The following is a 104,645-nucleotide window of genomic DNA, read 5'->3' on the forward strand; positions in this document are numbered from 1 at the left end:
AGAATGACTCAATCTGCCATTTAAGCCTTAAATCACCTCATTTTATTAGAACACCTACAAAGTATTTATGATTTCAATTAATAAAAGTGTGTCCTTTGCAATAATTGCCTTGGACCATAAGCACAAAGTTAAAAACACTCAGGAAGTTATGTAAAACTGTAAAACCCTTCAGCAAATGACAAATGTGTGCGTTAGGCATTAAGCCATTTCAAATAATTTTGAAGTTGCTTTCACAAAATACTCTCAGCCAGCGAGGTCAACCGAAGAAAGAAAATGCTGTGCCCAACTGTAAAAGAAGCCAAGCTGGGGCTTCACCATGACTGGAGTGGAGAGGCAGGAAGTCAACAAGGCTGTCCAGAGTGAGGCCTCTGGAGCGGGACCTCGGGGACACAGGTAGATGTCGTCTCAAATCTCAGATGGCACAGGGCTGCAGGGGGAGACAGCAGTCACTGGGTAACAGAATCCCAAACCACCAAGGTCTCTAATTAGCATGGTCAACTTGAAACAAGAGAACAGGCAAGTGCTGTTGACTGCCCACCACCACCCCACCACCCCACCACCCCACCACCCCACCACCCCACCACCCTACCACCCCACCACCCACCACCCCACCCACCACCCCACCACCCCACCTCTGCACTTCCAAAGACACTTGAGTGCATACTCACAGAGTTTCAGAGGTAAAGGAAAGATTCAAGTGATTTAACACGTGTCTTCCTCTGACTGTAGACAAATACATGGTGTATGCCTCACCATGGCCTCTTCTCAGCCCCCTGGGGCTAATCATCACCAGCTCCTTGTCTTTGCCTCTTTGTATTAGCAATAATGAGCTCCAGGAGAGCTTCTGAGAAGCTGTGCTCATTTTAATCAGCCATGCCAAGTCACTAGTTACAAATAATCTCATTGTTGCATATATTTTTATGACAACACCCAGATCCCCTGAATAAGAACAGTTGTGTGCTTGTAAAAGGCACCTTCCCAGGCCTCACCCAGGACCCAGTCAATCAGAATTGTTAGAGAGAGGCACTTGAAATCTGCATTTTAATAAGCTTTCTTTGTAATTCTTTGTTTGTTTGTTTGTTTGTTTTTTGTTGTTGTTTTTCGAGACAGGGTTTCTCTTGTGTAGCTTTGCACCTTTCCTGGAACTCACTCTGTAGCCCAAGCTGGCCTCGAACTCTTAAACACATTAAATTTTAAGATTGACTATATAAAGTTTTTTGTTTGTTTGTTTTTCTTTTTTTGAGACAGGGTTTCTTTGTGTAACCTAGCTGTCCTGGAACACACTTTGCAGACCAGGCTGCCTCTGCTGCCTCCCCAACTCCCCACCCAGTGCTGAGAGTAAATGCCACCACCGCCTGGCTAGATGACAGCTTTTGTTAAAAGTTTTTTTTTTTTTTTTTTTTTTTTTTAAATATGCTTTTTACTATAAAGAATCAAGTTAGCAATTCAGCAAAATCTCTGGTTCAGAATAAAGAAAAAAGAATAACTATGCAATAATTCAGGGCCAGAAACAGGAGCAGCAGGCACAGTTTAACAGTATATGGCCTTCTAGAGAGTTCAGTGATTTGGCAAGCCCTGGGTGATGATTTGGCTCTTATTTTCAAGCTAGTCTCAATTTCAAATACCGTATTTGATGGGCTGAGAGTGTTGCTCAGTGGTAGAGAGCTTGTTTAGTGTGCAGAAGGTCCAGGGTTCCATTCCTAGCACCACAAAACTGAACAAAATTGTGTTCTAGTAGTTGTAACCATTGGTAAATTTTCATCTCTTATTTCCAGTGTGTGTGTGTGTGTGTGTGTGTGTGTGTGTGTGTGTGTATGTACTATATTCATGAGTGTGTAGCTTGCATGCCTGGCCATAGTATGACACTGGGTGTTTCCCTCTACCATGGTTTACCTTATTGCCTTGAGACGAGGCCTTTCACTGAACCAGAAGCTCACCCATTTTGACTAGATTGGTCAGCCAGCGAGCTCTCGGGCTCCGCTGGTCTCCTGTCTGCAATGCTGGGGTGAGAGGCACTTATGTTCATGCTGCACTTTACGCTGGTGCTGAGAATTTGAACTCAGGTCTTCATGTTTGGGTTCTTATCCATTGAGCCACCTCCTAGCCCTCGTATTTCCATTTCTTATTTGCAACTTGAAAATAGAAGGAAAAAAAGTTGTTTTCTTTGGTTTTTTGAGACAGGGTTTCTCTGTGTAGCTCTGTCTGGCTGTCCTGGAACTTGCTTTGTAGACCAGAAAATAGAAATTTCTATCCTATGTACTACAGAATGGTTTTTATAGAGATAGATTAAATGAGAAAGCAGTTTATAAACAATAAATTTACAGTCATTAAGTCTAGAGAGTAGAGAGTGGTATTATTCTTCTACTGACTAATGCTTTATCATTTAAAACAAAAAACAAAGCAAAACAGAAAACAAAAAACAGCCACTAATTCAATATTATCCTCCGTGAATTAGGACCATGTCTGAATCATGAGTGAACTCTACTGTGGAACAATCCATTCATTGTCTTTGTAATTGAGTTAACCATGTGGTAATTTACAGGGATTGTTGAGACTCTCATGAGTTATTTAGGACCATTCATAAGTACAGACACACTTTAAACCCTCATCCCTCTTGTCATTTTTTTCCTTGTTTTTTTCTTTTCTTTTCTTTTCTTTTTTTTTTTTTTTTTTGAGACAGGGTTTCTCTGTGTAGCCTTGGCTGTCCTGGTCTCACTCTGTAGACCAGGTTGGCCTCGAACTCACAGAGATCTTCCTGACTCTGCCCCCTGAGTGCTGGGATTAAAGATGTGCGCCACCACCTGACCCCTCTTGCCGTTTTTCTTCATATTGTTTGGTTTTTTTTTGTTGTTTTTTTTTTTGTTGTTGTTTTTTGTTTTTCATTTAATCATTTAATGTTATTTATTTGTTTTTTTTGTTTTTTGCTCTTCATTTAATCATTTAATGTTATTTATTTGTTTTTTAAATAAATAATACATTAGGAAATGTCAAAAAGATACAAAGCTCTAAAAGAAAACATCACTTTCTTTCTCCTACCCATTCACCTAGTTTCCACCCCTTTCATAGAAAATCACTATGATTGATTTCATGTGTATATGTTCAGACTTCATTTTATTTATACACAGATATAATAATAACTGCATGTACTCCCCCAATTTTTATTTTTTCCCTCACGTGTGCTAAGCAAGGACTCTACCACTGAGACTCCCCTTTTAAATTAAAAGTAAGCATTGCACTTATTTTGTTTTGTGTATGTGAGCGTGTGGAGGTCAGAAGTCAACTTGTCAGAATTGCTATTCTCCTTCTACCATGTGGGTCCGAAGGATGAAATTCCGGTTGTCAGGCCTGACAAGAAGTGTCTTGTGCTCAGAGCCATCTCGCTGCCACCCCCCTTTCATTTTGGAACACAGTGGTAGCATCCTACATACAAGTTCTGTGCTTTTCTTGCTTCATTTAACAACAAATCATGGAGACCTTTTTGTAATGGAACCTTCTAATGTTTTGAAGTAGGTTCTTGATATGTAGATCAGGCTGGCCTTGAACTCTGGCTCTTCCTGTCTCAGCCTCTAGACATGACTAGGAATGCAGATGTGTACTCCCATGCCCCTACTCCTCAATCTTTTTTAAAAGAATTACATCTGAGGTGAGTTCATTATATGGATGTGTTAGCAGTCATGGAAGGCTTCCAATCTTTTGCTTTTGTTATAGTGCCTGAGCTTCATTCATTAGTACCCATTTGTGTGAGTGTGTCCACAGGATAAATTCCATGTGGCTTGTTTTCTAGCCTCCGAATATGTTGGTTGAGACTATTCCAAAGTTATGCACATCTTTCTTCTATTAGGAACCAAAATTGTACACAGTACTCTACTTGTAATCTTTACAGTTCTGAATACAGGGAGATTACATTCCTGTCTTTTTGTTCTTGCAAATCGTATCTGCCAGGATTATAAAGCAATTTTTAAATGGCCTAATAACTGCTCCAAAATAAGGCTTATTAAAAATAATGGCCTACTGTTAATGGAAGAGTATTACATTTCTGAACACTGTGATTTTCAGTTTTCTTGCACCACTAAATTTTAGACTTCTTTTATTCTTTAACACATGTTCTTCTTATTGATTCCCTTCTTAGTGGAAGTGTTTGATTAAGGCCAAAGTTGCTGAATACACAATAATGAAAGTGATTATAAACAAGGAGCACAATGGGAAATGCAACTATTGAGAACGCTTGGTAGCTAAAGGCTCTAATTTAAAGCGTTTCCTCTTGGGCTGAAGAGATGGCTCAGAAGTTAAGAGTTCTGGAGGATCTTCCAGAGGATCTGGGTTCTGTTCCCAACATTCACAGCGTGGCTCAGAACTATCTGGAACTCCAGTTCCAAGAGATCTGAAACTGCTTCTGGCTGCGCAGTCACCAAGCATGCATGGTATACACAGGTATGCATGCGAATAAAACACCCATACTTGTAACATTTTTAAAATTCTTTAAAAATTTCAGCTCTGGTGGCTGGAGAGATGGCTCAGTGAAGAGCTTTTGCTGCTCTTGCAGAGGACCCAGGTTCTATTCCCAGTACCTGCATGTTAGTTCACAAGGATTTATAACTCCAGTTCTTCCATATCTTATGCTTTCTTCTTGCCTCCACAGGCACCCAGCATGCATGTGGCACACAAACATACATACAAACACTCATACACATAAAATAAATACATCTTAGAATATTTCATCTCATTATCAGATCATAATGTTTTAAGCTTTAAGAAAAGCAATCACAATAAAAATGTAGAATTTTTGTTTATTTTTTGAAACAGAGTCTCTTATAGTCCCAGCTAGCCTTGAACTTGTTGTGTAGTTGAGATGACCTTGAACTCTTGGTTGTCTTGCCTGTTACCTCCCAAGTGTTGAGATTATAGGTGTGTGCCACCTTATTTGGACATCAAATAGAGAATACTTTTAGCCCCCAAAATATTCTGTAATCAATCAGCATCTAAGGCAGTGGTTCTCAATCTATTGTTCTCAACCCCTTTGGCAAATCTTTCTCTCCGAAAATATTTACATTATGATTCATAACAGTACCAAAAGTACAGTTATGAAGTAGCAATGAAAATGATTTTATGATTGGGGTCACCACAACATGAGGAATTGTATTAAAGGATCAAAGCATTAGGAAGGTTGGGGACCACTGGTCTAAGGTATCAGCAATTGCTTGAAAGTTTGAAAATTTCCAGTTTTTCTTTCTTTTTTTTTTTTTTTTTTTTTTTGATGTCTGGCTGTGGTCCAGGCTGACCTCAAACTCACAATCCTCTTGCCTCAATCTCTTGAGTATAGTATTGTGCGCTGTCTTACTGTTGATTAATTCCTAATTATTCGAAGAGACTAAGTGGCAGGAAGAAATAAACACTAACTCTAAGGCCATTTTAAAAGATTTATTGGATCTTCTCAAAACAAATGGCACTGATTTGCTTTGTTAAGGGGCAGAACTTCCACCTAGGTGTGGTGGTGTAGTCTTTTAAGCCCAGAATTTGGGAGGTAGAGGCAGACAAATCTCTGAGTTCTAAGCCAGCCTGGTCTACAAAATGAATTCCAGGACTACACAAAGAAATTGTGTCGCAAAAACAAACAAACAAATAAACAAAAAAATGAATGAATGAATGAATGAATGAATGAATAGGTAGAACTTCCTTAATGGAAAAACTACAGTCATCCTCTGAAGTTCACTTTACTTAATTGTCTCTGTGAGGTTTTCAGTTAGAGCTGTGTGTTTCTTCTCATCTGGCCCAAATGACCTTTTACCATGATTGCTCAAACAGGAGTAAAATAGACTTGGGGAAAAAAAATCTGTGCTGGCATTTCCTCAAGGGAATGCCTAAAAAGAAGGTTAGTAGGTCGAGAAACTAAGACAGGGGTCTTGAACAGCACATGAAGTAGATGGATAGTTGCACTTCTGTCCCTCGGTTATAATCAACACGGAACATAATTGATAGAAACCAAGAGAGCTCAAGACTCAACACCAGAGGACTGTTTGTTCATCAGGAACAAGCAAGTTGGCATAGTAGATGAAGAGCTGGACGGGAAGCCATTCTTTATCAATTTTTAAAGACAAAACCCCTCACATCTGCTGGAACTAGGCCTTTGTCATCGTAGATTCCACTTCACAGATGTGGAAAGCGTCAGCCTTAATCTATCTAGGGAAGCAGCCAAGAGCTCGAGATTAAAATCAGCATGGGAGAATAACTCCCCTTTGAAGAATGGGCTATTACTCCATACATCAGTCTTTATGACTCGGAAGTGCGAGCATCTTTTTATCTGATGACATTAACTTGATCTTGAGATATCTCACTGTCACTTATCTTCACCTAATATGTGTAGTTCTCCATATGTGTGCCTTGTAGTTTGTCCTTCTGCTCTCCATGCAAATGATTTGTACCAGATTTGTAAGGTGGTTCTTCAATCGTCAGAGTGATTTAAGAAACAGCTATACATTTTAAATGTGTATTAAATATTCACTTGTCTCCCTTTTTTTTTTTTTTTTTTTTTTGGTTTTTCGAGACAGGGTTTCTCTGTGTAGCTTTGCGCCTTTCCTGGGACTCACTTGGTAGTCCAGGCTGGCCTCGAACTCACAGAGATCCGCCTGGCTCTGCCTCCCGAGTGCTGGGATTAAAGGCGTGCGCCACCACCACCGGGCTTCACTTGTCTGCCTTTTAAAGTCTCTCTCTCTCTCTCTCTCTCTCTTCTCTTTTTTTTTTTTTTTTTTTTTTTTTTTTTTTCTCTCTCTCTCTCTCTCTCTCTCTCTCTCTCTCCATCTCCCCAACCCTACCCCGTGTGTGTATGTGAATATAGTATATTCATTACATGTATAAGTGTGTGTGTGAGTGTGTGTGTGTATGTGTGTGTGTGTGTGTAAGTATTCATGGAGGCCATAAGATATCAGATGCCCAGCTCCATCAGTTTCCACCTTACTCTCTTGAGACAAAGTGTTAAGATATTGTATGCAGGAGGTCCTGGTGGGTGGAGCCATGGTGCCCCACATCGGGTGAGAGACAGAGATGCCATGCAGACAGTGCTCAGTGAAGAGTTTATTTGGTGGGGGGTGGGGGAAAGAAAGAGGAAAAGAGAGAGAAAGAAGGGCAGGGGGTGATCACCTCATGGGAGGAAAGCAGAAGAGAGAGTGAAGAGGTAGCCCAAGGGGCAGGATTTCAAGTAGTGGATCAGAATATTAACACAAGGGTCTCTCCTGGAACCTGGAGCTAGGCAGGCAGCCAATCCTCCTCCTCTCTCTGGCCCCCACAGCACTGGGGTTATATTTTGGTTTTTGTTTTTCACTATGTAGCCTTGGCTGGCCCAGAAAACTCACTGTGTAGACCAGACTGGCCTCAAATTCCTAGAGATCTGCCTTTCTTTCTCTTGAGTGCTGGGGTTAATGGCATGCACCACCATACCCAGCACTCCATGCCCAGCTTTTTACGTGGGGGCAGGGACCTGAACTCAGGTCCTTATGCTAACACAACGATTGGTCCTAAACACTGAGCCATCTCCCCAGACCTTTTTTTTTTTTTAATTTAAAAATGCCAGTGAGTGAGCCCAGCACTGAGCCATCTCCCCAGCTCCTCTATGGCTCTTCTTCTAAAGGCAAGCTTTTACTCTTTATTTTCATTCTGAATGCTTTTAACATGCATCTCAAAAGGGGGAAAAGGTACGTGGTGGTTCGAAAGAAACTGGTCCCCAAAGGGAGTGGCACTGATGGGAGGTGTGGCCTTGTTGGAGTAGGCGTGGTCTTGTGGGAGGAAGTGTGTCACTGTGGAGGCGGACTTTGAGGTCTCATGTATGCTCAAGCCACGCCCAGTGAGACAGTTCACTTCTTGTTGCCTGCACAACGTAGAATGCTCAGCTACTTCTCCAGCATCATGTCTGCCTGCACAACGCCATGTCCCACCCCGATGATAATGGACTGAACCTCTGAACTGTAAGCCAGCCACTACAATTAAATGTTTTCATTTATAAGAGTTGCTGTGGTCATGGTGTCTCTTCACAGCAACAGAAACCCCAGGGACAAATTATTTTATCACCCAACTGTAATACATTGTTTCAACTAACAAAGTCCACAAGCATTCTCAAGGTGAGAGTGTTGGAGAGATGGCTCAGCCGTTCGGGGTGATTTCCAGCACCTACACCAGGTGACTCACAACCACCTGGAACTCCAGTTCCAGGGGATCGGATGCATTCTTCTGACTTCTGCAGGCCCCCACATGCATACATATGCACAGTCATTCCCTCTGCCACATATACATAATATTTTTTTAAATTCTCAAGATGAATCTTAATGACATATTTTACTATACCTATGTAACTTAGATGTGAATATAAGCACAACACAGGGGATGATACCACTGCTTTTCTAGATTTCCGGCAGAAATCTAGACATCCCAGGACCCGTAATATCTGAAGGTGTGATGGTAGTGCTGGTCACCCCATGGTGACCAATGCTTTGCCTAACCTACAACTCACCTCTGTTGGGGTGAAACCCATCTTCCTGTAGTCGAACTAGAAACAGCTCAGGCCTCCTGAAGCTCCATTGTGTACAACATCCCGGCAGATTTAAAAAGCTGACGTTGGAATATGTTTCTGGCCCACTGGATGTTGAACTCTTTTCATCTCAAAATAGTACAGCCACCATCAAAGTCTCTGCAGGGCAGACGTCCAAGGGCTGTTCTGAATGCTGCTGACTGTGCGTTTGAGAAGGTGTGCCAGAAAGCATGATGCTGAAGCCGTTCTCCTCAGCAGTCAGGACACGGAGAGCCACATGAAGCACACCCCCCACCCCCAGAGCTTAGAAACCAGGCCACTGTTTAACAGTGACGCCGAGGTGGTTTAGAATAGGCTTTCATGGCTACTCTTGGTTGTCAATGTGACACACCTGGGAAGAAGGAACCTCTATTAAAGAACTGTTTCCATCAGATTGGCCTGTGGGACGGCTATGGGATATTTTGATTGCTGATTGACATAGGACGGCTCTGGTGTGTTCTTCTGACTTCCGTAGGCACCTGCGCATGCCTGGGACAGACAGGCCTGACCTGCATTAAAAAAAAAAAAAAAAAAAACTAGTTGAGCAGCATTCCTTCATGGTTTCTAACTCAGTTCCTGCCTCCAGGTTCCTGTGTTGAGTTCCTGCCCTGCCTCCTTTGAGGACGGTCTGGAAGCTGGAAGCTGAAACAGACCCTTTCTTTCTTCCCTCAGTTGTTTTTTTATCATGAAGTTTTTCACTGCAACAGAAAGCAAACCAGGAAAAACGGCATGAGTCTAGTCTAATGCTGGAGAGGTGGTTCTAGAGAAAGGCAGACCTGAGTTCAAATCCAGGGTTTCACTTACTTTCTGTGTAAGGTAGAACAAATTATTTCTTTTCTTTCTTTCTTTCTTTTTTTTTTTTTTTGAGACAGGATTTCTCTGTGTAGCTTTGGAGCCTGTCCTAGAACTCACTCTGTAGCCCAGGCTGGCCTAGAACTCACAGAGATCCGCCTGCCTCTGCCTCCTGAGTGCTGGGATTAAAGGTGTGTGCCACCACTGCCTGGCAAATTATTTCATTTTTTTAAAGCCTCAGAACATTTTGTGAGTATGAAATTTGCTGTTAACATTTTGGCAGTTAAGGGGTTGGAGAGATGGCTGGACAGCTGAAGAGTACATACACACACACACACACACACACACACACACACACACACACACAAACACAAACACACAAGTAAAATTGGGCTGGAGAGATAGCTAATTGGTTGAGAGCACTGGTTGCTCTTCCAGAGGACCTAGGTTCAGTTCTCAGCATCCATATGGTGGCTCACAACCATCTGTAACTCCAGTTCCAGAGGACCCAACACCCTCTTCTGGCCTACATGGGCATTAAGGAATATACGTGGTGAGCAGACATATATGTAGGCAAAACATCCATACACATGCAATAGAAATATTTTCACATAAATATAAAAACAGCTAACAAATACCTGCAGCTGACCAATAAGCCAAATTAAAAGACAATTATGTGCTAACCATTCTACACCTTATCAAGTTGAAGATTTACTAAGGTAACTTAAAGCACAGGAGTTTTGTAAACTCTACTTAATTCGGGTTTATTCAGTGACCACAGAATAAACTAAAAACTAAGGATCGTAGGAGCGACACTAGTTTGGCCACTAAGTGCCAAATTAAAGGAAATATTGAGATAGCATGAGTTACATGGTCTGTTGCCTCTTTAGCCTCCTTTCCCAATGCATCTTCCCTGTTTGATAATTCTCCCATCTTCCCTTCCCCCACACTGTTCCTCCAATTCCCGAGAGGATCTAGATGGCTTAAGATATGGAGTACATTTTATTTCCACCTTCTCCTCCCACCCCAACCCCTGCATATCGATTGGGGTGAACATGTGACCTAAATTGTTCAGCCAGAAAAATCTCAGGACTTGTTTAGAAGGCTGTGAAGAAGCTGTCTGTTCTGTACAATTTCCTGTGAGGACACAGAGCAGGGCCTGAGACTGCACACAGCCTGCCACACCAGCCGCTGTCACACCAGGAGCTGTGGCGTCAGAATTACCAGCAGGATCGCAATAACGATGCAAATGAATCATAATAAAGATGCTGATGACTCAGCAGGTAAAGGTGTTTACTGCCAAGCCTGACCACCTGAGTTCAACACCAGGGACTCACACAGTGGAAAGAGAGAGCTACTCATGGAGACCCACTCATGGGGACCCACTCATGGGGACCCACTCATGGAGAGCCACTCATGGAGACCCACTCATGGGGACCTACCCATGGAGACCCACCCATGGAGACCCATTCATGGAGACCCACTCATGGAGACCCACTCATGGAGAGCCACTCATGGAGACCCACTCATGGAGCTGCTCTCTAACCTTCACGTGAGGATGTTGCCTCTCTCTCTCTCTCTCTCTCTCTCTCTCTCTCTCTCTCTCTCTCTCTCTGTTTCTCACACACACACACACTGTGATAGAATATATTTATCTATTTATTTATTTGTGTATTTATTTAACGTGTTTGAATGTTTTGCCTGTGTGTGCCTGGTGCTTGAGGAGGCCTCAAGAGGGTGTCAGGTCCCCTGGAACTGGAGTTACAGGTGGTTGTGAGCCATCATGTGGTTGCTGGGCGCTGAACCCAGATCCCCTCTAAGAGCAGCAAGTACTCTTACCTGCTGAGTCTTTTCTCCAGTCCCTATAATAATTTCTTTTTAGATGTGAACAAAAGTCCTGATTGGAATCAAGCCTGGTTTCTTCTCCTTCAAGTAAGATTTTTCCAACAAGTAAGTCCATGAATACTATTTTTCTCTTTTTCCCTAATACTGGGGATTGATCCCAGGATTGAACCAACGAGCTACACCAGCATGCATTCTTGTTTAAGTCAGTTCGAGTCGACCTTTACTATTATTTATACTGAAACAGCTAATGAGACAGGGCTAGCGATGATCCTAACAAATTCATTCTAAAAGAGTTATAATGGCTGGCATGAGAAAGTTCCAAAAAGAGTTATAGCGATTACATTGATGGCAGCATTAGTATTTTAAATAGAAATTATAGCAACTACTCTCTCTACTTAACAGTGGATTGTTAATAAAACAAAGAAAAGCGAGAGAGAAGGGATCCATTACTCCCCATATTATAAGAGGAATACATGTTCATTATAGAAAATATACTATATGGAGGAGTCTAAAGCAACTGTTGATAATCCTACTATCCAGAAAAATTAATATGTTAGTTTATTTTCTTCTAGTCTACTTTAAATGCATAATTAAAAATACTCCAGGTATTCAATTTGCATTATATTTTAAAATAGTTTGTCATATCTCCAAGGATATGGTGACTCATTCCTATAATCCTAGCACTAGGAAGCAGAAGCAGGAGGAACAGGAGTTTGAGGACAGCCTGGACTATTCAGTAAGCTCAAAGACAGCCTGGCTGCATAACAGGACTTGTGTCTCATAGAAACTATGAACTAGGGAGAGAGCTTACTTGCATAGTGCTTGCCCAGACTACAAGAGGCTCTGGGCTCTGTCTTCTTCTACTTCAAAAAAAGTAAGTAAATAACTAATCTCTCAAATGCTTTATTATTAAACATTTATTCTCATCTTAGATTACTTTCTTAGGATGGAGTCCTGGAAATGAAGTGAGCTGTACAGGGTATATATGAATATGAAACTAGATAATGGTATTCAAAAGAAATTTATAAATTGAAAATCACAGATCAAAATGAGCTATTATTGTTCCTTTGCCATCTCTGACTCCTTTTTCTACTTTCCCACACAATGATATATGACTCCCTACCACCCTGTACCAAGCACTTACTAAGCACTGTGTTCTGAGCTAAACACACATAGCTAAAAATCCCTTCCCTTGGTTGAGGGAAACAAGATCTACCCCCTCTTCCTGAAGTCTCAATGACAACCGGAGGTATGATGGCCAAGTTAACTCTGGGGACCCAGTGGGTTTATTGTGCTTCCTTTGGAGCGTAGGTGAGAGATACTAAGAGGGGTGTGGGTACTCTTTCCTGCAGCAGGCTGCAGCTGGAAAGCCTTTGCCTAACAGGATGACAGCTTCCCAGAAGCTGCAGCAGCATAGATGCAGCCTCCTCTCCTGCAGGTTAACAGTCTCCTCCCAGATCGAAACATTCCATCCTTCAGGGAAGCTCCTTAAGCTGCTCAAAATAGCTTCAGGAAGTCCCTGAAACTGACCAGATTTACTAGGCCCCTCCCTGCCAGAGTAAGGCAGGAAAAAGCTGAGAGTCCCCACCTCAGACAGAAAGAAGCTGAGCTGCAAACACTCTGAGACCAGCTGAGCTGCCTGGAAGAGGTTTAGGTCAACCCAGGTATCTGGGGAGGACACTCGCCAAACTGTTGAGCTGTCTGCAGGCTGTGCAGTGTGCTCCGGGTTCCCAGCTGTGTGTGAGGCTGTCACCCATGCTGAGGTGGGCCTTAGTGAGGCAGCTTTCTTGGAATCATTTCTGCTCATCTAAGTAACTGCCTCACCCATACTCCTGTAAGTAAATCCCAATAAAAGTCATTGGTTCATCAAATTGGACTTTGGTGATATATCCATACTTTGGTCTGTCATGGGTTCCCTCTCTGGGGTGCGTAGAAGTGTGTGTTGCATCTCCTCAGGAAACGGTATCTCATACAATACCTCCCTTCTTCTTCCCCTCATCTTCCTAGCACTCTGACTGCTCTCCAAGATCATGTACAATTAAGGCCGAGTCAATAAACAAGTAGTAGGGAGATGCTAGATACTCCAGTGAGGGTCTTGTGACCCTTTCCACCCTCCATGAGGGGATGTAAACATTCAACAAGCCCAGCTGGGATAATTCTTTTGCAAACTAACTTAGCTGAGATCCCCAAGATGGTAGTTGCTTGGCTAGGAGAGTTACACAAAACAACATAAGCACTTTCTCCATCATTGTGGTTAGTGTTTATGAAAGAAACCCTTGCTTAAAAGTGATATCATTCTATTTTATTAAGAAGAATGCCAGCCTGGTGGTGGCGGCGGCGGCGGCGGCGGCGGCGGCGGCGGCGGCGCACTCCTTTAATGCCAGCACTCAGGAGGCAGAGGCAGGTCTGTGAGTTCCAGACCAGCCTGGTCTACAAAGTGAGTTTCAGGACAGCCAAGACTACAGAGGGAAACCCTTCTCCGGGGTTGGGGGTTGAAAGGGATGCCGACCCTTGTTGAAATATACACAGCCAGGAATGACAGAGCAGGACAGAGATTCTGAACTGACCTGAATCTAAAGTTCACCTGCTCTTCCACCATGCATTCTACATAGCTCCCAACTAAACCCTTGGCCCCTGCATTTCTTCTGTATCCCTGAAGACACAGAGTAGGGACAGTCACTCCTGTGTCTGCCACTCCTTTCTCCTGATTCAGATTCTTATTACATGGTCTCTAGGTTATTGCAATCTCTTGTGTAATCTCCCTAATCCATTCTTTAGCCCAGAGCGATCTTTCTAAACTGCACATCTGACAGTCATTTAATGGTTTTTCTATAGCTGTCAAAATAAATGGCGAAATCTTTGTCCCTTGGGATTCTTCCCCTTCGTCCATATGTTGTCATGCCGCTTCATGTCCCATGTCAATGCCTAAACAGATGACTCTGTACTTTCTAAATTCCATATTTTAAGGTCATGATTAGCAGGTTAGAAAGTATGTAGAAGCTGGGTGGTGGTGGCGCTCACCTTTAATCTCAGCACTTGGGAGGCAGAGGCAGTGGATCTCTGTGAGTTCAAAGCCAGCTTGGGCTACAGAGCTAGCTAGGTCCAGGACATCTAGGGCTGTTACACAGAGAAACCCTGTCCTGAAAAATAAAAAAAAAAAAAAAAAGGAGAAGAAGAAAGAAAGCAAGTATGTAGAGCTATAAGGATAACCAGAGTATTTGGAGACATCGTCACAGTCAAAATAGCTAAGAAAGGGCCATATTTATAGCAGAGGAAAGGCTCTGAGCATGAGGAGGCCAAATGGAGAACAGCAGTGCTTCAGATATATGAGGAATAGCTGCTCAATACAAAGACAAAACTTTGGAGACTGGGCATGTAGAATACTTGCCTTACATCCAAAAGCCCTTGGTCTAGTCCTGAGCACCACATAAACCAGGTGTGGGACCACAAACCTGTAATTCCAGCACTGAGATAATGTAGAGACAGGAAGATAAAAAGTTCAAGGTCATTCTCAGCTACATAGCCAACTAAGGATAAATGAGACCCTTTCTCAAAAAAAAAAAAAAAAAAAAAAAAAAAAGAAGATGTTTTAGTAGTAGAGCTGTGAGTTTTTCTCACCTTTTCATTACTTTTGAGATTAGGGTCTCAAGACATTACCCAGGATAGTCTTGAACTTCTGGAATCAAATGATTCTCATTTCTCAGTGTCCTTCCTGGCAAGATTACTGGTGTTCACTTCTGAGTCCAGCTTCATCATGGATATTGTAGAAAGGACTTCTGCACAGGATGGAAAGATGACTTAAACGTTTTCCAATTCTTTGATTTGGGTATCTCAAAGTGAGTGTCTTCACACTGGTATTTCTGAAAAGCAAGTGACATATAGAGATGACCAACAGTAACAATTTACAGTGGAGGCAGCCCCTGGCTTGGAGATTTTCATCAGTATTTTACATTTCTGCCCTGGAGGCTGAAGAATCATTCTAAGAAGGACCAAAAAAAAAAAAAAAAAAAAAAAAAAAAAAAATAGAGCCCTAAAAAAAACATGATATTATTATGGACATCTGAGAAAAATAATCACACAGCACAGAGGTAGAACAAACCAATTAAAGTACAAAGCCTGGGCCAGCTCCTTTCAAAGGAGACTGGGGAACAGCAGTAGATGAAGGAAGCCTGCCTGACTGGCTCACCCACATGGACCACACCTCCCTCATCACTTGCAGCCAGAGGCAGTTTTTCCTGTAGACCTAGCAAGCACTAAGCTTCAAGGCTGCTTTTTGCCCAAGTTGTTTTGTTTTTTTTTTTTTTTCTAAAGTGTTGGTGAGAGTCCTAGCAGTCTTGCCCAAGATGCCTTAAAACTCAGACCAAACCAAATCCGTTTGCTTCAAGCCTGCAAGCCAGCGTTCTAGTGGAACAAAACAGTACATTCATAGTATGTTTTAAGTGTTATTTTCAAGCGTTTGATCTCAGACATACCTACATACCTAGATTATATTTAGATTCTAATTAGTGCTAGCAATGTTATCTTTGAAAACAAACAATATTCGCATGTTTACTCTCAGGCCTCAAATTTGGGGCTCTACTCTGAAAAAAAAGCACTTAATATTTGTCTTGTTTGGCAAATCCTTGTTTTAGTTTAGACCAGCAGGAATTAGAAGAAAGACTTTGTAAATTAAAATCGTCACATCATAATTATCCATTCATGTGGTAAAGCTGTGACTCACAGAAGGCCAAACCTGTTCTGCTTCAAGCAGCCCCATTGTTTCCTTGAGAAGTAATTCCACCTGCTCAGCCTAGTAGCAGAGAGAATACAGAAGCCTTCTAAGCCTGAGAGAAAGATAGGCTAGCTAGATAACTTTCTAATGCCTCTTGAGTCACATTTTTAATTAGCAGTAATCACTCCTGGGAGAAACCTCATTGGCTGTGATACTGTCAGTGTGCAAAGCTATGAGTCATCTTTATAGTGGTTTCTCTGTTTATTATTAGAAGTGTGATTTTACAGACTATCACAAAGCCGTATTAAAATGTGAGAGAAAAGGAAGGCAAGCCATTGATATATTTTCATGTGCCCACTGAGGGATTCATCAAAGTATCTTTTGACAGATCAAAAACCAAGTAGGGAGCATCTCTAAGAGATGACATTACTTGCTAGCTCTCCTCACTAACAGCCACGTATACCTTCATTTTCTACAAGTAGCTTTTCTTCTTACAAAGAAACGACTAGTGATCAAGTCTCCAAGGTCAGTGGTCCTGTCCTAGTCTTCATACTACTTGACTTTGTCTAGTTTTCTGTTCCCTGCCACCCCGCTTAATATTGATTGGGTAGAAAATAACATCTTTCTGGTTTCTTCATGTTCTTCTTGTTGCAGTGCCCATTAGCTATCTCACAGACTTGAGTGATAAACTTTGTATCACTTAAGTAGGAAACTCCCCAAAGTCTAACCCCATTCCAACTTCCCTCTGAGTAAGTATTTTTGGTTTTTTTTTTTAATTTTTCCTTATTAAGAAATTTTCTACTTACTCCACATACCACCCACAGATCCCCCCTCCTCCCTCCTTCCATCCCCCAGCCCTCTCTCCCAAGCCACCCTGCATCCTCACATCCCCCAAATCGAGGTCTCCCATGGGGAGTCAGCAGAGCCTGGCACACTGAGCCTAGGCAGGTCCAATCCCCTTCCCACTGCACCAAGGCTGTGCAAGGCGTCACACCACAGGCACCGGGTTCCAGAAGCCTGTCCATAGCCCAGGGACAGATCCCGATTCCCCTGTCTGGGTCCCCCCCAAAAAATGTTTGAGCCAAACAACCGTCTTCCGTATCCAGAGGGCCTAGTCCAGTCCCATGGGGGCTCCACAGCCACCAGTCCACAGTTCATGGGCTTCCACTAGTGTGGCCTGTCATCTCTGCATGTCCTCCCATCATGATCTCGACGTCCCTTGTCTGAAGAATCCCTCCTCTCTCTCATCAGCTGGATTCCCGGAGCTCAGCCTGGTGCCTGGCCATGGGTCCCCCAAGTATTTTAGGCCCCTTGTATAGGTACCGTCCCTTTGATTTCCCATCATCTTCTTCCCATATCATAATCATATTTTCTCTATTTCTGCCAATGGCATTGGCCGCAGCACATTTTCCTAGCTACTGTGTTTGGACATTTGAAGTTCTTTTTATCCCCCTTCTTGAACTCCACTGTCTACTGTGACTTGTCAGGCGGCAACTGGCCAAGAGATCCCCTTTGTACCTGTCTCCGTCCAGTTCCAGTGCATCTTTATCAGATCTGTGCCTACTTACTCCTTCCCCAGAATTACAGTAGATGTCTGCCTCCTCTTCTGCAGTCTTTGCTTGATTCCTTATGTAGCTGTCACATTCACTCTGGCTTGAAAAACCAGCTCTGGGGGGCTGGAGAGATAGCTCAGTGGTTTAGAGCACTGCTTGTTCTTCCAGAGTTCAATTCCCAGCACTCACCTGGCCGCTCACAACTTTCTATAATGGGATCTGATGCCTTCTTCTGGTGTGCAGGTGTGCGTGCACACAAAGCACCAATAAACATAAAATACATACATAAATAAATCTAAGAAAAGCTCCCATTACATTCTTTTTTTGTTATGTTTTGTTTTTGTTTCTTGAGACAAAGTTTCTCTGTGTAGCCCTGGCTGTCCTGGAATGCACTCTGTAGACCAGGCTGGCCTTCTTATCTATACTTTCTTGGGTAAAACCCTCAACTCTCCTTCCTTAACTATGTATTATAAACTCTCTTCTCCAGTAACATGAAATGCTCCTACACTCCTTTACACACTCCCTGGCTTCCCAGGGCCACACTTTGCTTGTATCGTTTCTTCCCTGACATGGCTTATGTACATCCTGTGCGCATGCTTGCTGTACATGCCCAGGAAATCTCATGCACCCTCTTTTATAATCTCTGGCCGAGGTCCTCAACACAGGTGTGACTAACTTCCTCCTCCTTCACACTCTCCTCTTCAGACACTTCAGTTTTCCTCTCATGCTGGTTATGACTTTCCACCCGGTACAATACTTACGCGTGCTTAATTTTTCTTCTCTCTGCCAGATTTTAAAGCTCAATTAGCTATACATCAATTCAACAGTTTTTAAAGGAGTGCCTGGAGTGTAATCCAGGGCCTCATCCATGCTAAGCATATGCTGTACCACAAAGCTATGCCTCTGACCTAGCAAATATTCTTTGAATGCTCATTAAGAATAATCTCTATGCTACAGCCGGGTGGTGGTAGTGCCTACCTTTAATCCCAGCACTTGGGAGACAGAGCCAGGCGGATGTCTGTGAGTTTGAGGCCAGCCTGGTCTGTAGAGCGAGATCCAGGACAGGTACCAGAGCTACACAGAGAAACTCTCTCTCTCTGTCTCTCTCAAAAAAAAAAAAAAAAAAAAAAAAAAAAGAATAATTCCTATGCTAGAATCTGGAGGTAGCTCCTTCAAGGGCGTGTGGTACAAACAAATGGTTATAGTTTGTCTACAAATAGTGTAGCAAAGGTGTGCATCGGCTCTTTAGGGAGACACAAAGGTGTTCTAAATTCAGCAAGGAAAAAGACAATGACCAAATTACCCCAAATGAAACAATACATGAACCGAGTCTTAAATACTGAGTCAGCCAAATATAATCAGGAAGAAGAGAATGTGTAGAAAGAAGCAGGTGGGTGAAGGCTACCAGCTTTAGCCAAAGAATAGTTCTCATTTACATTTGTTTCCCTCACTGCAATGGTTCCAACTGCTGTTAGACAGGACTCTTCCATTAGCAGCATCCACAAAATTGTAATAAACAACAAGGGCATGCCAGGAATTATCAGAAAGTACATTTTTTTCTTACTTTTTTGTTGTTAGCTGCTCTGTAATAAAAATGTGATGTCAATATTATTCATAAAAAATATTTTTCTAAAGAAACAGGGTCTCTAAGTTGCTCAGGGAACCCTTCAATTTCAGCCAATGGATGCCTTACCTCAGCCTTCTGAATAACTGCAAGTCCAAGTGATGGCCCCCTGTGCTCAAGTCATGTATGGTAATTAATTTAATGTTCTAATTTAGAAAGCTGAAAAAAATCAGCAAATTTGTTTCCAATTAAAATTATTTTTCTGAGGTTGGTAGTACAGGCCTGCAAAATTTTAGTACTTGGGAAGCAGAAGTAGAAGAGTCATAAGTCTGAGGCCTAACTGAGCTGCAGAAAAGACTGTGTCTCCACCAAACAACCATGTTGTGGGGTGTTGCTGTTATTGTTGTTATTCCTGTCCACCATATCCAAGAATGGAGAAACCATTATTTTGGAGCACTGAGTATTTTTTTTTTAAACTCATCTATTTTTTAAAATTCTTAATTTTTCTCCCTCTTACATTTCTTAGTTACAAACAGAAATAAAACCCATGAGCCAAAAACCCAAACAAAGCTAAAAGCAGGGGAAAGCTTATAAAACTAAATATGGATCCTAGCATTAACAGCTGAACAGAGAACGTGATTTTCCTTTAAATTCCTAGCAGATGATAAAGTGTAGACACTGAACACTTACAAATTATTTAAAGCCTGGAACCACTGACCAGAAATGTACCCAGCTGGATCATGGGAGAACAGCGGAAGGAGGGTACAAACGATCCTGTCCTGTTCTAGCAAAGTACTGATTCTCAAAATGACTAGTGGGTCGGTGATGCAGCTGAAGACAGAGTATTCCCAAAACCTATGTGCCTAGGATGCTCAAAGCTCTGTGTTCGGTTACCAGAGTTCATAACACTGGTGGATCAGACTTTCCTAGGAAGCTGTAGAAATATATGCATGTTTTGATTCCCTTAGATCATCTTAGACATAAAGAGTAAGAAATTCGGAGGTTTGGGTTCTTTTTTTTGGGGGGGAGTGATGGAGACAGCATTTCTCTGTTTAACAGCCATGGCTGCCCTGGAACTCACTCTGTAGACTGCCTGTGGATGTTTGGGTTCTTTGTAATAAAGTTCTTAATTGGTTCTGGAAAACATCGTCACTTGGGAGCAGCAGTCATAGACAATCTGCATTGTCCATATATGTTGGATACACACATGACAGATGAAGACTCCTGCTAGAGTAAGAAGTAGCACCGTGACCTTTGGGCTTTTTTTCTAAACCAAGAAATGCACATGCCTTAAATGTACATGGAAGACAACTGTTTTAAGAGAAAGTCTGATTCTTATGAAAATAGAATAAAAAGATTATCTTAGGACCTTTTACTTTTGTGCACACAAGATAATTAGAAATTAAAATATGGCACTCTTAAACCTTGGTCATTGACATGAACATATTTGGGATGAAAATTTATTATATGAGAGCTTCAAGACCGAGTATATTCCAACAGCATCACTTAATAAAAACAGTAACACTTTAGAGTCCAGAATATTGGTGAATGTGTCAACCGCCTTTCATGAACACTCTTTAGTGTCCTGAAAATGCAAATAAAGTTTTTTCAGGACCAAGTTGTTTTAGGCTGAAGATCCCAAGTCATCTCCTCTATGTCCTTTCCCCTCCCACACACTAGGCGCCATTAACTATGTCTTCATAAGGGGCAGGGAGACAGGAGAGAGGAGAGAGACTCAGAAAGGGGGAGGGCAGGCTCTTCAGTGCCCTGATCTCTCCTGAGGGCCATTAATTCCATCATGAAACACCCCCCACCCCATCCATGACCTCAGCTAAACCTCGTTACCTTCCAAAGGCTCCACGGACAAATGTCACGACATTTGTTCAATGTATAAATGAGAGCGTTAGCAAATTCAGCACTAAACTCACGCCAGTTCTAGGGCCTCTGGATTGAATGACAACATTTATTGGATGAGGTCCCCATTCGGAGAGGCACTGGGCACAACACCCACAAGTCTTGTCAATGATGTGAGAGACATAGAGACCTAGCTGGGGGAAAGTGCCACAGTGGGATACAGCCCTCTCGGCATTCTGAGGTGGGTGAAAAGACATCTCTGTGAAGGAGTGAAGATGTTTCCTGTAGGTGGATAATGGAGGCCTGCGGGAAATGGAGCAGGAGCAGGAAGGGCTGTGCAGTGGAAAGGTGCCTGGCATCTTTGGAGAATGAGGCAGAGCCAGTTTGACCACAGCGGGACTGCTCACGTTGGTGTGTAGTTGCAGAACACATCTGTAAAATACAGGGTTCTTACTGTCCTACTCTGCCCACCACGGTCACTTGTCTCTCCATCTCCACTACGAGTTTCCTGTGGGGAGGAACCCGGTTCTCTATCTGGTTGAAGCTAAAGAAATGAGTCCAGGTCTCTGCAGAGGGTGGTACATAAATCACCCGCTACGGAAAGGAAACAAAGCCAGCAGAGCCCTCGTGATGGGGAGGACAAGGTGCCAGTTGTGAAATGGGGCAGCAGGCCGCTTTCCCAGGAGCCCAGATGCTGAGGAGTATGAAAAGAGAGAGAAAGCGAGTTTTTTTTTTTTTTTTTTTTTTTTGCTTTAGAGATCTTAAACTGAAGAAAAACGATGCCAGAACCTATGCTGACACATGAGAGAGGGGGGGCCTTGTGTTTCAGGGGTCCTGGCGCCACTGGCCTTGGCCAAAGGCCTCTCTGTGCTGCACCGGCTGCGGCGAGGCAGCAGGGGCTGGGAAAGGACCTAAGGAGCAGAGGTCAACAGCGTACAGACACTGCGGGGTTCAGGGGCGAAGCAAGGGCGCAGCAGCGGTCTGGGCGAAGAGCACAGCCCGTGAAGCGTTAGGGAGATGAGAATGCCGGCTTTATTCTCCCGGGCCTCAGGGACGGTCCTCTGCAAACCGTCCGGGACTCCTAACAATTCATCCTGTTTTTAATTAAAACATTTTCCAGAACCCCCAAAGAGGGCGGTACCCAAAGGAATATGAAAAATACCCCGCCGGGGTGGGGGGAGTGGGGCGTGCCCGAATCCCGAGGCTGAGGGCGGATGAGGCAGAGCCACACCGACAGACAACCGCACGGAAGCCTCCCGCCCTCGGAGCAGCAGCCCACGGTCTGCCCCGCGAGCACTCGTGCGCCCCCGGGCCTCGGGTCCGGAGCGGGGGCGGGGCTGGCCGCGGATGGGGGCGGGGCCATGCGGGGGCGCGCGGTGGGCGGGGAGGGGAGCGAGCGCGTCCATGCCGTGATTGGGTCTGGGCTGAGCAAGGGGCGGTATCTTAGGCCAGTTATGCGGGCTCGTATTGGGCCCCGCCGAAGAAGGGCGTGGTTTTGTGAAGTCAGTTCCGGTCGGTGTAAAACCCCCGGGGCGGCGGCGAACGGGCTTCAGATGCTTCTGGGTCGCGGTGCGAAAAGCGCTCTGGTCCCGCTGTGCGTGAGAGCGGGAGAGTCCAGCGCCACAGCTACCCGGAGAGGGATGGCGGCCACAGGGACCGCGGCCGCCGAGGCCGCCGGCAAGCTTCTTGTCCTGCTGCTGCTCGGGCTTACGGCGCCCGCCGCGGCTCTGGCTGGCTACATCGAGGTGAGGACCGGCCGAGCGCCGGAGCGGCGTCTCCTCTGGCCGCCGGTGAGCGCGGCCTGCGGGCGGTCGTGGGTCCGCGGCTGGGGGCGCGGCGCGAGGTTCGGCGCCGCTGCGGGTTGCCTACCCCAACCCCCCGCCTGCGCGCCTCAGCTTTGCGCAGAGCTTAGCGCCGAGGTCGGGCTGCCTCCGCCACCGCCGCAGAGGCCAAATGAAAGGCGTCGGGGCTGCGGGGCCGCCCCAGCCCCCTACCCGCCGGCGGCGCCGCCGCATCCTCGGGGACACCGCACCGCGCGCCCTCCCTCCCTCGGGACGGTGTGCGCCTCGGCCGTGCGCCTTGCGGCTCCGCGGCGCTCTAAATGGGGGCGGCCGGCCGGCGCGCCATCCCTGGTCCCCGCAGCGATCGCGGGGCCGCGGCTCGCACCTGGCGGCCGGCGCGCAGCCTTGGGTGGCCAGGTGGACTTGGCGGTGGGGATGCGGCTCCAGCCCTGGCGAGCGGCCGAGATGCCGAGGGAGCCGGGTGAGGAGACGCCGCCGGGACAGCGGGGCGCTCTGCGCCCTCCCTCGCTTCCAGCCCTTTGCCCAAGTCTGGCAAACTAGGGAGCCCAGCTTTCCTGCTCCCGCGAACGTTGAGTCTTTAGGGAAGGTACTCGCCAGTACATCGGGAAAGCCTTGCAGGGGTACTTTCTCCCACGGGTTGCTCTGCACCAGAGGTCACCCCTGTTAACATCTCTGTTTGCTCTGGTGGAGTGGCCGGGGTCCCTGGTGGTTGGCGGGAGTTCAGGCCGCTGGAAGAGGCGGGTGTGGAACGGGTACTGCGGCGTGCTCTGCACCTAGCCTCCCCCGCAAGAACCCTCTGTCGCCGAGGGAGACGTGGGACTTTGTTTACCTGCTTTCTCGAAATAGTGCTTGAACCGTCGGCCTCGAGTGTGTGTTTCTGGTGCAGTTGATTTCTTCTTGTGCCTGTTCGTTGTATTTAAAAGTCACCGTGGTTTTCTGCGTGTTGAGCTAATGTCAGAGATTGCATTTGATTAAATAGGGATTACCTGAGAATTTTGTGAGTCAAACCCCAGCTTAGGATGTATTCATTTGTACAGGATGTGTAAATATTTCTTCGGGTAGAAGAGATCTAATGAGGAAAAATCCTCCGGATGGAACAGATCAAGAAAACCTTTATATTCATCCTGCTTACAACTTTTGACTGGGGTGGGGGAAAGGTTGTTAAGTCTTAAGTAGAAATGGTTAATGTTTATATACACCAACTTTTAGATTATTTTACCCTCCACTCAATAGGTAGTGTGGTCTCGGATAAGCTGTCTTGTGGAAACAGCTACATAAAGCAGGATAAGAGAAGGGGGGTGGGGGTAAGGAAATTAGGTTTTATAGATTAAGTGGGAAGTAATGGGTCAGGGTGTCAAAGACCATTGTTCACACTCAGCCTCACTTCCTACTGGTGTGAGAAACTTGAGGCATTAGTGAATTGGTAACAAAGAATCCATCAGTTTTAAAGAATCCGTTTAACACAGGTCTCCAGGGGGAAAAATAGCATTATCAGAATTTGTTGTTATGGATTAATTTTGACTGTTAGCTACACTGTTCAATTGAAAAGTCTGGCTAAACAAAGTAAGAAACGTTTTTGCAAAACGCTTTTAAAATGGTGTTTGGTGGCTGTGCGTTCGTGGCACATGCCTTTAATCCCAGCACTCAGGAAGCAGAGACAGGTGAATCTCTGTGAGTTCGAGGCCAGCCGGGGCCTATATATAGAGTGAGTTCCAGGACAGCCAGGACTGTTTCACAGAGAAACCCTGTCTCGAAAACAAAAGAAAAATGGTGTTTTGTGGAAACTTCGTTTCCTTGGAACTATGTTTTTTTTCACACTATCATCTTTTCAAGTGGTCTTTACTTTTGCTGACTGGCAGAATTTTATTCACGTGTATAATTTGTATTTACTGTCAGGCAAAGGATTGCTAAAGCCTTAATTTAGATGAGAATGGCTTAAATCAGGATGTCTTTGAGAAGGCCCTTATTGAGATTAGCCAAAGGGATTCCGGCCAAATCCCTGATCAAGTTGCTTGGCACAGAATTATTGATTGGCGAATCTTTAGTGTTGCTTGGTGTTGACTAAATTAATCTCTTACACCTGTTTTTTTTTTTTTTTTTTAACCACCTCTCTGCTCAGGCACTTCCTTTCATAAATCCCAGGGCAAGTTCTCTTGTGTTTAAGTCTTACTTAGGAACCACAGGATTTGTGTTTGTGCCCAAACTGCTCCCATTACCATGGATGTCTAAGCTTCTGAGACCCAGCACTTGAATTTGCTCTGCTACATCTGCAAGCCATCTTTTGACGGGCTGTGTCCAGGAAACTCAAGTACAGCAACCAAGGTGGAAAGGCTTTGAGGTATTTGTGAAAGGTAGTGTGGGACTGTTGAGTTGTATCAAGGTAATGCTTCTGTTATACCTGTATTTTAAAAACACTGTTGGTAACAGGAACTAAATTAAATCTTAGCAATCTGGTCCTGTTTTGTAGAAGGAATTTATTTCATTCCCATCTAAATCAGAGCAGTCACATAGTGTGGCCGCCCAGTGAGTGGAATCCTGCTTGCTACATGCTTTATATGGTTGAGGGAAGGCATTCTTCATTGGAGTTTATATTTGAAATTTTGAAAGGAAAAATCTTTGAAATATTTTTTAAAATTTTATTATTTGTGTTTATGTGTGTGTGTTGTATTGGTGTTGAGTGTATGGCGTGTGTGTGCCCTTGGAGGCCAAAACAGGTTGTTGGGTTCTGTGGAGCTGGAGGTACAGGTGGTTGACCGTGAGCCACCTGATGTGCGTTCTGGGCTCCAGACTCCGGGGACCGCTGAGCCACGTCTCCAGCCCTCTTTAAAATATTCCTGAGACTCTGTTCATTTATTTATTTCGTGGTGGTCACAGGAGACTGCGGGAGTCACTTCTCCGCTTCACTGTGGAGGCCCTGTAGAGCGATCTCAATTGGTCAGGCCTGGCCCCAATGCCTTTCTCCACCGAGGCATCTCACTGACTGGGAAAACAAATGCTGAAGCAACTTCATTTCCTGAATCTGCTTTTAAAAGTTCATCTTAGGAGATAAAACACAACCAAGTATTTTCCTATGAAACGGTAGCTTCTGAATTGAGATGTCTTATGAAGTGTGACATACAGAAGGATGTGACAACTTAGTATGAAAAATTTCGAGTATATCAACTTTATATTATTAATGTGTCTACGTTGTTTTTTCAGTTTCTTTGTGCTCTGAAGTGGCTGCTAGAAAATTGACCCCTACCTGTGGAAGCTCCTTTGTATTTCTTGTGCACAGGTTTGCTCAGCTGCTCACTGCTGTTCCTGCGCGTGTTGTTGTTAGCACAACTTTTGAATGTATTATGCTACCCCCAAATAGTCTCACTTCAAGTTGCTGATATGAGCCCTGTTTTTTTTTTCGGGGGAGGGGGAATGGGGTGATTTTTTTTTTTTTAATTTAATTAATTTTTTTTTTAAATTTATTTTTTCGTCTTTTTTTTTTTTTCTGGAGCCAAGGACCGAACCCAGGGCCTTGTGCTTGCTAGGCAAGCACTCTACCACTGAGCTAAATCCCCAAACCCCCCCCCCCCTTTTTTTTTAAAGCACAATTTTGAATGTTATTTTTTCCCTTGTTGACTTTCTCTTCAGTTCAAATTGTTAGAAATGACTTCAGGCTTACAAAAATGTAAAATTGTGCAAACAACTCTTATGAAATTTACCTGCACTGCATCAACATTCTGAATATTTAGAATTTGCTTTCACATGTGGAGTTGTAGCTCAGTGGCAGAGTGCCCAGCACCCTGGAGTGGAGAAAGAATGTATCATTTGTTCTATTACCGTTATTGTATTTGTCGCTGATCTGTCTGAAGATCAGTTGCATACATTACCCACCCTCTTTGCCCCTGAAAACCTAGAGCAAAGGTTCTTGTACATAACATTGGGACAGTTATGGAACCTGGGAGATTTAATGTTGATACAGTGTTCTGTGTTCTGTATGTATATCAGTTTATTGGTTGATCTGGTCACTTTTTAAAAAAAGCTAATATGCCTTTTGAGCTGTTGGCATTAGTATGTGAGAGGTTATGTAACTTTTCCAAATATAAAGGTCAGATTTTTAACTTATCTGATAGTGTTTTGATTCTGGAAGATTAAAACATAACTTTTCAAGGTTCTTTATTCATTGTTACTGAATTCTCAGGATTTCACTTTTTCTGTTTTTTAGTTGGTGGTTTTATTGTTATTTTCTTTTGTTTTTGTTTTTCAAGACAGGGTTTCTCTGTGTACCCCTGACTGTCCTGGAACTCACTCTGTAGACCAGGCTGGCTTCGAACTCACAGAGATCTGCCTGCTTCTGCCCTTTTCGAGTGCTGGAATTAAGGGCATGCACCACCACTGCCTGGCCAATTTCACATTTCGTGCTTATTGGAGATGTAGGGTCTTGTTATTATGTGTTCTAGGCTGGCCTAAATGTCATAATCCCCCTGGCTCAGGCTGCTGAGTGCTGGGAGTACCAGCATATGCCAGCATACCCAGCTTGCATTTTTCCCTCTTTAAACCATCAAAAGAAAATTTGTATAGGTGATGCATACTTATTGTAAGATTTTAAAAACGTAACAAAACAAATGAAAAGTAGCCTGAAATTATATCATCCAAGGAAATCTGGGAAAATTTTGGTGATGTTTACATTTGGAGAAGTTTTATAAAAGTGGCACATACAGCATATTGAAGCTGGTATCAGCACTTATTATTTTTAATTCTCTTGAAATGAACTACTTACAGAAAATAACTTTTCTGTGTGACTAACGGTTAGGAGCTAATCTGTGTTCAGATTGCAGTTGCTCTGGAAGGGCCAGTTGAGAAGAGAATTCTAAATTGCCTCTAATTCAATTTTTATGTTGTTTTTTAGTGTGATAAACTAGATTACTTCACAGCTTAATTGAGTTTAGTATACTGTACCTTGATTTATAGCTTAAATTGGAAAGTGGACCATGTAGTTGCATTCAGATAGGAAGGGATTCCAGTCCTGTGTATCAAGTACAACAAATAATTCCTTTTCCGAGGGATTAATAACCTAACCATCATGAAATATTTTGTTTTGAGAATTAATTTTTTTTTTTTTTTTTTGAGACGGGTTTCCAACTATTTAGCTTTGATTGGCCCAGAACCTTGCTATGTAGACCAGGCTGGCCTCAAACTCACAGAGCTCTCTCTGACCTCCCAAGTAGTAAGATTAAAGGCATGCTGCCACAGCCAGCTGAGAAGTGAATCTTTTTTTTTTTTTGGGGGGGGTGAGAAGTGAATCTTAAGACCTAAAAGCATGCTAGACAAGCATTCTATCCTGATTTGCATCTCCAGCTGAAGTTTTTTTTTTTTTTTAAATGAGGTCGTCTTAAATTGTATTTGTTTTACTATTATTACTATTACTGTACGTGTATGGGTGTTTTACCTGAATGTGTATCTATACCATGTTCATGCTTGTACCCGAAGATGCCAGATTAGGGAGCCAGATGTTTGGGAACAGGGTGGTTGTGAATCACTCTGAGTGCTAGAGATCGAACCTGGGTCCTCTAGAAGAGCAGCCAGTGCTGTTAACTACTGAGTCATCTCTCCAGCCCCTGTGATCTGTTTTAAAATGGGAAGATTAGAAAGCTGACTATTCATTTATTATTTGTCTAGCTGGTACTACCCTCTCATTGGTTCTGTGCAGGATGCCAAGTGGTAGAGCACTGGAAGCTGCAGCTGTTGCTTCTGCTGTCCAAATGCACTTGCATATGATTCCAGGATTTCATTGGCAGCATCATTGGATGCTGTTTTCAAAAGCTCCTCAGGTAACTGAAATTAGGGAAAAACTGTACCAAATGAGCGGTGCTCCTATCATCAGTGTAGTCTGGTGAAATAGGTATTCTCACTACCAACTAAAAATAAGTCCAGTAGATTCCAGGGTTTGAAGGTCATACAGTCTGGCCAGGGCACGAATCTGTCTCATTCTAAGTCCACTGCTCTTTTCCTATTCCCCACCCCCCGAAGGTTTTTGTAAATTCATGCAAATTATATTATGAACTGATACACACCAACCTTAACTCTTTGATGTCATTGTTAATATTATGGAAGACTTTGCCATTTTACATTTCCCATTGATTATAAAAACCTCTCAGTGAATTTTTTTCTAGAAAGTGCAAGCTCTCTTTTATAGTAAGCTTGTTTTATCTTTGTGTTCTAATACACATACACACAAATTAAGATATTATTCCCTGTAGGGTTGTTGTATCAGAATCAGGGGTATGACATTATTCAGGGAAGAGGCTGTCAGCTCCAGATGTATTTTATAAATCTTGATCAGTGAGCTGTGTAATTAGTAGATTGAGGTTCAGAAAAAAAGTTACATTTTGGCATGGAATAGCTGTAAAGCTAGTCAATTGAGCAACTCACCAGTGATCTTTTTACTCTGCCTTCTTGAGACTCACTTCTCTGAAGATGGTAATGTCCAGAGGAGGAAATTGCCTTGTATGTTTCCTTTTGTGGTGAAGAAACATTTTCCAGTTTGCTGGCAAGAGACTCCCTAAAGGTCTGGCCAAAATTAGTATTGTGTGCTTTTAACCACTGCAAGGCTGTGTGGAAGAGGGGGATAGTCCCACTTCAGTAGTCTCAGATCCCTGGGACCTGCTTTGCAGGAGAGTAGAGCAGCTTTGAATCAAATTGGGCTTGCTTTGAAGAGCTATTGATGGTAGCAATCCTGTGTCTGTTATGAGGACACTCTCCACTGGGGAAGCTCTGTATGAGAGTTGGCTTAAAGAGAAACAAGTAATTCCTCCCTGCTGAATTATTCTGGGTTAAAAGTTAGCTGATGAGATTGATCACTTTACATTGCTCCACTTCCTTTTAAACACAAGTGTGTGCAAGGTGGAAGCCAACCTCAGGCATTTTCTAATCTCTTCTTCTCCGCCTTATTTTTGAGGTAGAGTTTCTGACTAAACCCAGAGCTAGACTTCCTGGCTGGCTTGCCAGCGAACTTCAGGCAGCTACCTGTCTCTGTCCTCCAACCCCAAGCTGGCCTTCAGATGTCACCACCACACCCGACTTTGATGGGTGCTGGGGGAGAAAACTCAGGTCCTGTGCTAGCATGGCGGATAACTTTGGCTGAACTGACTGAGCCAGTTCTCCATCCCCATTATACTTGAGAGATGTCCCCCAGCAGAGTGGGTGGAGGATTATAAGCAAGTGGACTTGGATAAACTGAAGGAGATAGCTTGCCTACGAAGAAGAAAACGGAAGATTTAGTAGTGTGGTAAAATCAAAGACATTTTCAAATTTTTTTTTCTGGAAAACTAAATTTATGACTTGAATGGCAGAAATATGATTTTTATTTGAGAGATGAAGTGTTAGGGCAACATTTATATTACCCCCTTTAATTACAAGTATCACAGCAAAGCACCTTTAAAACTGCTTAGAGCCAACATCTGGTTTTGTTCATCTTAACACTTAAGTGCTTGTTTTGGCCTTCAAGACAACTAGCCAGGCATGGTAGCATACTCCTATAATCTCAGCACCCCAGAGGCTCAGGCAGGAGGATAGAAAGTTAAAGCCCCAAAGGTCAGGCATATAGCACACCTCTGTAATTCCAGGACTTGGGGGGGGGGAAGCAGGACCAGGGGCTTAGGGCTAGCCTGGGCTCTGAACAACAAAAGTAAGACTAACTTCAGACAGAACTAAAGCTTTCAAATGAAGTTATTTTTTGAACTTGCCAGAAGTAACTCTTCCCTTGAGTTTGATTGTTTAGTATGCCTCTTCCTATTCATGTTTTCATAAAACTTGCTGGGGATTTTATTGAGATCTAATACTTTGTTCATTGATGCAGTGTTCATTATTTGAGCCTACTGTGAGGATTTCATGAGGTAAGAATGTGGAAATCACATGTCAAGGTGCCCAAATCACTTGCTGACCTCCCTAGCAAGGCTTTGCACAAGTCTTTTGTTGTTTTAACATTTTTTTGAGAGAGAGAGAGAGAGCTCCAGCGTACCTGTGTGCAAGTGTGTGGGGGTGGGGGTGGGGGGCAGGAATCAGTTCTCTTTCAGCATGTAGATCCCTGGGTATTACACTCAGCAGCAAGTGCCTTTACCTTTCGACCATCTCAGTGCTGTGCCCGCTCCTAACCCAGGTCTCAGTCCAGGGTGGACTTGAACTCCATTTGTAGCAGAGGATGACCTTGACTTTTTTGTAGCAGGCTTTTTCTTTTAAGCCACTAACCAGCTCCCAAAATCATGACACAGAGACTTATTATTAGTTATGAATGCTCTGCCTTAGCTTATGCTTGTTTCTGAGTAGCTTTTTTCTTTTTTTTTTAACCTGTTTCTCTTCATCTACATTTTGTCTTGGGGCGTTCTACCTTTTCTTTCTGTATGTCCTATTTTTATGTCTGCTTCCTTGGTGGCGGGCTGGTGGCTTCCTGGCTGCCTGGCCCCGGGAGTATCCCTCTCTTTCTCTCTCATTTTCTCCTCTCGTTCTTCCCTCTCAAGCCTAGATTTCTCCTCCTCTTATTTATTCTCTCTGTCTGCCAGCCCCACCTATCCCTCCTGCCTAGTTATTGGCCTTTCAGTTTTTTATTAGACCAATCAGATGCCTTAGGCAGGCAAGGTGAAGCAGCAACACATTTTTTCATAATTAAACAAATGTAGCATAAACAAATGTAACACATCTTTACATCTTAACAAAGGCAGCAGAAACAAATTCAACACACCTTTGCCTAATTAAAATAATATTCCACAACACTTTTTTTTTTTTTTAAATAAATAAACCAAGTCTCATTGTGTAACCCCTTTTGGCCTGGAGTTCCCTTTTAGACCAGGCTGGCCTTTAACTCACTGAGATCCCCTTGCCTAATGCCATGCTGTGTTTAACCTTGGCCTTGGATCCTCTTGCTTCTACTTCCCTTTGCTAGAATTACAAGTGTATGCCACCATGCCTGGTTTATACTGTGGTGGGGATGGCACCTGGGGCTGTGGCCATGCTAGGCACACGCTCTGCCAACTGAAATGGCGCCCCGGCTGTCCCGTGCTTATTTTTGAGCTTTCAGAGTTGCTAATGCACAGAAGAAAGTAGTCAAGCATTTTGTTCCGACTCACTTCCAAGGTCAGAAAAGAGCAAACCATGCCTTCTTCCTGTCCTCCAGAGGTGACTATCCTCCAGCCTTTACATATGTATTCTTTGCCTTTCTTTGTAGTCTCAGCAGATGGCCTCATTAAAATTTCCTTTTTTGTTTTTTCAAGATTCATGTAAATGGAATTACTCAATATATTCCTGAGTATGTGGTGTCCTTCACTAAACATGTTTTTGAGAGTACCGAGTGGAAGTGTGGCTCATCGGCTTCTGTTGCAGCATTGTCTGAATAACCACAACTTATTTTGTCCTTGGACACTTGAGTTGTTTTCACTTGGAGTTAAGATGTACTTTTTCCCTGGCTTTACTGAAAGCATTTTTGTTTTCTTAGGCTCTGGGAATTGAACCCAGGGCCTCTACCACTGCACTAATCAATCACCCCCCTCAAAGGATTTATTTTTAAATTTTATGTCTATGTTTTGTCTGTATGTATGTGCACCCTCTGTGTGCCTAGTGCCCTCTGAGGCCAGAAGAGGGTGTTAGATCCCTTGTAACTGAAAGTGTAACTAGTTGAGCTGCTATGTGGATGCTGGGGCTAGAACTTAGGTTCTCTTAACCACTGAACCATCTCCAACCTACCCCTTACTCTCTTAATAATGTTTTTTGAAGAAGTTCTGCTTTTTTCCATTTAGGTATCCAGCACATGTCATACAGATAGTGAGCCTGCTGTTTAATGTCAATATTGACTTTTTTCCTTTTTTTTTTTTTTTTTTTTTTTTTTTTTTTTGCGGGGTGGTGGTGATAGATGTTAAACCCAGGGCTTTACACCTGTGCTAGGCAAGTGCTTTGTGACTGAGATTGTCTCAGATCTTTTCATATTTTATTATGAGTCAGGGTCTTGATGATAAGGTACCCAGAACAGCCTTGAACTTGTGATTCTCGTGCCTAGCCTCCTGGGTGCTAGAATTACAGCTCTGTGCACCACTGCACCACTTTTGTTAAATTTTCTTTATTTGTGATTCTGTTTTAAATTTCTTATGTTCCATTGACCTCTCTGCTCTTGGGCTAAGTAATAAGTTTTATGTTTACTAGAACAAACCCTTTGCAACTTGATTATTTTATCTGATTTTTAAACCCATTTCTTTGTATGTTTACTACATCATCAAAAACATACCTGTTGGAATTTGTTTGGGATTGCACTGAGCTTGTGGATCGTTGGGGGAAATTTGACATTTCCCCAATTGCAGTTGATATTGTAAAATTACCCTTTTGTTCAACAACTTTGCTTGTGTCCAAATTCTAATAATTTACCTGTAACTTTGAAATTTTTGAAGATCTATTCTCTGATTTCTGACTGCTTTATTATGTTCAGTCCATATGAGCATTTTTTTTTTCTTGCTTAATTGCACTGGCTAGAGAACTCTAGTAAATGGTCTATGTAGGTGGAAAAGCTAGAGTTGATAGAGTATCTGTTATCCCTGGTCTCAGCAGGAAGCCGTGTTTACCTTTTATATGATACTTAGAGATCCCAGATAAGTGGTCTTTGACTGTAAACTTACAAAGATGCTTGGTATGAATGGGTGTTTTGCCTGTGAGTCTGTATGTGCATCATAGGTGTGCTGTGCCTGCAAAAACCAGCAAAGGGTGGAACTGGTGTTATAAATGGTTGTGAGCCATCATGTAGGTGCTGGGAATCAAACTTGGGTCCTCTGGAAGAGCAGCCAGTGATTTAACCACCGAGCCATCTCTCTAGCCCTGTGAATGTCCTTCATTCTCCTCCCTGACAAACTTATGGACTCATAGTCTTCCTCTCTCCCTCTACTTTTTTTTTGGATTTGGTTTGCTAAAATTTTGTCTAGAATTTTGCCTTCATGCCCCAAAGTGGGTTTGACATATAACCTGTCAGTCAAAACCAGCCTTCTCATTTAAATATGTTGCTTCATTTCCAGCTATGTGGAGTTTTTTGGTTGTCTTTGTTATTTTAAGCTTAATTGCATTATGGTCAGAGTGTCTATTGTGGTCTATTTGATTGTTGCCTTTGAAATGTCTTGAAACATGCATTTTAAAAAGTTTTTATGTGTATTGGTATTTTGCCTCCATGTACATCTGTAGGAGAGTGTTGGATCCTCTAGAACTGGAATTACAGACAATTGTGAGCTGCAATGTGGGTGCTGGGAATCAAACCCTGGTCCTCTGGAACTTGCTCTGGAGACCAGGCTGGCCCAAACTTGCAAAGATCCGTCAGCCTCTGCTCTGCCTCCTGAGTGCTGGGATTAAAGGTATGCTCCACCATTGCCCAGCATATTTTAATTTTCTGTAACTAAAAAAAGGCATATTTAAAAATTTTTTATTATTTAAGATTTCTTTTTTCTCTCTGTGTTTGTGTGTGTGTGTGTGTGTGCATGCCATGTGTGTCCAGGTGCCCAAGGAGAGCACTAGATCGCCTGGAGTCCATGCTGAGGCACTTATGAGCTGCTGAATATAGGTGCTGAGAACCAAACTTGGGTCCTCTGGAAGACTACCAAGCATTCTTAACCACCGAGGCATCTCCAGCCCCACCACTGCTGTGATTATATACCACCCCTCCCCTTCTTATTTTTAACAACTTTTGCTTTCTCTTTCTGGAAGAAAAAAATGCCTTCATACTTCAAAAATGCTTTCTACCTAATAAGTTTTTGCCTTTACCAGTTTCAAAAAAATATTGAACATATGTGTATAGATGCATACATATATACATTTTTTTTTTTTTTTTTTTTTTTTTTCCCGAGACAGGGTTTCTCTTTGAAAAAGTTCTGGCTGACCTGGAGCTCGCTCTGTAGACCAGGCTGGCCTCGAACTCACAGAGACCCGCCTGCCTCTGCCTCTCCAGTGCTGGGATCAAAGGCATGCGCCACCATGGCCCAGCATATATGCATTTTTGTATGTGCCCACATGTTAGCTTCGAGAATCATTTCTTTTTTCCTTTTTTAAAATTTTGTTTGTATTTTATGTCTAATGCTCCGCGTGGATACCCGCATTCCAGAAGAGGGCATCCAATCCTATTATAGTTGTGAGCCACCCTGTGATTGCTGGGAATTGAATCTGAGTCCTCTGGAAGAGCAGTTCAGTGCCATGTCTCCAGCTCTCAAGCATCATTTTTTTTCTTCCAGAAAGAGGAAGCTGTCCACCTTGTCTTTTGAGATAGGGTTCCTCACTGGGGCTTAGAGTTTACAGTTTAGGGTAGGCTGATGTGTCAACGAGCCCCAGGGATTCACCTGTTTCTGCTCTCCAGTGCTGGGATTACAAGCATGGGTCACTACACACACACACACACACACACACACACACACACACACACACACACACACACACACACACACCGGCCTTTTGAGACAGGGTTTCTCTGTGTAGCCCTGGTGTCTTAGAACCCACTTTGTAGACTAGGCTGGCCTTGAACTCACAGAGATCTGCTTACCTCTACCTCCCAAGTGCTGGGATTAAAGGCATTTGCCACCAGTGCCCGGCCACATCTGCCTTTTTTGTGTGAGTTCTGGTGATTCAACACGTGTCCTCAGAAAATTACTGAAAACAAGATTCTACAAGAACAGCTTAAAAGTAATGAGAGAAAAGAGCTACAGAGTCTGTTTAAAGAATTAACTACATTAACAGCTCACCTCAGTGAGTGATTTATAACCTTTAATACCCAGAAATGAAATATGGTCTTTAAGATGATAAGAGAGCTGGCGTGATGTCTTGGTGGGTAAGGTGCTTATTACTGTGCAGGCCTGACAATCCGAACTTGATCCCCCAGGACCCAAGTAAAGTTGGAAGGGGAGAGCCAACGCCACAAAGTTGTCCTTTGACCTCCACAGACGTTCCAGGACTTGTGCATGCCTTTCATCATACACACGACAACAACAATAATAATAATTTAAAGTGATGAATAGAAATTCTGTCACCAGCCTATTTTAGCAACAGCAGCGAAAGTTTCAGTGCTTTAGCAAGTACAGGTGCTTGCCACTGAGCCTTCATGACCTGCAGGACCTGCGTGGTAGGAGACAGCAGACTCTTGAAGTGGTCCTCCGACCTCCATTGCTATGCTGTGGCACACACACCCGTCCACATCCACTTAGCACAGACGTACACCAGATGTTAAACACAGCACAGTAAAACTGTGTCAATTCCTGTTCCTGAATGTTTCAGATCACTTACATAAATCACTGTTGACTGAGCCATCTCCCCAACTCCTTTATCAATATTTTGTCCTCATGTTTCCATTCTTTCACACAAAAAAATGTTTTTTGTTGAGTTTTGCCTTTAAATATTTTTACTACTGTGTACTTAAGTGCAAATTATTTATTTATTTGTTTTTAAGATAATCTTGCATAGCCTGGGATGGCCTTGAACTCACTCTGTTGCCGAGGATAACAGTGCATGCATGCTCTTCTTTCCTCTGCTGCCCAGTGGCTGGATTGCAAGTGTCCTCTATCACCTGGCTTTTAGTTCTGCATGTGGAATTCTTTGAATATGTGTGATTTGGTGTCTTTCATTAATTTTAGGAAGTTCTCAGTCATTATCTCTTTAAAAATGTCTAAATACAATTTAAATAACTGCTTCTGCCTAATTACCTCTTTTCCTATAGGACTCCAAAAAGTATCTCAAGACATTGCCCCACTGAATGTTGCTGGTTTTTTTTTCCTCTTTGTTTGAGGCAGGGAGTCATGTAGGCCAGGCTGGTATCATCATCTCTGGAAGTAATTGAGATTTGTAAACTACCAGCATGCTAATGGCAGAAGACTTAAATGATATGCATATCTTTGTAATTTGACCATGTAGTGTTTTGTTTTATTTGTGGTGGGGTATGTGGGGTGGGGACCGGGACCAGAGGTTGATGTCTTCCTCAGTCACTCATCACCATATTTTTGAGACAGGGTCTCTTGCTGAGCCTGGGGCTCTCAAATTCAGCTAGATTGGCTGGCCAGTGAGCTTCAAGGACCACCCCCCTTTCTCCTGACAGTTAGATTGCAGATAGCTCCTATGTGCTCGTTTCATGTCACCCCCCTTCTCCTGACAGTTAGATGGCAGATAGCTCCTATGTGCTCGTTTCATGTGTCCTGGGGATCCAAACCAGTCTTCCTGATTGTGCAGCAAGTGCTCTCAGCTACTGACCCATTTCTCCATCTCACATGTTTCTACGATTTCTCTAATAAAAATAGCATGTAGTGGAGTTTTAAAATTCTTTAAGCTGTAGCCTACATTGATATTGCAAAGACTGCCTGGAGGGCTGGAGAGATGGCACAGTGGTTCAGAGCACTTAGCAGAAGACCCGAGTTCCAGTCCCAATGCTCACATTGGGAGTGCTCACAAACACTTGCAACTCCAGTTCTCGGGGGTTTGACACCCTCCTGTAGTCTCTGAAGGCATCTGCACATACATGGTGCACACACTGAGAAGCAGGCACACACAAAACAAAAGATACGTTTCAATTTCTTTTAGATCCTTTCAGGCTATAACTGTGCAAAAGTTGAAGGTGTTGGCATGGTGATCGGTTCATTTGAAGTTCTGCATAGTTAATCATTGCTAGTGAACGTGAGTTGAATTGCTGTGTAAGGTATTGTGACAGTGTAGCTGAAGGCACTATAGTTCCTGAGATGAGTGAAAAATACACTTCTGTGGGCAAAATGAGAGCCAGTGCTCATCCGTGTTTTAATATAGGGTATTTTAATCTGTCTTATACCCCTTCTTTTACTGATTTAATAATAGTTTACATGTCAGCCAAAAGATGCAAAAATTCTCTAAACCACACAATTCAAAATCCATGTCTTTTTGAGTTTGTAGTAAGATATATGTAATAGAAAGTGTATCGTTTTGAAAGTTAACTTTTTGTTGTTGGCAACGTATAATGTGAGATCTATGGATGTAGATTCGTATGTTGGTACACGCGTGTCTGAGTGCACGTGGGAGGTCATTAGCCTTGTTCCTCAGGCACCTTCCACTTGTGTTTTGAGTCAGGGTCTCTCATTGGCGTGCCAGGTAGGCTGAGTGGGCTGGCCAGTGAGCTCCAGGGATCCGCTGTCCCACACCTGTGCTGTGGGATTTGTAATGGACGGCACTGAACCTGGCTTTTTTTTTTTTTTTTTTTTTTTTTTTTGGTTTTTCGAGACAGGGTTTCTCTGTGTAGCTTTGCGCCTTTCCTGGAGCTCACTTGGTAGCCCAGGCTGGCCTCGAACTCACAGAGATCCGCCTGGCTCTGCCTCCCGAGTGCTGGGATTAAAGGCGTGCGCCACCACCGCCCGGCAGAACCTGGCATTTTTATGTGGGTTCTGGGGATCAAACTCAGGTCTGTATTCTTGTGCAATATTCACTTTGCCTACCAAGCTCTCTTGCCAACCCTCTTAAGATTTTAAGTACACAGTACACTGTTAAATATTGGACAGGGTTGTATAGTGGCTCTCTAGAACTTACGAATAGTCTATAAAGAAACTTAAACCTGTTGAATAGTAACTTTTTCTCCCTCCCTCAGCCTCTGGTTATCACAATTCTGATCTGTTTCTATGAATTATACTATTTCAGATGACATATTCTAGTGGGATTATTCAGTTTTTTGCCCTCTGACTGGTTTATTTTATGCAACAATGTCTTCCCTGCTCATCAGTGTTGTTACAAGGCCAGGGTTCCCTCCCTCTCTCTTTCCCTCCCTCCCTCTTCCTCATCTACTCCCCCTCCCCATTTTACTGTTTGACTGCTGGTTCTCCTGCCACCTAGTTCTGGGATTACAGGCCTAAAGTTTTAATTATCTCTTGTTTGCTTTTCTTGCTGGGCATTGAAAAGGGGCCTTGTGGGTGCTAGGCTAGTGGGGTACCCTGTCTTGCATGTTGGTGCTTCAGTGAGTAGTGTCCATATCATGCTGTAGGTCCCTTGGCTATGTAGCCCTATGTGAGATTGCTGGGCTTTGAAGGTTCTGTGCTTTCATTTTTGAGAAACTGCCAAACTGTTTTAAACAGTGACTGTACATTTCACATTCCCATTAGCAGTGGGCAAGGGTTCCAGGTTCTCCATATCCTTGACAATAATTCTTTCCCCTCACAGTTACTAGTTTTCAATAACAGGCATTCTAACTGGAGCAGCATCTTGCTGTGGTATGGGTTTGTGTTTGTTCTGATAACTAGTGGTGCCGAATTGTCCTTTCATGTGGGCTTTTCTTTGAAGACATGTCTTTTCAAAATGTTTGTTTTCAAACTAGACAGTTTGATGCTGTTGAATTGCAGGAGTTCCTTTTATTTTTGTGGATATGGATCAGAGCAGTGACTTGCAAATACTCTGTCCCATGTCTTTTCACTCTTGATAATGCCCTTTGATGTACAAAGTTTTTTAATTTGATTAAGTGAAAATCTTCCATTTCTTCTCTATAGTTACCTGCTTTAATGTCATGTCTGAGAAATTATTGTCATGGAGCTTTCCCCTTAAGATTTCTGAGAGCTGTAGCTTAAAGTTTAGGTGTTCCATAGTTTTGAGTTAATTTGTGTGAGAATGTGTGTACATGTGTGCCTGAAGAAACCAAAGGAGGACATATAGTCCCTTCCTCTGAGACAGGGTCCCTCTGAGTCTGAGGCTCAGTGTTTCAGCTAAACTGACTGTCTGGCAAACTCCTGAGATCCGCCTGCCTCATCCGTGCCCTAGGTTCTATGTGGAAGCTGGGGATTAGATTGCAAGTCCTTTTGCTTTCACAGTGAATGCCCTTACCACGGATTTAGCTCCCTAGGCCCTTCATTTTGTACATAATTTAAGGTAGGGATCCTTCTTTATTCTTAGAGGTTGCTATCTAGTCAGACCATTGGTTTTCAAGGAGCTGTCCTTTGCCTGTTACATGGTCTTGACATCCTTCTCAGAAATCAGTTGGCCATATATACGGTTTATTCCTGAACTCCTTTTCAAGATTCTGAGATCCCATAATGACCTTTATGGTGGCCTTTCTATTTCCTCAAAAAGCTCTGTGGAGATTTGATAAGAGATTGCACTGAGTCTGTAGATTGCTTTGGGTAGTAGTGTTATTTTAACAATATTAAGTCTCCCTATCAGCAAATGCCAAAATTATCTTTCAGTCTTGAGAAGGAATCTAGGGCCTTGTGCATTCTAAGCATACACACTGCTATTGAGTTACATCATTTGCCCAAATGCTAAGGTCTTTAAAGTTAATCATTATAATAATTTTGTAATCGACAGAATCATTCAAATTTTAGTTTATACTTTGCCTTTTGTGTTTGCTAAATTTTGTTCTTTCAGATTGTCAGTCCTCTGTACTCCAAAGCCTAGTATGTTAAATTTAGGTTTAAAAAAAAAAGAAAAAAGAAAAGGGGGGAAAATGCAGCCTACAAACAGTGTGTGACCTGTCCCTGTTTTATTTTGTCCTCACCATGTTAGACTTAAATGTATTTAAATTCTAGGTACATATTTCTGTTTCCAAGTAATAGGAGTTTCAATGCAAAAAATTCTTTCCAGGTTTTGAAGAAACGAGGCTATCTGACAGCAGGAGTCAATTAGAAACAGGCTTCTTTTAGTCCGGGAAGAAATGCTGTGGTCCACCTATCCTGTTTTCTGTTTGTACGGATAGGCATTTGACTTTTCAACCCTTGTTAAAAAGGAAAGAGGAAGAGTTGGTTTAGACATGATCTCATGGCCCCCCTCACCTGTGAGAGGTCTGTTCCAAAATGTGCAGTGGATTTCTGAACCCGCAGAGCCCTGAACTCTTATATCTGCTGTTTTTTCCTGTACGTACGTGCGTGCGTGCGTGCGTGCGTGTGTGCACCTGTGGTAAAGCTTAATTCATAAATTAGGCACAGTAAGCTATACTAGTAAGTAATAAGCAAGGACAGTTTGAACAGCACTGTGATTAAGATAGCATAAACGTATCTTGTGAACTGGACTTGCCCCTTGTGATAGTGTAATATGGTATGTGAAAGGAGCACTTTATGGTGTGCATGCATGCACAAGGTCCTAGGTTTAATCTATACCAAACCATGAGTGAACGGAGGGAGGAAGCAAGAACAAGCAGCCTTGAGGGGCCGCCATCACCGCTTTTGTATTAGGTGGAGTGAAGGTTACTTGAACACACATGCTGTGTTGCTGGAACAGTTTGCTGAGACAGCTACTAAATGACTTAGGTGGGTAGCAACATAGGACAAGGGAATGGTTTGTGCTCTAGGTGGGACAGAGTGCAATTTCATTTTGTGACTCTGAATGGTAAGCAGTTTAGAACTTAAGAATTGTTTATTTCCAGAATTTCTCTTTTAATATTTTTAGCCCACAGTTCTCTGTAGATAATGGAAACCATGGAAAATGAAACTTCAGTAATGAGCTGCTGGTAATTTTTCTCATTCTGCAGTGCACTGAATTGGTGGAACATGCTAGGCATGGGCTCTACCTGAGCTATAATTTATAGCAGAGCCTTTGGTGACTTCTTTATCCCCTTCCCACCACTATTTCTGCTTAACCTTGCATGTTTTTTCTTTAGAGCAACCTTGTCCTAGTTAGCTCTAACTGTGAATTTAACACAGCCTACTGTCACCTGAGAAAGGGAGTCTGTTGAGGGATTGCCCAGATCAGATTGCCTTGTGGGCAGGTTTGTGGGGGATTGTCGTGATTGTTGTTAATGGATGTGGGAGGGCCCAGCCCTTTACGGATAGCTAGCCAGGCAGCTGGTCCTGGCTTTGTAAAAAAGCTATTCAAGCATGTTCCTGTGAGTGATCATGGTTTCTTGCTGTACTCTCTAGGCTGTGAGTGAGTTCAGAGGTTATAGGTAATTCTGCATGAAATAGCAAGCAGATCTGCTTTCAGGTGCTTGCTTCAAATCCCTGCCTTGATTTCCCTCAGTGCTGGACTGTGATCTGGAATTGTAAGCCAGATAAGTCCTCTCCTCCCCTAAGCTGCTTTTGGTCAGAGTGTTTTTAATCATAACTGAAGGAAACTAGAAAAAAATCTTCCCTCCGTCTTTTACAGAAACTGTTAGAGAAATGGTGTTTTGAGGCTTTGCTCACTTCCTCAGGATCTACAGTACTACACATCTTGCTGGGATTATTTTGAATGATTAATCTTGTGAATTGACAAAAGTCATAGAAACTGAATGGTGTTCAGTGTTTTTTTGGTTTTTCGAGACAGGGTTTCTCTGTGTAGCTTTGCGCCTTTCCTGGAACTCACTTGGTAGCCCAGGCTGGCCTCGAACTCACAAAGATCCGCCTGCCTCTGCCTCCCGAGTGCTGGGATTAAAGGCGTGCGCCACCACCGCCCGGCTGTTCAGTGTTTTTTTAAAGCACTAGAAATGACACTCAGGACAGATGAAAATATCTGTAGTATTGATCTTAAAAGATTGAATATAAAGCATGGGCTCAAGCCTGATAAGCTCCTCACCAAGCAGAGCCGTTGTGAATTTGTATATATGATGAATATGGGTGAAGACACTGAACCTGTCTTAGAAAATGTACCAATGAGGCATCCATCATTGAACATTAGTGCCAATTTCAACTGGAAAAATTAGAAATGAGTTACCAGTACTTCTTTATTTCTACTTTTTGTCATGCTGAGGATGGAACCTAGGGCCTCTAATACCACTGAGAAAAAAACTCAGTAGGAATGAACTGGAAGAAGAAAGGGAACAAAACAAACTAGAGGCTTGGTCTGGGAAATCTTAAGGACTGGAGACAGCAGACTGCATGTGGGAAATTGTGCGGCTCACTAAGAGCCAGGTCTGGTGACGGACACAGAGGCCACAGCAAGGCACACTAGGTTCAAGTTTAACAATGCTAAATATCTGAAGACAGGGAAGAACAGGCCTACACAGAAGGGTCAGATTGGCTCCTGGTTTATCAGCAGCAGTGTCAGAAGACCTCAAATTCTGAGGGAAAATGTGATTTCCAGCCACAATTTAGTACTTTGTACATTACCCATAAAGTGTGTGCATAATATAAAAGCCCTTTTGAGATCTGTTATGTTTGAAATTTTCTATTTTTAGGTGTTTTCTGAGGAAGCTGTGAGCTCCTAAAACGGAAATCAGTCAAGAAAGACAAAAATAGTGAGGAAACCAGAGGAAAGAGGAAGGACTCTCAGGACTGATGACCTCAGGCCTAGAGAACAGAGGGTCCAGATGGAGGACGGAGGTGGAGAGTGGGGGTGGTGTTGGCTTCAGGAAAGAAAGAAGCAAAAGCAGCAGATCTCAGTGTGTGCACTACAGGGTGTTTGTGGACCTTTCTGGCAGTTTCAGGTCTGTGTGGGGCACCAAGCAGGTAAAAGGAAAGACACAGTTGGTAACTCTAGTGTGGTGCTATGTATAAAAATGGCCCCCACAGGCTCATGAATTTGGATGCTCTGTCATTAGGGAGGCACTCTTTGAGAAGGATTAGGAAGGAGGTGTGGCCTTGTTGGAGGAAGTGTGTCCCTGGAGGTGGACTTTCAGGTTTTAAAAGCCCATGCCATGCCCAATTTTCCCTCTTCTGCTGTCTGTGAGCAGATCAGGATGTAGAATTCTCAGTTACCTCTCCAGCACCTTGTCTGCCTGTGTACCACCATGCTCCCTGCCACGATGATAATAGATTAAGCCTCTGAAACTATAAGGGAACCCCAAATTAAACGTGCCATTTTATAAGAGTTGCCTTGGTAGTGGTGTCTCTTCACAGCAATAGAACACTAGCTGAGACATCTAGGGAGAACAGATGCCTAAGTAGAGGCTGGAGAATGGCTCAGCAGTTAAGATCCCTGACGGCTTGAGTACACCCAGGGTCAATTCCCAGTGCCCACATGGTGACTTACAGTCATCTGTAATCCTGGTTCAGGCGATCTGACACCTTGTTCTCCTCTCTGGGTACCAGACACACATGTGCTACACAGAAATACGTGCGTGCAGGCAAAGTAGACTAGCAATAAGTTGTAAAGAAAGAAATTGTAACCCACGTGTATGTTATGGAGGAGTACTGCTTTAACCAACTAACAGGGCAGGGGAGTAGATGCTTTAGGATAGTAAGTGTGATGGCTTGAGAGTTAAAAACTCAAAGTGTAGAGCCAGGGGGATGGCTCAGTGGGTAAAGGAAGTGCTTAAAGCCTGACAACCAGCTTCAATCCCTCCGCCATGACTTAAGAGCTGACTTCTGTGAGTTGTCCTCTGACTTCTACACGTGTGTCATCGCACAAACGCCCTGTCCCACAAACGAAACATGACATTTTCAAATTACAGAACACAGCGTTTATGTCTGGTCTCAGAAGGATGTGTTAAGAAAAGAGGAGGTGAACAGCGGATGAATGCCTGGCCACCTTGAGGTACCTCTGAGGGTTGTGCTCATGTTGGGCTGGGACTGAGTTAGTATATGTCTAGTAGATTGTTCCTGCCTTGTATTGTGTAGCTTTTCAAACCATGTGTCATGGAAAAGATTATGCCTTTTAAAATTGAAGCTGGCCATTCTGCATAGATTTCCTTTTTATTTATTTAGCCATTTATTTTTGCTTAGTGTCTTTTAAAAAGATTTTTTTTTAACAAATGTGTACGTACATATGTATGCCTGAGTTTATGTCACATATGCACACGTGCCTGTGGAGGCAAGAAGAGGGTATCCGATCCTCTGGAGATGGAGTTGAGGTGGTTGTGAGCTGCCTGCTGCAGGTGCTAGAACTCTCCATGAGCAGCAAGTACTTTTTGCCATCTCTTCAGCACATCGTTCTTGTTTGTAGATAAGCTGATACACAAGCTAATGCTGTTTTGACTTCGAAATCACTGTTGACTGTACTTTAGGGAAATACAAAAACAAAATCCAAGGGCTCAGGATTTAGAGCCTGATTCTCCTGGGAATAATTGATTACTTGCTATATTCTAGGTACTCTTACTAGATAGAGGTTAGAAAAAGTGACTTCAGTTCTGGCTCTGTGAGATGGACATGGCAAGCACATCAGCACGCTGGGGAGGAACCTTTACTTGGCCAGAACTGTCAGGCCGCCTCTGAGGATGTCCACGGAGAAGATTCCTGAAAGGGGAGAGAGAACACAGCTGCTTTGGGAAGAGGGAAGACTTGGGATGAGGCACCGTGGCTCTGTGTAACAGTGAGGGGTGGTCGGGAATGTGTGGGAAGATGGACTCAATCAGGGACTATTCCAGTGTGGGTCTTGTAGGCCATACTAGCCATGTTGTTGATGTTTTGGAACAAACTACTGTTTCTGGGAGCCAGAGTTGGGTGGAGACAGGATCCTGGAGGGCAAAGGTGGGCTGTTCATTGTGTTTTCATCCTTACTTACTCCTTTCTCTTCTTGAGTGTAACCTTTCCCGCTCCCCTTGAGGCATTTGCTTGGTAGTTAAGGTGGCTTGTACCAAGAAAGGCTAATTAATGGCCCATTCGGCAAGCAGTAAACATACTGACTTTTGGAGTGTATTAGCTTTATTACTTTATTTTTTTAATTGCTGATAATTACAGTAATGCACATGGGCGTTGGTCCAAGGCAGGAAGAATTATTGTTTGAGAGCAGATCTGGTGCATGCTGATAGTGCAGTCTATTTACTTTTAAATTTAAACGCTACATAAACCATAAGAAAGATGTCTTTTGACTTGCTTTGAACTTGAAGAGGGTGGAGCAATTTCATATTTTTCTTATTCTCACAGTTTTGATGGATATTAACTTAAAATTTGTTAATCAAGATTGATATATTGATTGTATTAGGAAAATACTTATCAGAACTATTCAAACATTTCTTTCTTAAATTTCTTCCTGTCCTATGAAAACTTTATTTAATTTTTTTTTTAAGTTATAAAGAAAAATACAGGTGACTCACTGCATCATAGACTCTTGGAAATAAAGAGCTAGTCTGTGGCTGCCAGTATTTTTTTTTTTTTTCTTTTTAATGTTTTTTAAAAAGTATTTATTTTGTGGCCAGCAGTGTGCATGTTGCAACCAGAGACATCCTGAGAGAGTCTGTTCTATCTTTTGATCATGTGGACCACAGGGGCCAAATTCTGTCACAGCAAATGACCTAACCCCTGAGCTCTCACGAGCCCAACAAGGAAGTTTGGGGTCGATAAGATTGCAATAACTTCACGTTGTAAAAAGAATATATTTTTAAAGAAAGCCTACTTATCATTTTATGACTTTATCATTGCTGTCATTTTATGACTTTAATAACAAAAGGTGAAAAGAAGGAAGGTATCTTGGAATTCAAGACACTGGGTCTCAAAAGAGGACAGTGAATCTGTCCTTACATACTGTGTGCATACACTAGTACCAGATGTTGTGTTCACCCCCACTACCTCCAGCTTTTTGTTATGGTGCAGGGCTGAGGTTTGAACCCAGAACCTCATGCGGTCTAGGCATGCATCCTTCCCCTTAGCTATACAACTACTCTATATTTCTCACTTTTCAGGATGTCACCAAACACCTGTTGTGAACCTTATTAGCTCCCTAGAAGGTGTCTGGGGAACATCTGCTTTAAAACATAAGTAAAATGATCCTAGGGACTGGAAAGATGGCTGCTCTTGCAGAAGACAATTCTCAGTACCCATGTGGCAGCTGAAAACAGTCTTTAACTCCAGTTCCATGTCAGTTCCAAAAGGGATCTGACACCCTTTTCTGGCCTATGCAGGCAGTGTATGTCATGGTGCCCAGACATACGAGCAAGCAAAGACTCATACACATGAAAATAAATAATAATAAATGATCCTCTAACATGATGGTGGTGGCACATACTTTTAATCCAAGCACTTGGGAGGCAGAAGCAGACAGACCTCTGTGAATTCAAGGCCAGCCTAGTCTACAGAGCAAGTTCTAGGACAGCCAGGGCAACACAAGAGAAACCCTGTCTCCAGCCCCCCCCCCATAATCCTGTATATGAAATCAGTGTTTCCATTTACATGGATTAGTTTTCTTCCCCTTTCCCAGCTATATTAAAGGGAAAGTGAGTCAGTGTAGAATCAGTTTCAAGTCTCTGACACAATTGTCTATCCATATTTGAAGGCTTGACACTGTGTAGTTACATGTGTTTTAGCTAAAACTGAATGTTGGATAGTTTCTCCAAGCTAAATACTCATTTTAGTGAAATCTGTTAAGTGGAATATTTTAAGGAATACAATTTAGAAGAATTTAGAATTACTTGATTGACGGTGATTTGATTCACATAAAAACAAAACATCCTAGAGCATCGGATCAGCCAGAGGCTGCTTATAATGTAAGAGGATTGCCAGGCTTGTGTTTGGGTATTCTGTAGAAAACACTCCATCATTTCTATTATGTGACTCACTAAGAATTTAGATTGAAAGTATTTCATTATGAAAATTTAATCCATAGTATTTCCTGGGTGTTTGTTACTTGAAATCTTTTCTCCCTCTTAAGATTTAAGTAAATCCATTCCTGTGCATTTTTTCTGACTTCGCACACACAGCTCTTAGTAACAGCCTAAGTAATGCTAATGCCAAAGAGCTAGTAGATGAAGCCCGAGTTCACATGATTAAGATTATATTATATTAATACAGAAGCCCCTTGCCATCCTGAGTTCTGCAGTTAGTTGACAAGCTTTGAAGAGTTTGGTAAATGGCTGCTGCGTCATCAGAGGGAAATGTGATTGAGTGAGTTTCTAAGTGGTATTCCTTGAGAAACTAGACTTCTATCTGTTACAGAGTGAACAGAAGCCTCACCTTTTGAATTGCGGTTTCTCATCTAGTATAAACTAGCTAATAAGTAGATGGAATAATATCAAGAAAACCAATTTGGGGTGAATATGATCAAAATACATCGTGTATATGTTTGAAGTTCACAAAGAAGGTAAACAAAACAAAACCATGAAGAAATAACTTAGAGAGTGCTGTTGTTATTATTTTGTGTGTGTGTGTGTGTGTGTGTGTGTGTGTGTGTGTGTGTGTGTGTGTGTGTGGAGGTGAGGCCATAGTACTTTTGTGGAGGTTAGAGGACAACTTTGTGGAGTAAATCGCTTCCTTTTTTTGGGTTTTGGGTGTTGAACTCAGATCATCTGGTCTGTGTGGCAAGCACTGCCTGCTGAGCCATCTCGCTGGCCCCCGTAATAGCCCAGTCTCAGAGGTACCTTGGTGGTAGCAGCGAATCCACCTTGACCTCACTTCTGATTCATCTGGAAAGTGGCTCAGAGCCATGAAACCAGCAGCTCCTGGTAGTTTCCTTTAAAAATGACAGGGCTGTTCACAAAAATATTTGATAACCGAATTCCCACAAAATAAAGTATGGAGCAGTAATGCAACTTGTTTCTTTTTTTTTTTTTTTAATCCATTTCCAAATTTAATAACATTTAAAAAAAAGTACAGTCTCTTTCAAACCTGTGTCATGCCAGCCTGTGCTTTGGAAGGAGGGATATATCATGTGGGATCCTTATGTAGTCTTCACTTGAGTACCTCTGATTTAAGCCGAGTTCTGTGTAATTGCAGCAGGAGAGAACTAAATCTTCAGGAGCGAGCACAGTGATAATGGTGCTTGTTCTGCAGCAGGCATAGCACCTAATGCTTCTGTGCATTATCTTAATTTAATCCCCACAACGGGCCAGAGGGGAGTAGGTCTATTAGTAGCCTTGTTCTACAGATGAATATGTAAATCCTGATAAAATGGCCACCAGCACTCAAACTCCTTTTGTGTGATAAGCAATATTTCAAGCACTTCGTTTTAAATTTTATTTTAAAATCATTATTTATTGTAGATCTGTTATGTTTCTCTGGTAAATGTTTTATATGAGCTTGTGTAATATCATAAATGGCTTTTTGTTGTTGTTTTTAAATGATGTGTGTGTGGAGGTCGGGAGTAGACTTGCAGAGGAGTGTGGATATGCACTCTTTTGGAGGTCAGAGGCTCCCCTTGGGTGCTGTTCCTCAGGAGTTAACCAGCCTCCCCTTTTGTAGACAGCATCTCTCACTGAAACCTGGGGCTCACAGTTGAGTTTGATGGGAAGCCTCCTGTCTACTTCACCACCACTGGCATTACAAGCCCCTGCTGTCGTAAAGTTTCTCATGCTGGCTGTTCAACTCATCTCCTCATGCTCACACAGCTCACCATCTTCCCAGTCACATCCTTCCCCGAAGAGTCTCACACTGTAGCCAGTCCACAGTGGCCTTGAACTTGTAATAATCCTCTTTATTCAGCCCTACCCCCCTCCTGCCCCAAGTGCTAGGTCTACAGGTATAAATTACCATGCTTGGCTTAGCTTTTAAAAGGTTTTTCTAATTTTTAATTTTATATGTATGGATTTATGGCTGTGCACCATGTATGTACATGGTGTCTGTGGAGGCCAGAAGAGGGCATTAGATCCCCTGAAACTGGAGTCATAGCCATGAGCCACCATGTGGGTGCTGGGGAATTGAACCCAGGTCCTCTGGAAGAACAACCAGTACTCATAACTGTTGAGCTGTCTCTCCAGCCCTCCTCGCCTATCATTTTAATAGAAAAAGTAGGTCTGGAGAGATGGCTCAGAGGTTAAGAGCACTGGCTGCCCTTCCAGAGGTCCTGAGTTCAATTCCCAGCAACCACATGGTGGCTCACAACCATCTGTAATGAGATCTGGTGTCCTCTTCTGGCCTGCAGACATACATGCAGGCAGAACATTGTATAAATAATAAATAAATAAAAATCTTTAAAAAAAATAGAAAAAGTAGGCTTAGGAGGCTAGGTAACCTTCAGAGGTAGTACAAATAGTTGGTGATGGAACTGGATTACTGTCACATTCTTAGCTACCACCTCAATGCACACCTCTGAGGCAGAACACAGTGAGAAGGCTGTTTATCCAAGACAGGTCCCGAGTGGCTCTGTACACCTGGAAATATGTTTCTTAGACTTCTGTGTTACCGACAGCAACTAGGCAGAACCAGGAACCAGTTTTAAGCATCAGTATATTTTCTACAGTTTTCTTTGAAAGACTCAGTTTCCATCTCCTGAAAAGTAAAAGCCTTCTATTTGATTATGGTGCCTGGATTTTTACCAATATAATCCAGTTGGACAAATTACCATGTTCCTATAAAAAGCCCTGGAGACAGTCTAAACCATTTTTAATCTTGGAAATGATACTTCATTTCTGCTTTAATATTTAAAGCTCTAATAACAGTGAGGTTATTTGTACAAACTATTGTGTCTAAAAACAACCTGGCTGTGTTGCCCAGTCTTTCTTCAAACCTACGGGCTCAAACAGTCCTCCCACCCCAACCTTCCCAGTAGCTAGTCTACAGGTACATGCCACCAGACCCAGCTTGTCCTCTTTTTGACAGATTGGATTTGTAAAATTGAAGCTGTGCCCTCCAAAGTGGAATCCAGGCAGTTTGATCAGGATTAAACACAAAAACACTTGCTTTTTTTTTTTTTGGTTTTTCAAGACAGGGTTTCTCTATGTAGCTTTGCAACTTTCCTGGAACTCACTTGGTAGCCCAGGCTGGCCTCGAACTCACAAAGATCCGCCTGCCTCTGCCTCCTGGGTGCTGGGATTAAAGGCGTGCACCACCACCGCCCGGCAACACTTGCTTTTTTTGATGGTACTGGGCTCTATTTCACTTGTCATGCATGTGGAGCAGGTGCTATTTTGATAAGCCATCTCTCAAATAGTTTTATTTTGATTCAGTTTTTGGCCTTAAGTAAAAGTTGACAATACTGCTGAATTCTCTTATGCCTGACTGTGGAATTAATATCTTACATAACCCATAGAGCACGTACAGGAGCTTGTGTTGGCACAGCTTATGCAAATGATTGCTCGGGTTTCCCCTGACTGATGTCCTTTTCCTGTTCCAGGATCCTGGTCAATCTCCACATTGCATTCATTCATTGTTTGTGCCTGGTCTTTGCTGATTTGTAACCGTTTTGAGTTTTTTTCCTGACTGGTTTCCTTAAATGTCTTGTTGATAGTGACATTCACCCTAGTGTCCTCACTCTGATTGCCTTCCTTTTGTAGTTAGTTTTAGCTTGTGAGAGCTCTTTATCCTTCCATAGTTTTTCAATTTTTCATATAATATAATTTGTAATTATAATATCCTTTCCCCCAGCTGCTTCCGGATCCCCCCCAACCCAACTTCATGTTCTTTCTCCTGAGAACAAATATCTTGAAGTGTGCTAAGAACAGAATGTATTTCACTTTCTTTTGATAAGGAATCTTTGGTGAAAAAAATGTGGGTATATATTTAAATTGTTACATTTATATTTTGAGAGAGGGTTTGTCTGTGTATTCCTGGCCATCCTGGAACTCTCCCTGTAGACCAAGCTGACCTGGAACTCAGAGATCAGCCTGCCTCTACCTTCTGAGTGCTGGGATTAAAGACGTGGTCGTTAGAATTGGTGGATCACAAAGTTTTTGTTTTTTGTTTTTTTGTTTTTAATTTTTATTTTATGTTCATGGTGTTTTGCCTGCATGAATGTCATGGGCGTCAGAAGTCCTGGAACTGGAGTTACAAACAGATGTGACATGTGAGTGCTGGGAATTGAACCTGGGTTCTGGAAGAGCAGCCAATACTCTTGACCACTGAGCCATCTCTCCAGCCTCTGGATTATGAAATTTATTCAACACTTGAACAGGAGTGGAAATGATATAGGCTCTTCAAATTTTGATTGTTACCCAATTTTTCTTTTTAAAGATTTTAAGGTGTAACGGAAAGGACATTTGCATAAGAGTGTCTTATCACTAGCCTGGAAGCCTAGCTAGATGCAGCAGAACCGTGTGAGCTGAGCTGGTTGGGGTGCAGCTGTAAACAGCACCTTTCCATCTAAGGAATCCTCATTCCCACAGCTGTAGGAGAAAACCTTGCCCTTGGGAAGATTGTATGTAGGCTCTTAATCAAACTGTAGGGCCGATTTGATTTGGGGGCGGTAGCTTTAGTGAGGAAAGCAATAACTGTTCAGGCACAGGCTTTGAGGTAGGAGAGCTGCATTGGCCCCAAACAGTTTTGAAAAGGAAGACAGCTAGCTTCTGAGCTCCACCCAGGGGTTGGGCTCTTGAAGTGATATCAAGGACAGACTTTGTGCAGGCTCAGGCTTACATTTTGTACATTGACTGTAAATGCTTTAAGCTGCTTCAGATTATTAGGAGCACCTTCTACTAAGTTGAATTCCTTTCCTTGGATAGCTGAACTTTTTCTGAGCCAAATTAATAAAATGGCATTTCTTATTAAGGATGAATTATTAAGTAAAGTGAGGCACTGGATGGAAAGCAATTGATGCAGTTTGTTTTCAGAGCCCTGAAAGTGCTGCCGTGTGCATAGATCACAGGGACTGGCTTAAGTGCCAACACGTGGGGCATTAATTTTCTTTCATAGAGGATTCCAAGTTCACAGGATGTCAGAAGTGCTGACTTGGCAGTGAAGTCCCATTTGTAACATGTTAGATTAGGATGCAGATTGATTTATATGTTGGAGTAATGGATCAAGGCACAGTCAGTGCTTAAGAAAATGAGAGCACATTAAATAAGAGCATTTCCAAGTAAAGAAGTACAAACATCATAGAACGGTGACCCTGTCACATTCTAGGTGAGGTCGGGGTATGTTTGATTAGTTGATTCTTAGATGTGGCCCACAGAGGCCTTTTATATTGCAGAGGAGACTGTCTTGAGAGTCTCTCATGACCACAAGGATTAATCTTTCTGAACTCAGAAGTGAATCACTGTATCCTATTAGCTGTCTGGATTGATTCCAGTAACTCTCTTTCTTGGTGGTAACTGATGTGAGGAGCTGGCTGTTTTGCTCTCCTTCCTGTTGCTTTAACCTCTGATACCTTAGACTCTTTAGGGAAGATAACACTGACCATCTCAGTGCAGAAATCAAATGCACTTACACTGATGTATTGACCTCCGTGGTTGACCCATTAACTGAGCATTTATACAGTTGAAACTCTTGTGGTCTTGTAGCCAACAACCATAACGAGTAACATGTGGAACGTAGTCCTGGCTGATGAATGCGCTAGAATTGACTGTTTCAATGTCATGGCTCAGTGAGCACACACAGCTAACCAACACTTTATCTCTGTTCATTTGGGGGACTTAAGAGTCAAATACTGTCCTCTATCACCCTAGTCTTCCAAATGATGAGATATGGTATCCTGAATCCTATTTGTTTAGTAGCTGCCTTCAATGTTAAAGTATTCATACAAGCGCATACATAGTTAAAACATTAAGAATTTTTAATCTTTTAACTCTAGTTCATTTGTTGATTGAGGAAACAATTTCAGATTTGTTTCTCCCCTTTAACGAAATGTCAATTTTATGTGTATGGGGTTTTACATGCTTGTACACCTGTGCTCTGTATACATGTTTAGTACATGGAGAGGTCAGAAGAGAATGCCCGTTTCTTTAGAACCAGAGTTACAGCTGCTTGTAAGCCACTATGTAGGTGCTGGGAGTTGAACCCGGATCCTTTTAACTGTTGACTGATCCATCTCTCCAGCCCTTGAGTGTTTGTTTCTTTCTTACTGTGCTTAATTTATACATTAAACTTTATTATGACATGGGGAAAGCATACTCAATTCAGTGTACTCCATAGTTTCAGGCATCCACTGGGAGTCCTGGGACATAGCTCCATGGATAAAGGACCACTGTAACACTAAATGCACAGTTGTTCTTCAAGGACACATTGCTTGAGAGGAGCCTTGCATTCTGAGCATCCTGAAAATAACCCAACTTGATGTTCTCTTCATTTTCCATGTCTAATCTATCACCATGTCTTGCTTTGGCTTAAAATCTCTCAGCACTTCCAGTAATGAAGGCTGAAATTCTCCTGCTGCCAGACAATGTAGACCTGGTTCTACCGCAGGGCTGTTCTTCCTTCGTAGCATCCACACCTCCCCACAAGCCTCATTTTCCTCTGGAAGCTTCCTTTATTAGCTCTCTACTCAACTGAGGTCATGTTCTTTTTAATGTTTTCTCAGTGCTATATTCTTTTCCTCCTAGGACTGAATCCAGTCACTTTTTTTAGTGTAAGTTTTGACTTGACACTAGATGGAGGACTGAGGAAGTGGGGTCATGAATTTTTGCTCATGCTTGTATACTGAGCCTTTAGCACGTTGTTAATACAGTTGCTTGATGAAGTTTTTTTGTTGTTGTTGCATGAGTGAATTAAATAAATTATTGGAAGTTTTGACTGCTTTCTGTTTTCATGTTTTGTGTGTGAAGGAATGGTAGCTTGTATTAGAACAGATAGCAATCATATTCAATGTCTTCCAAGTAGGCAGTAGTAGGGTTTGATTTTTTGTTAGCTTTTCACTTCATATATGTACAAAGATGCTTTTAAAATTCTGGCATACTTCCTGGGACAAGAATTAGTTTATATAAAGTACCACAGGCCCACCATCTCAGTCCCTCAGGAAACTGAGGCAGGAAGAGTTCAAGACAAGCCTGAGTAACCTTGTCTCAAAATAAAAAGTATCTAGAAGGAGCAGGGCTCGAGTTCAGTGACAGACTTCGGGCCTAGCATGGGAGAGAGAGACCCTAGATTGATTTTTGAGACAGGGTTTCTCTGTGTAGCTTTGCGCCTTTTCTGGAACTCATTCTGTAGTCCAGGCTGGCCTCGAACTCACAGAGATCTGCCTGGCTCTGCCTCCTGAGTGCTGGGATTAAAGGCGTGTGCCGCCACCACCCAGCTTGATTGAGACCCTAGATTGAAAGAGGGCAGAAAGAAAAAGTAAATACCCGAGATTGTAAGACACGTTGAAAAAGAGATAACAAATAAGCAAAGACTGATAGTGAACCATACCTATTCCTACCAACTGTAGTTTGAGACAGACCAGTAGAGGTGCTGTTAGAGACTGGCCGTCCTTCCTGATATTCAGATACTCTAATTTACAGTAGCTTGACCTGGATCCCAGGAGTCAGTCATCACAACCTGTTCATATTTAGGGGTTAGTTTCTATATATACAAAATTGAGTTTCCTTTTATTTGTCTTGAAATGCTTACTTTGAAACTTGAAAGGACTTTGGGTCTATGCAGTTTTTGGTAGTTATTATGTTTTTTTATTCTCCCCAGGGGTGGGTGGCATTTGAGTGGATGCAAGGGCCTTGACACACATGGAGACCTAAGAACAACATGCAGGAGTCAGTTCTCTACTTCCACCACATGGGTCCTGGGGATCGAACTCAGGTCATCACAAGTGCCTTTACCTGTTAAGCCATCTTGGAGATTTTTTTTTCCCAGATCACATAGGATTCATACTTCAGTAGCTTCCATCCACCCTTCAGTTCTTTTTCAGCTTTCAGATCTTGAAGCATAACAAACAGAACTGTACTGAGTAGTTTAGCTGTAAGATGTCAATCCTGTATTTACTGTGAAGTGGCCGTGCCTGTCTGCATACCTTTTGACTAAACCTGAAACCTCTGGTTTTTCTTTTGATAGGCTCTTGCAGCCAATGCTGGGACGGGCTTTGCTGTTGCCGAGCCTCAGATTGCCATGTTTTGTGGGAAGCTGAACATGCATGTGAACATTCAGACTGGGAAATGGGAGCCTGACCCAACAGGTACCAAGAGCTGCCTTGGAACAAAGGAAGAAGTTCTTCAGTACTGCCAGGAGGTGAGAGTTGTCAGAAAGTTAACACCCGCTGCTTTTTCTGGGTCAGGGCTGCATGTGTTCCCCTGCCCCAGACCAGAGGACTAAGAACTGGAGCTCCAGCCCCTTTCGTTTCCAAATTTAGATATTGCGGAGGTTTTGCTTATTTGTGTTGTGAGCTCAGTTCTTTGCAGAAGGTTGGTAGGTACCTACTTCTGTTTTAGGAAGATGGAAAGCAAAATGTCACGTGTGTATTTGTGGTTTTTGCTTGTTCATAGAAAGCTGCCAGTGTTGTGAAGGATCCTCTAGCTATGAGTCAACTTAACCCTTTGCTTCAGTAACAAAAGAATGTGAGTTTAACTTCTTATGAAGCCTCACATGTAGGACCAGTGGTGAAGTATGGTTTTAATTCCATTAGCAGGTACTTGATAGACTTGCCTCTGTTTCCCTTCAAGAGCTCAGGAGTGTCACACATCCTGTGGGTGAACTTGATACCCAGTAAGATTTGTTTTGGGTTGAAAGCCTGCTGCATTTGCCTTACATACAGCCCCCCCCCCCTTTTTTTTTTTTTGAGGCAGGGTTTCTCTGTGTAGCTTTTGGAGCTTGTCCTGGAACTTACTTTGTAGACCAGGCTACCCTCGAACTCATAGATCTGCCTGCCTCTGTAGTGCTGGGATTAAAGGCGTGGCCACCACCGCCCAGTCCAGATTCCCTTTTTAAATGCAGTCCATGGGAGGAGTCAGAAATACAAGATATCAAAAGAAAGCTAGCCTTTGTCCTGTCTGCTCTCACTGGAACTGGAGGGAGCACGTGCAGCCTCCACATGCAGAACAATGCTGGCAAGTTTGTGGACCTGTACATGCTGTGGAAATGCTCAGGGAGCAACCACATCATTGGTGCCAAGGGACCCCATGTCCATCCAGATGAATGTGGCTAAGATTGACAAGTCACAGGCAGGTTTAATGATCAGTTTAAAACATATGCTGTTAGAAAATATGCAAGTCAGATGATTCTGTTCTCCAATTGGCTAAGGCTGATGGCGTTGTCTCAGGAAAAAAAAAAACCTTTTGACTAGAGGAAATTGAATAATATGTTATAAATAGCAACAAAGGAAAACTAATAGTTGAATATTTTTTATTTTTGTTGTTAGAACATAGAATAGTTTAGTTTTTTGGTTTTCTTTTTTGAGACAGGGTTTCTTTGTGTAGCTTTCCTGGAACTCACTCTGTAGACCAGGCTGGCCTTGAACTCAGAGATCCGCCTGGCTCTGCTTCCCAAGTGCTGGGATTAAAGGCGTGTGCCACCAATTGTTGTTGTTGTTGTTCTTAAACAGATCTATCCAGAGCTGCAGATCACAAATGTGATGGAAGCAAACCAGCCAGTCAGTATTGATGGCTGGTGCCGAAGGGACAAAAAACAGTGCAAGAGTCACATCGTCATTCCATTCAAGTGTCTTGGTAAGTAATGTCTTTGGTTGCCTTTTAGAAGTGTTCCTCCCATCCTGTAAGCTTTATTCTTGGCTCCTAGTAAAGTAGCTCTACATCTATTAAAATAAAGTTACTGGAGGAATTTCTCCTGTGGGTACTTGGTGCCTCCTTGTGTTGTTGGTAGACTTCTCTGAATTAACTGCCTCTCCCATTGCGAACCTCTTGTCTCTGGAGGATAAGCCTTTTCCAGGACACCGAAGAGAAGCATTACCTGCAAGCAAGCAGATTTACCCTTAACATTAACCATTTGAAATCAATGCTAAGAAAGATAGTTGAGAAATGGCACTAAAGAAAGCAGCCAAGGAAAACTGTTCCCTACAGTTCATCCTGTTCAAATTGGCTGTTAGTCAGATTAGTGGTAGTTCTCGGGAAAGGAAAATGACTCATGGCATGTGGCCAGGTGCCAGGGCCAGATGCTGTGTGGACCTGCCATTCTGAAGTGCTGGAGCTTTACCCAAGTGTTCGCACGTTTTTGTTGGTGCTAACATTTAGTGCCAGCTTGACGGTGTGTTCCTCAGAAACGGGGTTGTTACTTAGTGAATGCAGTCGTCTTAGCCCTTTCTTGCCTGACCTATTTGAGTAAGTCTAGTCTGTGAGATTCAAGAACAGATTGGGTCACAGATGCTCGTAAGTGTAGATCACTTGTAGTTGGTCCAAAAGAGTCGTAACACAGGGGAGGGAGACTAACTCTGACACCTGAGGAGTTCTTTAGATCTAATTTGAGCCATCTGTGAAATTTATTCCTCTCAGCCATGTGGTGGTGCATTCCTTTGAGGCTAGCCTCATCTACATAGTGAATTCCAGGACAACCAGGGCTATACAGAGAAACTCTGTCTTGAAAAACAAACAAACAAAAAGCAAAAATAGATTTTTCTCCCTCACTTCATTAAAACTTCCCCTTAAGTACAGACATCAGCAAAATGAGTAGGTTGCTTTTATTAGGCTTACATGTAGTGAGAAAGAACGGCCAAGTCAGAGGAAGAACTAGACCAAGAACTGCACAAAGTCTGCAGCAGCTCTAGGTTGCTGTATAGCACTCGTTAGTGGAAAGGGAGGACATTGTGTGTGCTTAGCCATTTCCTTTCAATCTGAACGTCTTGCAGTGTAACGTGGAATGTGTTAAAGCCTTTGTATGATGTGCTTTAAGACGGTGTTCCTTCATTTGGCTCCGAGAAATCTGTCTGTAAAATTCTCAGACGTTAACTGAAACACTCGACGTGTGTGTGTGTGTCCGTGTCCAGTTTCAGCAGTCTGTTGGTTTGTTTGTTTGTTTGTTTGTTTGTTTTTTTTTGAGCCCCCTAGTTGTGACAGTATAGCCCTTGCTGTCTTGGAACTCTATGTAGACCTAGAGTTCAGAGATCCGCCTGCCTCCCAAGTTCTGGGATTAAACACATGTGCCACTACACTCAGCTTAGTTTGATCATTCTTGAGTCTTTGAACAACCTCCTCTCTTCCTAACACTGTTTTCTCATGGTTTCTGTGATTAAAAAGTCAGTCCCGTGAGCATCATCTGAGATGAAATGAAAGTGGCGGCAGCGTTGAGTCTGCGTGCATTGTGGAGGTTGGTTGTACAGTGGGCAGCTGTGCTAAGGCTGTAGCCCTGATAGTGAGCTGCTCTTGGGCCTAACTGCTTACCTTTCAAGCTTGTGTTGGTTCAGAGGTGCTGTGAAAAAACAAAAACAGTAAGACACCCAGGATGCTGACAATCAAGAAAATGTGAATTTCTGGCGTACACCTTCTTCCATCAGATTCCTCTTCTCGTGTTCAGCTTTTTGTCACTTCTTGTCTGGACTGTGATGGCAGCCTGCATGCATGTTTCTCTGCCGTGCTCCCAGCTTTTTGCCTTTGGTGATTTAAGGTGAAGATCAAGTTGTGTCCTTGCATAAGATTCTGTAGTTTTTCTCCTTTATCCAAGTAAATAATGCTGAAGCTCTTTCCTTCCTTAGCATGACTTAGAAACTCCAGGATCTGACCCTCCTGTAGCCCTGCCCGTTATCTGCACTGCCTGGCCTTTGCTTCCCACTGCGTCACCATTGGACAGCTTGGGTTTGTCTGTCCTTCCTGCTTTTTTGAAAACGTTTATTAGTGTTGTCTGCGTGTGTGAATGATGCGGGGGAGAGACGGCATGTGCCGCAGCGTACATGTGGAAGTCAGAGAACAAGCTTCGCGGAGTTGGCGCTCTCCTTCCACCTGTGTGTGGGTTCTGGCATTGAGCTCAGGTCACTAGGCTTGTGCAGCAAGCGCCTTTACCTGCTGAGCCATCTTGTCAGCCTCTGGTTTATGGTTTTTTTTTTTTTTGGTTTTTTGAGACAGGGTTTCTCTGTGTAGCTTTGCGCCTTCCCTGGAACTCACTTTGGAGACCAGGCTGGCCTCGAACTCACAGAGATCCGCCTGCCTCTGCCTCCCGAGTGCTGGGATTAAAGGCGTGCGCCACCAACCGCCCGGCTGGTTTATGTATTTTTGAGAGCAGTGTCAAAATTGACATCACACAGCTCCCAATAACAATGTTAATTTGCTATGCTACTATTGATAACTCGTCAGCTGAGTAAGATGTTGCTGGTGTTCATGTCATTAGGTGCTGATTTATGTTCCTGTGTCCTTTTAACATGTCTTTATCTTTCTTTGAGGATCTGCTCTCTGGTATAAAACATGCCCATCCTGCGATTTTTTTTTTTCCTTCTCTCCTGAAGTTAGCCATTTCTTCAAGAATTAGCCTTGGTTTGAGTGGTAATGGTATTTAGCAACTGAGGTGGTGGACATTAGTTGTGGCTTAGTTCTGTCAAGGCTGTTACTGTTTCTTGGCCCATTTGTCCAACAGAGCTAAGAAATATGTGTGTTATGTATACATGGACCTAGATCTGCATTTCCATATAGACCTCTGTATGTATTAAAAACCAGGGGCTCAATGGATGAAGCTTGCTGCAAACCCTGAGGACCTGAATTGAGATCATCAGCACCCACATAAAAGTTAGACATGGCAGCATGTATCTATAACCCCAGGGCTGGGGCTGGGGCTGGGTTGGGATGGAGACTGTGATCTTACTGGCCAGCCAGTCTTAACCAAAGCAGTGAGCTCTACCTTAAGTGAGAGACCTTGTCTCATAAAATGAGGTGGAGACAAAATGTTGAGGAAGACCTTCAACATTACCTCTGGCCTGATTATGTGCACACACATGAGTATACCACACAGATGCCAGATAAGCTCACCGTGAGTGTGCCAGCCAGTTCCGATGTATTCTGCTCCATGCATCGTGAATAATCAGTCTCTGTTTCTTAAAAAATAGGTTTGAAAAGATACTATTTATGTGCTAAGTAACCTACCCATTTTGAAATATTCAATTAAATGGTTTATACTCTAGCAGTAATGTTCTACATCCACAGAAAATAATAACTATTACTAATTTTTACAGTGTGTATGGGGAGGGTTAGAGGACAACTTGTACATCTCTCCCTCCACTGTTGGGGGAGATGTCTCTAATTTGGGATTTATTAAGGCAACTCCATGTAGTTAAGAGGGGGGTTTATTTTGGGGTAACTTACAAGTAAAGGGATTGGTTACAGGATCCTGGAGAGGTGAGGTGCAGTCCAGCGGTGTTCTCTGGAGAACTCTGTTTGGTCTACCATCTAGCATCTGGGATCACCAGGAACCAAGAGAGCTGGCACATCTGCGTCTTGCGTCTTAAGGGCTCTCATCTTGGCCCTGCCTCAGGGGCAGATCATAGGTAGGCCTGACAGTTACCGGAAGCCTCACTGGGGGTAGTATTTACAGGTCAAAGCAGGAACAGCTACCCACTGCATGTCTGAGATCAAACCCAGGCCACAAGCTTCTCAGTGCAAGCATCTTCACCTGTTGAGCCTCCATTGGCTCCTATTGATAATTCTTTTTATACTTTATGTCAAGGGTGAGACTATAATAAACAGTGGAGTCCTATACCCATATCGACCCAGAGAGTCACAGTGGGTCCTTTTACATGTACTGAGATGAATATTGCATATTGGAGTAGAGAGATGATAGGAAAGAGGTTGGCTTCAACCTGAAATCATTTTTAAGATATTACAGCCTCAAGCCAGGCATGGTGGCAGCACAAAACAGGTGGATCTCTGTGAGCTTGAGGCCAGGCAGGTCTACATACTGAGTTCCAGGCCAGCCATGGCTACATATTGAGGCCCTGTCTTTAAAAAAAGAAAAACAAATATTGTTGCCTAGGAACAACAATGTCTCAGGCAAAAGCACTTGACATGGGATCTACAGTGTAAGAAAAGAACCTGCTACCAAGAGTTGTCTTTTGACTGCTACACATACCCACTCTCTGACAAAGTACCCACTCTCTGACAAAGTAATAATAAATACTTTATTTTAAAGTCAATCATGGTGGTATACACCTTTAATCATAGCTCTCGGAGGCAGAGGCAGGAGAATCTCTTTGAGTTTCAGGCCAGCCTGGTCTTCATAGTTCCAGGATAGCCAGGGCTACCTGGAGAGACCCCGACACAAAACAAAACAAATAAAAAACTCAAAAAACTTCTACCTGGCAAATCTGAAGAAGATAGAGAAAACAAATATAAAGTAGCTATATATTGATTAGGCACCTCTGTTAACTGGTTTGGATGTCCTGGAGTTCTTACCTCTTTTTTTCTTTTTAAGTTTCAACTTTTAATTAGGTATGGGAGTAATGTGCACATGAATGCAGGTGCCCATGGAAGCAGAGGCATTGATTCCCTCTAGAGCTAAGCCAGAGTTAGGTGTGATTGTGAGCCACCAGATTTGGAAGCTGGGAACTGAACTCAGGTCTTCTGTAAAGCGATACACACTTTTGACCATCTCTCCAACTCACCTCTGTCTTCTTTTTTCTGTTTTATGTGTATGGATGCCTTGCCTGCGTGTGTGTGTGTGTGTGTGTGTGTGTGTGTGTGTGTGTGTGTGTGTGTGTACACACGTACGTACACACACACCACCTCTGTGGCTGGTTCCTTCAGAGGCCAAAAGAGGACATCAGATTCCCTGGAAATGGAGTTATAGACACTGAGTGGGTGCTGAGAATTGAACCTGAGTCCTCTGGAAGAGCTGAGTCTCCTCAAAGGCTCTGTCATCTCTCCAGGCCCCTCCCCCTCCATTTTGTTTTGTTGTGGTCATTTTGTGGATTTGAAAGTTGAATGTGTGTTTGGGTCTGTCCACGCAGTGCCCTAAGCAGCATAGGGAGGGGTCTGCTGTGCCTGTCTGCTGTGGGTGATGTTTGCTTCTTACTGTTTTTGCTAGGTTAAAGAAAAGAATTATGTTTTCTTCCTTTGTTTTTGTTTTGTTAGAGGGTGTATACAGCCCAGGCTGGCCTCAAACTTGTATGTAACCAAGGATGACCTTGAACTTATAATCCTTTGTCTCCAGCTCCTTTGTGCTGGTATTAGGGGCACATGTCACACACCTGACTTCTGGGGTTTTTTTTTTGTTTGTTTGTTTTTTTTGGGGGGGGGGCAGTACTAGAGACTGAACCTAGGGCTTCTTGCATGCTGAACAAGCATTCTACCAAGTGAGTTAGATCTCCAGTGCCAAGGGCAGTGTCTTGATCACAAATTGAAAGTGAACTGCTTGCAGGATTTGCATCAGGTCCAGTGTTGCACTAGCAGTAGGTGTCTGTTCACTGCATCTTGCATCCATGCTGTCAACCAGTGTGACTTGTTAGATGATAGGTGGTATATTTAATCAGAAGGCACAGTTAAATCTTTTCCTGCCTCAAAATGAACCTTCTGTTTAACTATAAAACATCAGAGAGAGACCCAAATGAGGCAGAATTGCATGAAAAAGTAAAACTTGAGGTGTTTGGGGCATGAGTGTAGTCATATCTGACATTCTATGGCTTGTGCATCATTACAGGTGTTCCTTTTCAAGTCTTTTAGCCTTTGAATTTACCATAGCCCCTAGACATTCTCCCTGGTGCCAGAATGGATCCTTGTGCAAGGTTAGTGTTTCTGCAGGGGGAATCTGGAGTTGATTCCATAGAGCCCTGCTAACCTCAGAGATGTCTGCCAGGGGTTTACCAGCCAGACTTGACTATGCTATAACCTGCCGAGCCCCATAAATGGTTCTTCCTTGCAGCTGGCAGTACTCCTGCAGTAGATTTATTTACATGTGTAGTGGTGTTGGGGTCCTACCATTAGGAGGAAGAGGGTGGGGGAGAAGAACCAGGCCTGGGAAAGGAGTGTATGCGGTGGGAGGGAAAGATGGTGGGGAGAGATAGAGCAGAACAGAGGTGGGGTCTGAGTCACCACGCCATGCCTATGTGATCACCAGCGCACACTGATGACATAAGACACAAGACCCTCCGCTCAACTCCTGAACTGTGCATGTGCGGTCAAGCAACTGGAGTAAGGGCAGAATTCTAACAGTGACCACTACCAGGGTACATTTGACACCATTTGGGAGTGTATCCAAGATGTTATGCAAGTAGATTAAGGATACACAATACTCCATTTTATAGGCATTTCTGTATGTTTCTTTGTTTTCTATAGAATATACATGAAGTAGTGAAATCGCTGACTTCACTTTCTTCTGATGTTGCAATTGTATGTAAAAAGGTAGAGGTTATAAATTAAGGTGCATTGACTCTTACTGTATACAGGCTCTACCTTGCCTGGGTCTTGAGGGTCCGAAAGAGCAGCATTCTCTAACTTGACTTGCTGTTCCTGCTTTCCAGCCCAATTGAGTTTAACAGTGTTGTGAAAGCCTGTTGTCATGTGTAACATTGTTTCCATGCAGGGAGACTGCTTACTGCTGAACCTTAGGATAAAGGCACAGGCTCATCCCTTTTCTTTTGCTGTGAAGAGACTGCCATGACCACAGCAATTCTTATAAAAGAAAGCATGTAATTAGGGCTGGCTTAACAGTTACAGGGGTTTAGTCCTTTATCATCATGGCAGAAAGCATGGCAGCACACAGGCAGACATGGTGCTGGAGAGGAACTGAGTTTTACAGCTGGATCAGCCGGAAGGAAGAGCCTGGCTTGGACCTTTGAAACCTCAAAGCTCACCTCCAGTGACAGTTTCTCCAACAAGGCCACCTCTCTTCATCCTTTTTAAGTGGTGCTGCTCCCCGATGAGTAAGCATTCAATTATATGAGCCTGTGGGGGCCATTCTCATCCAAACCACCACAGCCCACTTAGCAGATGAGTGACTCCCCTTTTCTTAACTGGCAGACCCAGGCATGATGTCAGACCTGGTCATGGTTCTGCATAGACTTTCTCAGAGCTGAGCCAGACATCGTTTCTTAGTATACTGTGTCCATGCGCTCTCTCTCTTTTCTTTTTCTTTTCTTTATTTTTTGAGACAGGGTTTCTGATAGCCCTGGCTATCCCAGAATTCCCTCTGTAGTAGACCAGGCTGGCCTCTTAACTCAGAGATCTGCCTGCCTCTCTCTCCAGAGTGCTGGGATTAAAGGTTGTGTGCCACCACCCACCACTCCTGGCTCACTTTGCTTTCTTTTTGCATTCCCCATACCTAACCTCAGTCTAGCTTGTTTGCTCTCCCATATTCCTTACTTGATCTTTGTCCTAGCAAAGAAAGCACACATAGCCCCTCTTTATTTTATTCTGTTTAGACCCTGTATGGACATAACAGATGAATCAAAATCACCTGGAAATAAAGTTACTGAGGCCACCCTTACATGGCCTAATCAGAATCTCTGGGCAGTAATTCAGTTTCTCTCTCTCTCTCTCTCTCTCTCTCTCTCTCTCTCTCTCTCTCTCTCAAATTAGTAATAATATTAATCTTCACATCCATCTTCTTCCCATCTGTGTAACAGTCAGTGCAGGAGTCCCATCACTGTATCTGGAAGCAAGCCAGACTTCCTTCCATCCTTCCAAAGGTGAGACCTAAAGAGAAAAGAATTAGCAGTGAACATCTCTACCCCTTTGCCTAGATTTTTAATTTTTTTCCTGACTTCTTCCAGCCCCTCAGCACCTCCCACATACACTTTTGTTTTGAGAAAGGGTTTATCTGTGTAGCCTTGACTGTCCTATAACTAGCTTTGTAGATCAGGCTGGCTTGGAACTCAGAGATCTGCCTGCCTCTGCCTCCTGAGTGCTGGGATAAAAGGCTTGGGTCACCACTGCCTGGCCCACATACACTCCTGATTGCTAAACCATTTGAAAGTAAGTTGGGACATTGAAACAGCTCACTTCTAAATAACTTAAGCTTGCTTTTGAAAGCAGGAGCAGTCTACAGTATAATGATAATTACAGTCACCACACTTTAAGAAATTTCCCTAAATGTTCAAATAATCTCCTTTTTAGTTTCCTTTTTTAGTTGTTTTTTGTTTTTGAGGCAGGGTTTCTCTGTATAATCCTGGTTGTCCTGGAACTCATTCTGTAGATAAGACTGGCTTCAAACTCACAGAGATCCTCCTGCCTCTGCCTCCCCAGTGCTGTGATTAAAAACGTGTGCTACCACTGCCTGGCTATAGTTTCCTTTAAGACCCAGGGGAGTTTCTCATCTTCAATGACAATAATACATTTTGAGTCTTCGTTAGGGTTTCTATTGCTGTGAAGAGACACCATGACCATGGTAACTCTTATAAAGGAGAACATTTAATTGGGGCTGACACAGTTCAGAGGTTTAGTCCATTATCATCATGGCGGGAAGCATGGAAGCATGCAGGCAGACATGGTGCTGGAGAGGAACTGAGCGTTCTACATCCAGATCAGCAGACAGCAGGAAGAGAGTGAGACACTGGGCCTGGCTTGAGCATCTGAGACCTCCCTCAGTGACACACTTCCTCCAACAAGGCCACACCTCTTGATAGTGCCGCTCCCTGTGACCCTATGGGGGACATTTTCATTCAAACCATCACATTTAATAAAGTATTCCTAAGGGCTGGAGAGATGGTTCACTCAGCAGTTAAGAACACTTGCTTTTGGTAGAAGACCAGAGTGGTTCCCAGTACCCAACTCAAAACTGCCTGTAACTCTAGTTCTAGGGGGTCTCCTACATACCTGTGCATATGCACATACTCAGTGACAACATATATTACAGATTTCTAAAAACCCTTTGAAATGTAGAATATCTCTGAATTTGGATTTGTTTTTTTTTAGGATTACATTCAATTAATTTTGACAGAAATACTGTAGGTGATACTGATAGACTCTTAGATGTCAGCTTGTCCATAATTGGAACATTATCTCAGTGACCAGGTTTTGGCATTTTCCCATTGTAAAGGTTCCTTTCTCTTTGGTGATTAATCACTCAAAATTTTACCTGTATCACTTGTTCTAATGGTTGTAGAAAGTGCCCACACACTGGTCATGAGAAGTGGTTATATGTGTCATTGGGGTGATTGTGGAGGACACTCCTGCTTACATCTCCCCTGAAAGGTATTGCTGTAGTTCCTGCACAGGATTGTAGCCCGGAAATGTTAGTGGCGGTGTCCCTGGTGGGGTGGGGGTTCTTCTGGTGCCCACATGTGCTTATATATGCCTGGCTGTGCAGGTGCCTGTGCACGCCTTATTAGGAAGATCTGTTCTGAAGACTGTTTACGCCCTGAATCACAACCAGATTTGCTTCTGACAAAGGCTTTTTCCCCCCAGTGGGTGAGTTCGTTAGTGATGTTCTGCTGGTTCCAGAAAACTGCCAGTTTTTCCACCGAGAGCGGATGGAGGTGTGTGAGAAGCACCAGCGTTGGCACACCGTAGTCAAGGAGGTAAGAACACATGTGGAGCAGGCTGTTACCATTCCTCAGAAGAGATAGCATTTCTGTTCACCCACATCATGTTTTTCAGTTACTTTTTGCCTTTTTTAAAAACCGATTCTTGCTATGTAGCTCTAGCTGGCCTGGTACTTGATAAATATAGCTCCGGCTGACCTGAAACTCATCATAATCCTTCAGCCTTAGCCCCCCTCACGCTGGAATTCAGAGGGTTATACTGCCACATCTGGGTATTTCTGTGTTAAATTAAAATACCTAGAACAAGGCTGGAGAGAGATGGCTCAGTGGGCATAAGTGCTTCCTGCCCTCCAAGAGGACCTGGGTTCGGTTCCCAGCATCCACATCAAGTGACTCACTACCACCTGTAACACCAGGTCCCTGGGATCTGATGGCCTTATCTGGCCTCCACAATCACCTGCATATATGTAACAAACACATAAGTAAAAATAATTTTAAAAAACACTTGAGAGAAGAATGAATGTTTTTGTGCAGAGGTCCAGCATGAGCAAGTCTGTTCCTAGAGTTTAAACTGTCAGTGAGCCAAGGAGATAAACTGGTAGCATAGCTCTTATGTAGCATGTTTGAAGCCTTGGGTTTCACTTATTCCTCGCACTGCCAAAAAAGGAACAGAAATACTTTAGTGGTGTTTTCACCTTCATTTGGGCTGTGATTTAGCTTAGTAAAAGAGCAGTTGTCTAGCATGTGCAAGCCACAGAATGGGATGGGGAGTGTTAAAAGACAGTTGATAATGTGTACTGTCGGCAGGGCTCCCAGGAAGGCATCCTGGCCCCTAAGGTCAGTGCAGAACTAGCCAGCTCTAGACAGCCTAGGTGTGTGCATGCACACAAGCACCGCGAGGCCAGCTTGGGTGCCGTTTCACTCTGGTAAGGAGGTACCCTTTCTTGCTCTGATTGTCCTCCAGTCATTTTGTCTTTGGTCAGATTCTCAAGAAGTGGCTGTCCCAGGAGTAATGGCATTGGACGGACTTAACTGTTACTAATTCCTGAAACTCTTTACATTGTTCCTTCGATCTTAAGTTTGGTCTTTCAGTTTTTGGCTCACATGAGGTTATACATTAAGTAAAAACTTCAAGTTTTCTTAAAATAATAGCATGATAACTTCTTTTTAAAACAGTTATTGTGTCCAGAAGAGAATGCATTACCACCTAGTGTTTTGATAAGAGTTTCTTTTAGGTGAAGCTAGGGATCCAGGGTCTTATGGAAATGTTCTGATATGGTCTGTGGGTTTCTTGTAGGCATGTCTGACTGAGGGGATGACCTTATATAGCTACGGCATGCTGCTGCCTTGTGGGGTAGACCAGTTCCATGGTACCGAGTATGTGTGCTGCCCTCAGACAAAGATTGTTGACTCTGACTCTACTATGTCCAAAGAGGAGGAAGAAGAGGAGGAGGAGGAGGAAGAAGAGGAAGAAGAGGAAGACTATGATCTTGATAAAAGGTAAACTGTTGTTTAGAGCGTTGAACTCATTTTTCCTGATTTTGTTTGATTGGGGGCTGTGGGGTGCCCTTTTTCCTCATGGTCTGTTGGCCACCAGTCCAAGGGGACAAAGGGGCAGAAGTGGCTACAGAGAGCTTTGTGTACGGCCTGTGAGCACAGTGGAAATAGCCTTCCTGGAGACAGCGCAGCTGTATTCCAGAGTGAAGGGAGATATAAAGGATGGGGACAGTGGCAGAGGCACATCTAATGTGCATTAAACAGCACATTCCTGTTTAAAGTTCTAGTGCAAGTCTAAGTTATCGTATGTGGAAGCACATTCCTGTCTAAAGCTCTAGTGCAAGTCTAAGTTACAATATGTGGAAGCACGGTCCTGTCTAAAGCTCCTAGTGCTGTGTCTAATGACCATGGGCAGCAAGGGGAAAGCTTCCGCAGGGAACTGTGTCAAGGGTCACACTAGAGATAAGTCGGGCATCCAGGCCTACAGACATTCTCCAAATAAGGTCGGATAGAGAATGGAAAGCCCCCCATACGGGGGAGAAGGGTGGCCCTCCATGTTGCCGAGCTCAGAGAGAGCTGCCAGGCCATGGTAGACTGCTTCCTCTGACTATGAGGGCCTCCCAGTAGGGGGTGAGGGTAAGTGTATGTTTGTGAGGTAGGGGTCTATGTAGCCCTAGCTGGCCTTGAATTCCTTACACAGACCAGGTTGGCCTTGAGCTGGAGATCTGCTTGCTTCTGCCTCCAGAGTTCTAGGATTAAAGTTCTGTGACACCATGACTGGCCTGTTTTTTTTTTTTTTTTTTTTTTTTTTGCCCTTCTGTAAAAGTGATAAGGTAAGGTCCCTCATTGCTGGATAAGTAAGGTTAGTGTCTTAGTTGGATTTCTATTGCTGTGATAAAACACTAACCAAAAACAGCTTGGTGAGGAAAGGCTTTATTTCACTGTACAGCTTCTCAGTCCTTCATGAAGGGAAGTCAGGAACCTGAAGGCAGGAATTAAAGCAAAGACCATGAAGGAGAACTACATACTGGCTTGCTCAGTTTGCTTCGTTATGTACCCCTGTCCACCTGTCTAGGGTGACACCACCCACAGTGGACTAGGCCCTTCCAGATCAATCATTAATCAAGAAAATGCCTTGCAGACTTGCCTATAGGCAGTCTGGCCGGAGGCATTTTATCAAATGAGGTTTCTCTTCTCAGATATCTGGCTTATGTCAGGTTGACAAAACAACAAAAATCCCAACAACCAGGACAGTGGGTACCCCTTGTGCCCTTGTGCTAAATTTCATCCCATTTGCTTCTTAATTTAGTCATAACCTGAACATATGAAAACCTGTGCCTTTTGTCTTTGGACTACATCATCATCATCATCACCATTATTGAGACAAGGTTTCTTTGTGTAGCCCTGATTATCCTGGAACTTGCTCTGTAGCCCAGGCTAGCCTTGAACTTAGAGATCTGACTGCCTCTGCCTCCCAAGTGCTGAGATAAAAGGCGTGTGCCACCACCACCCAGCCACATTATTTTTTTAAGATTTATTTAATTTTTTTTTTTACGTGTATGAGTGTTTTGCCTGCACACATGTATGTGCACCACTTTTGTGCCTGGTGCTCTTGGAAGTTTGAAGAGGGCCACTGACTCTCCTGGGACTGTTAGAGATAAATGGTTGTGAGTCTCCATGTAGGTGCTGGGAATTGAACCCAGGTCCTCTGCAAGAGCCACAAGAACCAATGAACCATCTCCAGCCCCTGAACCATATTATTTTCCATAGGTTAATGCAATCTGTATTCACTAACTTCCCTTTTGCCAATAAAGCTGGGCTGAGGGCTGTGAGATGAGCTTATTTCCTGTCTCTATTTTTGTGTTTCAGAATAGGGAAGGGAATTGTGCTTTGTGTTTAGAAATTGCTACTAACCTTCCTTTTTGGCTTATGGCCTCTAGTGAATTTCCTACTGAAGCAGATTTGGAAGACTTCACAGAAGCAGCTGCAGATGAGGAGGATGAGGATGAGGAGGAAGGGGAAGTGGTGGAAGACCGTGATTACTACTATGACTCTTTTAAAGGAGACGACTACAATGAGGAGAACCCAACTGAACCCAGCAGCGATGGCACTATTTCAGACAAGGACATTGTTCACGATGTGAAAGGTAACTCAGTATAAAGCTGTAAGATCCACATGGTTCTTTACTTGGAAGTTGTGGTGTTCTCATCACTCACTGTGGGTAAGTCTCAGAAGGCAAAGCAGCATCTGCACCATCAGGAAGGCAGTTTTCTCTAGTGTGGCAGTGGAGCTGTCAGCAGGAGCGGCTGGGTAGGCCCAGCAGAGAGCCAGAATGAACCAGAAAGCAGAAGTTGGCATTACAGGTTCTAATTAGAGAGTAAGAAGCAGCGACTCTCGGGATTCTTCCACAGCCTGCTTAAAATGTGCCGTCGTCCAGGGGCTGCTCCACTCAGTGCTGCTCAAGAACCGTCTCTCGAGAAGGGAATGACTTGCTTGGTTTTTCTTTCCCCATGTGTGTTCCTGTCTGTAGACTGACTACCCTACCCTTCTGGTCAGGCATTTGTAAAAGTGGGTAGGATAAAATTGAATGAGAAAAGGCCATGATGGTTCCAGAGCCATTACATAGAATCACTGCTGATTGTGTGTTTGAAACCATGTAAGATCTGAAGAATTAGGACTCAGCTGGAGGAAAATACTTGTCTAGTAGTGTGCGTTTTACTTTGGAGATTGTGACAGTGGAAACACTGATCCTTTCAAGTGCTTCAGCCCCTGCTGCAGGAATTACCACTTCAAATGGCCTTTCTAACCACGCTGACTCCTTTGATCCTAGGAGCTCTCAGAACAAACAAAGCAGGCACCTGTCACCACTGCACAGATCAGAAGTGAGGCCCACAAGCAGATCCTTTCTATCAGCCTGTGGTATTAATCTAGACTCAATGCAAAAGACCAGAAAAGTCAAATTATCTTTCTCCCTAAATGTCTTCATCACATGAAGGTGATTCTGTCTGCCTGGATTGGTGAGTGAGGCTAGTCAGGACTTTTTAGGCCAGCTGTGGTTCCCACCTTGCCCCGGCTGGCCTTTAGCACTGTGAAGCATTTGAAGCACTGCCTCTGCCCTGCTGACACTCTGACCATTTTCACACAGCTGTCTGCTCCCAGGAGGCGATGACGGGGCCCTGCCGGGCTGTGATGCCTCGTTGGTACTTCGACCTCTCCAAGGGAAAGTGCGTACGCTTTATATATGGCGGCTGCGGCGGCAACAGGAACAATTTTGAGTCTGAGGATTATTGTATGGCTGTGTGTAAAGCGATGAGTAAGTCCCGCCTTGTGCTGGCCCTGCACAGCAGTGCCATCCTGTCCCGCCTTCTGTCTCCTGCCGTCCTTGTGACTGCATCTGTCATGTTTATGCTGACTCGGGTGTCTGCTGTCAGTCGTTCCCCCATCTTTGTGCTTTCTAGACCAAGGCTCTGTGTCCTGCTGGCAGTTGTGAGCTCAGCTTTTGGTGTCCCGTGCTCCCTGTGTGTCTACTGATGGTTGGTAGTGGTAGTATGCCCACCCTGGTGCAGTGGGTGGCACAGCCAGGCCTTGTTCGTTCTCGTGGACACAGAGTCATAGGCTGTGGGAGTGGGGGTTCGTGTCATCAGGGGAGGCAGCTGTGTCCTCTGGTCATCTGTTGTTGAAAGGGACCCTAGAGCAATTGCATGGTGGCACTGAGGGCTGCCCAGTCATGTGCCTGAGGCCTCGCCTCTTGTTCTGACTGACTAAACCTGCTGCTGACCCCTGTACTACATGCTGCCTGTTGGGACCCCCACCCTCCACAGGACTGACAACAGGAAGACGTACGGGATTCCAGAGTGTTGAAATGCCTCCTTTGTGCACTCTAGTGCACAAGGAGAGTTGTGCCCCAACCCTCTTGACTGGGCTTTGCTGATATTGTGGCCACATGGGTTTTGCAGGGCTCTAGGAAGTGTGCACTTGTGATTGTGTGTAGCTTTGGTTTCAGAGGAAGGGCAGTACTTCAGTGGAGTTGGCTTATGTTAAACAGGGCACGTTTTTCTTCTCTCCTAGTTAGTACTTTCTTTAAGATCCTGTCTTGTAGTGTTAATTTATGTGCCAGGAAAATCCTCAGACCAGGCAGTTTCCCTTGGCTCCTGCTCTGGAACTCATCATGCTGTCTGTCCCTGGTGTTTGCTGGAGCCTCTGATAGTTTTTCTTTTGGATATCTTCACAGACTTTCTTCTTCCTCTTCCCAGAGATGTTTAAGATCTTAATGTAGTGTGGCGTGCTTTTATTGCTTCCATCCCAGCTACACTGGGGAAAGAAGACTACTTTTATTTAATAGTCCTGAAAACGTTAAAAAAAAAAAAAATGAGCCATGGGAACTTCCATCCACAAATTTATTTAGGAAAGATTTAGAGATAAGAATTCTTGTGATGATTACTGCTTTTGAAAAGAACTCAGCTAAGAAGGTACAAACCTTGTTTTGGCTAATGCTTACGGAGTTGAGGCCCCTTGATGATCTCACTGAATGTGGAGATACTCTGCGTCCCCAAAGCTCAGACAGTGCTTTGTCACAAGGTGAAGTTTCCTGTGTATCAGGAGAGCTCTGCTGAAGAGAAGCAGTGGTGTATGCACTTCGAGCTGGAGAGCCTTGAAGACCTATAGGTGGCAGCTTTTCTGTGATCACATTGTGTCTCTTAAGGGGCCTGAGGTGAGTGGGTAGGCTGAGCCCATCATGATTCTCACCTGTACTTCATGTCTCTGGAAGGAGGTCTCCAGATTGCTGTGCTTTCCGTTGTGAGGAGTGTTTAGGTTCACGGTTTGCATTCTCCCAGCCCAGAGATTGCAGCCATTCACACCGCATGAAAGCTTTTTTTTTCTTTTTCTGAGACAGGGTTTCTCTGTGTAGCTTTGGCTGTCCTGAAACTCCCACTCGGGCCTTGAACTCACAGATTTCCACCTACTTCCGCCTCCCAAGAGCTGGGATTAAAGGCGTGCGCCACCATGGCCAGGCTGAAAGCCTTTATACTTCTGATGTGTGTTGCTGATGACTGTGTATAGAGTGGCACAAATAGATTTGAAATTCTTCACTGAACTTTGAATAAACACTAGAGGAATATGATTTACTAAGAAAACATACTGGGGCTGGAGAGATGGCTCAGCAGTTAAGAGCACAGACTGCTGTTCCAGAGGACCTGGGTTCAATTCCCAGCACCCACATGGCAGCTCACACCTGTCTGTAAGTCCAGGATCCAACACCCTCACACAGATATACAGCCAAGACACTATTAAAAAAATAAGAATAAATAAATTAAGATAAATAAGAATTGACCAAAAATAAAAAAAACCCATACTGGAATTTAATTCATTTGAACGTAAGATACTGAGATCCTTTTTCAAATTACAGAGAGGCAAAGTATCACAAGATTACAGCTATAAGGCTTACTAAATTAAAGGGGGCAGGGCAAGTGGCTTCTGATGAAGTTTGTGGAATGGCTGGCTGATTTCTAGCTTTTTTTTTTTTTTTAAATCCTTTTCTCCCTTACTCTATGGGTTAAAACTATGCATTACAACAAAGCGAATTTGCCCACCAGTCCTTTATGCACATAATCACTTGCCTTGGGGGCCGTAACAGCTCATGCTTAATCAGCAGTGGGGCCAGAGATTTCTGTTTGACTGGATCTGTGCTCTGGAGGACACTGGAAGCATCCTCAGTCAGTGTCATGAATCAAATAAGACCAAAGCATCTTCCCATCAGTAGAAAGTGTCCTCATCAAATAAAGAAATTTAGTTTAACCTTCATTAGCCTTGTTACTGGACAGAGGCCTCAGAGTCTTACAGAACTAGAGTGGTTTGGACATTCTCCACCAGCCTGTATGTAACGAATGCACACTTGAACCAGTTTCTCCAAATTAAGGCCCAAAGATTGCCATAAAAAAGACAAGAAACTGTTCCTTAAAAGTGGAGACCTTTGTGGAAATGTCTCCATGAGATCTAATTTCAGCTCTGGTTTCCATTTAGGTACCATTAGCAATAAACAGTAGGGTGGCATTTTTTAGGTTTCAAGCTCTGAAGGGAAGATTGTAGAAGCAGGTATCTCTCTCTTTTTTTGGTCCTTCAGTCCTAGGTAAAATGCCTTGTGGGTGCTGAAGATATGCTAGGGCTTTGGGCTACCAATAAATTGCTGTATTAACATGGACTAGCATGGTTAGTGACTAGGATTCCAAGAAGGTTGCCCACTGCAGTCTAGCAGTGGTGTCTTGGCAGGCAGCACCACCCTGCACTTTCTAGCAAAGCCACAAGACTAATCAGTCCGTCCTGTGGGTCCTGTGCTTTATTATCTGCCTGACTCCCCAAGACAACTCCCTCTTGACTTTGTTTCAGTTCCCCCAACTCCCCTGCCAACCAATGACGTTGATGTATATTTTGAGACCTCAGCGGATGATAACGAGCACGCCCGCTTCCAGAAGGCTAAGGAACAACTGGAAATTCGGCATCGCAATCGAATGGATAGGGTAATGGTGCTTGTATTGTTTTCGGTTTGTGCTAGGGATTGGGTCAGGACCTGATACACACTAGGCAACTAGTCTGCAAGGCAGGATTTTATAGTTGAAGAGAAGGACATTGCTGGCTAAAATGCCGTGAGGTTCTGGGGAGCTACCTCTAGTGGATGAACCCCTTTTCTCTCCTCCTCTCTCCTGTTATGAAATTACTTTCAGTGGTGTTGCAGACACTTCTGAACATGTCCTGTACTGGTACTTGCTTGTTATTCTTTTGCTCTTGCTGACTTTAAATTTTTATTTTTAAAAATTCAATTTTTTGTCACTGTCAAAATTGAAGACTTGGGTTATGAAATTGTAAAAGTCGATTAGATGAAGTAAAACAGTTATTAATACTTTCTAGTTGCAGAGGGAAGATTCTAAAGTCTCAGGAATGTTTATTTACTTGGAAGCATTCTAAAAGTTAAAGCAGGGAGATCCTTAGTACTTCCTCCTCAGGGTCACACATAGTCTAACCTAGGTTGGCCTTGCCTGGAGGCTTTGGATGTGACTCAGTTCAGAGAGTGCTTGCCTCGAATGCTTAAGCCCTGGGCTCAGTCCCCAGCACCAGACAAAACAGGGTAGAGGGGCACACCTGTTACCCACCACTTGAAGGAGGCAGCAGAGAGGTCAAAACTGAAGGTCATCCTTGGCTGCACCTGCCACCTGGGGCCAACTTGAGCTGCATGAGACTGGCCCAAAACAGCAATAACAGGAGGAATTGGGATGGGCTCGTGCTCCAATCTTGTGTCTTATACACTGGACTTACTCTTAGCAAAATGCTCATTATCTTATATTGACATCAGCTCTGATAACTTTTGGTATTAATTTTAGTTTTTAATGAAGGGGGAATAAACATAAGAGTAACTTGCCCAAGGTATATAACAAAGAGGTCGTGGAATTGAGGTTAGGTCTGGGGATGACCAAGGCCTAGACATTTCTGAGTAACAGTCTGATCTCAGGGATCATATGATGTGGTTTCTTTTTGCACAATTTCCGGAGTTGGATTCAGTGCCCATCAGTATTTTTAGAAAATGGGGAAGTTGTTTCAGAGGCTTATTCTCTGAGTGTTTTTGATCTTTGTTCTAGGTAAAGAAGGAATGGGAAGAGGCAGAGCTTCAAGCCAAGAACCTCCCCAAAGCAGAGAGACAGACCCTCATTCAGGTAGGATGCTTTCTCTGGGCAAGGGGACACAGAGTCCAGTGTGACCTGCTGCAAATACAGTCAGGCCAAACTCCCAGTGAATTTGAATTTAACACCTCCTTCTAGTCAAGGACTTAAGTTACAAGGAAGTTGTGTCTCTCTTCCTCTCTCTTTTCCCTCCCCCTCTCTTCTCCTATCCCTTCCCCCTCCCTCTCCTCCCTCTCCTCCTTCCCCTTTCTTTCTCCTGTCTTTCCCATTGAGTTTTTGCCAGTAGTGTTGCTTGCCTGTGGTAGAAAGAAACCAAACCCTCTCCCAGAGCACACCTAATTTGTGCAGGAAGTAACCTTGGCTTAGCTGTTGCTTAATTCTGCTTTCCTGGCAAAAGCCCTCTGTCATCTTGTTCATGGGCTGTGACTTGTTTTTCAACACTACTGGATTAAAAAGAAACTGACAGACTCATTGACAGGCCGAAAGGCAAAAAACGACAGCTCTTGAATGCAAGTTTATCCCTGACTTTATAAAGATGGAACCTCAGAGTCACAGCAGCAGATTTATTGCTATTGTACTCCTTCAGTAGACAGGCGGGCTTAGCGACAGAAACAGCAATTCATAGGACTGATTTGGTTTTGGAGAATGAATCGTGTTATGCTTTAATTTTTTTTTTTTTTTAAATGTGGGAGAGTACCTTTGAAAGCTGAACAGAGACCCCCCCACCCAGACTAAGCACACATTTTAAAATCAGTATGTACCAGGTGTACTCTCTCCTTATCACTGGTGTATTTCCTGGAGGTATTACCTTAGCTTTTTTTAATCAGTCTCTCAAAATCTGAAAGCTTGGATTCTTACACAAGCAATTTCATCTTCTATAGGAGTATTTGATTCAGCAACATTAAGCTGCCAGTAAACATGGCCAGGCAGCTCACAGATAACGGTCCCTTCACAGCTCTAGTAGATATAACCCAGTGTGAGCCAGCACATTCATTGCTGAACTATTTCAAAACATGTCCTGTTAGTTACTGCTTCAGGATTTAGAAGTTGGTGTCTTGTTAGAACATGGAAAAGATGATAGTGAACATTGAAAAACCAGATGTTGAAATTACAAACCTAGTGATTTTAGCTACAGAACTTGAGTCTCTCTAACACAGAAATGTAATTTAGGTTGGTTTGTTTTTTTTTTTTTTTAAATAGAAATCAGAGCTAGTGCCACTCTGAATCTGTTACTGTCTTATGGAGACACAGAGGTACTAGGCAAAGAAAAGTCTTAGGTCCTGAGGGTGCTTTTTTAGACTTCCTACTGGTGCCCGAATTACATGTCCTTCCTTCTTTCTTGGCTTAGCACTTCCAAGCTATGGTTAAAGCTTTAGAGAAGGAAGCAGCCAGCGAGAAGCAGCAGCTTGTGGAAACTCACTTGGCCCGAGTGGAAGCCATGCTGAATGACCGCCGGCGGATAGCTCTGGAGAATTACCTGGCTGCCCTGCAGTCTGACCCACCTCGGGTGAGTCGGGGTCAGAGTGGACTCAAAGCCAAGTCATGTTCTTACTGTTGCCTGTTTAAAACATGTACTTAATGGAACATACAGCTTGGTGAAAAATGAGATTTTTAAGACAAGTTTTGACAAAATTGAAGGTAAAGATTAGAAAAGGAACCGAGTCTAGTATCTGGATATATGAGCTTGGTAGCATTCCATCACGGTGTGCCTGCATGTGCCACCTGGGATATACAAGTGGACAAGCATAAGCTCAGGGAACTTACTGTTTGACACACAGTTCTGGGTTCTCTGTGGTACCCTTACTTTCAAAGAAGGAAAGCATGCCTCTGAATGTAAGTGTTTGAACCAGTTCATTCAAAATCATCTTCTAAAGGAAAGGGAAGGATGTGGGCAGTGGTGGGTGGTACACACTTGTAATCTGAGCCCTTCAGGGGCAGAGGCAGGGGAGTCGCAAGCCTGGGGCCAGCCTAGTAAACAAAGAAGGAAAGGGGTAAAATAATCAGAGTGGAACTCCTGAGTAAGTGGTCTCAAGCTTTTTTTATGTTTAAATCAAACCTCTATTCCTTTGAGAGCCATAGAAAGTATTGGACAGGAGCCAGTGCTATGACACACAGGATAAAGGCACATGCTGCATAAACCTGACAACCAGAGTTCAATCTCCAGAACCCACCCAGAGGTAGGGGAAGAGAGCAAACTCCACAGAATTACCCACTGACCTCACAGACTCGGATATACACATGCTAGGAATTCTTTTCTTAATTAAAAAGTATTTGACAGGAGAATATTTGTGTCCTTCTTGATTTATACCATTGAAGTCTCTCTCTCTCTCTAGAGTGACACAAAAAAATACCTAGCTCACAATTTAGGTTTTGAACCACACCAGGAAAAAAAAAAATTAGTTTACAGGAGGACCTTGAGCTGAAGAATCTGGAACAAATAAAAACAAACAAAACAAACAAACTTTTTTTTTTTTTTTTTTTAACCAAGAAAGATAGTTCTTTACTTGTTTCCAAGCTATAGCTTTTATTCGCTAATCAATTTTGAGGATTTTGTTTTCCTTACCTACTTTGAATTCTCTGGTCTTGGCAGCCACATCGTATTCTGCAAGCTCTGCGTCGTTACGTCCGTGCTGAGAATAAAGATCGTCTACATACCATTCGTCATTACCAGCACGTGTTGGCTGTTGACCCAGAAAAGGCTGCCCAGATGAAATCCCAGGTAAACTAGACAGGTTTCCAGCAAATGCTGAGACACACTGCTCTTGTGCTCGTTAGAAGACGTGTAGTATGCCAGTTGGGTTTTGCCAGGAAGAGATAAGCCAGTTTCCAAATCAAATTTTTATGTCAGTTCATTTCTGATTCAACTTATCACCTGAATTAGTATGTGAAACCCTTTTCTAGGTTTCATTTGTATACAATGTATACAAATACATTGTATGGGTCTTAAGCATTGATCTTGGCTTACTGGTAGGGACATTTGCCCAGTATGTCTGAGTCCTAGGATTTGATTTCTAAAGCCACAAAACAATACTTCACTTCCTGTTGTATCCATTGAAGTTTTTGTTCAGACAGACACATTTCTGAGTTTGTCCTATGCTAAGCCCAGTTTACCCCACTGTCATTTGTACAGGTTTTTCTAGGTCTTATTTTGGTACTTGTTAATATGTTAGTAAATCTTATGTGTTCCTAGACTGTGAACTGTGCATAGGACTGCCAAGTCTAATATAATAGTCCGTTGATTTTCCTGAGGATGGTTTAATAACATCATCATCCTTGTTTTATTTTCCTGTTTTAAATAGAAAGCCATGCAGATTATGAGTACTCATATGCATGAGATGTGCTTAGAGTGAGTGCCCTTCCAGAAATTTTTCTTCCCAGCTTCTTAGAGTACAATCATAAAATAATTTACCCAAAAGCTGTAGGATCCCAGAGCTTAGTTTCACTCCCTTTGTTGGGCAGAAGTTTGTGTTACCATCTGCATGTTAAAATTTCACAGGCTAGGTGGTGATGGCACATGCCTTTAATCCCAGCACCTGAGAGGCAGAGGCAGGTGAATCTCTGAATTCAAGGCCAGCCTGGTCTACAGAGCAAGTTCCAGGACAGGCTCCAAAAACAGCTACACAAAGAAACCCTCTCTCGAAAAACCAAAAAAAATTTTTTTGCAGAGTCTAATGAAGTTGGATCCCTTGACTACTGCTCAAGGACTCATACAAATTAAGTTTGTTAATTAGGAAATGAAGAATTACTTTCCTCCAAGGTACAGAGTTCACATTAGAAGTTTGATGTTTGGGCGGTGGTGGCGCACGCCTTTGATCCCAGCACTTGGGAAAGCAGAACCAGGTGGATCTCTGAGTTCAAGGCCAGCCTGGTCTACAGAGTGAGATTCAGGACAGGCACCAAAACTACACAGAGAAACCCTCTCTCAAAAAACCAAACAAAAAGAAGTTGGATGTTGGAAAGAACTAAAGAACTTTGGTGCCTGAACAGTGGGACTATGGGCAGGGATATTTCCGAGGTCCTAGGAAGCGCCTAGTAGAGGTCTGGTGTTGAGGTTTCATTTCACACTAGATGGAGTGGAAGAGGGAAAACACCAGGAGTTCTGGACTGTCTTTGGAAGACAGGTGGAGAAATGAATCTTGTCAGGATTGGATTGGTTTGACCCAAATCTTTTAGTATATTTTTGTTGTATCTTACAGGGGGTCATGGGGATGAAATTAAATTAAATTAAATTTGTATGGGATCTAGTCATGTATATAGTAAATATATTTTTGAGGGAATATTTATTCTATATAATATAATATAATGGAGAGCGACTTTTTGTTTTGGTGTTGAGGGTAGAATCCAGGGCCTTTCACATCCTGGGCAAGTAGTCTACAGCTGAGCTACACATCTGTGGGCCTGATTTGATAATTTATTAGCAATTCCTGAGACAAAGATCCACAACAAGTAAACTGAAAAACAGCAGCATCCCATATTAGCAATTCTGCAGAAAAACCTATCTCTGCTGGGAACTGTAAGTCTGTTCTCAGCTTGTGATGTCAGGGAATGGGACCACTGAATTACATGTGTCATTCATTGCCTGTTCCCTGTGCTGCCTGAGCACTCAGTGGGAACACTCAGCGTGTTACACGATAAGTATCCCCCCCTTATCCAAAATATTTAGGACCAGAAGTATTTCTGATTAGATATTTTAAAAAAGGTTTACTATGTACATAATAAGATATTCCTGGGAGCTGGAGAGAGGTTCAGTGGTTAAGATCTTCTAGAACACCAGGGTTTGATTCCCAGCACCCATATATCCACTCACAATCATCTTTAACTAGTTCTAGGGGACATGCCCTCTACTGGCCTCTGCAGGTACCAGGAACAAATGTGATAGGCAGACTTAGATATAGGCAGAACACCCATACACATAAAATAAATCAATCTCGTAAAATATTTTTCTTTGGTCTGACCCAAATTTAAGCCTGAATTGGTTTACGTTTCATATATTTTTAGTGCTCCTGTGTTTTGAACCTGTCACTCAGGCTCTTTAGTGTAAACATTTCTATAATGACTGATTCCCACTATTCCACCCTGTGGTTCTTGCCCTCTCAAATGGCTCCTTAATTCATCTAAGGAAGTATAATGGTATCTACATGTGCTTGGACTCCGGGCAGCACATTGCAATTCCATTTGCATTTTTTGCAAAGGCCCTCACACTTGTGCTTTCCCATCAATTTATTTGATTGGCAGAATGGCAAATACAAAATTAAATTGCTTCCATCTTGCTTTTAAAGGTCAGAAGCACATCAATCTACAGTAAAAGCATCTTTAATTTTTTCCCGTTTTGACCCTTCATGTTAATGGCTTCAGGGCTGTCCAGTCCACTAGTTTTGAGCGCCCCCTTTAGAAGCAGCTCAGGAAGTGCAAGCTTAAGCTGAAGGGGTAATGAGTTTGAGCTGTGCAGCAGAATTCCACTGTGTCTTTGAGTCACATCACCTGTCTTTTCTACCTTGGATGCTTTTGTTGTTATCATTGGATTAACAGCCTTTGTATTCAGAAAAGTAATGAGCTAGCATAGATAAATCTTTCTTCAGCACATGAAAATGGGTTATTCATGCCTTATGAATTTTATTTTAAAGAACCATAATTTAAATAGGAATAAATTAGTCCTGGTCTATTTTGTTTTGTTTTTTTGAGACAAAGTTTCTCTGTGTAGTTTTGGTGCCTGTCTTGGATCTCGCTCTGTAGACCAGGCTGGCCTCGAACTCACAGAGATCTGCCTGCCTCTGCACCACCGCGCCTGGCTTGCTTATTTGTTTGTTTGTTTGGAGTCCTGGTCTTCACCTTAATAGTTTTAGGTAGTTGCTTCACCAAGCCGTATCCACGAGCAGCCTTCCTGCCAGTAGTCCAGTTGTGTGTGTACCTGCTTGACTTTTCTAGTGGGGAAAAGAGTGACTGGCACTTCCCCTCTTTCTCAGACTCAGCGAAGTTTTTATTAAAATCTAGCACCCTACAAACCAGGGCCCTGACTCAGTATAGTTAGTGACAATTGTCTTGTATAAAAACCAAATCAAGGCCGGGCAGTGGTGGCGCACACCTTTAATCCCAGCACTCGGGAGGCAGAGGCAGATCTCTGTGAGTTCGAGGCCAGCCTGGTCTCCAAAGCGAGTTCCAGGAAAGGCGCAAAGCTACACAGAGAAACCCTGTCTTGAAAAACAAAAAACAAAAAAAAAAAAACAAAAAACAAATCAAATCAACTGACTAGTGAGCTTTTTTTTTTTTTTTTTTTTTTTTTTTTTTTTTTTAAACTTTATATGGATGAGTGTTTTGCCTGTATGCATTCCTGGTTGTCTGTGGAGGCTGGACGAGGATCTCTGATACCTGGAATGAGAATTAATAGGCAGTGTGAACTCTCATGTGGGTTCTACACATTGAATACAAGTCCTCTGGAAAAGCAAATGCTCATGTCCACTGAGCCGTCTCTCCAGCTCCTCATGACCATATTTTAAAAATTGGCTTTTTCTAGTTTGTAGCCCTCTCTGGGGATAAATGACTATCAATCACACTATGTGCTCTCTTATGCTTTAGAAGTTTGCTAGTCTGGCAAGGAAAGTAATAGACTTCTTCCAGTTGTTCTGCTTTGTCTGGTAGCAAGTAGAACCTCTGGGTCTCTGGAACTATATGTGGGTGTTTTTCCTCCTGACCTCATAGTTTTCAGTGACAAGGCCTTTCCCCATGCTGTGCTTCTAGGTGATGACACACCTCCATGTAATTGAAGAAAGAAGGAACCAAAGCCTTTCTCTATTGTACAAAGTTCCTTATGTGGCTCAAGAAATCCAGGAGGAAATCGGTGGGTACTAATTCTATCCAGGCCAGACTGGACTCTTGGTGAGGCTCGGGAGTGATGGCAGGGAAGGACGAAGTAAATAAGGAGTAAGCAAGGCTGGTGCGGTAGGCATTAGCACACCATGGTTTCAGAAAGTCTGGAATTGACTAGAGCTTTACATGGCAAGGCTGAGGAGTCTCCGAAGACAGATGTACTGGCCTGGAGCCACAGAGCCTTGAATTTCATTGACCTTCACTCTTATTAGCGGAAGAAACTCTAGAGTGTGAAATTGCAGAGGCCTGGGATGTTTCCTGTTACCAGTTTATTCTGTATATCATCCTGTCTTCTGCTGTGTGTTTCAGGGTAAAATGGTTTACCAGTAGACAATATCTGCTTGAATTCTGTTGTGGTAGTAGAGATACAGATAGTGAAATAATCCAAAAGGTGTGAAGTTGCAGTTATGTGTGATGACTTCTCTAGAGATGGACCACATAAAGTCAGGCAGTTGGCAGGAGGTGGATGTGGGCAGGAGTTAGGCAGGAGGTGGGTCGCAACTGTGGGGCTCTTGCCAGGTCTTGAGCTCTGGTCCTGTGCCTAGACTTGCTTCTAAATGCCGCTTCTCTGCTCCCTACTGTATTTTTTTTAGATGAGCTCCTTCAGGAACAGCGAGCAGATATGGACCAGTTCACCTCCTCCATCTCAGAGAGCCCTGTGGATGTCCGGGTGAGCTCTGAGGAGAGTGAGGAGATCCCGCCGTTCCACCCTTTCCACCCCTTCCCATCTCTGTCTGAGAATGAAGGTATGTTTGGTCCTCAGAGCCATCCCTAGGAGCAGAGGCGAGGAGAAGGAAATTAGAAAATGGAATATATTTTTTTTTAAAAAAAAAAAAAAAATCTGCTTGACTTGGGGAGGGTGTGTCATTGTGAGAGGCGGGGAACAGGAAGGTATGGATTTCCCAAGTGCCTGCTCTGTGTGGGCACTGTGCTGGGTTCTGTGGGGAAGTGGTACACTTGATATCAGGAAAATCAGAAAGATTTCTCACATTTTGTTGATTTCTCACACTTTATAGCAAGCCTTCTCTTGTGTCATGTCCCTTTTACATGGGGTCCCTTTGGGTTGTTAGTTATATTCCATCATTATCTTCCCTAAGTCTTGGGAGGCAGGTTAGGGGGAGAGGCTGAAGAGGTGCCTGGTTCAGGGTCCCATCTCTGATGTGAGGTGGAGGAGAAGCTGTATCCTTTGATTCACAAGCCTGTTTTCCTTTATTCTCTTGCTGGTTCTCAGGATCTAAAAGTGTCCCTGAAAATCAAGAGTCTGTACCAAAATAAACAAGCTGCTGAGCCTTGTGCCCTAAGACTAGTTTGCATAATCAGATTCTATTTCCTGTTCCTGCTGATGGTGAGGGTGGTAATGATAAAAATGGCCCATGGCTTTGGAATCTTAATTTTGTGCCAGCTTTAGTTAAGCATTGAACTTGGATGCCTTTCATTCAGACCTCAGAGCACTCTTTGAAGGTAGAGACTGTGGGTGTCCCTTTTGGAGACGCTGAGGTTTGAGCAGATTAAATACTTGTCCAGGGTGTCACGTAGCTTAGATTAAAAGTGGAATTGAATCCACACTGACAGTTGAGTTCCTCCAGCTTCTGGGTTACAGTCACAAAACCAATTAGACAGAGTAGCCTCGTGCAGCTACCAGACGGTGGAAAGATGTGCATCCAGCCGCCTTTAGAGTTTCACAGAGATGCCTTCATAACTCGTTAGCTCAGGTGCAGCCGCGCTGCTCCTGGCCTCCCAGTGCTGAGGACTCGAGAGATGAGTGGGGCAAGTGGTGTCACTCCATTCCTGACTCACTGTAGATCCCAACCTCCATGAGGCTGGGGGCAGCCACACACGGGGCACCTTCTCTGTGCTTGTTTGGGTTGGGGCAGTATGGGGGAAGCTCGGCCTGATGGTACCTTGTCTCTTTGTCAGCGAACCACAATCAATACTAACTTCATTTTTTGCTGTTTTCTAAAAATAATAATAGTTTGTGGGGTCGGCTAAATAATATGAGACTCTTTCAGAATTTCTCTTAAAAGGCCAATCCTGACTTCCCACTTTTCTCTCTCATCAGGGACACATCTAGCAATTTCCTATTTAGATTACTGTTGTTTGTTTATGGGATATTTTTTTAAGAAAAAAATGCCTTTTGTTCACTTTATAGAGAGGAACTTAGAAGGAAACCATTTTCTTTCTTAATCTCCTTTTGTGCTATTTTGTTTTTTATTGTTTTCCTTTCTGCTAGACACTCAGCCGGAGTTGTACCACCCAATGAAAAAAGGTTGGTTTGTCAAAGATGTTCCCTTAAGACCTCCATTCCTTTTCACTTCCCCAGTGTGTTGGAAGTTTCATTTTATGTTTCATACCATCATCTGACTTTCCCCGCCTCATTTCTTCAGCCATGGCTGAGTGGAGCTAGAGTAGCCCTGCCTCCATGTTACTAACAAGCTCCCTGGCTTTCCGAGTGTGCAGAGTCTAGTCACTGTGTGACCACCCAAGCTTGGCTTTGGGGATGTCCAAGAAAGAGATGCTTCCCTAAGTCTTTGTCTGGGTCAATGTCAAAAAAGTACGTCAGTTTAACAAATGGTTGTGTATAACTAGTCTATAGAAGAATATGTTTAACTTGTACAGTCAGGTAGACTGTAAATTTTCCTCTCTTTTTCTCTTGTTATTACCAATTGCCTTTTCCCCTTTTAGCTGTCTTTACCTTCCATCCATGCCCCTTGTCTCATGTTCCTAAGTTGTTGTATTCCTTAAACACAAGCCGCTGCTGTGGAAAGAGGTAGAGACAGAGGCGCTCTAGGTGCAGTGAGTCCCCAGTCTTCAAAGACAGTGTGTGCTGTGGGAAGGACTCGACCAGCTGCATTGTCATCTTGGTGACCCACCAAACCGCCCTCTTAGGCAGAATTTTTTGCTCAGTTTTAATAGATGAAGCAGGTGAAAAAGTCACTGAGGTATTGCTTCCTAAATCGACAGGTTTAAGAAGTAGAGGACCCAGGTCTGGACCCAAGGCTGTCTTCACAGCCCATGTGGTTTCTACTGCCTCAGTTGCTAGTGACAGCTGCAGACCCCCCCCCCCCATGGTTAGCTAGTCCCTCTCTTGAGTCACTGACAGTAGCGCCTCTTCTTTGTGTAGTTTGGGAGCTCACTCTCTTAGCTTTGGTAGTCTGGTCATGGGTGGACCAAGTGAGATTCCCTGGCTCAGAATCTGGTGTTCTGATTTATGCCATATTTTATTCATAGAATCAAAAAGTATGATCTAACTCTTCTGAAATTCTTTGCATGTTAGTATTATTCAACTGTGTCTCCTCCTCTTGCAAGTCACTATGCTAATATTCCTCTCAACTGTATGTCTTAGGTGTTAAGCTTGACTGGCTTTTGCTTTCCTACTTAAAAGAATGTTTTGGGACGATATAACTACTAACTTGGTCTCTTGAAGTCACTTGTGTGCATTATGAAACCAAAGTAAGCTTAGGCGGTGTTGAAGTTATAGCACTGACAAGCCTTAGGACAGCCGGGCCAAGGCAAGCCCTTAGATGAGTGGGTTTAGTATCCCTTTGTATTCTGAGAATCTTGCCCTTACAGCTTTTAAAACTATGAGGTAGGAAGAGCTCAGAATTAGAATTTAGTAGTCTTGATTATGAGCATCCGTGCTAAGTAAATACCTTCTAGATTCCTCTTTCTTGAATGGTAGACAGGCAGTGTTGTTTCATTTGAGACACCAAAGCCAGCCCTGATTTAACTGGTGTCAAGTTGTGCTTTTCTTTTGAAGTAGACGCTTTAGAGAAAAATTGTGTCATTTTGGCTATAGTATAATGAGTTAATAAATTAACTAGGCTGCAAGCTCAGGCAGCCGCATGGCTATCTGTTATCATTAATCCCCTCTTGGTCTGTGTTAAGAAAACAAGTCTAGTTGTGAAATGAAAAAGTTCGCTATGGCTGGGCTTTGGATTATTGCCTGCCTTTGGCAGCTCCCGGACAGCAGTGCTCAATGTAAACTCACATTGGAATCGACCCACTTGCAGGCAGTTACCTTAGCATGTCAAGTTGGTTACCAAGCCTCTTTATAAAAGATTCAAATCATAGATCTATACAAACTAAATATAGTTATTAATAAGAAATTTGTGATAGCTAGGAAGCATATGCTTGAAACTAAAAATGAAAAGGATTTTTCTCTCTGTGCGTCTGTGCAGAATCCAGACATGCTGCTATTCTGTGTACCACACGAGTGATGTTGGCTCAAGCCATTTCTGACCCTGAAAAAAGGACAGTTGCTATCCTTGCTCTTTCCACCTCGATTACGGTTCTGTCTGTTGATGAACTGCTTTCTCCTGCTCACCCAGGCTTACCATTTAGGATGTAACTATGTAGGAAGTCGGGGGGAGAAAATCCAGTGAGAGACGCAGAAGGAGATAGATAATTACAAACTGACTCTAAGTGCTACAACCTGGAAATGTCTCCCCAGAGAACCTGAAACTTGAAGGGCAGATAGGACTTGAGGGTGGAAGGTGGCAAGGGTTGAATTTAAAACAGAAGTCATTTCTTACGGAGAAAACGGTTAGACTCAAAGCACACATACAGGTAGCATTCCTTTATCCATGCAGTAGGGTCTGGATACCAAAGAATTGTGCCGTTGGACAGCTAGTGCTCATCACTGTACGTAAATGTAAGGGTTGGAATATGTTTTCCATCCTGGACACCCTCAGCTTCTCCAAAGACTTACATTCCATCCCTCTAGGTGGGAGAGCAGTAAGCACCCTATCTTCCTTCATCAGTCCTTTGCAATGCTTGTACCATTCATCCTTGCAAAGCACAGTGCATTCTCAGACATGCCAATGCGGTGACATCCGGAGTTGTGGGCCTCAGGCAGGGATTTGCTGCTTCTGAGAGACTGGCCTGAGGTGGGCTGCCTACACACTCAGCTGTGAACGTTTTCTACACAGGATCTGGAATGGCAGAGCAAGACGGGGGACTAATTGGTGCAGAAGAAAAAGTGATTAACAGTAAGAATAAGATGGATGAAAATATGGTGAGCTGCTTGTCCTTTGCATAGCACATTTCCTCTTGTACACTGGAGCAGGTGCATGGTGGTTAGGACTTCCAGGCTAATGTGTGTGCCAGTTCTCCACAGAGTAGAAGGGAGGGGACCAGTGAAGCCGGTTTTTTCTTGAGTGTTTCACCTCTTACTATACGGTAGAAAAACTCATCTGCAACTAAAGATACAAATAACGTATCAGAGGCTAGTTTCAAGTAAGTCAAAATGAAGTGGAAAACTGAATAAAATGGAGCTTTTTGTTGTTTTTCTTACACTGTTCTTATTTCTCCTTGCATTCCCTGATGTTTTCTGTCTACTTTTTATTGCTCTCAGCTGAAATTTTTTTTATTTTTTTTATTTTATTTGGGGGGTGTTCACATGCATGCATGCCATGGTGTGCATGCAGAGGCCAAAGGACAATTAGGAGTCATTTCTCCTTCCATGTAGATCCCAGGGACCAAACTGAAACCTTTAAGTTTGGTGGCAAGCTCTTTGACCTGCTGAGCTGTCTTGCTGGCCTGATTCAGTATTTAAATGTAGTTTGTTAGTTGTCTGTCCTGAGCTTTGTCTCTACCACAGTTACTTCGAGGAAAGTTCAGGTGAAGAGCTGTCTGGAGCTGGGTGTGGTGGTGCACACCTTTAATCCCAGCGCTTGGGGGACACAGGCAGAGGCAGAAGCAGGCAGAGCTCTAGAGTTTGAGGCCAGCCTGGTCTACAGAGTGAGTTCAAGGACAGCCAGGGTTACACAGAGAAACAATGTCTTGAAACCTGCCCCCGCTACCCCCACCCCGCAAAAGAGCCTGATTGGACTAGCCACCTTACAGCACCTTTTCCCATAGTTACCGTACCCTCCTTTTGGAGATTTGGAGAATAGATTTGGATCAGTGTGACCAAAGAAACAGCCTCCCAACACCATATGGAATAGAGAAGAAGTGACATTTATGTTCATTTCGCTCCTGTTTTCTGAGTAGATGCTAATAATTGTGACTGTTTCAGGTCATTGACGAAACTCTGGATGTTAAGGAAATGATTTTCAATGCCGAGAGAGTTGGAGGCCTAGAAGAGGAGCCGGTATGTGTTTACTCCAGAACAGAAAGGCAGTGTTCATTCTTTTTTCTTTCAGTCATCTTAGCTCAAATAGAGATGAAAGATCCCTGGTAGTAAGTTAATAAGGGACTCTTGGCCTGATTTCCCGAATTTCTACGTAAGAAGGCAAAAGAAAAAAACGCAAAAAAACAAAATTTCCATGGAAATTAGAAAAGTGGGCATTCTCCCTGATCTGATGATGTGGACAAAGCAGGGTCTTTGTGTGGCCCTGAGTGTTTGAAACAGGCTGAGAGGCACCTGGTCCTCTTTGCCAGGTGGTTACCAGGACTTTGTTTCTTACGTGCTTTGTTGTTTTAGGAATCTGTGGGACCTTTGAGAGAAGACTTCAGTTTGAGCAGCAGTGCTCTTATTGGCTTGCTGGTTATTGCAGTGGCCATTGCTACAGTCATTGTTATCAGCCTGGTGATGCTGAGGAAGAGGCAGTATGGCACCATCAGCCATGGGATTGTGGAGGTAAGGACTGGGCTGCCTTCTGCCTTGGCCTAAGCTGATGAGGGTCTGCACTATTGGGTGGGTGGGTGGGGTGAGTGTTTTGTGTTGGACATGCGGCTGTCAACGATTGTGTCACTCATTGGATTATTAGGTTACATTTTGGAGATCAGCCATTACTGTGTTGTATTGCCCTTGTTTCAAGGGAGTGTCACCAACTTTCAGCATCCATTTGGTTTCAAAGATTTATTTATTATGTATACAGTATTCTGCCTGCATGTATCCCTGTAGGCCAGAAGAAGGCGCCAGATCTCATTACAGATGGTTGTGAGCCTTCATGTGGTTGCTGGGAATTGAACTCAGGACCTTTGGAAGAGCAAGCAGTGCTCTTAACCTCTGAGCCATCTTTCCAGTCCTCCATTTGGGTTTTAATCAGTTAAATGGTTCAATATCAGAAGTTCATAACATTTTATGCTTCAGAAAGCAAAAATAATATTACTATTTCCCTGGTGTGCTTTTTAGAAAGTGAGAAAGGGTGTGTGTGTGTGTGTGTGTGTGTGTGTGTGTGTGTGTGTGTGTACACACTTGTTTATGTTGCTGGGGATCGAGCCAGAAGCCTCGGGTATGCTAGGCATGTGCTCTGTTATACTCGCAGACCTTTCTCTCTTTTGTAATGGCTGGGGATGGGAACAAAAAGCAAATGCAAGCTGTTTCTCTCTGCTGATGCATAATTGGAGTAGATTGCTGCTCATTTTTCAGTGGATGGTAGAAATTGTTTCTTGCTCCTAGATTATATAAATACACTAAGGAGTATGATGCACTGTCAAAGAATACTGTAGACATGTGTAGGCAGAAGTTTTTCTCCTGTCTGCCTGTTCTCAAATACCCAGCAGCTGCTTCCCAAATAATTGACTTGGAGGCTTAATATTACTTATAAATGCTCGGCTGGTAGCTCAGACTTATTACTAGCTCTTACACTTAAATTAACCCATAATTCTTATCTATGTTTATCCACATGGCTTGGTATTTTTTCTCAGTTCAGCATTCTCATCTTGCTTCTTCTGTGTCTGACTGGCAGCTCCTTGACTCTGCCCTCTTTCCCATCATTCTCAGTTTGGATTTCCCACCTAACTTCCTGCCCAGCTACCAGCCAGTCATTGTTTTATTAAACAAATTCAAGTGACAAATCTTTACAGTGTGCAAGGGGATTATTCCACAGTAGACATGCAGGTGTTAGTACTGGAGCCTGGCTTTAGCGGTAGAGTTCCAAAGCTGGAAATGACTACAGACCATCTGGCCCCTTTCTTTATTTCATAACTGAGCATGACATGACTTGCCTCCAATAGCCCAAAAACTAAGTGTTGGCCAATTGTCACTGTGGCTTCCAAGAAACTGGTCCTTTAAAAAAAGTTCAGTAACTACCACAATGCACCTCAGTTCCTCTTAAGTTTCTCAGCAACCTGAAAAGGGGAATACTACTGCCTTTTTACATAAAAACAAGTAGTAAAAGCAACACAGCAAATGAGCCTGAGGAACTGACTTGCGTACCGGGAACAGCCTCTGTAATGGTCTGTCATTGTAAATTGCTCATTTGAGTGAGGCCACATGATGTGCATATAGAAATCAGAGGACTGTTAGAAGGGGTCTTTCTCTTTCCCTGTGGATCCCAAGGACCAAACTGAAATGGTCAAGTTTGTCAGTGAGCTGTTTTTCTCACTTGGAGCAAGTTTTCAGAGCTCTGCTTTCAGAGAGAAGTATTACCTCTCTGACCTCCTCCTTTCCCCCCTTCTCTATGTCCTTGATACCAGCTCTTGTTTGGTCTGTCCAGTAAAAAAGGATGCTGGGCTGCTTTGAGTCCCACGGGATTGGACAGTGAATAGCCTGATGTCCTGGCGCTCTGCAGGCCTCTAGTCTGCCACAGTGACCTGCGACCTTTGTTCCTACAGGTTGACCCAATGCTTACCCCAGAGAGCGTCACCTGAACAAGATGCAGAACCATGGTTATGAGAACCCAACCTACAAGTACCTGGAGCAGATGCAGATTTAAGGACAGCCTATGTGTGACAGACACCCTGGCTGGAGGCTGGTGCAGGTGGGCTAGAAGAGGTTCAGCATTTGTGCCTGACTGCTGACCACCAGTGGTGCCGGAAGGCAGGCCTCATCGTACATCCTGCTCTCCTGGATTGTTAAGACTATAAAGTACTACTGTAGGATTGCAATTTCCATTCTTTTAAATGGATTAAAAAATGTTAATATAACAATATATGATATATAAACCTTAAGTGAAATGAAAAAAAAATGATCTATTGCAGATATCTGATGGATGTAGTTTTCTTTTTTTAAATTAGAAATGCCACTTCTATTGTATTGTCTCACACATGCTCTATATAAATGGAAAATGTTGATTTTTCGATGATAGACTATATACACAGGCTGTTCCCGTTAGTAAGTCAGTTCTTCAGGCTCATTTGCTGTGCTGGTTTTATTATTTTGTTTTTATGTAAAAAGGCAGTATTCCCCTTTTTAGGTTGCTGAGAAACTTAAGTGGAACTGAAGTGCATTGTGCAATTTAAAATAGTTAATGAACTATTTTAAAAGTATAGTTTCTTTGGAAGCCTAATATTTCCAGTGCTGGGGGTTGGGTGCTTCTGTACTAGCTGTCCCCAAGCGGGGCTGAGGCACCTTGAGCTAGGCCAGTGCATACAGAGATCCACTGTGCTTTCCTTCAAATCCAGTTCTTCCACAGCAGCCAGCCTGTAGGTAGTACATGCTGTTATTCCACTGTTGTTTACTGTAGCTCGTTACCATCCACTTCCCTCTACCAAGTGCGTCCAGATGTGCAGCCCCCACCTCTCTGGACATCTCCCTCCAATGCACTGACCCTCTGCCCTCCTTGTACCTCACTTCCACTCCCAACACTCTCCCCAGCTCTTGCTGTTCACTCAGAGAATACCATAATATGTGGCTGAGGACCCAGGAGAGTTCACAGGAGGCTTCTTTATATGAAAGAGAGTGTTCTGGGTTGTACACGAAACTGGATCTGTAGACACTGTGGAAATCTTTGAAAATTTGTTTCCTTCACATGAGTCTGTAATGCTTTTATAGCTGAAGCTGATGCTCATAACCTTTGGAGTTTTGTTGTTTGTTTTGTTTTGTTTTGATCTGAAGGTTCTGGTAACCTGTTGTAAGTTTTTGGTTTTGTTTTGGGGTTTTGTTTTGTTGTTGTGTTTTGTATTTTTCTGTGACTTCTTCCTCCTCTTCCTAGCCATGCGTCCTCCCACTATGCACAGGTTGAAACTTCACCTCCAGACTCCTTAGTGTGATCTGTGGAGAATGTACAGAACTTAACCACCTCAATAAACACTTTAACTCCCCCAGCACCTGTGTTAATGACTGGCATTGATTTGCGATGATGGGCCTTCCTGGTCCTGCTTTGGGGATGAAGGGCATCTTCCTTCTGTGAAGAATTACAGCCTGAATTACAGAGGCCATAGTAAGTCAAACCAAGAACTCCATTTTTGTTGAAAGAAGAAGAAAGTGGCTAGAGAGACGGCTCAGCAGTTAAGAGGAGCACTGGCTGCTCTTCAGAGGACCCAGGTTGGGTTCTCAGCACCGTATGGCAGTTTACAGCCATCTGTAACTCTAGTTCCAGGAGATCCGACACCCTCTTCTGGCCTCCATGAGCATCAGGCACATACATGGTATGTACATGCAGACAAAACACCCATACACATAAAATGACCAATTTTTTCCCCCAGTTAAGGAAGCTGGATGTTGTGGCTCTAATCTCAGCATTTGGGATTGTTGAGTTGAAGGCCAGCCTTGGCCACGTAGCAATCTGGAGAGCAGAGGAAGAGGAAGGAAAGCCTGCCTATGCAAAACTAAAGTCAGGCTATCAATACTGACATAAGACTTCCTCGGGAACATGTCTATGGCTTTGGTTTCTGCCTTTAAGTAACTTGCCACTAGGAGGCCTCCTGTGCCCATTGACTTGGGTGTTAACTGCTCACAGAGCTGCTCACAGAGCTTTGTGCCCGAGCACTGTTAGCACCCAGTCTTCAATGCTCGGCTACTCCACGAGCCAATACATGTTACGATACGTGTAGTTATTAGGGTCATGCCACGTAGTCTGCATGCGGGCGTACATATGAGCAATCTTTCTCTGGACACTGGGGTAGGGAGCGACCGTTGTATTAGTTTCTAAGCCAGGAAGCACCTTGGTTGAGTGTCTCAGCACCCCGCTTCTCTTAACAGCCAATACCTCCCAGCTCCTCTCCTATGATGTCCCCTCAGGTTGCTGCCCAAGAGTCATAGGGAGAACTTTATATTTGGAGTGAGTTTCTCTCAGAGCACTCTAAGGAGATATCCCTGGACCCCCTATTGCTGTCTGGAAGCAACTTTGCCATTCATGATCTAATTCTAAATACAGCAGATCAGCTTTGTTTATTTGGTGCCTGTTGTCTGCTCACTGATTCTCAAGCTCCGTGGGGCTCGGTCATCTTTGCAAACCAACAACCTTTGTCCAGATGCCATCCCACTGGTGAGCTCTCCGAACTTCTCACCAGCACTCAGCCGACGGTGGCATAGTCTTGGGAGACACAGAGCTCGTAAGAGGACTGTGCATGGATTGGCTACAGCAGAAGTCAGATCAGAACACAAGAATTGTTGCAGCGTGCCCCCTGTCTCTAACCCTGTACAGATTTACTTTGCACTCAGCAGGACGTGGACTCATTTAATTGAATTCTCCTTAAACTGTAGAGGTAGCTGTATTTATGGTGTCCATATAGTGATTACATTTTCTAAGGAAACACCCACAGAAATGTAAATCAGGACCTGCCCTTTGACCTCTCCCTAGGAGGACAGCTCCCTCGTGGGTACAGAAAGAAACTTACTCATCTCCTGGTTTCTGCTTCGATGACTAAGCTGTGACTTCTGGGGAATGTGGCCCTACCCACCTTGCAGTGAGCCTCAGGTGCTGGCTGCTCTGTAGGTGTGAAGGTCCTAGTTGCCTGTCTGCTCTAGACTGCAAATCCAAGACCAGCAGCTGAGGTCTGTGCCAGACCCAGGTATGTGGATGGTCTGTGGGCTTTCAGTTGCTGTGACAACGGATCCTCTTCGTTTAGAAGACACAGGTTAGACTGTAATGAGTCTCTAAAATTCCAGAGGGTCCAAGGGGGCACACTCATAGGAACATACTGTCAAGTTTTTTTGTTTTTAGTTTTTTGAGACAGCGTTTCTCTGTGTAGTTTTGGTGCCTGTTCTGGATCTTGCTCTGTAGACCAGGCTGGCCTCTGCCTCCCGAGTGCTGAGATCAAAGACGTGCACCACCACCGCCCAGCACTGTCAAGTTCTTATGAGAAGTCATGGACAAGGACAAAGCAGAAGTAAAGGGGACATCATGATTTTAGTTGAAACATGACTACAATGTCACCTGCATCTAGAGGCAGAACCCAAGTCTGATAAACTTGAACCCAGGACAAAGAGCAGAGTGGTCTTTATAAAACAGAGACCAGTGTCTCTTGCCTTTCTGCCTATGAAATAGGGATGTCTTTTCTTTCCTCCATGCTGTCTATCACAGACTTCATTAGTGGCTTCTACTGTCAAGCAGCCCAGAGATTAGACAGACATTACCCTTTCTCTAAAATTTTTGACGTGGGTTAGAGATGACTTGAAAAGTCTGTAGATTTCTGGCCAAGAAAATCCAGTTCTGGATAACAATTTTTGTTTTGGTTTTTTTGAGATAGGGTTTCTCTGTGTAAGAGCTCTGGCTATCCTGGAATTCACAGAGATCCGCCTACCTCTGCCTCCTGGGATCAAAGGTGTGAGCCACCACGCCCAGCTTCTGGATGCCAATTTTGAAGTCAGATGTTGGGTTGCAGTGGTCCACCCCTGTAATGCCAGCATTTGGGAGGCTGAGGCAGGAGGACCACTTCAAGTTCAAGGCCAGCCTGGGTTACATAGTGAGTTCAAGACCAACTTGAACTACATAGGAGACCCTGTCAAAAAAAAGTATGTGGGTGTTTGTACATATGTTCATGTGTGGATGTGTGTGCACATATATGTGTATACGTGTGCAAATGGAGGCAGCATTTGATGCTGTGCGTGTATGCTGTACTTAGGTATATGTTTGCAGAGGTCTGAAGACACCTAGGAGCTGGAGTTACAGGGTTTGAGAGCTGCCCAACATGGATGCTAGACACTGAACTCCAGTCCCATGGAAGAACAGCAAGTGCTCTTGTAACTGCTGAGCTAGCGCATTAGTCCAATCTGCATTTGGTGGTGGTGGTGTTTTGTTTTGTTTGTTTGTGGGACATAGTCTCTCACTGAACCTGGATCTCCCCTCTTTGGCTAGACTGGTCAGTAAGCCTAGGAAATCCTTTCCCTTCCCAGTGCTGGGATCAGTGTATGCTGCTGTGCAAACACTGGGAACCAAAGTCAGATAGATGGTCATGCTCCCGTAGCAAGCACTTTGACAACCATTTTCCCTTTAAGTCAGTAACTGAGTAGAACTGAATGAATCAATGAAATATTTTACTAAGCAGAACCATATCAATATTTACATAGTTATTTTTAAATTATGGATGTACTGTATCCAAAATAGAAACCCTGGAGACAGAAAAGAGATGAAATAATTTTTCCCAAATAATTTACTTAAGGTGATAAAGCTTTTTGGATCCAGTAACATATTGTGCATGCGTGTGTGTGTGTGTGTGTGTGTGTGTGTGTGTGTGTGTGTGTGTGTGTGTAGAGAGAGGATAAAGCTACATAGACCAGGCTAGCCTCAAGCTCACAGCAGTCCACTTGTTCCTGCCTCCCCGGTGGTGAGATGATGCACAGTGCTGGCCAGAGTGGCTCCTGGGCTCTCTCGTGTGTATGAGGCAGTGCACACTCCCACAGTGCACTCTGTCCCCGTCTCACTGATCCATTGTTAATGTGAGTTTCCTTGGTTTTTATCTACTGCCCCTTTCTGTCCTAGGATATGACTTGCCTTGTCTTGGTGGTCGTGAGTACTGGTTAGCTATTTTGTTGGAGTGTGTCTGTTTTTCTTGTAAAAGCTTCCTAGGGGTTAGTTTTTTACTTTAATTTCTTTGTTTGGGATCAAACCCAAGACCTTGTACACACTAAACAAATGCAGCTCTCTGAGCTTGAGAAAAAAACCATGTTGTCCACAGGACTCATCACGGTTGATTGCTGTGGATATCCTCTGTATGAATGAAATGCTGATTGGCCAGTAGCCAGGCAGGAAGTATAGGTGGGACAAGGAGAGGGGAGAATTCTGGGAGCTAGAAGGCTGGGGCAGAGAGATGCTGCCAGATGCTGCCATGAGAAGATGTTAAGATACCGGTAAGCCACGAGCCACGTGACAACTTATAGATTAATAGAAAGGGGTTGATTTAAGATATAAGAACAGTTAGCAAAGAAACCTGCCACGGCCATACAGTTTATAAGTGATATAAGTCTCTGTGTTTACTTGGTTGGGTCTGAGCGGCAGCGGGATTGGCAGGTGAGAGAGATTTGTCCTGACCGTGGGCCAGGCAGGACCAAGAAAACTAGCTACACATGGCTCCCAACGAGCAAGAGTTTCCTCCTAAAACATGAGAAAAAAAGATTCTAAAACAGGGCTAAAAATAGCTTCCTAGTTGCCTCTCCCAAATTCCCAAATACACCAAGCTGGCTTTGGAGATGTAATTGGCTCACTCCTCTAAACCCAAACATATTGTTAAAAAAAAAAAAAAGAAAGGTTGAGAGATTCTTTCGTCCCATATCAGAAGAGCCCTCTGGTGTGAGACAGAGAAAAACCAATATTTTTATTTAAATCAGGTTGATTATAAATGCAATCCCTTTCTAAAGAAAAAAAAAAGGGATATGATATAGATATGATAGGATGAAAGGGTAGATTAATGAACCTACTTTTAAAGAGCAACAACTTGTTTGAAGTGTTTTACATTGGTATAGATTTTAGTTTATTGGTACAAATTTAAAGTTAATTTTGTTATACTGTGTGTATATTTCTACTCTTGTTTAAGGTGTTACATTTGTACAGCTCATTTAAAATTGTAATGGATAATTAAGAAATAGATTAATAATTAGTCATCTATGATAATCATATTTGTAGTCATGTTAGTTAAGTCTTCTAGGTATACATAGATATATTTCAGGTAGATAGGTAGTTTTCAAACACTTTGAAGACCTATAGGATATGGCATTTAAAATGTTTTAAAAATTTAGACTTTCTGGATAGTGAGACATGTCTGCTCCTGGCAGCACCGGATTTACTTCAGAGAAGAGGATGGGCATCGAAGATACTCTATATCGTCACCTTGGGAAAAATAGCCATTTGGGCAAGAAGCTGATCTTGCCTGGACTGCTTTAAAAAATGTATCAACTGGACATGCAGGACCCATAGGAAGGTGACCAATGAACTTTGCTTGGCAAAATGGTCCTTCAGGTTCCTGCTTCGCAGAGAAAACTGCCAGACATTCTACAGAACACAGAGAGAAGTGACTGAGAGACTCTAGGCCTGTGGGCTGAAGACAGATGCCCCAACTTTACAAAGGGACATTAGGTGACTGTCCAGGCTGCCACCTGTCTCTGTCTACACTGGCAAGACTCCTGAAAGTTGCTTGTGTCCTTCTCCCATTTTTCAGGTAGTATTATATCCTCAGGTCTTTGATGTAGTTGAAGACTAGATAGTTATAATTTCCTTAGTTATGATAAAAGATAAGTTAGATATGAAACCTTAGACACACAAATAAGGATAGATAGGATATCTTCTTCAATATTGTAACTGTAACTCTTGCTTGATAATTGTTATGTTATTTTACTATGTGAAAGTTAAAACCTTCCTTTTTGAAAAAAAAAGAAAAGGGGAAGTGCTGTGGATATCGCTCTGTATAAATGCTGATTGGCCAGTAGCCAGGCAGGAAGTATAGTCAGGAAAAGCAGAGAAGATAATTCTAGAAACAGGAAGGCTGAGGCAGAGAGATGCTGCCAAATGCTGCCATGAGAAGATGTTAAGATACCGGTAAGCCACGAGCCACGTGGCAACTTATAGATTAATAGAAATGGGTTGATTTAAGATATAAGAGCAGTTAGCAAAGAAACCTGCCACGGCCATACAGTTTATAATAATATAAGTCTCTGTGTGTTTACTTGGTTGGGTCTGAGCGGCAGCGGGACTGGCGGGTGAGAGAGATTTGTCCTGACCGTGGGCCAGGCAGGACCAAGAAAACTTTAGCCATAGTTGATGGTGACCTTGATCAGCTGGGTGGCCTGGTGGTGTCAGATTTATCTACTTTAAAGTTACTTTACCCTCCCCCACAATGTTGTCTTTGGGAAGATACTGTTACATGTAGCCCATACTTGCAGTGGAGAGGGAAGCGCTCCTGTTATGGCGTGGAAAGGGACTGGGAGTTTGAGACAGGGTCTGGTGTAGTTCAGGCTGACCTCAGCTTTGTTACACAGATGTTTAACTCTGTTGCCTCCACCTCCCAAGTACTAGAATTATAGCCATGTTCCACCACTCCAGATGTATATAGATCTGGAGATCAACCTTGAACTTTATGCTTGGTTGGTGAGAACTCTGTCAAGTTTGGATCCTAAAAGGCTCATTTGTCAGGCTTGATCTCCAGCATGTGATACTGTTGAGACCTGGAAGGAGGAAGGTAGATCATTGGGGAAATGCCCTTGGGAGAGACACCCCTTCCCCTTCCATCCTGCTGCTTCCTGGCCTCTAAGGAATTGTCTCACCACAAGGCCAAGTGAGCATGGACTAAAACTGAACAAAAATAGCTCTTCCTCTGTAGAAGCTGTCCAGTCGGTATTTTGTCAGAGTGCTATGCTGACTGTGCGCTTCTTACTATTTTTTAAATTACTATTTTTCAACTTGAGTTTTTGACACCTTGAAATAGAACAATTGGAGAGCCTGGTTCTAAGGTCAGGTTGTTGCAATGCTGTACATAATGATGATCAAAACTGAAAGAACATTCTAGGTGGTGCTAGTATTTCCATGGGTATCATATATGTCAGAACTTAGACACATACACATTTTATTGTGTATGAGTAATTCTGTAATATATTACTTGCTTTTCTGTTGCTGTGACGAAGTACCCAGACGCAGAACAACTTAGATGAGAAACGCTTTGGTTCACAGTTCCAGAAGTGATGACATCCATTGTGGGGAAGGCAGTCAGGAAGTAGAGTGAACAGAAATGGAGTCAGGCTGTGAAACCTCAAACTCAGCCAGGCATGGTGGTCCATGCCTTTAGTTCTGGCACCTGAGAGGCAGGGGCAGGTGCATCTCTGGGAATTCTAGGCCAGCCAGAGCTACACAATGAGACTCCATATCAAAAACAAACTCCAGAGTTTGACCCCAATGACATACTTCCTCCAGCAAGGAAGTTTCCATAACATTCCATAACATCCTAAAGTTTCGGGAACATGTCTATACAGCACCACCAGCTGGGAGCCAAATGTTCAAACACTTGAGCCCATAGGGGACGTTTCATATTTAAACTGCAACACTCAATAAAGCTGGCTTCCTGTTTTTAAGGTAAACAAGTGCTGGCAATAGAGAGCATTCATGAAAATGTGGGTCCCGTCACTGGCACCACCACATAAGTGAGACATGCCTGTATTCTCAGCATCACTGGGTGGAGACAGGAAGGTCAGAAGTTTAAGGCCCTCCTTAGCTATGTAGGGGGCTTGAGGCCAGCCTGGGCTATAGACCCTGTCTCAAAACAAAAACGGTACTTCACAAAGACAGACTAGAAGGGATGTTGGAGAGATGCCTCAGTGGCTAAAATCACAAACTTCTCCTGCAGAGCATCCAACTTCAGTTCCCAGCATCTACATTGAGCAGTTTACAACTGTCTTATTACAGCCTGGAGCTGTAAGCACTCAAATGCACATGTTGCACATGCACAGAATTAAAAATAATAGAATCTTTTTAAGGGCTTGACATTGCTATTCCCAGCATCCTCTCTGCCACCATGCATAAGCATCTGAAAGCATAAGCTCAATTCAGTGCTTTCTTCTCTAAGTCGCCTTGGTCATGGTGTTTCAGCACAGCAATAGAACAGTAAGCTGAACACCTGGAAACTCAACCACCTTGAACACTACCACAAGGTGACCCTGTAAAGTGTTTTCTTGGTCAAGTCCAGTCTATTTAAAAAATATAGTAAAGCCAGGCATGGTGGTGGCACATGCCTTAAATCCCAGCCCTCAGGAAGCAGATCTGATCCCGAGTTGAAGGCCAGCCTGATCTACATAGTGAGTTCCAAGCCAGCCAGGACTGCTAGTGAGAACCTGTTTCTGTGTGTGTGTGTGTGTGTGTGTGTGTGTGTGTGTGTGTGTGTGTGTGTTTAAAAACAGTGAATCTGAGGTCTGTAGTGTGGACCTGTTAGTCCCAGCTGTTTGGAACATTGAAGCAGAAGGCTTACTTGAGCCCAGGAGTTGGAGACCATCATGGGCAACTTAATGAGATCCAATCACAATGATAATAAAGATTCTACACTTTTGTTTTGTACTGTTCTCAGAGTCTCATTATGTAGCTCTAGCTGGCCTCAAACTTACTATGTAGACCAGGCTGGCTTGGAACCCACCAAGAGCTGTGTGTCTCTGCTTCCGAGTGCTTGAGATCAGAGATGGGCCCATCACACCCTGAGGCACTTAATTTTTAAGGCTTTTTAGTGATGTTAACCTTATTAGTTAAACCTTCAGGTCCAACATACATTTTCATATATACAACAGTATGGTACTCTGCTATCCATGAGGAGTAAGTTCCAAGACCCCCAGTGGCTGCCTGAAACCACAGATAGTGCTAACACATTTCAAAAAACGCTTCCTACCCACACATACCTGTTGCTGTGGTTTGGATCTGTATATCTCTCCAAGGCCATGTGTCCCTGGGTTGGCAGTACTGGGAAGTGATGGAATCCTCAAGAGTGAGGTCTCCTGTCCCTGGTGCTTGAACTGGCTTGTGGGAACCGAATCCCCATGCTGGGTTGTCTTCCCCAACTTTGACACAGGGAGGTGCTTGATCCTCTCTCAACTTAATGTGCCATGCTTTGTTGACGCCCATGGGAGGCCTGCTCCTTTCTGAATGGAGACAGAAGGAATGGATCGGGAGGGATAGAAGGGAGATGAAGGGAAGAAACAGGAGGGAAGGGAAACTGTAGTTGGTATGTAAAATAAATGAAAAAAAATTTAATTTAAAAAACAAAAAAGAGCCGGGCAGTGGTGGTGCACGCCTTTAATCCCAGCACTCGGGAGGCAGAGCCAGGCGGATCTCTGTGAGTTCGAGGCCAGCCTGGGCTACCAAGTGAGCTCCAGGAAAGGAGCAAAGCTACACAGAGAAACCCTGTCTCGAAAAAAAAAAAAAAAAAAAAAAAAAAAACCAAAAAAAAAAAAACCAAAAAAACAAAAAAGAGGTCTAGTGGGAAGTCCTTGGGTCACTAGGGGCTGCCCCTGAAGGGGACTGTGGGGATTGGCTTCCTTGTTTTTCTCTCCCTGGCTTGTCGTGGTTGATCAGTTTTGCCTTTTCTTCAATTTGCTGCCTTTTTTTCCTTATAAGTTGATATCCAGATATTTATCACACTATAGAAAGCTGCCTAACATATTTATAATAAAGCTCAATTTATACCAGACAGTGGTGGCGCACACCTTTAATCCTAGCTCTTGGGAGGCAGAGGCAGGTGGATCTCCGTGAGTTCGAGGCCAGCCTGGTCTACAAAGAGAGTTCCAAGACAGCCACGAGAGTTACACACAGAAACTCTATCTTGAGAAACTTTAAAAGGGGGAAAAGCTCAGTTTATTAGTTATGTAGAGTAAGAGATTGATAAGAATGGAATACTTATAACTAGTATAATTAGTCATACTGATGGTCTCTCAGTACCACGCTCACCCTTTCTCTTGAGATGATGTGACGCAACGCAATGCCTGTGCGGTCAGATGACGTGAGGTCAATGGTGTGGGCACCGTGACAGTGGGTAAGGGTTCCTTTAACATGACCACTGTGATACAGTGGCGATTGCTCTAAGTAACTCAATGGGAAAGTGATGTACGCAGTATTAGTGTGTGGGCAGTTGGATGACTCATGGGCTAGGAATGTAGCCAGGTTGGTAGAGTGCTTGCCTGGTCTGTAGGAAGTCCTGGATCCACTTCCCAGCACCACATAAACTAGGTGTGGTGGTGTGCACCTGTCATTACAGCCCCTGAGTGGCAGAGGACAGTCAGCTAGCTCGGTTTCAGTTACAGAGCAGATCTGCGGCCAGCCTAGGCTATCTGAAACCCTGCATGAGTAAATACAATTTGAAAACAAATCAGATGATTCATATCCTAGGTAGGATGCAGTAGAAAGACTACTGCTCAAAATGGTGTGCAATTTTAAGTGATTGTTGTATTTTCAAATCGCGGTTGACCAAGGATAACTAAAATGTCAGAAAGGGAACCTGAGGATATGGTGGGGCGCTGTCAAGAAAGCTCCAGGGTCTTCATGGTTTAAAAAGGATTTGGTGGCTGGAGAGATGGCTCAGCAGCTAAGGGCACTAGTTAACTCTTCCAGAGGACCCGGGTTCTATTCCTGGCACCCACATGATACCTTAAAACTGTAACTCCAGTCCCAGGGTATCCAACATGCCCTTCTGTATTGGGGGATTTGTTAAGGCAACTCCACATAGTTAAAAAGGCTTATTTTGGGGGATAACTTACAGCTAGTAAAGGGGTTGGTTACAGGATCTGGGAGAGGTGAGGTGCAGTCCAGCTGGGTTCTCTGGACAATTCAGCTCAGTCTATTATCCAGCAGCCAGGATTACCAGGAACCATTTGGCACATCCAGATCTCAGGTCTTAAGGGCTCCAGTCTCGCCCTGCCTAGGGGCCAGTCATAGGTAGGCCTGACAGTTACCGGAAGCCTTACTGGGGGTAGTACTTCCAGGTCAAAGCTGGAACAGCTACCCACTACATTTCTGTCCTCTACAGAGCTTCAGACATGCATGTGATTCACAGACATGTATACAGACAAAAGTGTGTATGTATATACGTATATACATATATGTATATATATTTGATAAATAAAATGGTAAAAAATTACTTGGCCATGGTTGGTTGGTTTGTTTGTTTGTTTGGTCTTTTTGTTTCTCCGTGTAACAGTCCTGGCTGTCCTGGAACTCATTTTGTAGATCGGGCTGGCCTCGAACTCATAGAGATCTCCTGCCTCCCAAGTACAAGAATTAAAGGCATACGCCACCACTGTCTGGCTTGGCCATGTTTTTATCAAATGATAAGCATTTTCACCTAAGCACTGATTGAAACATGTGAGCGAGTGACTCAGTGGACTTTGATTTTAATAAAGCCTACGTGGCACTGTGGACCAGGCAGTAGGCTACACCATAGCTACACATACTGTATGGTAGGAAGGATGAGCCTGGATATACTGATGCAGTAGACAGGGCAGGAGAAATCAGAGAAGGGTACCATGGAATTGCCCGGGGTGAGATGCATTTCTAGACAGGCTCTGAGAACAGATCCCAAGTGAGCACTGCAGCTGTGTTCACAGTCTCTCTCTGCTGGGACAAGGCTCCAGATGGAACAGCTTCAAAAGAGGAAGGCCTTGCTTTGCTTCATGGTTTCAGAGCTTCTAGCCCAGTGGTTCTCAACCTTCCTAACGCTGCGACCTTTAGTACAGTTCCTCATGGTGTGGTGACCCCCGACCATAAAGCTATTACGTTGCTTCTTCATAACTGTAATTTTGCTACTGTGGTATCTGATATGCAACCCCTGTGAAAAAGTCGTTTGACCCACAGGGGGGTCATGACCCACAGGTTGAGAACTTTTTCTAGCTTGTGGTTGTTTGGCCATTGTGCTTTGGGTCTATAGCAGCATAGTACATCAAGGCAGGAGTGTGTGATGGGGGAAGCCTGTTCACTGGAAAGGGAAGGAGAGAGAACAGGGCTGGAGTCCCAGTTTTCCCTTCACGGGCGTGCCTCAATGGCCTAACTTCTATGCCCCACCACCCAAAGGTCCCACCCCTCCTTATAGCACCACAAGATGAAATCATGCCACAGCACAGGGGCCTTTGGGGACATTGCAGTCCAAAGCCATGGATCAGTGTATGTGCATTTGTATAGCTTTGGACTCAACTCCGGCTTTCAAATTGTCCTCTTCTATTGGGAGAATTTGCACCAACTGAGTCCTGACTAGACCGAGTTCTTGGCTTATATATATAGGCCACAGACCCAGGGAGACATGTCCAGGAGAGATTTTCAAGAGTCTCAGGTGCTCAGGGAATCTGCTTTCCAAGAGTCAAGGAGGAAACACCTGGTTTTATGGGCAACAGTGGCATCCTGGCTGGTGTCCAGATTCTGGACTCTGATGGATTGTGGTAGGAGCAGTTCAGTGTGGTGGATCTTGTTCCTGGCTGTTTCTTCCCCTCTTGCCTCTCTGGCTCTCCAAGACACTGTGTGACTCCCTGAGAATCATTTGATTATCCCCAACCGTGAAAAGTGAAACAAGAATTAGAAGGGCGGAGGGTGGGACAGCAGGATAGAGGAGTAGGTACAGGGAGGGATGACTTACACTAAAGACTCCTGAAAACGCCATATGGGAAGCTAATACTGCAGAAGCTTCCCAAAATACATATAGACGTGTGTGTGTGTGTGTGTGTGTGTGTGTGTGTGTGTGTGTGTGTGTGTTTAGTTTCTTTTTGGTTTTGGTTTTGGTTTTTT

The 104,645-nt window shown here is 43.5% G+C and overlaps 1 protein-coding gene and 1 pseudogene across 1 annotated transcript; both read left to right on the forward strand.

Moving 5' to 3' along the window:
- Positions 1–22,408: 22,408 nt before the first annotated feature.
- Aplp2 (amyloid beta precursor like protein 2) lies at positions 22,409–92,298 on the forward strand. Its single transcript, XM_028858985.2, is given in 19 exon segments — positions 22,409–22,618; positions 55,048–55,221; positions 56,531–56,654; positions 66,258–66,370; positions 67,632–67,834; positions 69,772–69,977; positions 70,977–71,144; positions 74,216–74,346; positions 75,460–75,534; positions 76,850–77,008; positions 78,092–78,220; positions 82,237–82,336; positions 82,959–83,111; positions 84,596–84,631; positions 87,294–87,379; positions 88,382–88,456; positions 88,790–88,945; positions 90,868–90,886; positions 90,889–92,298. Coding segments are annotated over 19 exon segments (2,379 nt in total). The 5' UTR covers positions 22,409–22,426; the 3' UTR covers positions 90,969–92,298.
- Positions 55,830–56,268, forward strand: LOC114684415 (annotated as a pseudogene).
- Positions 92,299–104,645: the final 12,347 nt, after the last annotated feature.

Source organism: Peromyscus leucopus, chromosome 7, assembly GCF_004664715.2.
Source record: "Peromyscus leucopus breed LL Stock chromosome 7, UCI_PerLeu_2.1, whole genome shotgun sequence".
Lineage (NCBI taxonomy): Eukaryota > Metazoa > Chordata > Mammalia > Rodentia > Cricetidae > Peromyscus > Peromyscus leucopus.